At 37.6% G+C, this 121273-nt stretch overlaps 3 protein-coding genes across 5 annotated transcripts; 1 reads left to right on the top strand and 2 right to left on the bottom strand.

The window, feature by feature from the left end:
• Nucleotides 1-20315: 20315 nt before the first annotated feature.
• Nucleotides 20316-106487, bottom strand: LOC149947350 (tRNA wybutosine-synthesizing protein 2 homolog). 3 transcript variants are annotated; one of them, XM_090173264.1, is made up of 7 exons: nt 106373-106487; nt 30141-30208; nt 27549-27819; nt 26007-26157; nt 23241-23350; nt 21812-21969; nt 20316-20795 (listed from the first exon to the last, which is right to left on the bottom strand). In XM_090173264.1, exons 3-7 carry the CDS (start codon nt 27796-27798, stop codon nt 20373-20375), a joined length of 1092 nt encoding a protein of 363 aa, XP_090029390.1. In that variant the 5' UTR covers nt 27799-27819; nt 30141-30208; nt 106373-106487; the 3' UTR covers nt 20316-20372. The 3 variants fall into 3 exon arrangements, with proteins under 3 accessions (XP_090029390.1, XP_090029391.1, XP_090029392.1); XM_090173265.1 differs by having other exon boundaries at nt 30145-30208; XM_090173266.1 differs by lacking the exon at nt 106373-106487 and adding an exon at nt 35257-35333.
• On the top strand, nt 33706-105387 carry LOC149947351 (guanine nucleotide-binding protein G(I)/G(S)/G(O) subunit gamma-12-like). The gene is made up of 3 exons (XM_090173267.1): nt 33706-34179; nt 94628-94766; nt 105078-105387. The coding sequence occupies exons 1-2, from the start codon at nt 34088-34090 to the stop codon at nt 94731-94733; spliced, it is 198 nt and encodes a 65-aa protein (XP_090029393.1). The 5' UTR covers nt 33706-34087; the 3' UTR covers nt 94734-94766; nt 105078-105387.
• A 4310-nt stretch (nt 106488-110797) lies between the features above and the next one.
• Nucleotides 110798-112995, bottom strand: LOC149947349 (coiled-coil domain-containing protein 130 homolog). Its single transcript, XM_090171680.1, has 7 exons — nt 112605-112995; nt 112329-112462; nt 112095-112269; nt 111942-112026; nt 111711-111883; nt 111507-111645; nt 110798-111425 (listed from the first exon to the last, which is right to left on the bottom strand). Exons 1-7 carry the CDS (start codon nt 112605-112607, stop codon nt 111097-111099), a joined length of 1038 nt encoding a protein of 345 aa, XP_090027806.1. The 5' UTR covers nt 112608-112995; the 3' UTR covers nt 110798-111096.
• Between the last annotated feature and the right edge of the window lie 8278 nt (nt 112996-121273).

The raw sequence follows: 121273 nt of genomic DNA, 5'->3' as shown, positions 1-121273 counted from the left end.
TCTGATCGCACGATGAACGAACTCAGTAAATAAATAATTAAATATTGAGTTTTAAATGTCGTTTGACCGTGACTTTAGACGACTGCGTGACTAAAATCGATAAATAAGTGTTTGATATGTTGTGGTGTGACTGTTTCTTTCAGCGAGTGTTGAATGGGGGATTCAACGAAACGGTTAATCATATATATTCTGATTTCTTAAGAATTTATTTTTTGTTATGTTTTCGTTATTATTGCTCATAAAATATTGAATAATAAATTATTCCACGTACGAAAATTCATAGAATAATAATTTGCAAGAAATGAAATAATGAATAATGAAGTAGAGGTGTAAAAATCTTGGCAAAAAAAATTATTTATAATGAGCCCAGACTAGCGACGCGCGAATGTAGAACGCTAACCGATGGGCGCTGACTTCTTTAAACAAATAGACTATACTAAGTTTGGTCCACTTTTGACCGCTGATACTGGACAAACTATAGGAGCTAGGGAAAATTGGCTATGGACAATTTTGCTCCTTTGATCAAGCTTAACAACATGTTTCAATTTGAAAAAAATCTGTCGAAAGCCAAATCCCGTAGAAGAAGTGCGATGTCCTTTAAACCTGACCCGATCCGACCCGCAAAAACTTCGATTTCGAAAACCCGACCCGCCTCCTGAAACCATCCTGAAATCCAAAATAGTTTTTAACCCCCTCAAAACCGGCATTAAATGTAAAATAGTTTTTAAACCACCCAAGACGTCCTGAAACCATCTTGAAATCAAAAATAGTTTTTAACAACACCCAACCGTCCTTAAATTTAAAATACTTTCGACCACCCAAGGTGCGCTTGAATTTAAAATAGTTTTTAACCCCCTTCAAAGCCGTCCTTAAATGTAAAATAGTTTCGACCACTCAAGGTGCTTATAAATTTAAAATAGTTTTTAACCCCCTTCAAAGCCGTCCTTAAATTTAAAATAGTTTCGACCACCCAAGGTGCGCTTAAATTCAAAATAGTTTTTAACCCCTTCAAAGCCGTCCTTAAATTAAAATAGTTTCGACCACCCAAGGTGCGCTTAAATTTAAAATAGTTTTTAACCCCCTTCAAAGCCGTCCTTAAATTTAAAATAGTTTCGACCACCCAATGTGCGCTTAAATTTAAAATAGTTTTTAACCCCCTTCAAAGCTGTCCTTAAATTAAAATAGTTTCGACCACCCAAGGTGCGCTTAAATTTAAAATAGTTTTTAACCCCCTTCAAAACCGTCCTTAAATTTAAAATAGTTTCGACCACCCAAGGTGCGCTTAAATTTAAAATAGTTTTTAACCCCCTTCAAAGCCGCCCTTAAATTTAAAATAGTTTCAACCACCCAAGCCGCCCCGAAATTAAAAATCGTTGCCCTCTCCCAATTGTCCCGAAATCAACTTAATATGGTCTTTTCGAAACGCGTAAGCTAATTGAAATTCAGGTGAAGATACTCTTGGTGCACTCGAGACGCCAACAACGGTGAAATGGATGTAACATTTGTCGTTTGTTTTATTTCGACCGATGGCTGGTCGAAAATAAAATAAGTAGGGGGGGGGGATAAATCTGTTTTCGATGGAGGCATTCCAAGAAAAAAAAAGAGAGAAGGGGAACAGAGATATCTCAATCAATGGGAGGAGAAAGAAAAGTGGTCTGAAGAAAATGGATTGGGGAAAAAAGAAAACTTTTAAAGGAATAGAAAATGAAGGTGCGGTTATTATACCTTTGCCTGATTCGAAATCTCATGAGTGGCGTGAGCGGATGTCGCCGGAGATGCTCCTTCTCGGCGTAGTGAGCCCGATCCCACAGATCGATCATTCTAGGATTATCACTGAATTTGCCATTCTGAAAACGCAACCGTGAGTGAGGGGGTCAAACAGCCACCTTCATCTTTTAGCCGACAGATAGGGAGGTTCGCGAATAACGTCAATACCGCGGGGCTTTATATTGTCAAAGCTTTCCTTTTCAAAAGACAGCCTTAAGCCCTCTGGGAGACCAGCCTCCCGAACGGCTCGTCTCCGCGTATTTACGGCCAATTAAAAACGGATATTACGTCGAGAAGCGCTTTAAGTTCCCGCTGTCGTTTACGCTAAAATTCGTTTCGAGTAGGCGAAAAATAGGTCAACCGCCTGTAGAAGCGTTCCGCACGCCATGCACCGGTGCTCGGGGTCAAACCAGCCACCAGGAGACAAAGTGTGTTTTTTATTCCCAATGACGAGCCGCGAACGAGCAAATCGAGCCACCAACCAACGCGGAACCAACTTATATAAAAATAAAACACAAACTTGGATTAAACGATATATTTCCGAGAAAGAGGCGTTCTTCGTGTGCATTTCGATCATTCGGAGAACTTCGCTTTCGTCGTCAATGTGATTCTTCTCTGTAAAAATGAATCGAGTGTGAATAAGCAATTAATTTGAATGGCGCTCGTCAATTACGAGAGACGAGGCTTAGCGAGTTCGCTATACGGAAATACATAATTTGCTTTCCTTCAAAAGGTTCGCGAAAGGAAGGCGGCAATAATAGAGAGAGAGCCGCCAATCGTTTTCTTTCCGAGCTGAAAATTGGCATTTCTTGGCGCGAGTTTCGAGGAGTAGGACTCCCTGCCACCCCGCGGCAGCTTTTATTTCGGGGGGCCCATTTCGCCTCGGGGGCTTTACCCCATTAATCATTATAGATTGCTAAGGATGAGGAAGGAAATTTTTGTAACGGGTTCTGATGTTCTAAGTAATAGCGGCGGCGTGTATGAAAAGGAGGCCGTGGAAAGGACTCGACATCGACGGATATTCCCGAATTTATCACTTCTCGAAAATGTAGGACAAGCCACTCCCCCCTTTCGGTGCTTGTTTTAAGAACGATAGAAAGAGGATCAAATTAGCGGCCGTCCAATGAGGATCGATGATGTGTCTGTCTTCGCGGCGGTTCCAATTAAACAAGTGTCGATATTCCCACCCTATCGGCTTTAATAAGTACTACGATAAGATTATAATTAGATTTTCACGTCAGTGTCTCAGTCCCTTATCGTTCGTGTGTTCCGCGCATTTTGATGGACTTCAAACGTATTCGTTTTGTTTCGCTAGAGGCGCCAACTCGTTTTGGGTACGACGTCAATTTTTAATTAAAATTTAATTTTAATTTAATTACATACTTATGGAACTTTCTATAGACTTAAGATACAACTTTGTAATTAATTGTGAAATGGATGATGTTGCTTTAAGGCCAAAGAGGATCCAGACCGGGAAAACGGTTGTTCCCGACCCCGGCACCGAAAAGTGACAAATCAAGTCGGAGTTTCGTCCGGAAGTTAACCAAATAAACTACGTTTATTAGCCATGAAACAATTACAACCGTGATATTTTGGTACAAGCTAATGAAAATTATACTTTTCGATCGAAAACATAATTTATATTTGGTTATAAAATTACTCAAATAAAATTCCGAATCGTAAACGAAGTTTCAAACACCAAAACCGATCTCTTAGTTTTTTTTAAGATGACCTTTCGCCGTCCCCGCGAAAAGCGGTCATCGTTGGCGTAGCTATGACGTAATCCAGTAAGGTATCTTCAATTCCACAATCCCTTTCATTTATCCCAAACCGCGCACGCGCCGTACAACATTGAAACTCGCTTATTGCGTAGTTGAAGAGCAGACTTTTGAGTCGTTCGCCTTAATCGCGATAACTTGTTTCAATCAATATATATTTCTCGACTATGCTAAAACATCGGTGTCGCTTTTAAGGGATAAAAAGAGGCACATTTTCACGGTTCGATCCCGTCTAAAATTGAAAAACAACCCCCTCCGCTCTCGCCTTTTATCGGACAAGCGGCTGCTGACGTTGAAAGCTACTGATTTCGCCTAGAAAAGAAAACGGAAAAACTACCAGGCGAATACTTTTATTTCGCTTTCAGGTTCAATTACGGGCTTAAAATCTATATGAGTAGGCTTAGACGTTCATCAAGGTATGAACATTCAACTGCCATTTTCTTCGTAGAAGACATGGTAATTATTACGCCAATGCAGTGTTGGGCATTTTCGTCAAAGAGCCGCTCAGCTCACTCACCGCTCGCACTCGCTAGACTAATATCCGCTCCCGCTCACGCATTTTTGAGAGGTAAAATAAGCGCTCCTATCATTTCGCTCTTTTTAGAGCGGTAAAATCGGCGTTCCTCTATTTTAGCTCTTTTTTGAGCGGTAAAATAAGCGCTCCTCTCTTTTCGCTCTTTTTTGAACGGTAAAATACGCGCTCCTCTCTTTTCGCTCTTTTTCGAGCGGTAAAATCGGCGTTCCTCTATTTTAGCTCTTTTTTGAGTGTCAAAATAAGCGCTCTTCTCTTTTCTCTCTTTTTAGAGCAGTAAAATAAGCGTTCCTCACTTTTCGCTCTTTTTTGAGCGGTAAAATAAGCGCTCCTCTCTTTTCGCTCTTTTTTGAACGGTAAAATACGCGCTCCTCTCTTTTCGCTCTTTTTCGAGCGGTAAAATCGGCGTTCCTCTATTTTAGCTCTTTTTTGAGTGTCAAAATAAGCGCTCTTCTCTTTTCTCTCTTTTTAGAGCAGTAAAATAAGCGTTCCTCACTTTTCGCTCTTTTTTGAGCGGTAAAATAAGCGCTCCTCTCTTTTCGCTCTTTTTTGAACGGTAAAATACGCGCTCCTCTCTTTTCGCTCTTTTTCGAGCGGTAAAATCGGCGTTCCTCTATTTTAGCTCTTTTTTGAGTGTCAAAATAAGCGCTCTTCTCTTTTCTCTCATTTTAGAGCAGTAAAATAAGCGTTCCTCACTTTTCGCTCTTTTTTGAGCGGTAAAATAAGCGCTCCTCTCTTTTCGCTCTTTTTTGAACGGTAAAATACGCGCTCCTCTCTTTTCGCTCTTTTTCGAGCGGTAAAATCGGCGTTCCTCTATTTTAGCTCTTTTTTGAGTGTCAAAATAAGCGCTCTTCTCTTTTCTCTCTTTTTAGAGCAGTAAAATAAGCGTTCCTCACTTTTCGCTCTTTTTTGAGCGGTAAAATAAGCGCTCCTCTCTTTTCGCTCTTTTTTGAACGGTAAAATACGCGCTCCTCTCTTTTCGCTCTTTTTCGAGCGGTAAAATCGGCGTTCCTCTATTTTAGCTCTTTTTTGAGTGTCAAAATAAGCGCTCTTCTCTTTTCTCTCTTTTTAGAGCAGTAAAATAAGCGTTCCTCACTTTTCGCTCTTTTTTGAGCGGTAAAATAAGCGCCGTACAACATTGAAACTCGCTTATTGCGTAGTTGAAGAGCAGACTTTTGAGTCGTTCGCCTTAATCGCGATAACTTGTTTCAATCAATATATATTTCTCGACTATGCTAAAACATCGGTGTCGCTTTTAAGGGATAAAAAGAGGCACATTTTCACGGTTCGATCCCGTCTAAAATTGAAAAACAACCCCCTCCGCTCTCGCCTTTTATCGGACAAGCGGCTGCTGACGTTGAAAGCTACTGATTTCGCCTAGAAAAGAAAACGGAAAAACTACCAGGCGAATACTTTTATTTCGCTTTCAGGTTCAATTACGGGCTTAAAATCTATATGAGTAGGCTTAGACGTTCATCAAGGTATGAACATTCAACTGCCATTTTCTTCGTAGAAGACATGGTAATTATTACGCCAATGCAGTGTTGGGCATTTTCGTCAAAGAGCCGCTCAGCTCACTCACCGCTCGCACTCGCTAGACTAATATCCGCTCCCGCTCACGCATTTTTGAGAGGTAAAATAAGCGCTCCTATCATTTCGCTCTTTTTAGAGCGGTAAAATCGGCGTTCCTCTATTTTAGCTCTTTTTTGAGTGTCAAAATAAGCGCTCTTCTCTTTTCTCTCTTTTTAGAGCAGTAAAATAAGCGTTCCTCACTTTTCGCTCTTTTTTGAGCGGTAAAATAAGCGCTCCTCTCTTTTCGCTCTTTTTTGAACGGTAAAATACGCGCTCCTCTCTTTTCGCTCTTTTTCGAGCGGTAAAATCGGCGTTCCTCTATTTTAGCTCTTTTTTGAGTGTCAAAATAAGCGCTCTTCTCTTTTCTCTCTTTTTAGAGCAGTAAAATAAGCGTTCCTCACTTTTCGCTCTATTTAGAGCGGTAAAATCTGCGCTCCTCTCTTTTCGCTCTTTTTTGAACGGTAAAATAAGCGCTCCTCTATTTTAGCTCTTTTTTGAGCGGTAAAATAAGCGCTCCTCTCTTTTTTTTTGCTCTTTTTTGAGTGCAGATGCAATGTTTGTCTTTCTAAATTAAAGAAAACCTAAATTGAAAATTGAAATTGAAATTCATGTTGCGATGTCACAATTAATGTTTTTGGTAATTCAAATTTTCGAATAAAATCCACAAATAAGAAATTATAGTACCGCGACCTCCTACAAAGAGAGAGTGGGTAGAAATATTTGTAGAAATGAGCAAAACCCCTTTATTTTTAATAATGACCGAACTACATAATCTATATCTTAACAAAAGTAGCGTAAGATATGCTACTTTTGATCTTAAGAGTATTACCACAGGAAAATAAGAAATAAAAATAGTCAATAATCTTACGCACTGTAATTTCTACATTATAAATCGTTAGTCGGAGCACGGCCAACCTTGGTCACGCGCTGTTCGCGCTACAGCGGTAAACACATTCGTCGAAATTCCGCGAGCAAGGATTTTATACTGTACTATAACGTGTAGGAGTTCAGTGCCACGCTCGGTTTTTATATTTGCTTCAATGTAAAAACTATTCAAAAAATAATAATCCGCTAGGGGCGCTCACGTCATACACATCTTTTGCTCATAGGTTAACACAGAAACATCTACGAATGAGATGGCCGCTGTAGCGCGAGAGATCAAAGTTGGCCGTGGTCGGAAAAATACAAATTTGTAAAATGGCGCCCAGTAGAAACTGCCTCGAGTCTGTGTTTCATTTCTAGAGCCTATAGATGTATACTTCTCTCCCAAGTTATATATTATATTTTTCGGATAATAATTCTGCTATTTCACAACACGCATTGCAACATGCCCAGACTCAAGGTTCCCAAAACATTACGCTCACAATTGGCCCAGATTGTGGTATTACGAAATGCGTGTTAGTGTTGCCACTACCGTCCCTATGCTGACCTCCACCAGGATTTTATAGGTAGGGGGCGAGGTGTAGTGAGACGAAACATGAGTGGGTAAAACAGGAACGCTTAGCAACCTTATAATTTTTGTACATCTGTACTATTTTCGAAACCAATGTCATTCGGTTTTCGGTTCAAATCAGATCCTGTAGTGTATCCATTATTAAAGGGAGTATAGAGATCTATATTTATAATGGATCACCTAATTTATCATTACTGCCATCTAGGGTAACTGACGCTACTTACGTTAAAAACCACTCGTAGCTCTTTAAGATTTCAATGTATATGCTCATTTTCAATAAATTTGGTTATAAATGGTTTGACACTCGACCGAAAATGCACGGAATATATATATATTTATATCTATTCCTCCGGCACGATAGGGGGGGGGGTGAAAACGTCACCAACGTGTGCTTCAATCGCGTCAGAAGATCGATGTTTTGGGGAACCAATGAAATACCAGGCTAATTTAATTTTTTTTAGCGGGGAAAAACATATTTTTCGAGCATGAGGTGTGTTGGAGGCGAAGCTAAAAGTCAACTCAACAAAGATATTAGATTAGTCCATTATGAAAAGGGATAAAAAAGCTAAACCCTAAACAAATTTGAAGAAAATTAAAAACTTACTACTAGCTCGTACCGAAAGGTCTTCGAGCAAACAAAAAGAAGCGAAACTCGGACCAAATAGATCTTCGAGTGAAAAACTAAATTAAATTAAATAAATTAGCCAGAATTTATTTAGGGTTTAGCTTTTTTATCCCTTTTCATAATGGACTAATCTACTTATTCGCTAATTTTTTCATCCTTTACAATGCAGTCCATAGGTGGTTCCTTTTAACGTCTCAATCCGATCATGATGAACGCCGATCACCTCAATCCGATCATGATGAACGGCATTCTCCCAAACCGTATAAATACATTAATTTTTGGCGCTATTAACATATCAAAGGTAATAGTTATTACAATTAAAGTGTATTTACGGAATAATCTACACGTACTAAAAAACGACAGTAGGTTCAGTGGCGTAGCTAGCATGGGTGACACTCAGGGCGGATATCATGGTGTGCTACTTACTAGTCTCTAGTTTGTGTAAGTTTTATTTTTTTCAAAGCCGGGTGTAACCCCCAAATAACGCCCAAACGGGTGGCAACCGGGTGCGAGCCACCGGGGGGGGGGGGGGGGTGACTCGCACCCGGTTGCCACACACCCCCTAGCTACGCCACTAAGTAGGTTTTATAGTAGGATGTAGCGCAGCGTGGCGTATATCGAAATTTTCCCCATTCATAACAAAATTCAAAAACAGTGTTCATTGGCCAGCACTACACGGTGCACTCGCCAACCCCTCGCGACTGGTACATCTAGTCCCGGAAGTGTCCCATTGTCCCTTCTGCAGGCGGCATCGGCAGTTTTATACACGCCTATTCCGATTACCCCAATGTCGCTTTTCTGAACCCGGGCCTGTTGGACTGTTTCCATTTCCACACTGGACACATGCCCAGCCCTTTGGAAACCTTTTAACTGGTCAGTACCCCGGGGAATCATTGTTTCTGCAACCTTGTTTTTCATTACTTTAAAATGCATCTTTCGAGATCGTTTCTATAATCTTTCAAAAATAAATTTCAATAGTCAAAATTTCAATTTCTTCACTCGATGGTTGCTGAATCGATGTCAAATCCGGGTACTGTCCAGGTACCGGTCATTCAAAGCGTACGCCGTCCTAAAAACAACTAAAATAACTTTTTGAACGTTTGTGATGTCCCAAAACCGTGCTATTTTTTTAAATTTATACCTGAGTATTTCCTGTAATAATACACATTTATAATTAGTTAAGTATTTTTTTGACTAAAATAAAGGTCATGTTTTGAAACAAAAAAAATCCACTATGGATATGATGACGTCACGTGAGACCTTCCGATACGTGAAGAGTGTGGATAAAGTAAATAAAATGGTCCCTCAAAAATCCCCCATTTGAATATGTCTAGCCAAGAAATTTGATTCAGTGAGCCGAAAGCTTATTATAATTTCAGCATAAAAGCTATATAGGTATAATAAAAAAGAGGCAAAGGGGAATATTTCCGCTTTTTTACGATTATTTTCACTTTGCATCGGCCGATAGAAAAGGCTTGCAGCGTCTACTATTGTTATGGGTCGATATTTTTGCAGATTTTATGAATTATTCAATACCGATTCGAGGGAAAAACTATTTCTTGGGCGCGGGAAAACCTTAGACGTCTGAAACAGAACGCGAGAAAATAGAAATAATAATACGATGAATTGGATAGTGGGAGGGAAAGCGCCCCAAGCGCCATCTGTCTAAACGCAGCCGATTCAGAAGAAGTTTTATCGTATTAATAATATTAACATTTAGAAATGATTTCCAATCAGTTTTCCGGCAGGTTTGAATTTACAGCGCCACTGGTGAATCACAAATTGGCTGGCTGTTGGATTAGCTACGCTCTACGTGTGTCTATTACTTATAGAATACGGTTTAATCCTGATTCAATACACTTAATGTTGACGGGTATTATAACCGAGATTGCAATCTGAGAAAATTGTAACTTTACATTCAATCAATACTGAGATTTCTATTAGAAATACAAGCTCTTACAGGCGTTTAACAGAAAAAAAATATCAGCCGAGAGGTCGCTAATTTTTAGTACGGAATTTTGAATATGTAGTTATTTCAGAAATTATAAACAGATTTTCAGATTTCAGTGTAGGATTTTCGTGTTGATTTCTGGTTTTTAAGGCTGATTTCGAGATTTTTAACCTGATTTTCGCCCACATTTTGGCATTTTTAAGTTGATTTTCAGATTTGCAAAATCTTTTTTTCTATAGAGTGTACGGGAGTTTTAAAAATGTGGAACGTCTTTGCAATCAATAGCGCTAATAACGGCCAAAAAAAGAAATTTGTTGATCCAGATTCAAACGACCTACTTCATACTTCTTTCTACAATAATAAAGATTAAAATTAAAATTTAAATAAATTTAAAATAGTTTGTAGAAAACGTGTTTAGAAATTATCAAATCGACACGGGACTGGATTTTGTTTAGGTTGTTAGAGAAAATGCCCCATCGAAATCGATACGCAGATGTTAAGAGCCGAAATGATCCACTTAAAAAAACTCCACCGCGAATTACATAGATCAAATAAAGAATGGTAACTCATTGAAATTGAAGCAAATTAGTGAAATAGTGAAATCAATTTCCAATTGTGAAATTAATTTAGCTTAAATTAGACAAGATGGCGCCACCCAGTGACTGTATCCAGTCTAGCATTAATAGATAATTTAGAGATAGTTATGAATTATTAATATATTTGGTCAATACTTGAATGAGGGTGGGAAGGTCATATTTGCGAAAAACGTTACCAAATTATAAGGTCCCACAGTCAATCTGTTACGGTGTTACCCTGGCGAATTTAAATAAAGTTCCGCAGATAAGTTGTTAGCTCTGAAGTTAATATTACATTAGATATAAGTGATATATATTGTCTGGAATTAAAAATTTAAAGTAACAGAGTGACGAGTCAATCTAGATCGCCGGCATTCGTAAAAACATCCACTATTACGATTAAAAGAACAAGGCTACTCGTGATTGTTTTCCAATAATACGTAACCAAAGACTAAAGCAATTGGATGGAAAACTCTTAATTTTTCTTCGCGAGCTTAATTGCAAAGTTAGTAAATTGAGTGATACCTGTTTTTACGGGTGTTGTTATTTAGCGAGGTTAAAACAACGGGAGACGACTACGTCATCTACTAACCAATTAAAGAAGTTCCGGAGGGACTACTTACTTTGCCTGGCACAGAAAATTCTCCGCGTGGGCCTGTACTAGAAATGGACCGGGGCCAGGGTATATGGCGCCCGGTTCAAATTTTTTAAATTGGTGCCCTATATGCAAAAAACTTTGATATTTTAAAGATAGGAGTGTTTTTGGCGCCCCCTACATGAAGTTTGAACCCGGGTCTGTACGCCTCTGACCGAGGCTTACCTAGATATTTTTTAAGTGACGCAATCAACTAGCCCAATTTTTACCCTGCCAGGGTCTCAGGTACTCTCTAAACCTAAACGTTCCGACAGTGTCCAACCCCAATTATCTCTTTGGAGACAAACCACGTAGCCTACTGTGATCGTCATCGTCAAAACATTACAGATACACCGTGAACACTATTATTTCGAAGGGCATTGATTTTCACTACGAGTATGTTAAGGGGTAGTCACTTTAGTAATCAGGTGTACAAATCGTAGATAATCACGAGAAATCGCTTAAGAAAATCAGTGGAAATCACTCGGAAATTGCGAGAAATCATTGGAAATCACTGCGAAATTAGTGGAAATCAGGATTCAGGTGTACAAACGTTTTACGAGTGACCCTTCGTCTCTACATCCATCAGTTCCTGATACGGTACGAAAATTCACGACACAATACTGTTATTCAACTAAAAAAATTGCAAGTATAGTCGCGTAAATTTCCACTGTGACAGCTACGGTAAAAGGATTCCACTTTCGGGGGAGTAGCTCCCTTGTCGCATCTAGGAGCAACAAACACAGCACCCCACACAATTCACGCAACCCGTCAAAAGTCGTGCATTATCTTGGGTACATTTTTCATTGGTTAGACACTTTAGCGCCTGCTGCCGTCGGAAGGGGGAAATTCGGAAATTGTCTTCCCCCTTTCCGTAAAACGTTCAGCGTAAGGGCTCGTCCAATGAAATTTGTACGCAACACTGCCATAGCGTGTTTAAAGGCTAGCTGCGTTCTCCTTGTGCTTGTTGCTCCTTGCTGGCATTGAGAAAAAATGTCGGGAGCCCCAATAAAAATTATCATACTGGTCCTTTTCAAAATAAAAAAAATGATGAAAAAGAGTTTAGCATTGATTTACTTTAATCGTTTTTGAGAGTAGGTACGAAATGTTTTTGGATGGACGGCCACCGAGAAAGGATGCAAAAAGGCGTCGTTGTTTCTTTGGAAAATCAATGGAAATGATTTTGTGGAAGCTTATTTGGCCGTGATATTTCGGAGGCATTTCCTTTCTCGAGGGAGATCATATAAAAAACAATGAATTTGGGGAACAAAAGGATCGTCCGACCGGGATATCGACCCAATCGAGAAGAAAGTGAAGCGGGGAGGGCAGAACTCCCATTAAAAAGCCATCCGAACGGAATTAAACATTGATTAATGGCGGACGAAAAAGACTCGAACCCAAAAATTTGCTGCCGAACGCCTCGCCGCCCCTGCCCCGAAACCGCGAAAGCCATCGTCACCCCTTTCCCACTCATTACTGGCCCATTATTGATAGTTACAGGATCCATATCGACTGTAAAGTACCCCAAGAATTAATTCGGGTTAGCAGAGAATGTGAAGTCGCGATTGTAGCCTCTGATATTTCATGATTCCCGGAAGCAGGGCCGGATTAACCAAGAAATCCACCAAGCCCGGGCTTGGGCCACCGAAGCTTCAAAGGGGTGCCAAGCCTTTCCAAACTTTTACAGAGCTGATTGGTAGAAATTTTGAAACACTTGATCCAGCTATTCCTCCCTGGGCCCCAAAATGTTCCCGGTCGTGGGACCCTAAAGTTTTCTATACCAGCCCTGCCCGGAAAATAATCTCCGTTTACCCGGAGGGAAAGTCTGCGATCGTACAGCAGTGTCTTCCTCATAAACGAATGAAGTGTTATTTCGTCTGCGAAACTACGCACCCTTTTACACCAGGGAAGCCGCGAGAGAGAGAGGGGGGGGGCAAATGGAACAAATTTCCCCCTTTTATGAAACACGTACATACACGCTTAAGCATAAAAAGAAGGTGATAAAAGTAACTATAGCGTGACCGCACCTCCCTAGCCACGTTTAATCTCGGAAAATCAGATTCATTAATTACCGGGAATTAACCACTTAATAATTTTTTTGCGATGTACAGAGTTGATCAATGCTCAAATAGAATCGATGCGTACTGTAATGGGAAGCGAATTTAGTTTTATAGCCCGTCTACACGTCCGTGGCTGACCAAGGATACATTTCAAACTTAGTTGTTCTATTTTTTTAAGAGGAAAATAGACTACCCAGGAATCTAGCTCACTGCTTTCACGAATGCATTCCACTTGAGAAATTGAACATTGATTCGATTCTGAATTCACTGATCGATACAGTACGAAATAACACTTCATCGGGATTGGGATTTAGCTATCCAACTTACTTACAAGGATAGTACCCGAGGTGTTTATTGCCGATTTTGTTCAAAGTCGGGCGTAATGTAGACCTATATAAGATATGAAATTTCTTAAAAGGAGACGTTGCACTATACCCATTCGATTTGCCATGGCAACCGAAAATTTCTTTGACCACTTAAAACAAAAATGTTTTTCCTTATTTTACAATTTTACCCCAAAAATGTTCCAATTTACCCAAACTTGATGAAATTTACCTAAATGTGGTCCAAATTACCCATTTCGTGATTTTAAAATTAAAAAAAAAATCGTAAGTGAAACCGAGAAAATCCCATGCTTTTTTAAATGGAGATATTTTTGTTTTAAGTGGTTCAAAACATTTTCGGTTGCCATGGCAAATCGAATGGGTAGTGCAACGTCTCCTTTTGGCAAATTTCATATCTCATATAGGTCTACATTACGGCCGACTTTGAGCGAAATCGGCAATAAACCCCTCTCCTTGTAAGTAAGTTGGAAAGCTAAATCCCAATCCCGATAAAGTGTTTTGAAAAGTAAAGCACTCGAGAGTGTCACCCAGTGCGGTACGCACCAAGCGCAGTCCCCTCTTGAGGACGCCCAAGTATGGCATTAGTATTATTTTATATCCTTACATAAAGAATATTTCTACTTAGTCAGAATGACTACCCTTCCTCATGCTCGAAGAATAAGCTCATTTCCCCCCAAAGCTGACGCGATTGAAGCAGCTGCGAGTGACGTTTTTCCTTCCCCCATTTCGTTCAAGGGGGGAAATTCGACCATGATGGCCGCGGATCGTCTTCAAATAGTCATTCTTCCTAAGTATAAATAAATTCATTCTTGCTTACATTTAGGAGTGGGAAATCGAGTAGATTTAGAGATGGAAATCTGTACATTTCATATAATTACGTGGTAGAAGGCTATCTTACCGGGAAAAGATTATTGGAAAAATGTCTCGTTACGATTTGGAAGGATCAAAATATTTGGGATACATTCGAATATTAACTTTTTCAACAGGGTTACCACAATATTTTTACATTCAAATTCATTGTTTCAATAACCATTTTTAGAAAATTTCCCTGATCTTTCTAAGGTTAAAATTAAATAGTTTAAAATTTATATTAACTTCTATCAGAATTTACCGAATTTTCTTTTATTTTAATAAAGAGTTTGTAAAATCACAGAATTTAAAAAAAATTATCTTAGTAAAATAAATCACAGAATTTTTTAAAAATATAAAAATTCCTCGACCTTGTCGTTTTAGGCCCATTTTTGAAAAGCCCGTATTTCCCCGACCCGTGACTGGGGAAATTGATACAGGATGAAAATGATTGTGGCAGTATGATATCGATGGAGGGATCGGAATTTAGCGAAATTTCCGCCAGACAAAAATATTTACCAATTTCCTCGACGCACTTGGGATTTAACTTCTTGAGCATCCGACTGGGAAATTTTTTGGACTCCATTTCACGAGATTGAAAGAGAAAGAGATGTACTGGTCGCGATTGTCGGAGCGGGATTGGTTGCCGTAATGACTACGAAGGAGAGAGCGAGCTGCCAAACCCACACCGACAATTTTATAATTATAAATTGAGTTGACAACAGCCACAACATTGACGACGATTTCGCTCTCCAAACAGAGCTGAGCCTCGTGCGAGCCCGCGATTCTTGAAATTGAGAAGGAAACGTACGCTAGGAAAAACAATGAAAGGTAGCGAACAATATCAAGAGTCTAAATCTGGGAAGTGCTCGCTCGCTTTTCGGAAATATAACAGCCTGATCTATACCTCTGCCATAGCCATTAATTTCAAAACGTTACGTCAAAGCATTTGAGGAATTAGCCGGGGATGACAAAGCGTAGGCAAAAACGCGTAATTTCCAACGACGTTAAATCCGCCGCACGCGACGCGGAGAGACCAGATGTCGTAACTCGTTTACTCTTATACTCTAGCCTCGCTTCGAAGCCACGGAAACGCAATTACATGCCAATTTTCGCTCCGGATTAGATTCGTCTATTTACCCGCTCAGCGCGGTTTTAAAACTCAACTTAATGGCGTTATTGTTCGCGACAAAGATGTACCGATACTTCGAAACTAATGTTGTTCCGCGGCGTCGCTGCAGTACCGTTATTTCGCCAACTGCGCGCTCGAAATTTCCCCCCCATAAGGCGCGCCCTTACAATACTCGTTTATGGCGTGAAATTACAAAAAACTAGGTTTTATTTATCGAGATAATTTTTTTAATTTTTGATATTATGAGCCACGTATTTTTGGATAATTCTTATTCTCAAGTCTATATTCTTCCGGGCTGTCCGTGCGTCAACTAACTCATACAAGAAAAGCCATTTTACAACACTGTCTTAGGGGCATATAATTCTAGGTTTTCCGGGGTCCACACCCGATCTTAGCGGCCCTGTCTTTAAAATGGGTTCAAAATCAAATCCTTCCACAGAACCCAAATTCGTAAAGCTTGGTTTCCACCAGCGCGCGTCAAAAAGCGATAATCAGCTTTGAAACGTGCAAATGTTCTTACGCGCGACAAAAAATTAACATTATGACGCACTCTTACGCGCCTAAAGCCCCATTTTCATACTCGCTGGAAGCGGATAAAAATAGGCAAAATTCGCTTCCGCCACTCGCAAGCGTGAAAATAAAGCTAAAATATCTGTTTGAAACAGATCGACGCGGAAAGTGAAAAAGTGTATAGCTGAAGCGGATTTTGACGATTTTACCCGCTACCAGCGAACATGAAAATGAGGCTTAATATGCGCATCCGCGGAGGTATATTATATAGCAATTCCGTTTTGTTACCTTTTTTACGCGGGAAAATACTTCCTTGTGTCCTTTACATCTAAGAGACCTAGGTGGCGTAACCCACGTCATTTTAAACACGTGGCAATTTCTCGCGGTATTTTCGTAATGCCCAGTCGCTGATACGCCTCTTTTTCCAGATAGATGGATAGGAATAAACGTTGGTCCGGTTGCTAAGGAAATTCATTGGCACCGAAACGTCCCCGTCTTTAATTAGCCCAAGGTTCATAAATAAAGTAACCAAACATCGTCTTAACGACAGTAGATGGGTTAAGCTAACCTTCGAAAAGATGTTTCCGAATTTATCCTACAAACAGCCTAGAAGACACCACTCTCTTAGCAAGCTAAATACCTTTGACCCCTAACCTCTGTCCCATCAGTAACATTTAATAACACCAGAAGTGTATAATATATATCTTACGAAAGAAGTATTCATATCCCTATCCTGCTAACGTTGAGACGTGTATACTACAACATGCTCCCGCTGATGTTTCAAAATGCTTTTTTAGCTAACGTTGAGACATGTATACTACAACATGCTCCCGCTGATATTTCAAAATGCTTTTTTAAAGAAAACATAGTGCGGGCTGAAATTCACCTTATAGCGATAGTTTTTAAATCTATTACATCGGGAAAATGATTTACTAACTAGCACAATAGTGTAATTTTTGCATTTTACGTGGTTAAGATCTAGAACAAGTAATACGCGCGGTTTGGCTTGAAATTAGCTAGCAATGCATGAATTTGCAAAGGTACAGGTTTAGTTTGGCTTGAAATTCGCAAGCAATGGAATCTGCGAAGGTACAGGTTTAGTTTGGCTTGAAATTCGCTAGCAATGGAATCTGCGAAGGTACAGGTTTAATTTGTCTTGAAATTCGCTAGCAATGGAATCTACGAAGGTACAGGTTTAACCGTTTAGTTTGGCTTGTAATTCGCTAGCAATGGAATCTACGAAGGTACAGGTTTAGTTTGGCTTGAAATTCGCTAGCAATGGAATCTGCGAAGGTACAGGTTTAATTTGGCTTGAAATTCGCTAGCAATGGAATCTGCGAAGGCACAGGTTTCATTTTTATACTTATCTCGTAAGAGATATATTATCCAATTCTTATAAAACCAGATTTTATCGAGGGATTTCTATTTAAAAACATAAACGTATTTAGAAGTGGTGGTTCTAAATGAAATGCACGGAAAATTACGACTGTATCCAATTTTGTGTTAGAGGTGTATAAGCCAAGTTTTTCGTTCGGGAAGTTGTCACAAAATTGTCTTAAAAAATTAACAAAAATAATTGAATTGGACACGAGCCGTTCAGCAAAAAGGTTGAAATTTTAGAAATACCATTTATAAGTAGGTGTCATAATATATTTTGTTTGGTACAAAATAGATGACTTCGTACAAAACCATTTTTGACAATTATTAAAAAACTTTTTAGTTGTTTTGCTAAAATCAAAGTGTAGTATCTCTTCGCAGCAGCTGTTAAACGTATCTCGCTACAACCATCATTAAAATCCCGCGTGTTTATGTTCCTGAACTTATGTAGCTTTGAAAACACCACCAAGTTACCTCGAGGAAACGTTTCCATAGCGGCGTGGATTTTTCACGTTCAGAACGTCTAATTAGTCTATATGAGTCCTATCGAGCATGTACCGCTCCGCTTATCGCTCATCGTACGGACGATAAAATGGCTGTCTCTCCCCCCTGTACGAATCTATTACTTTCCCAATTACTTCCGGCGTGGTGACGCGGGATACGGGTATTATCGCGTTGCTGGCGGGAATGGCTCGTGGCTGCGGCGTGGGTGGAAGGTCCTGAAAGATATCCCGATGACGGCACTCGTTCTTCCTTTCTAATCATAGTCCTTCGGGTTCTTTGCCAACTACACAATAGCAAACCAAATGCCGTCATATTTCAATGTACATTTTTAGGCCTGACAACTTAATTTCTGTCGTTTCACATTCGCGAGGACATTTACAGACATCCAACTTGCGTAAATCAAATATACATTCATTTCACGATAAATCCGAAGCTGGTTATTCATTTCACGATAAATCCGAAGCTGGTTATTCATTTCACGATAAATCCGAAGCTGGTTATTCATTTCACGATAAATCCGAAGCTGGTTATTCATTTCACGATAAATCCGAAGCTGGTTATTCATTTCACGATAAATCCGAAGCTGGTTATTCATTTCACGATAAATCCGAAGCTGGTTATTCATTTCACGATAAATCCGAAGCTGGTTATTCATTTCACGATAAATCCGAAGCTGGTTATTCAACCAAATTTAAATCGCGATCCAAATGAAAATATGCACCTGCATAAATTGTCGACCCTAAAAACATATTCTAGACTCAATTTGATTTCTTTTTCGATTTTAAGTTGATTAAAATGTCATTTGAGGGTGGCTTAGTTTGTTAAAATTATTTCAAGCAAAATCTTTGACGAAAGGTCAAAACAGCTTTAGTGGGAGGTTAGGACGGCTCTCATCCAATAAAAATAGGCGTTATAGGATTAAAATATTGAAATATACGAGTTTTCTAGGATATATTTATAAATAGGGGTATAACACATCAAGTTTAGGGGTGTGCTAAATATTTGGTTACACCCAAATAATTCGATCGAATACCGAATCGAATAGTCTATCGAATACCGAATCAAATAGTCTATCGAATACCGAATCAAATAGTCTATCTAATACCGAATAGAATAGTCTATCTAATACCAAATCGAATAGTCTATCTAATACCGAATCGAATATTCGATCGAATAGACCTTGAAAACGTTCGTGAATATTCGAAAACGCGGGGTAGAAATTACTTGGTATTTTAAATAGTTTGCAAAACTGCTCGAATAACCACTGGGGTTTTCTTGATTTCCACGCCACCAACGGAGAACGCGATGCTGGGCCGTGTTTTGGCCTAGGCAAAATAAGCATTTCCCCGTCTTCGAATGTTAAGTTTATTTTCAGTACTGTATGCCTATACAGGGTGTTACGGATAAGAGTACCGAAACTTTCTATACGCGTTCTTTGGGTCTCTATGAGTAAAAAATGTCTAATAAACATGGGTCCTAAAGTGCTTCGTTTCAGAGCTATGGGCTCCAAAAATAATACCCCAAAAAACTGGACACAGCCTTAAAAGGACATTAATCAACTTTTGCCCCTTGTTATTAAAGTTTCTCGCATCACGGATAAAAAACAATTGATAGTTTAATGAAAACAATTTGGTTCAAGGAAGAATACTGTTTGCCAGATTTAAGGCTGTGTCCGGTTTTTGGGGTAGTTTTTTGGGAGCCCATATCTCTGAAACGAAGCACTTTAGGACCCATGTTTATTAGACATTTTTTACTCATAGAGACCCATAGAATGCATATAGAAAGTTTTGGTACTCTTATCCGTAACACCCTGTATAAACTACACTTCAATAAGCAGAGTATATTTAAAAAGAGTACTGACAATGCTTTAATCTACACAATTGTCGAAGACCCAACATTTTTTTAAATTTGATTTACTCATGGGTCCATTCCATTACGTCCGCGGGTTTTTCGTGATTGAGCTGTTTACGAAAAAGAGGCAAATCCGACTAATAATTTCCCAACATATATTGTTCATTCATCAGCCACAATGCACAACCTTTTAACCGATATTTTCGAATCCGGAGTGCGGTAAGTACCTCGTCCGAATTGAAGACCTTGCCTATAGGGCCCGGAAATCTGCTAAACACGGAAATTTTTATGTTTTCTTCTTAAAATTTCTACTGGGTTGTATATCACGTCGAGTGGCGCTGCAATCACCTTGATTGAAAACATGTATTGCGTTTCCTTTTTCCGAGGAGTGTAACAATGGAGGCCTGTACGTGCACTCAGTCATCCGTAGGTCTCTTATTAGCTAGATTATTGAGCCGTGCTTTGCTTTGGAATTTTCTAGAGCGGAAAAGTAAAAACAATTAAAACTATAAAACCAAGACAAAAACCCCAGCAAAAACAAGGCAAAATAAGTCCAACTATTTGGAATTCGAAATACTATTTGGGTATTAAGTATTCGATTTGGTATTTGACGTGGCTAGAAAAAAATATTTGATTCGACCTCTAAAAAAATGGTATTTGCACACCTTTAGTCGAACTGCATTTGTACGTTTTAGAATATGATCAACAACTTTTTAATTGAAACTTGTTGCCTAGCGACATAGTTTTCTTTGCGAAAGAATGATGTGGATGACAAAGGAAGTTAAATGGCGAGACTCAGTACTTAAGAAACATATTAGGACTTTATTAAACCGAGACAGCTGAAAGCAAAGCGTTGCTTTAATTGAACTCGTCCGTTTGAGCGCTAGTAATAATAGGAGCGCATCGAATATCGGCCACCAGGTGGCTGATTCGTGGAGCGTACGACTTGACGTATTCGAGGTGCTCGAGGCGAATGTCCCAGGGCCGTTGGTGCAGAGCGAGCATTGTTTCGGACACTTTCCGGCGTTGGTCTTCGGCCCAGCGCGTCCATTCGGGCCGCGTTCGGGCCCTTTTCGACCACTTGGTTCGTTCGACCGCGTTCGAAGTCATCGCGTCATTGTTCGACGAGGCACGCTGTTGGACGAACGACGTCACGTTTCCGTGAACGTGCAGGACGCCTCCAGTGGCGCCCTTCAAGGCGCGGCAGGCAGCTTCCAGGCCCTGTTCGCACGACGGAATCAAGCCCAAGTTGACCCGATCCGCCACTCCGACCGGGGTGACCTGCGAAGTGAAGAATTATGAAAAAGAGGTGTGATGGGGAAATTAAATAGATTACAAATTCGATTAGTGTATTTTATTCAAACAGCAAAGGTGTACTAGTGACGTCATGCTATTTTAAAATATTTACGCCAGACGATCCTATTGGCCAAAATAAAATACACATTTTCTGTTTCACTCTTCGTCTGTTAACCACATTTTGTTGGAAGGTCGTGTCGTATTTTTATAAAATAGTGAGGGTGGGTTGATTAGTGCATTTTCAAAATATGACTATCAAATTTCTTTTTACGTGCTTAAGTACTGTCTCTCTATAGTATATGTTACATATAGAGATGTCATTAAAATTGATGTTAAAAGTTAGTATAGCAAATACTGTTAATTAATTACCAAAATAAAGAACGTTTAATTTGATATTTAATAAGGATTGCAAAGAACCAGCTGGTTTTAATCATGAAAAATCCATGGTTAAAATATTTTTTTTTAGTTTCATATACTTGATCATGATTAGGTAATTATAATTTTTAAACTGACAAAAGTTATTAAAAAAACAAACTATAACACCTTCAAAAAGGCTACAAGAATGGCTGAAAAACCATACTAAACTCCCTTATTCAATAGCGATTGCAAACGTTCCAAAACTAGTACCGAAATAATATTAATATCTATTATACCCTGCTTTTCGCTATAGGTTTAAGAAACATAATTGATAGGCGCTCGTCTCTTACTTAATTTGAATTGCTTAAAGTCCTTAAACCCTCTAATATCAAGTACATTTTAACGTAACAAAAACGCTCGTAATTCCCAACAGGTGCACAGCGCGAGTATTTCTAGTGTAAGTAACTTGTTGAGGTTAACGGTAATAGTTAGCGTAGGGAGCTGTTGGCTCGCGTGGCTTGCCACCACCCTCCTACGCATTGTAACCCGACCACCTGAATTAAAGGCTTCAAAAGTCGCTGGATGACTTAGGCCTAAGGTGGTGCCTTGGGTATTAGCCTAGCTGATTATATTAATAAACTTACTTGTCTATTATCACCGAAATAGACTGTGCATCTGTCTCGAACGTTATTCAGCCGCAAATTCTTCTCGAGGGCTTCGATGGCGTTGGGGTTCCACTCGCAAGCGTGGACGTGTTGAGCGGAAGCGTGCACCAAATATGGCAGCGTGAAATAGCCGATACCTGCAAAAACACTTTCACTTTTAAGCACCACTTAAATACATTCTATGCAATAACATATTTAGCATTTGATAACGCCAAAATGTATCGATAAATGTATTTGACTACCGTACTAACCAGGTGTTTCTCACCGATTTGTTGATCGGGGATTATCTAGATACGCTATCATGAAAATTGAAAATTGGGTTTCGTTTTTGCTGTAGTGAGCGAAAATGTTTTTGGCAACTGGTAAGGAAAATATATCTACATGAAATAACATATTAAAACGAATATTAATTAACTGGCTTCGCTAAAGCATCAGCTCTAAGGGTACGTTAGATAGAATTACAAAATGGTCCACATATTTTTTTATGGAGCCACGGTGATACTCCTAAAATAATTCTTAAATTGCAAAAAACCCTGTAATTTAAGAATTATTCTTTTGGTACAATATTTATTTGAAAATTAAAAAAGCTATAAACGACCTTAAGAAGCACCAAATTGTAGGCTATGCGTAAAACCATAAGTGTATACTATTGTAACACAAGTGTGACACTTCAAAATTTTCATATGCAAAAGTTTTAGTGAGAGCTATTCACAAGACAGACTACATTACGGGCTTCGTCGCAGTTTTGCGTCCGTTCACTAACACGTAGTCTTTGACAGCGCCTCGCTAGGGCGAGATTTTCTTCTTGTGATGACGTCACTCCGTTACTAGCTCTCAGTAAAATATTCCCCAAAGTAACAAACTTATGGAAAAATATTATAGACTTATGGTAAAACATATTAGATAAAGTACTGTAAAGAATGTTTCCGGCTACCGTCTTAACGTAAGGAACGCGTTAGCTCGAAGTTATTTAATTGTGTATATACAGGAAAAGGAATATTAATTTTAGAAATTCTGATAATAACGTTGGCACATAATGGATAAGAGCTTTTATTTTCTCCCGGATAAAAAGATTTATAGCGGTTTGCGGCAGGATTACGCTATAGGAAACGCCATTGTTGGTTTTTTTAGCCTGTGAACCATCGTTTAGCGATTTTAAGGGTAGCGCCGTGGAAAGTATTTCAAAAAGCCTACCTAGTGAAACTATCATTAGATATCTACGCGAGTTAACGGATCAAGTAACTAAAAGAATATTTTAAAGTTTATCATCAATCCTTGTCATGAAAAATGCAAGCCCTTAAAAGGGGCTGTTTCAATGGAGAATTCAAAAGGAGCTTTTTCTCCAAGTAGTTCGTTCTCAGAAAGTTTAAGTTCTTGCGGAAGGTTCCAGATCAATTTGATACATTACCAGCGTACATATCAACGACCACTTCTCGACTGCAGTCCCAGGATGCGATCCGAAGCTTCTCGCTAATATTTCCAGCGCTGAACATACATTTGGTTACGTCGTACGAGTAACTGAAATTTTAAAGATATTCAACTCATTAAGAAGACTGCGACTAATAAAATAATAAAATGACCCGCGAGGTAAAACAGGCACAGCGCGGCGGTAAACGGAGAATTGCTAAACGTCTTTATTAATTTTACAATGTAAACAAGGAAATTCGTAAATAGTTACTTTCGAATTTTGTGATAAAATTTGCGCTGCCTTTATTCTTTACTTATTGTATTATTAATTTTCTAGGAAGCAGGTGCAAACGTGTTTCATTCTTGCTCAGGCAAAAGCAAATTGACTTGCTAATTGCTTAAGTTAATAATTTCAAAGCTGATAAATTATAAACCTATACTAACACTGAGTTTTAGCACCGTTTAACGTGTAAAACAAGAAGCCATTAACGAACGATAGAAAACCGCGTGGTATTCCAGCTCCGTCATGGCCAAAGACTATATATACGCTTCGCTTACTAGACAGGCGTGTTCTATGGCTCAACTTGCATACCTAGCTTGAGCTGTGTTACTAGTGGCGCCTCTAGTCGCGGGTCAAAATATTACCCCAGCTTTTACAGTGCTACAGAGGTTTTAACTGGTTTTTTCTATGAACACGCCTGTCTAGAAAGCGAAGCGTATATATAGTCTTTGGTCATGGCACTCTCCTCTCACCGCGAGATCAGTGAGAGCAATTGAGAGGAGGTGAGATGTTCTAAGCTTCCAATGGAGAGGAGCGTGATATGAGTTTCCAAGCTACGCATTTAAATGAGGGGAGAGTGAGCGGAAATAGGATTTTTCAAAGAATGTATTTGGAGTGTGAGTGAGGTTAGTTTAATTAGCGAAATTCGATGAGAGGAGATCAGCTAAAAAGCTAGTTCGCGGTGGTGAGAGGAGGTGAGTTTGATTTTAGTTGTAAGAAAACAAAAACAAAGGGAATATAAAAACATGACGTTCTTGAAAAGAATCATGTAACTTTGGCCAATATCGAAAATAATGAAGTTAAAGACGGTAAATCTAACGTGGCCACAGGCCAGTGATAGTCGTTGTTCTACCCCTGTGCGAATCTGAGAGGAGCTGAGATGCGCAAAACTTCAAAAGGAGAGGAGCGCGAGAGGAGTTTCGCAAAGTATACATTTCAGAGAGAGGAGAGTGAAAGGAGATATTTTATTACTTTCATAAATGGAAAAGAGTAGATCAGATTTTTCAAAGAAAGTATTTGGAGTGTGCGCGAGGTTAGATTAATTAGCGAAATTCGATGAGAGGAGATGAGTTTGAGTTTAAAATTTTAGAAACGGGAATGAGATAGAGTGAGAGTTATCACAAATTTTTCAAAAATGACCATCACTGTTCCAGTCAGTCAGAAAATTTCCGATTATCTGCATTTACACTGGGATAATAGACAGGTTAAGCCACGCCTCGGTGTCGTGAACGGGGAAACTTGTAGCTGAGTGTCGATGTAGCTTTATTCTGTACCATCCACACTCCAACAAGTTGTCTCTAATCGGTTCAGGATATGGCTTAACCCGATATAATGTGAATTCACAGGGTTGCCAGAATATTATCAGATTCAAATTCCCTGACTTTTATACGCCAAAATTAGATTTTTTTTTCTTATACATTTATCAGAAGTTAATAAATTTGATCAACTTATATTTCAGTACAAACGTTATTTCAACGTTAAAAAACCTTTCAAGGATCTAAATTATAATAACAGAATTTTCCATAGATCTAGAGTAAAATTACCTAAAAAAAGTGTCAAGATTAAACTGAATTCCCTGACGTTTTACAAATTCTTAAAATTTTCTGACATTTCCCTGACTTTTTCGGCCCCTTTTTTAATTCCCAGACTTTTCCCGTATTTCCCTGACGTGTGGCAACCCTGATTCCTTATAAGCCCCCAGACAGATATTGTCAACGGATTTTAGGTGCCTCACAGTTACCAATTTTGCATATCCCCCGTTTAAAATCTGTTTGAAATTTTATTACTGTTTATTTTTATTAGCTTTTCACGAGATTATGTATAAACGTATAAAACCGAAAACTGTTCAGCTAACTGAACCGATCAGTTCAGGTCGGTAACTCACGATAATGAATCAGATAGAATTTGAGATTAGATTGCGTTGTGAGGGAATAGATAAACCTAATCTGACTAATTGATTACCTTCAGATATCGGAGAATAACGACCTGAATAGCCTCATCAGTATGATAGGAGTTTTCTCCAAGGCTACGCAATGAGTTTGTTCGGAAGCATCTTCTTAGAACGAATGATCTTCCATTAAGAAGCTATAGCAGATGAGGCCTAAGACGAAATAAATTGAAGCTTCCCGCAGATTTTTCACCCTAAAAGTCACTCAATTAACCCTAAAATACGAAATTCGTTGATCCAACAGTGTACGTCCTTTTAGAACTGTCAATTTGTATGGTCCTGGTTACATTGACCCTTTCATCTCTGATTAGATTTCACCCGATATAATCGGCTTTGCAGCCTCGCCACTTATAAATAATGCCTAATAACTAGCGTACGCGTTTCACTTAGTACGAATCCAGCCAAGGCCTAACAGGAACCGTTCGAATAAGCTCGGGAAATCTAATCAGAAAGCTGGCGCGTCGCCACGCGGTTAAACGCCGGAGGAAATATCGTGGCACTTTGATGGCCACCGATATATATACGCGTATAGTACCTACCTAATGGCGTTATCTTTATGGAGAACCCAACCATCTAATCCAACTATTAGCTGGACTCTGGACGATCTGAAATCGTCCGACGATACCGCTCTCTTCCTGGCCAGTCGCTTGCCTTTCAAGCAGACGGTGACAATGTCCCATAACTCCTCACCTGCAACGAGCCAAACTCCTTCTCTTAGAGAAAACTAATTAAAACTCCGCCAAGTTTCCTAATAAACATAAACACGAGTCGATCGGGGAAACGAATGAGGAACAGAGACGCGCTTGCCAGTTGGAACTGAGCCGAATACCGCGCAAAAGCTACGAACAACACGCCAAAACCCGTCTCTAGTCTTAATCGTAACAAAAGCCACATTGACTAGCGAACCGATTAAGAAATGATGGCTGACAACTTTTCCTAAGAAGGGTACACTCTGACTAAAATGATACAGTAATCGCTCCTTGATGATTCTGTACACCACCCATAATAACCCTGTAATAATTTTGTAATCGCCGCAGTCGATCACTAATTACGTAATTAATGCACAGAAAAATATTAAGTGTTTTGTTCTACCCCTTTTTAGACACATTCACACGGCTAAACTAGTTAAATACTATTTAACAAGTTCAGCGGTATGAATAACCTAACACAACTTGATTATTTAATAAATAGTCAAGTTTTGTTAGGTTATGACGGATTGACGGTTCAACTAGTTCGGGTAAAATGAAATTTAATGAATAGGGTCTTCATAATCTCAACCAATTTATTTATACACCGGCTAATAATTTAAAACACCTCTAGTCGGGTTAACTTGACGTTTTCAGTATACCGTTGGAGGCGTGCATGTGAATGGACCTAAAAGAAAATTGAACCTAGTTGTGTTGAAAACTATAAAAATACAGGAAACATGGTTTTGAAGATCTTGGGTGTAGACTTTTCACTATAGAACTTGGCTGTCCGTTTTAACGGCACTGAGGAAGGCAGACAGGAAAAACAGGACAACGACAAAGGAAAACACCGAGTTAATGGCCGCGCAGTAGAGTAGCCAGGATTTTGGTTCGGGAGGGGCGGGCAGACACAATAGACGCTTCAATAAATCATCCTTCCAGGAAATCGCCAAGAAGTAATATTTCCGAGAGCCAGGACCTGCAAATCACTGTTTATATAGTGCTTGTTAAAATAAAGGAAATTTTTCACCTATACGGAAGCTACAAGCGTTCCCCATGGCGTTCCTTTTTAACCAGGTAGTTTTTTTGACATATAAGGCTTGGCAAAAACACGAAGTTCTATTTAAAGATGAAAAGTTTCTATTATTTTCACAAGCACTATATAAACAATACCTTACGGGTCCTGGCTCTCGGAAATATTACTTCTTGGCGATTTTTTGGGAAGATGTTTTATTTAAGAGCCTATTAAAAAAAACCAATTGTACGTTTCCGCAGAGGGGTATACCCGTGCATGTGGCCCGAAACAAAAGGTAAAAGCCGCAAACTAAAGAAAAGCGAAACCGCCAATTTGGCGGGTTGTCGTGTCGAGTTGGCAGCTAGGCTGCTAGAACATACCCATTAGATCCCAAGAGGGATCGGTGAAGGCGTTGGACGGCAGCAAGATTAGATCTCCGTGTTTCTCCCATTTCTTGGGGACGTCCGCCATAAGTCGCGGCTCCGGCCAAGCGCGTCCTTTCAAAGCGTATTCCAGTTGCCGCTTCATTTCTTCGTAAGGAGATTTGCCGGGAATCCGTCTCGCAGGGGCTCTGGCTCGTTGGCCGCCTTCTCCTCCAGCCGCCGACGGAGCCAACAGCTGTTCCGACATTTCGACCAGCGCCAGAAGGGCCTGTACGCGTAATATAAACATTGTTTACTCTCCTCCGAGAGAGGCCTCTTTTTACGCTAAGCCGGGTCCCGACGGCTAGCTTTAAAACCTCTCTCGCGCCTCGAGATGTTCGACGCAGCCGCTCCGGAATTTCAAGAGCAAGCTGACAGAATTTATTGGGGCTTTAAATTACTCTCCGCCTTTTTTCCCCGTTCCCTCCAGCGAACCTTCATCGTTCAACGAAAGTTTTACTTTTCGCTAAAGTAGTTTCGTGGTTAGGATACATCAGTTGGAGCGGACAGGGTGGAGGATTGGACGATGCATTTTGTTCGATCTCAGCTCCGAAAAAGTTCGCCTCGAAAATCTCGTTCTTAAGGTCATAGTGTATTACCAACCGGAAATAATTGATAACCAAATATTTTTAATATATGCTAGTATCATTTTTAATATTTATTAGATGTTTTCATAAAATAAAATCATAAAATAACCATTAATAATAATAAGTTAGGCTAATACCCAAGTCACCACCTTAGGCCCAAGTCATCTACCGATTTTGAATGCCTTTAAACAGGTGGCCGGGTTACAATGCGTAGGAGGATGGTGGTAAGTCCTTCATTCCCCGCGAGCCCACAGCTCCCTACACTTACTATTACCGTTAACCTCTACAAGTTTTTCATGGGAAGGGGAAACCGAAGAACTCGGGGAAAACCCCTTTAACCAGTGGGGAGAGAACATGCAAACTCAACGCGGAAGGGGTGGTTCCGAGTTTTCACCCAGTGCCACAAGCTGAGATCGAACCCGGCTCCTCTTGCTGCGAGGCGAAAGTGCTAACCACTCCGCCACCTCATTATAGCTATAAGTATGACATTTCTTATACTCCCAACGCTATAGTCTGTTCGCCAATGACCTTATAAATCATTAGATGACTAAGGACTGAAAACAGTCCGATAGTCTTTGGAGCTGCCAAATAACGATGCCAGAGAAACCTCCATTGCCGGGATTTTTTTGACTTTTGGCGAAATAACGATGAATTATTGAACCGAAAGATAAAACTTACTAATTGACTTTTATAAACTATCGCTTCGTTTTTGAAGGTAATTATTTTCGAATTTGAGAGCTTTTTATTTATCCGTAACTTCAGATTGCGCAATTACTCCGTGACATACTTATTTTTATTCCGTTACTTATGGTAAAATGAATAAAAATTAGAAACATAAAATGTGGCTCTAACGTCAGGGGACTGATCTTTATTAGAAGAGTTTGTATAGGCTTCGAGCTTAGGAAATATAGCGCCATCTGCCTTAAATATCAGTGAACTAAATATGTGAAGAAATAGCAGACAACTTTTAAATTTCAATGTTTTTCGGTTGAGACTTTCAGCTGTTGTGCATAGAGAATTTTGTAGGAGCAGACAGCTTTCTTATATTCAATTTAACACTCGATTGGTAGGCGGCGATACTTGTGACTAAAATTGAAACTACGCACGAAGATTATAAGCGCACTACAAAATCCTCGTGACTACAGCACGCGCTCTTACAGTTTTAAAAGTAAAGAGCTACATTAAAACGATAAGGCCGCGTTTCTTATTAGAAAGACCCATTATTTAAAGGGAAATGGACAAGCTTTTCCAAATATGGCCTTATTTCCGTATCAAAAGATTAACAAAACGTTCAATATACTAACACGTACCTTTTTTTGTCTTGAAAAAATAGCTTTTGATCCAAAAAATTGAAACGAAAAATAACGCCAGGTGTTTGGGTTTGAATTTTCGCCGCCATCTTAGGGGCTGCCGCCAGCGCCCCTAACCCCGTATGTGCGATTTGCGAACTATCCTAACTTCTAATATCGCGCAATTTAGGCTTAGGTCTCTTATAACTGGAACGCGCCGCTCGTGCGAAACAAATTTTTCGCGTCTTCAGCAGCGCGCGCTTTTACGTTGTTTTTCTGTCTCACCAACTTCTCACCAGGTGTCGCGGCGGACGCACGCTTTTCGATTTCCCAAAATTTCTTTATTTTATTAAAAATTAACCACTCAATATTTTTTGATGTGGTTTTCGCCATAAATTTTAGTTTTTATTGGGCTATAGGGCTATCTAACTGGTTAAAGCTTGACCGTTCCCCTTTAAAGTTGAAGCAAAACAAGTTCTTTCTGAGAAATCTAGTGCCAATTCAGAGACGCGTTCCTGTAGTATAAATACGATCCGAAATGTTTGAAGATCGTGGGACCTAAACGATATTTCTTTAGAGAAATGGGGGGCCCCAAAATCATTTGAGAGCAGAAGTATATAAAATAGCTCTTACGATAGAAATAACAATGAAGGTCATAAAAGTAAAATACGTACTTACGCCGGTTCAATGCAGGTTTTAAAGGTAGCCGATTTCTTGCCAAAATATTCCTGAGTGCAACCTCCTACGTAAAAGACAAAACGTTTACTGCTTGTGGAGATTTACTTTTTAATAAATCATATTTAATAATATTAGAGAGTCACTGATCAGGGAAAATATTAATTTCTGGCTCCGGAGGTAACTATACATTTTAGGGGAGAAATATACTTCGGTTTGTTCTAAATTTGTAACAGCTTTCCCCTTCCTTGTCGGGCCTGTGCGGTATATATAAAATAAAATTTATTTTTGGATTTTATGATCCAGGACTTTTTCTCAAAACTATATGATTTGGAATTCTGGATTCTGAAAGTTTCTTTTAAGAACTCTTTAATTCAACAAGAAAGTTGTGGAGCAGTGGCGTAGCAAGAAATTCGTCAAGGGGGGTTCGAAGTATGTGAATTTATTACAGTCAAAGGTAGGCCCAAGGGGGGTCTGGACCCGGAAACCCCCCCCCCTTTTCTACGCCACTGTTGTGGAGTAACGTAAAAATAAAGTACGATTGGTCAAATAAGGTCTATTTTTCACCAAGATATTGCGTTATATAAAAAAAAAACATTTTTTTATCAAGCAATAACTTTTCCTTGAGCCTTGTTCACAAAATTGATTAAAATGCATCTGTGTTCCTAATGTTTCGCCGATTCACAATTGATTTGAAACCAAAGGCTAGGGGCCGGCCACAAATTACGTAACGCTGGAAGGGGGGTTCGTAACGGTTACAGGAGGAACTCGGCTATTAAATGTTAGGTCAAATATCAATATTCTTTAACGGAACCTAAATTATTAATTGATTTAACTTAAAGTCGCAGTTAAAACTTGTTTTTTAATTATAATAATATAATTATTAGAAGTAACACTATAAATAAATTGGTTCTTTTTGAAAGAAATTTAAAAAAAATTAAAGTTTATGGTAATTCAGCTTCTTAATAGTTTTATTAACTCAGGATAAAAACTTGGAACTAAAAATGATGAGCATACGTTTAGCCTAAATTGCTTTTGCCGGTGATCAGAAAATCCCTAGTGAGGATAAACAGCATTCACCAAGTAATTGTTTTGGTGATTGAATGACAATAAATAATCATTTGATTTAAATCACGTTATTTAAAAAATCATTGATTTAAATCAATTATTTTAAAAAAATCATTGATTTAAATCAAGCTATTTTAAAAAAAATCAAGTTATAATTAAATTTAATTACTATTGATTTAAAATTTGGTTTACCGTCCCGCTGAACTCACATTATTCATCATTTTGGTCAGTAAAAATTAGGCATATACAACGTTAAAAAATCAAAATTCTATAAAAATCCAATTTAAATAACATAAATGGATTTTTTTAAATAAACCATAAAAATCAACAGTCATACATAAGTATAGTATATACATACATAATATTGGCGTTCCAAAATGGGTGACAAAATATGTATTTTTTAAAAATGTATCGAGTTACCTGGTTTTGGAAATAAGGTAGCGAAACGTGAACACGTTAATTTAAATTAATTTTTAGACAAATCCGAATTTTTCGAGTTACCTGGTTTTGGAAATAAGGTAGCGAAACGTGAACACGTTAATTTAAATTTATTTTTAGACAAATCGAATTTTTCGAGTTACCTGGTTTTGGAAATAAGGTAGCGAAACGTGAACACGTTAATTTAAATTAATTTTTAGACAAATCCGAATTTTTCGAGTTACCTGGTTTTGGAAATAAGGTAGCGAAACGTGAACACGTTAATTGAAATTAATTTTTAGACAAAACGAATTTTCCGAGTTACCCGGTTTTGGTAATAGAGTAGCGAAACGCGAATGAGTTAGATGGCGCCTGTATAGAGCTCGGCGGAGCAGATAAATTAACCGACAAAATTTAAATATTCATAAAAATTTCGGTTAACTCTTTATTTATTAATATTATTCGCGGTTATAAAACGAATATGCCAAAAATTAGTTTTTATTCGGATAATTTTCGGCTTTGGATAAAAACAAATAAAACGGATATTTCTTATCCAAACGACGAGCTCTACGCCTGTATCAATTGGCACGAAATTCAAATATGACAATAGTGCGTACGCGGGTTGTGGGGTCAAAAATCTCACTTAAAATTAAAAATTCTGAATGCAACCGAAATCGTAGTTCAGAAATGATCAGTATCAACAAAAAATATAATATTCAAACAATTCACTCTTAATTTTAAAAAATTACGTACATTTTAAGACGAAAATCGCCAAAAATCACTTAAATGGGCAAATACCCCACTTCCGGGGCCTCGATCCCAAAAATTATGAAAATCCCGTCGAGGCTATAATAGTGCCTACCGATTGAGATATCAATCGCCTTTGTACCACTAACGTACCGCGAGCAATCGTGTGTACGGCGGCGGCGGCTACACAGTAGGTGATCACAATACACACAAATCCCTAAGATTGTGTGTAAAAAAGACTAGAGACACGAGCCAGAACAGTAGATCGGTGTCTTTTTCTTGAAATAGCTGTCGAAGATAGATGCTACCAAACAAACTAAATAAAAATCACATTTTTCGTTATTTGTTTTAGCGAGGAGGCTCATTTTTGCTGGGTCACATCTGTGAAATGGAACCCTTCGTAACCCAATGTTCATTAGACATTTTTAGACTTACTGTGATCCAAAGAGTAGGCCACGATTTGTGTCAAATGTACTATAGCAAAATCCCGCGTTCCTGAACGTACCAAGAAGTGAAGCGCGTAGGAAAGTCTCGAAAATCAAGTTAATTAAATTCGGAATGTCAAAGAAACGGCGGCAAACGAAAATCGAATTTCGCGCGAAGATGAGTCGTGTTTGGCGAAATTAAAAAAAAGAATCAAAGTGGTAATTTAATCGAGTTATTGTCAAAAATCCCATATCCTCCTTTGGTATATTTGAAGGAGTGTCGACACCAGCCCGGCAAAAACCGCTTTAATACGAACCCAACGAATCTCGGAAGACAATTCCGAGAAAATCGTTCAACTGAGCGATAAATTGAGGCGGAGAGGAGACGTTGCGGAGGGGAGGGGGAACGGAGGGGGTCGAAAGGAAAAGAATGCGCGAGCGCCCCCTTTTGATAGGCGTGAAAACGGCGTAGGCACTAGGAATGCTATTCGATTCTTTTAATTTGAAACCCTTTTTAGGAAATCCGTGTCCTCCGTAGTTCAGCGAAGCGACTGAGTCCGCGGCCTTTGTACTTAAAGTAATTCAAGACGCTCTTCGTTACATTAACGGCGAAACTTCCCCGCGGTCTGACCAAACATCGCGTTGGCGAGCTACTACTCTTCATCACCGCAGCCAGCGCTATTTCTACATAGACGGAATGGAAAAAAGTTTGGCCCGTCTGAAGCGAGCAAACGAGAGAGCGAGAGAGAGAGGTAAGTGATGGGAAATAGACTCTTCCCCGTCCGAAAGTGAGGGTTGCTAAGCGACGATCCAAGATCATCCCCGCATCCTCTCTCTCTCTCTCTCGGGCGTATCTGCCGCTTTTCCGAACGTAGCGCCATCTAGGTAAAGAGCGAGTCGCGATAGGAGCGCGTCTCCGGGACTTCTGGCTAGAAATTCAGCGTCTTTCGACTGTCTCGGTCCTCTTTTTTAGCGACTCTCTACTTCTCTTATCGGCAACCATTTGTTGCCGTTCCGAGACGCGCGGAATCCGAAAGAAAAGGGCGTACGCTGGGAAAAGCGGTATACAGGTTTTCGGCCTTCATTCCTATCTGCGTCTATCTCGCCCTCCTCTCGCGAGTCTCTAGCAACCGCGACGGTGAAAAAATTTATAGCTTCATTTAGAAATAACACTTTTTATTTTTCCTTCGCCGGTTTTTTTGAATCTTTGAAGATTTTTTTGACCTTTCGGAGACGGTACCGTTCCAACAGTCAAAATTGAGAGTTCCGTGAAAATATCGCAGCAGACAATGTCGCAATTGACGGCGATGAAAAAACAAGTGCTTCAATTGAGACAGGAAGCGAACATACAACGGATTAGCGTATCGCAAGCTTGCGACGAGTGAGTATCTACGCGTCTGTGGTGTGTGTGTGTGCCGTGTCTTTGTGCATTGTGTCTCTGTCTATTTATATCGACGATTAAAAGATAATTATCGAGGTAGAGACTCGCCCAACACTGTGATTCCAACGCGCGGTTTGGAAATGTATAGAATTTCGTCGGCGCCCGGGATCCGAAATTGGGTTTAATCGCGGCGTAAAAGAGCTTCGAATTAATAGAGTGATATCGGATTGGGGACGAAACGGGAAATGGTTCGGAATGAAAGAAAAGATTAACTCCTACTTTAGAGGAAATCCCGTGGATTTACGCTAGTTTTGGCAGACTCTAAGAAAATAATCCCGGCAAGTTTTGTAGCTTATCCTATAGCAATTTTATTTTGCTCGCGTTGCCCGAAATTCTGCGAGACTACGTCGTATTTCTAATGTCATACCGTTTGTCGAACTAGTTTGTTTTTCACAGTTAATTTTGGTTTAGTATAGTCTACAATATTATTTCGTTAAACGCGACACCTACTCTAGGTTAAAAGTTTAAATATATATTTTTTAATAATTAACTATAATCGTTGATTTTTCGTTTCGTTGTAATGGTCAACAAAAAGCCTTTATGAGAGTAAGAGCCTGTATGAATAGCTTAAAAATTGACTAGAGTTCAAACTAATAAAAATACTTCAATTTCAAAAAATAGGTCAACGAAAATGCTACGAGACTTTAATGAAACGTTATCCACAATTATTTATCTATTATATTCAAGGTATTCCAGTATGACAAATTAGTGCTTTTAACGGCCAACTGTTTATGTTATTCCGGTCTTAAATTTCAGATATCTTATCAGATCAGATTAATCTTCATATTCCCTCCACCCAGCAATCTGATCTCAAATTGTATTTGATTTATTATCTCAAGTTACCGATCTGAACTGATCCGCTAAATTCATCGCGCCAGTTTCGGTTATCTGAACAGTTTTCGGTTTTATACGTTTATACATAATCTCGTGAAAAGCTAATCAAAATAAACAGTAATACAAATTTCAAAAAGATTTTAAACGGGGGATATGTAAAATCGGTAACTGAAATCCGCTTACCTTCTGTTGGTCGGTTTACAGTGAATTCGGATTAGTTTCGTGTTTCAACTATCTGGTTTCCATTTTGAAATATTTCGAATATCTGGCCGTCAATGCGGATAATCTGATATCTGATATACGACGATTACCTTCTCGGTTCAGATAATGCAACTTATCTGATAATCTGTTGGAAGCATTAATGAAAATAACTGTTTGTTATTTTTTCCCTCCGTCTGAGCTAACTATCCATCACTTCATAAAGGCGTTGGGTATAAGAAATAATTGCTGATTTATATATCACGGTATGGTTATCCGAAAAATTACACAGCTTTAAGCCACAGTTTGAAGAACATTACATAATCACTTTCCCATAATAAAATAAAGTTTCTCGAAAATTGCGACTAAATGTAATAAAATATTCATGTATTTTTTCCTTACTAAAGGATAATTTTTAATATACGCTATTTTACCAATAAAGATTATTTTTAGTAACATATTATATTAGAGAGTGGAATTTATCTACACGCGTGATTTTATTATCGAAATTTCATTGTGTTTGAAATATTTCATATCAAAATTAAATACTAAAGTTGCACCAATAAGGTAAATTAAAATATTTTTAAAAACGCCTGATAAATGGAGAGCAGTCTTTTCAAGGTGTTTAACGTAAATATTTCGCGTAGCTTCTACATTTGGGTCGGTGGTAATTAACGGAGCGCGCCTTGTTTCCGGGGAGAGCGGCCGGGCGCCGCGACGAGTTGGTTTCAAATAGTCGGCTAATCTAAAATGCGATTTCCAGGGCGAGACAGCCGTTCAAGGGTGGAGCCAGATAGTAGAGGTTAAGAGAAGCCCCGTAGATGTTTCAAACGGGAACTTTACGATGCTCTGACAGCACCGACAATTTACATTGACGTCACGTATTGAAAGCGCCAAGGAAGCCTAGCCGTTCACTCTTAGCGTAGTGCTTAACCTCTCCGGTGACGATTTACACCTACGACCAACAATGAACAATTGTCGCGCGATACGGAATGAGCGCCGACAATTTTACTACAATTGTTCAAAACGATCGGGATAAAGGGGTATCGGTATTAAATTTCATAGCTTATGTTATATTCTGTATAGAACCAACTAGGTACTAATTTCGACTAACCAGTGACGCGTATAATAGTTTTGACCCTTTGAAATTGATGAGATATCTACGCAGCCTTGAAAGCTATTCGCGACCGAAAACTATCGCTACGACCCCTTTGGTGAACCACTGAAACCTAGATGGGTAACGGCTAAAGCCGACGCTATTACAGGGTTCGTACAAAATTTCCGGAATTAAATTCCCTGACATTTCCAAGTTTTCCCCGACTAAATCGCCGAATTTTCCTTGACCATTTTTGTAGAATAAATGAATGATTTGAGATAAAAATCTTGAAAAATATTTTCTTTCAAAAAATTTATTTGCCTGATGTTTTTGGGGTCATTTTAAAATTCCCTTAATTTTGGGACCATTTTAAAATTCCTTGGACTTTTCCTGACATTTTGGAAACATTTTCAAATTCCCTGACTTTTCTCTGACCTTTTGGAAACATTTTCCAAATTCCTTGACTTTTCTCTGACGTACCTTTTGGAAACATTTTCCAAATTCCTTGACTTTTCTCTGACCTTTTGTAAACATTTTCAAATTTCCTGACTTTTCTCTGACCTTTTGGAAACATTTAAAAAATCCCCTGACTTTTCTCTGAGCTTTTCGAAACATTTTCAAATTTCCTGACTTTTCTCTGACCTTTTGAAAACATTTTCAAATTTCCTGACTTTTCTCTGACCTTTTGAAAACATTTTCAAATTCCCTGACTTTTCCAGGTTTTCCAGGTCGTGTACGAACCATGTATTAGTTTTTCCTCATCGTTATTCATAAATTTGACTTTATAAATAATGATACTTACATTTTAATATAATTTTTGCATTTTTTCCTTATATTTTGATAAGTTTATTTAAGAAAAAACGTTCTTGTGACTTTTTAATTGGTCTGTAGCAGACGCTAGAACCTAGAAGCAACAAACACAGCACCCCACACGCAACCCGTCAAAAGTCGTGCATTTTCTTGTGTACATTTTTCATTGGTTACTGGTTAGACGCTTTAGCACCTGCTGCCGTCGGAAGGGGAAATTTCGGAAATTGTCTTCCCCCTTTTTGTAAAACGTTCAGCGTAAAGGTTCGTCCAATGAAATTTGTACACAACACAGCGTTAGCGTGTTTAAAGTCTAGCTATGTCATCCTTGTGTTTGTTGGTCCTAGCTAGAACATAGGCGCTACCGCGTAGAAGCTAGCGCCGTTACGCCACCTAGACTCGTTTCGGTCGCGAATAAACTTAAACTTATAGGCCTATACATGGAATTTGAGGAATTAGAAAAACCCACAGGGTGTTGTTGATGAGTGTATCACGCTCTTTTAGTCAAAATGAGTCAAATATTTCAATTGAACGTTGGCAGGAATCCATACCTTTACTTGGAATGCTTATCGCCGCAGATTTTCGTCTGGATGTGGCTGGTGGTTTTTGTTAACTTAACAAACAACAACGTGAGAGGGGAGCGCGCGCAAAAGGGATTTTTTCTCTCGTAGGCGATGCCAAAGCCGTCAGTGTTATCTTAGCATACGCGATACGGCAGGGTAAGCCTTCCTAGTAGAGGTATGGATTCCTGACGTTGGCCCTAAAATATACCGTGCCATTTTCATTTTAAACTAGCGCGCGCGCATCAAATTTTTACTCTTCCTATAATGGATAAAGCGACTCTGTTTTTAGGAGTCATTTTGTTTCGTATATCAGTGGCTTGTGAAGAGTACTTGAAAATGGGTACGTATTTTTAATACAAAATGTACTTCGCGTAAGGAACTAAACCGATAGCTTATCAAAATTAAAATCGTCCTTATCGATTTAAAAAGAACCGTCTACCGTATACGATGACGAAACACGGACTTGAGAACAATAAAATAAAAACAAGTCCATTAATTTCTTCTCCAGCAGAGACGCGAAAAATATTATTTGAAAGGATTATCCACGAAGGGGCCCATTGTCTTTCCCAAAGAATCCAAACAAAACCAATTTCTTATAAATCCAAAACCACAATAAAGAAAAATCAGCGGGGGTAGAAAGCGTATACGGCTAATGAATGGAGAACGCAGCCCAGAAGCACTCGCAACGGATACGCGTATACACGTGATAGGAAACAATGAACTATATAGCAGCGGGAGGTCGTCGGAACGCCGTTACGAACCGGGAACGTTTAGGCTTCCACGCCGCTTTACCGACGTTCCGGGGGAAAACGTGGTCGCTGAGGCTCTCTAACGTCCAAAATATCGTCTGGAAACGGGGAAAGCGCGACCGGAGAAGAATGATTACATTTTCCGTCAGCCCTCTCCTTAAAATAGGTCGATTCGCCGCGGAAGTGAGAGAGGAGAAAATAGTGGCGCGTTCTAAAAGGTATTCTTCATCGCGAGGCGGCCGAGCGAGGCGCGGGGAAGCGTGTTTTACAGGAGCTCGGACGCTGAAGCGAATTTGCCCATTAAAAGAGTGTCCCAGACGCGTCTTCGGGGGCCGTTTATCCGAAGCCAACGCGGACGGAAGGCGACAGTGAAGTCAAAACCGGAGAGCGGCAAGCGGGAGACTGGGAGTCTAGGACTCCAAAAGTGAAAAATAAATAGCCGTACGCGTATAAAAAGCAAACGATCCAGATTCTCATCTTTAATTTCCAATTTATCTTTCCCTTCCAGAATCATTCTAAAGTGGGAAAGAAGAAAATTTGGGGGAATGGAAATAAATTTGGAATTCCGCGGAGATTCGCCAGATCCGAGAGGCTATTAAAAACTGGGGTCTCTACTTTACTTTGATTAAACGGGACCCGGGTGGGTCCGGGGCCGGAATAATTTTGAAATTCGCGATAATGGATCTGGCATCCAGAATTGCGAGGTTTCTTTCCATTTACGCGTGACGTATATTGATGGTGGTTTAGTCGGTGGGGAGGGTGAGATGTCATTCGAAACTAGAAAAAACGCTAAATCTAGTGTAAAAATTCCCGTCGAAAAATCACTGATAAGTCACTATAAATCTATTGTAGCGAAAGTTTTCCGAGTGGGTAGTCCCCTTTGATGTCATTTTAGCTGGATTCTCCACTTTGGTGTAATTGAATTAAGACCGTTACGCTTTATTTCTTGATCTTCGTCGACTAGGAATAATTATTCATTTTGTCCGAGATAAAATGCTGGCCAGTGTGTGCGCGCTTTACGGACTCCATTCTCCGCGATTTAATATCATTTATGACGTTACAAAAAATAACCAGAATTAACAGAATTAACTTCGTTTTAGCCACTCTTTCACATTCATAAAAAATAATTACGAGATAAAAATAGGGGATTTTTTTAAATAAAGACCAATAATAAAAATGTTATCTATATTTAATTTGGGAATAAAAATAGGGTAAAATATAGGATTTCTTCAATAATAAAAATGTATCTATTATACCACAAAACGTATTAATTTCTTAATTGTCCCAAAAAATCCTTCTCTACCAAGTTATAATTATTGACTCTTTCGTAAACTGTCCTTTGAAAATATTTAGTCAATGGTGCTTTTCCTCAAATTTATTGAAAATGTGTACTTTGAGGTATTCTATGGGATCAGGTGGGAGTCCCGCTTTCAATACAAATGCAGAATAAACACAGGAAGAAACGGCGAATGCTGGAAAGCCTTAAAATGTTATACAAAAAAAAAGGAAATTTACAGTCGAATTTAAAGGAATTTATTTCAGTTTACAGAAGTGATTTTTGTAAAAATAAAGCTTCGAGCGTAGTAAAAATTACCATCTGTTCTAAGTAAGTAGAGAAAATAGCAGATGGTTTTTGTATTTTCACGCTTTAGGCTGAAACTTACAGCTAGTCTTAAATATAAGACACCGGCTTTAGGCAATTTCCATTTTATTTTGGACAATGTCCAGTGAATTAAATGTCAACTGGTCATATTGAACTAATTTTAATCGAAAGTAGTGTTTCAATTTAGATATTTAACTAATGAAACAATTAGCTTATTACGTGATAAAAGAATTACGCTAATTAAAATTATTTTATTTCCGTTCCTATACGTCGTTGATTCTAAAAGTAAAATAGAGACTTGGCACCCCGTAGCTTTGGCCATGGCCGCCATTGTGGTTATATTTTTCTCGCCACGATAAAAACTATTGAAAAAAAACCTGTGACGTAGCACTGCCTATAAGAAGGGAAAATTGGGGAAAAGACCAGTTTATTATTTTTAGGTCACACTGAATAATATTTCGATAAAACGTAATTACTAAGACGGTTTGGAACAGACGATTTTCCCAAATTCAAACTTAAGACTCTGCCAATAGGTGGCAACACCTCTGATCAAAATTATCGTTGGCTACGGGATTGTTGCTGTTTGAAATTAAAGAAAATAATATATTTCAAATATTTATTAAGTTAAAGGCCAATAAAAATAATATAATTACTTTTTACCACAGACACCGCAGACCACTTCCAATTTAGTAGTTTACGCCCGAGTGTTAGAGCAGCTTTATATTAAAAACACGTACTGGCGGCGGGGGAGAATTACCAAAAAAAAACCTAAAAAAAAATTGGTATTGAATGAAGAGTGCGGGTCACCCAGAAGATTGCATTTCAGTGTGGCTGGTAGCTACTACAGAATTTATTTTTCCAAGTTTGAAATGAATATTATTTACTAGAAATCTTCTAAAGAATCATCACCCACTAAGTTATACTATAAGTGTATAATATTGTTACATAAGTGTGACACTTCCTATTCTTCACACGAAATAGTTTTACTGGGAGCTATTCGCGAGACAGACTGCATTACGGGCTTCGTCGCGGTTTTTCGTCCGCTCTCTAACGCGTCACACGTAGCCTTTGACAGCGCCTCGCTAGGGGTAGATTTTCTTCTTGTGATGACGTCATTCCGTTACTAGCTCTCAGTAAAATATTCCCCAAAGTGACAAACTTATGGAACGGGTTATACCAGAGGTATAACTAATAATCAATAGAATTCACCAGAAAATCACTGATCATCAGTAATAATCAGATGATATTCCAACGTAATCAAATTATAACCAACGGTATTCACTTGCGAAAATTGAATACAGTTATCAGTAATCAACCACATTCACCGGTATTCAACAGCATTGACGGGAAAGAGTAATTAGATAATCAAAGGTCATCAGCAGTATCCGAGCAAAAAATAGCGTAATAGAGTAGAAATAATGGTAATCACCATTATCACGGGGAATCTATGGAATTATTTAGTAATCAGTAATCAGTAATCAGGCGTAAAATTGTTTTCCTAATGAAAACCGTTTCAAGCCTTGGAAAATACATTTATCAATTTTACATATAATATACCTCTGGTTCCACTAAACTCCAATTCTGAAATCGTACAATAACTTTCTCAAGCGAAAAGTAGATCCCACCACTGATAACCTACAAAAATATGAAAACTGACGCTCCACGCTCGAGTATATAGCTAATTTCAGCCACCTTAAAACTCCAACTGTTAATTAAAAGTTGGACAACTTTAGCAACAAAATTCGTAGATCGAGAAACTTAAAATTTAATTAAACGAAACGTTTCCGCAGTTTGAGTTACGTTCCCATTTCTAACTGTAAAGGAATATCTGGTTCGATTTTTCGTACTCTCGTTTTATACATAAATAACATAGCAGAAAAAACACGTACGTTCGCCACTTTATAGCCACGGTCACACTAGAGCTTAAAACCCAGTTTAGGTCGGTTTGAATGCCAGTTTTTACCGCCGACGATAACTCCTGGTTCACACGTGCGCAATCGCTTCACCCCGGTTCGCTTGTAGCCAAAGCTTAACGTCCTATCAAATTATAACCAGAATTTTTAAAATACTCAAATATATCCCAAAATAATTAGTTAATCTTGTTTACTACACATACAGTAATATTATTTGACATAATTTAGAATTTTATCCCCATTATTTTTTAAAGTACTAGCAATTTTACTTCCTCGCCTTGTCGTTTTGAAAGCGATTCTAAGCGAACCGACTTGGACGAGTAGCTTCCCAAACCAACACGAAGCGACTTCTCACGCTGGTTTTGAAAACTACTTATCTAAAACGAAGCGATTTTAGGGGTAAGTGTGAACGTCGCTTATGTTATCTGATAAAATCTGTTAGCTTTACCTTAATTTGCTTTTAATTTAGAACAATATGTTCTAAAATAAAAACATTTAGAGAAACGTTTTTAATTTCAGGTTAAACCCACTTTTTTAAAAATCATCACATTCTTATCTGTTATGGCGGATAAAAACGGATTATGAATTTGTTTAAAGAAAACAGATTCAATTTTATTTTTATCCTTTTATTCAGATTAATCTGATTAGATTCAGATTACTCTGCTATCCGCGGATAAATTGGTTAATCTGATTTTGATACAGTTAAAAAAATCTAATAAAGGAAAGAAGTTTAAAAATAAATAATTAATTTTATTGAAATAATTGCCATGGCATCTCGCCTTTAACACTTGAAACCTAAGAAACGTTTTACATTTAAGGAAATCCACTCCTACATTATTGGAACGATATTAAATGAAGTCGCTACCCACTAAATATTTTTAATTGCGGAGAGCTTTCGATTATAGGAAATTTGTAAAGCAAATGAGTCCAGACTGGGCTGAAACAGAAAAGAAGCTTAGTCCGTGTTTACCCAATAAGATCCAAATTCATACGTGGGAATCTCGACTGGCGTAATAAGAGCAAAACGGCTTCGTCTCTAAAAGCAGCGAGAAATGAGAAGAAAGATGCTCAATCCTAATTAGATAAAGACGACAAATTTGGCCACTGGTTCCTAAATCCGCTCGTAGTACCCCCGGGGAGTCCCCGTCGCCAGAAATTTGCGAAGGAACAGAAGCCGAGATTTCTTCTGAGAGCCGGAACTAATTGGAAATAACAAAACTTCCGCCAATTGAAGCGGCCTATCGTGACGGCGGTGGCGCGGAACCAAGAACAAACCGAGTTCAACTCCATCCTACTACAACTACAACTACAGGGAGACAACCCAGTTCCTAATTGCTAATTTAAGCGAAGAGAGAGGTCGGAGTATTACGAAGGCGCTTATCCGTCTCCCGCGAAAACCCGAACTCGCGCATAGTCGCGACTGTCTTATACGCTAATTAAATTACGGAGTCTTCCTAGCTATAGCCCAATTAGGAACTCGTAAAGGTGTAGAAATGGATGTTCAATCGAGATCGGTAATGAAGAATTACCGCCTGGATGTGCCCCAAAGCGACGATATCAAATTCACTCTAGAGACGCGCGCCTCCTAAACAGCTCCGTCTCATCACGCGGATTATGAAATCATTCCCTCGATCTAGATCGCCGACTGAAATGCGGATTAACTTACCCGATTCCAGGGCCCAACTCAAATCTTAAAATTTTTTATAGGAAAAATAGGACTTTATAGGACCATTTTTTCCAAATTATAGGATATTATAGTTAGAAGAAACCACCTATGGACTGTTTTGAAATTTTTAATGTTTACGCTTAGTTTCTCTTTTAGATTTGACAGTCGCCCGCCAGATTTCCCGCACGGTACTGATGAGTTCCAAATAGAACGAAACCGGTCTATACCGTTGGAATTTCTGGCTATTTTATTTATATTTAATTTAGTTTATTACTCGAAGATCTATTTGATCCGAGTTTCACGTTTTTTGTTTGCTCGAAGACCTATTGGTACGAGTTATTAGTAAGTTTTTTAATTTCTTCAAATTTGTTTAGGATTTAGCTATATTATCCCTTTTAATTATGGACTAATCTATTTTTTCGCATATTTTATATAGGACTATATATGCTATTTCATTTACTAACTTTATGCATTTAAAAACTAAATCTATAGTGAATGAAATAAAACATGGATTTTCACTTAAAAAATTGAAACTATTTAACCATTTTATCACAAAAATATACAAGTAGCTAAGCGTGTTAACAATAACAAAATTATACACTAGAATGACTTTGTATAGGAATTTATCATATAGCTAAATCTAGAAATTTAACGGAAAATGGGAGTGGCGGGATTTGAAATGGGCAAAATATCAAAATTATAGGATTTTATGGGACTTTTTTGGGAATTTGGCTAAAAATATAGAATGTTATAGGACATTTTTAAAATATAGGATTTTATAGAAATTATAGGACCTCTGGGGGCCCGGCGATTCCATTGATGATAATCTGGACGGAAATTCGCGACTGGAAATATTCGTATTAATTTCTTAAAGAGATATATCAAGAATGTATTTATTTATATTTTACTAAATTGTTTATCATTTGATTTATCGCAGACGTCCAACCAAGAATTAATTTATTTCAACTGTTGAGATGATTCGTGGTCATGATGCTTGAATTTTATCCCGCCACGAGATTTAGGCGGAAAAAGGTCATTGGAGTGTACTTCAATCACGTCGGACGCCGTTAGTTGCAGAGAACCAAAGAGATTCGAGCTGATTTAATTTCCATTAGGGGAAAGAAGCTGACTTGGAGCTGAAAATCCTCTCATCAACATAAGCACTCTTGCTTATATCGTGGTATTTTTAACAACAGCGGATGACATTAAAAAAACTAGATTTGATTATACGGATGTGAAATTTAGAGTCACTTGGCGAAATCTAAAATAAAAAGGTTATCAACATTTTCATTTCGGCAATTGGGCTTCGTTGCGCGAGCTGACCAGAAATTGTGTAGGGGTTATATTGAAGCCCCCCCCCCGGGGGCCGCGGTTCCGTACGCTGGTTACGGCCAATTGGAAACGGTCATCCAAAATTTACTACCTTCGAAAATTACGAAACGGGCGGCAATTTTGAGCGTGGGCCTCCGAAATTGGACATTGGCGGTAATACCGGCCAACTGGATCTACACACTCCATAAATGACTTAAGAAAGCGAATCGAATCGAGCGAGGGGGCGGACACGCTCCAAATTGAACGAGGTCTCCGAGGAACTCTTCGGGAATCAAAGCAGTTTGGAATAAGCCGTGGGAGCCGAGTCAACGGAAGAGAGATTCGATTGTTTGACGCGCGCCGACAGACTTTACCCCGTTTCCAAAGTGTCCCGGCGGTGTCCGTTCGAAAGGATAGTTCTCCCGCGGGCTTCAATACTAAACGCGAAGTGTAAACCCGGCGAAAATTGCCTCTGGGTTATTTTAAGGGGGCTTTCTTACCGAACACGTCGACACTGGCCCCGAGAAGAAGAAGAAAGGCGATACCCGCACGTCGCTCTCCGCGCATAATGGATCAAAGCAACCGGAGCCGCCTTCCTTCTCCATCTATGGTAAGCATTTCGAGAGAACTATCAAATCGGAGAAAAACTTCTTTCAACTTTTTTTTTGGTGACTGTGAAAAGAACGGGCGACGATCAAGTGGTGACAAACTTGTCGTTGGAGAAAATATTCTATCAAGGTTCTCCGTCCGTCAATTTCGTATTCTCAAATCGACTTCCGCGGGGTTGACTGATTTATATCAACTTGATTTAAATCAATTTTTTTATAGTATTTTTGAAAAATAAAAACCTCGCCAATTGCTATAATGTAGGTTTAACTATAATATTTCTTGTACTTCTCCCTAATGTTGCAATGGATTCAACCTGTGGGTGGAGATTCCGCTGAATTTATTTTGTAAAGTACCAAAATAGGTTTAAAAAATAAAAATATCTATATGATTATTAGCTTAAATTGAATAAATTCATTATACATATATATATATACAGATTAAGTCTTTAAAAATTAAAACATATTTGTTTTAGGTAAAATTATAATACTAAATTACATAAAACTTTGAAATTTTAATTAAAATCCAAAAACCAATAAAAATCCTATTTAAATAAAAAAATCGATTTGATTTTTTTTAAATCAAAAATTTGTCAGCCCTGAACTTCCGACGACTGTTCGGAAATGACGCTCCGCGGAAACATCGTTCGAGAATCCCTCGTGAAATGGAAAAGAGTCTACCATTAGCCCGGAAGCTTATAGTTTCCCTAATTACCACGCGTTAAAAATAATATACAGCCAACGACCTTTCGCTTCGGTTCATTGAATGTTATTTTTACCCCGGTATTCCCAAAATTATTATTATTAAAGGGTGGGGTTTGTTTTGGTTTCCTACTGAGTTCTATATCTTATCTATTACCCAGCAGGGGTTTGCGGGCGTCTCTACCGTTATTTTGTACGAAGGTGCTACGACTGGTCTACTCGCCTAATACTGCTAAGCCAAACACTGATCTAAAATTGGCCGTGAACCTGGCAAATTTCCGTAGCCTGGAATATGCTTTAGAACAATACGGAGACGACCACTCTATACGCGATACCATAAGTCTATAATATTGTTGCATAAATTTGTCACTTTGGGGAATATTTTACTGAGAGCTAGTAACGGAGTGACGTCATCACAAGAAGGAAATCTCCCCCTAGCGAGGCGCTGTCAAAGGCTACGTGTGACGCGTTAGAGAGCGGAAGCAAAACGGCGACGAAGCCCGTAATCAAAAGTGGATATAAAACAGAAAGTCTGGGAGGACCCGGTAGCCCTGTTCCATCAAAAATGAGGATCCCCCAAGCATGCCCCTAGTTTGTGCCTACCCCCTTTGGCGGAGCATTACAAATGGCGCTTTACTCGCATGTACCTGCGTAAATCGGCTGATATATTATAGTTCTTCTTCAGTTCCTTATCCACCTGATTATATAGTCTTTGGGCTGGATTTGGTGAGTCTGCTCTTTGTGAAAATTCACATGTTTGGCAAGGCTTAGGTAGATAATTGATAAAAACATTTTTGTTTTGTTTGAATGGGGTGTGCGGCTTAAAGTGTTTAACGAATTTAAAAACAATGGAACTTTAAAAGAACGACTAGAAGATATGTGTTCTCAACACGAGTTGTTACATTCGCATTACTCTGAAGAAAGAGGAGGATAGTGGCTTTCTGTACGCATGGAATAATTGGGTATACAATTTAGTACTTAATGAAGAAGGAATTGACCCAGTTATAATTTATGACCCAATATATGCAAATGAACTCTCCAATGTAGTATATTGGATAGCTTGGCAAAAAACCTCAATAAAATCCCTATAGTTTTGAGGGGAATTAACAACGGAGGTTTATTTATTGCACATGATTCCCTAATGCCATATGTGTCAACAGTTACAAAAATGGTTATCGGATCAGTTTCGCCTCTCATCTGGTAGAAATAATCCAGGGAAAACAATTAAAGAAACTACTTCAGTTGTGAAATATGATTAAAATTTAAAGAAACATTTTTAACTATAATTCGAAAAGTCCCAGCGGTGATTGAGAAAAGTTTCAATATAAAATATTATACACGACAGGCTACATGGGACATTATCAACTGAAGTTAGTAATTTAATCGGGTTGCAGTTATCCACTTTTTATTTCTTCAACAGTGTAAAATCTTCATCACAATTTGTCTCCTTAGCAGCTTCATTTGGCTCACATTTACGTTTAGCACATTTAAGTTTATTAGTTGTAAAACAATTAATTTCACCCCCCTTTTCTTGAGATACAATTGAACCCAAAATCTCAGTTTGCGATTCTGCATTATTACCTTGGTTATTACTATCATTGATCAAATAACCTTATAAGGTTATTTAATCCATGTTACTTTACTAAAATTTGTCTGTACATCCCTATCTACTGGAATTTTAGTTAAGCCTTGGTTTAAATCTTCATTGGTTTGTATAGTACCAATTGAATACAAATCTTTTATAAATAAATTACACTGACTAAATTTACTTTTCGGCTTTAAAGCTAACTCTTCTGGTGTATATTTCTTACGAGCTTGAGCCACGCTGAACTTAACAGAGGCAAAATTTTTGAAAAAGGATTAAATTAACCAACGTGACAACGTCTTCGGGAATTTTACCCAGGAATGCTTCTTGGTTTTACCGCTAGGTTAGCTAGCATCGCCCATCTGAACTATTTCCTCTGACCGTGACGTCATGAGACATAGGCCAAACGTAACAGAGTCGTTCCTGATTGGCTCAATCATTGTATAGGGGAAACAGCTCCTCATTTTTGAAGGAAACCACTGAGAAAGCTAACGAACCCTTTTCCTCCCAGACTTTCTGTTTTATATCCACTTTTGCCGTAATGCAGTCTGTCTTGTGAATAGCTCTCAGTAAAACTTTTTGTGAAGGAATATTATACACTTATGGCGATACATAAACCATTTTCACACGAGGCACCCTACCCTTCAGTTTTTCCAACGCGTTCCAACGCGCCGACAACTATAGTGAGAACATAAGTACCATAATTACTCATAAGTGCTCCTCTATGTAACATTTCCATATAAAACAATACAATGAGACCTTGTTACAATAAGCGGACCCAAAAAGGAAACATTCGTATAATCCTTGCGCTATTGAAAAGGTTACCATAGAAACGGAAACACGCGAGCAGCACGAGCTAAACTATAGGGGTACGTCAAGTTGATAAGATTTCTTGCAAGTTTGAATTGAATTTCTTGCAAGAAATAATGTAAGATTTCTTGTGATATCGCGAATTTGACGGTTTTTAAAACCGGAAGTAGGAGCGATTGACGTCAGAGATCTTGCAAGATTAGTAAGATCACTTTCGAAGTAGTTTTAAATAAGAAATAAAGATGGCGTCGAATTATTTACCAGACCTTAAAGACGATGATACGGGAATAATTTGTAAATTTGAAGTTCCAGCCGAAGAATTTGAGCGAATTTTGAATTTTAAATATATCTTTATTGTTCTTCGAGGCTTTTACAATTTTAGAGCAACATTTTGGCGTACTATTTATGAAATAGCATTTAATGGCAAGGCTAATGATATTTATATTAGTACTCTCTAGTGTGATTAGAATTCTTAAGCCTTGGCCTTATTTTGAGCTGCAACATGCATTATCAGTAGTACATTAAAAACACTCTTGTTTGACTTAAATTCTTTACGAATAAATTCGTTAAAAATTTAAATACTATTGAAATTAAAAGTATTTCAACGAAAGAATCAAACAACTCTTTACGTTTTCGTTGCTTTGCATTCTCTGACCCAGCCGCCATTTTGTTTGGGACTTCGCTATCTTTTCAACTTGACGCAAAAATCGCGAAATCTTAAAATATGAATTTTTCTTTCTAGACCGTTTCTTATAATAAGGAAAATATCTTCTCCACTTGACGTAGCCCAGGTTGTTAAAGTTACAAACGCGCGGAGTTGGAAGTGAATAAGGTTTCATGAAAGAAAATGCTTTCTTGGCACACTTATGAGTGATTATGTTACGAAACATTGTGAAAATATTAAACATATTTTATAAAGATTTACTCATAACGTCCCTGTAATTTTTACAATGCTTCTTATATTTGTCCAGTGGGGCGTGGCACATAATTATTTTTATAAAGTAACTTGTCCTTTTTGTTTAAATGTGGCTCTTACGTCACAGTCTCTTACTTTTACAAGTCAACGAGCGCGCGCTACAGTCGCCAGAGGAATATAGGTTTTTCTAGCGCGCGTACAAATCGCGCGTGCGAATATACTAATTAAGCTGGGTCTCGTGACGTAAGAGCAACATTTTAACAAGTTGGACAAGACGACTTACTATTTTATAAAATCAACTATTGTCTATAACTTTATAAAATATGTAAAAAGCTACAATTTCTTTTATTTACAGTTTATAAATATTTTTTTTTTAAAAAAAAAGGTATTTTTTGGGAATTAGCGACTTACTGGTTTTAGACAAAAAAAATTGAAAAATACAGAAAATCAATTGTGGGTGTGGGAATAGAAATTGAAATGAGACTAGAACCACGATCGGATTGGGGGGAGATGTACCAGGTAGAAGGCCGCCATTACAGTGGAGACGCGCATATCCCCGCCATCTAATAACAAAAAATAAATAAACTAAATAAGATCACGTGGCATAACGTCGTCTGGTTTGTTTACGTTCTTCGATCGGTTTTTGACATTGTAGAGTTTGTAAAAAAAGACCGATTTATAATTTCAACTACATTATACATGTATAAGGTATTTAAACAACTATGAAAATCACCACGGTCATTAGAATCTACATTACCTTAAATTAAAGTTTTATAAACGTTTTAAATTTACTGGCCTTGAAATAAAATAAGCTTAGAAAGCTAAGGTCTAATTGCTTTCCCTTTCATTTCCAGGTTTTTGTCTCTCGAAATTTAGTTCAGGCGAACTTTGGCACATACCGTAATTAGTTTTCTAATTAAACTATCGCGATGATGGCCCATCCCCAACTCACAGTCAAACATCTGGTCTTGAAGTTCGCTGAAAATAAAAATACTTATATTCCGTGATTAGAATGAAATAATTCCTATAATATAACATAATTATGAAATGAGAATTTAATTTCTTTCCGAAATCGGTTAGTTCAGAGCAAAAAAAAACGCAATTTTTTAGCATTTTTAATTTTCCGCGGTTATACTAACACTCGGTTTTCACTGGGCGATTTTCTTTGCGTATATAATTTCGCAAAAAGAGCGGAAAACGTAAAATCCATTTTCCTAAATTTTTTTTGCTTGTGAGTTTTCACTGGGCGAAACGAATTTTTTTTTTAATTTCGAATACGGAACCGGAACAGAACGGACTCGTGTTAAAAAAAAATCAATAAAAAGGATCTCGTGATTCTCGTCTGTAAACAAACATGGAGGACGACGTAGTTGTCGAAGTTATTAAAACCCTTAAAGTTTGCTAATTGTATCGAAGTTGGAAAAAAAACAATACACAAGACATTGTTGCGATAGATTTCATCCTATTGTCTTTCATGATTACATCTTTGTAGCTCGAGTTTTTGTTATCCCAAAGATATGGGTATTTTCTAATCTCTTCTACAATAGCTTCAGAATTAATTTTTGTCATTTTAACTTAATACACTGCAGAGTGCAGACCGCTGATGATATACTATATCAGATCGAAGAGCTAAGCCTATAGGTCTTATCTCTAAATTTCAAAATGGCGACTTGAAAAAGGTAAACACACGCGCTCCCTCGGTTTCCTAAATCACGTGACTAAAAGACTGGCTATGATTGGTCTATGTCTACGGGAAAAAAAACCGCCCCAAAATATATATCGGAAAAATAGAAATAGGACCCGCGACGCAAATACACGAATTTCGCAAAAATAACAGGAAATGTTTTTTCCCTTTTTCACAAAAAAATACGAAAATCGCACAAAAATCGCCCAGTGAAAACCGGGTGTTACAGACGCGAAAAACGCAAATACAAATATATAAAGTACCGTCACTGCGCACGACGAGATGCGCAGTGGCTCGCTACCTTCAAAATTTCCGCCGTAACCATGGTGACAATGTCTAATGTGAAATTTCAAAATGTTTTAACACTTCAAAATTACGCTAGGGCCATAATCGGTCTATTACCTTCAAGATTATTCATAGAACATATTTCTATAATATAACCAAAGGTGTAGAATTTTAGTTGGCTAAAACTGCCCAATATTGGTTTGGACCATAACTTCCCAAATTGTTTTTATTAGCCCAGGGTTCATACAACTATTGGGAAACTGATTTCCTGATATTTCCGGGTTTTACTATGGATATTTTTTTGATGTTCCCAGGTGCAATGGCGTCTAATGTTTTAAGATAATCTATGATCTTATCATATCGTAAACACTTACTCTCCATGTAATTGACGGCTTTTAAAATTCATTTTGCGCGTGAAAATACCTCTACATGTTATGGTCAAAAAAGCACGCAAAGAAGGCTGTGTGCCCAAGACATGTACTCCTGTAGTGTCGGGCGCTAAAACGTCATTTCAAAATCCGTCAATTGCTAACTTAATCAATCTTTTCCCGAAGAGATATAGGGTTACTCATTTCATGATTGATATTTATACTAAATTGGTTCCATATTATTACATACGAGAAGGAATAAAGTCAAATCTTTAATAAAAAAGACTTATTCGTGTAAATTTTTACTCTTTCTGAACTTTTATAAATATCCCTGAATTTTATTAAAAAATGGGAATATAAATGATATTTCCTTAATCCTGTTTAACCCATTCTACGGGGTTTAGCTACAAATATACCTTTAAAACGTCATTAAGTAAATAAACAGTTGAGAAGTTTCATTTAGTCGCGCGAAGCTACGACGGATGAAAACGTGTCTAGCTACGGCATAATACAGTTAATTATAACGGCGGCGAAAAAGGCGTGTTTTTGAACATTGCCCCGAACACGGAAAGAGCGCTTGTTCATTCGAGCGAGTAGCGTGTTGAATAACGTTAGCCGCTGATCTCAACGAGAGCGGTGGAGGAACCAAAGCGAAAGAGAGCGCAACGCCACGTTCGTCCAATCGGAATAACGTGCTAGCTAGACAAACGACTATTTCATCGCGCTACGCACGCCAACATACGCGGCGAGTCGAAAAGTATAGCGGCAGCGCCTCTTCCGCCATTAACAGTCGCGGCTACGAGGAAAAAATCACGGCTCGGACAGAAAACGTAAAAAAAAACAAAAGCGACGGGAAATTATGGAGAGCGAAAGAAGTTTGGTAGAGCTCGTAATCTTTTACGTTCGCTCGCGTCATCTTGCGCCAATGGACGAGCGAAGAAGGCCGCCTTCGACAACGCTGCCAGCTGACCTCCCTCGGCGAGACAAGAGCTCGCTTTATTTACCGCTGTCTGAAAATCGACTGTTTACATCAGACGAGGTACAAAGAGAAGAACGAAGCGAGGCTGGCACGCGGGAACGATGGCTCCGCAGACTCGGATTAAAGAGGCGAGCGAGGAGGCTGCAGAAGGGAATAGCATGCATAATGCACGATCTAAGAGAAGAGCTTTCGCTGTCAAGAATAGATACTTCTCCTACGACCAAAAAAAAATTATATATTACTGGCGAACCTTATTAAAATATGTAACCGGATAAATCTATCCCCCGCAAAAATAAGAGAAATCGTTTAATTATTAATGAGATCAAGTATATATGTATTTTGGAAGTGTTTTGGCGGTTGTATTCCCGAGACTTTGAGGTGGCGTAGAGCCGCTTGATTTCTCACTGCACGAATGATATTTTTAAGATATTTATTACCCATCCTGACTTAATTAAGTTTATTCGAAAGAAATTTCACGTTAACAACACAAATTCTAATAAATGAGGCACTATCTACGCTACACTTTTCCCACTGGAATTAATAAAAAGAAATGTAACTTTTCTTTTTAAATAATTAATTACGCGTAAATAATCAAATTCTACCCAAAAGTCTAAAAAAAACCCGCTCATTCTCGATGTAAGGATTTAAAAAAGAGTTTAGGTCGACGTCGTACAAAATTTATTTTTGACTTTCGTAACAGGCCACGCATTTGCTATAACCGTCAATGTCAACCAGGTTGACACTGCGGAAACTGCATTGCTAGTTTTGTATCTACTGTCAACTGGCCCTCGTTAATGAATTCAATACTGGTATGATTCTTTTTGGTATCGGCTGTAGGAACAAAGCCGTGTCAATCAATGCTGGTATTGTAATATTAGGATAAAACGTTTCGACAAAATTGCTGGCAGTGAAAATAAAGTCGCTCTTCATAGAACCTCCTTTTAAAAATGACTAAAAATTGACAGAATTAAAGTTTTTTTTGTCTTTATTGTCTTTTATGGAGAAGGGCAATATTACATTTTACCATTAAAGAATTGCAAAGTCACTCAACACATATAAATATGTATTTTGGAGATTTGATAAAACTAATGCAGTAACGCGAGATAATAGCGTAAAACTTTAATCCGCAGATTTATTCAGCCTAAAGAAGTAGAGCATATAAGAAATGTATTTTTTTCGAGCAAATCGATTTTATGTGTACATATATACAAACACATACAGACATATTAACACACAAATATACATATATAAAATCAGAAAAACACACCGCTAAAAGAAATTAATTTTGTTCTTTAAAATCAGCTGGTTTACGTGTATACGTGTGTTATATATTTAACACCCACACTTATATATATATATATATATATATATATATATATATATATATATATATATATATAACAGATATATATATATACAGAACCTATTTCGAAGTTCCGATTTCAAACTTCTACAAGTTTACTTAAACTCTCTTATCTACAACAGTATAGTTTCCGCTTTGGCGTTTCCAGGAAATGTTTCCACAGTTTTCTGACAGTGAAATATGAGACTCGGATCTGAAGAACGAAAAGCCCTAACTATTAATTATATCCTATTATTCTCAATACTTTATCAGGGACGGGAAAAGTGGTCTATATAGAAACTGAGCTAAAGTAAGAGTATAAAAATTCTTTTCCCAAACCTTCAGAAATCTTTACGGTCGCTTTTCGACGTAAATAATCGCCTTAAATATCAGGCAATATAAACATTTCGACTGTCAGAAATGTATTTTGGGTATAAGTTTACTCTCGTCGGCCTCTCATTAAGAGAGGAAACGTCTTAAAAGGAAAACACTGTCTGCGTCGAAGATAAACTTTGAAATTCTAAAAATAAATCCAGTCAATCAACGAGCTACTTTGCGGGGAGACTTTAAAAAGATAATTATAAAGAATATAAAAGAAGGAACACTTTCGTTGCGGATCTTAAAGGACAAAATTATATTTTCGGGTGCTCATTTTCTAAAGCTTTAATGTTTGACAATTAAAACGGAAGAGCCAACATTTGAAACCAACATCGTCGGCCGACAATATCGTAGAACCGAGTACTTAAAACACGTTGCGCTTTTCATCCACTCGATTTCGCACATTGACTCATTCTTACAAAAATAACTGTAATGGTACTAATATTTCGATTGACATTGAAACATTGCAAGATTGGAAGTATGCAGAGTGTTTCAAAAGGATATGCAAAAATTTTAAGGAGTTGTAGGGGTAATCAGCTAGGCTAATACCCAAAGCGACTTTTAAAGCCATTAATTGAGGTGGCCGGGTTACGAGAAGTATGCCTGTTTCTTTCCCATTTTCCTACGATGAGTTAAAAGAGCGCCAGAGCTTCAAAGTGTGGCCTACTATCCCCTGGAAGTAGGATGCAACAAGCGCAAAACCAACTGAACATTGCGGGCAACCCGTGGTCGACCTACTTCGTTCCTGTTCTGTAAAACGAACAATACGTTTGTAACGAACCAGCCGCGGAGAAGTTCAAATAATAAATTAAGTAACGTACCCAGAATGGGCCTGTCTCACGTAATCGACGATAGACATTGGTAAAAGTCCGTGAGACGGGGATGCGCCGGTTCAGGTACCTTTCACGGTAGAGATGTGGAGTAGCCAAAGCAATGCCATCCGCTGTCCATACACGAAATGAATATCCGCCAGTCCTTCCGAAGTGAATTCCATTATTACAGTTTGAAAGTGATGAGAAATCGCGGTCCATCACGACTTTAAATACCGTTTAAGTTTACTTTTTTACGCTGGTTACCTCGATTTGTTTACAAAGTCCTTTTGTACCTATCACACGAACCCAAACCTTAATGTTCGCGTTTCCCCGCTGCTTGGTTTTGCGCTTGTTGCAGCCTACTCCCAGGGGTTAGTAGGCCACACTTTGAAGCTCTCTGGTGCTCTTAAAACTCATCGTAGGAAAATGGCAAATAAACAGGCATACTTCTCAACTTACCCCCTACAACCTCTTAACATTTTTTCATAACCTTTTGAAACATCCTGTATATTGTAATTCTTTTGGCTCTAAGATATACTTCTGTTTGGAATGAGATTTTCATTTATAAAATACGAGTACGAAGTTATTGATTTAAATATTTTGTGTTAAACCAAGAATGTATTTATTTATACTCAGGGAGAATGAATATGTCGAGATTATTTTTAGCGTCTCTCCAATTCCACCCGTTGGGGCCCCCGGTATGCTCCTCCACTTTAATAAAATCAAATAATACTGCAATCTCATTGGTTCTTAAAAATTACGTTTTTCTACGCGATTAACGCTGCTGCGAGGACGCAAAAAAATAAGACCGCCTCCTTTTATCCTCCCCCCCCCCCCTTAGCGTGACGGGGTTAGGGCCTCAACGTGTCCGTCGATAGTCTCGACATATTCATTCTCCCTGAGTATAAATAAATACATTCTTGGTTAAACCATGGTAATTAATCATCTCTCAATTGCCACGTACAAACTAGAACAGTCGATAGACGATGGACCAATGCGTTGGCCAACAAAGTTGGTTAAATGTTGGTTCTGTTGAATTAGGACGATGATACCACCAAAAACAACTAAATTTAATCAAAACAAATTTGAACGAAAGAGAAATGCCATAATGAGTAAAAGGTTTCAATCCGTTTAGCGTTGCCTGGCCACCAGCGAAGCATTTACTAACGAAGGAAATCTTCTTAAGGGAAAAGTAATTAAAACTATAAGAGACGTAAGAATTTTAGGTCGCTACAGCTTAATTACTCTAATTTGGCCCCAAAAAATTTAAAAAAAAGAAGGAAATTTTAGTCGGAGCAAAAAAAAAATTAATTAGCAGAAAACTTTGGTAATTATTTAAGAAATACATTAACAAGGAAGTTTAAAGTAAAAAAAAAACAAAGTTTAATAAAGGAGCCGATTTTAAATCTGCGAAAAAGATTCGACTAGAATGTACCATAATTATAATAATAATCAGCTAGACTAATACCCAAATCCTCAAGCGACTTTTAAAGCCATTAATTCAGGTGTTCGGATTACGATGCGTAGGAGGGTGGTGACAAGGCCTACATGCCACGCGAGCCAACAGCTCCCTAAACTAACTATTACCGTTAACCTCAACAAGTTATTATGGAAGGGGAAACCGAAGAGCTCGGGGGGAAACCCCTTAAACCAGCGGGGGGAGAACTTGCAAACTCAACGCGGAAGGAGTGGTTCCATGTTTTCACCCAGTGCCACAAACTGGGATGAAAACCGTCTCCTCTCGCTGCGAGGCGAAAGTGCTAACCACTCCGCCACCCCACCTTATATCCACAAGCAAGTCAAAGAGATTAAATCATCATACATAAGATTTTCAAAAGTGGCGCACCACACGGCGACGACTTGGCGAAGTTTAATAAAAGGTACTGTCACTTGTAGAGGTTAACGGTAATAGTGTAGGGAGCTGTTGGCTGGCATGGCATGAAGGGCTTGCCACCACCCTCCTACGCATAGTAACCTGGCCACCTGTTTCAAGGCATTAAAAGTCCCTAGATGACTTGGTTCTAAGGCTGATTATTATTATTATATTCAAAGGGCGATAGGGAGGGGCACCGCTCAGCTCAGATTGCGTCCATTTGTGCGAAATCGAGCAAGTTATTATCGTTTTCAAAAGGAGCGAAACGAAAAAGAGGAGCGCTTCAATTCCATTTCACAAATGAGCTTCAAATGAGAGCAGGGTCCATATAGACTCAAATAAGCGTGAGCTAGAGCCGAATTCAAGCTAGCGTGAGCGAGCTGAGCGGCTAACGACGCAAAATGCCCATCACTGGCTGCAGCTAGAGCATAGCGCCGCTGTTAAACACCGCCGATATTTTCTTTAGCGCCGAGCCGCCGCCGCTGATTTATTTACATTTTGGCGCGCCGCCGTCGAAATATTTTCGTTCCCGCCGCCGAAAGGTTTTTTAATTTATTTTTCAAAATTGTTTTCAAAAATATTTTGGGGGAAAACATTTGAGTAATTTTTTCCCCTTCGCTGAAAGAAATGGACGCCGCCGAGGTTTTTTGAAAAATCGGCGCGCTGCTCCGCCGCCGAGTAGTTTTTGCCAAACGCCGCCGCCGACGTAAATCAAATCGGCGCTATGCTCTTGCTGGAGCTTGGAAAATAATAATAGCACCATAGATTCGGCGAAAAGTCTCGCCTTGAAAATTAATTTCATAAACCCAGATTCATGTTCTTACTTGTTGTCGGATAATTTAAAATTATGCCCAGTGAAGCGTTAATTCCCGTTTTTAGGTCACGCAAAAAGAGCTTGCGAGGTATATGGTCGCTTCACTCGAGACAAGGCTTAAAAACTGTCCTTATTATTTATTAGCCTCTCAAAAAGTAACGTCGGCGAGAGCCGCGAGGGACAACTGTCTGCTCACGTAAGCTGACCGTAAATTAATGGCATTGTAAGCTCTACCCTTTTTCCGTATAGGCTTCGAGAAAATAAAGTGTCGAGGGTGACCATGGAAAAGTTCATAAAATGTTGTAGAAAAAATTGGAAATTTGACGTCGATTTATAGAATCTTATAGGAAAATAAAAATATTTTATCTAATTTCAACAGAAATTATCATAAGTTTCAATTACTTATATAGTGTGGTTAGAGGAATTTACAGGAAACCAAAAATATAGGAAAAATTATAAAATATAGGTGATTAAGAACGTGTGAGTCTACCTAAGTTCCTTTCTCGAGCAACATCCCTCCATTGTTTTCTATTTGTCTTTCGAGAAAACTTATATAATTCGATATAGCTCTTAAATTAGTTCGTACAGTTTAATAAAAACTTAACGATTAAATTAATTCAATGCATCGTAAATAGTTTTTAGCATTGCGTCGAGAAAAGAAACGATAAATGCCGATACTGTTCAATTTGAATTTCAATTAGAGTTTGCAAAAATTCACCTTTTTAAAAAGCCTGTTTATCCCCACTATTTTGCTCATTTTGGCATCAAATATATTTAAGGTCAGTATATACCCAATAAATATAATTTATCTTCAAAGTTTCAGATAATCTATAATTTAAGATGATATAAAATAAAGATTTATAATTTAAAAATAATAATAATGAGCCAGACCAAGTTAATTTGATACCCATAATAAGGTCTAATACGACCTTAAATAACTTTAGAAACAAAGCGATTGTTTATAAGTAAGTCAATTGCACGTTACGAATCTTAAAATCTAGATTAAGGTTGACTTATTTTCCCGATTAAATGCGAGTCTATATCAATAATATAACAGCAACGTATTACGTTGTCCCTCACGATCTGGTCTATTTTTGATCTACCAACGCCTGTAGAAGTGTTCGACACGCCTTATTCCGAAACCCCACCGGCGAGCCGACATTTAGGCGGCTCTCTCCGAATTCTCGTCTATTTCGTTGGAACGCGTACATACGACGACTTCGGAGGCCGTTACTCATAATCAAGTCTTTCCCAATGGGCCGCGTGATTAATTTTTACGCCTTCTCGTAAAGTGCGCCAACGACGAAATTAGCATTGCCGTACCGCGCCATAGAAGCGGAGCTCTACCTCTCCCAGTATTTAGAACGGGCTTAAAGGCAAATCCTGGCATCACGGTACTTAGATAAACATATACGTACGAACCCATATTTTAGTACCTAACCTAAGCTATCCGTCCTTCGCGATTCCGAAACGTACCCGTTCAGACCTCGAAGAGGATCTTCTTTTTCATTCGAAGTTAAGTTAGTTTGTAGACTCGGCGAAGTTGCGATAATCGCGGACTAGCTTTTCCGAGTCGTTAACTGGGCCGATTTTTCCGTCCCGTCCGCCGAAGAAGGGCTAGAGATGGCGTATTTCGTCGCCTTTGAAAGTCATAAAGCCGTGGTATTACGTTTTGTCGCCGACCGGAAGGCGGTACAGCCAGTCTCGCTGGACTATAAGGGTCTCCCGTATAATATTTTTTTATATGGTCCATTGTAACGTTTAAAAGGGGCACTTTGGCCGGAGAGAGACAACCGCATCGGCTCGAGCGCGTGCTCTACGACCCCCCCTCCCCCTCCGAGAACGTGTACCCGGGGGAAGTCGTTATTTCGGGCGACGCATCGTAGAACTAGTTCATAATCATAAAAAAGGACGTTTCCAGCCTTAGCTGGCCGCGCCGTTGTTTTGAGGATAGGTCAGACCACCAGGGTAGGAATTATTGAACGCTACAATAGGCGAGATACGCACTTTGGCGGGCAACAGAGGGGAAAAGAGTCTCTGTTTGTAAAATGTGTCTGGTCGAGTTTGGCTAGTAAAACGTCTGAGAACCTGTAAGATTTTAAGTTAGTACTTGGTAAGACGCGCTCACGCGATAACATAATTTTGTACAATTTTTCGGCGATCCCGCGTAGATTTTTCCAAGTGTGCGCGATAGAACGCAATTTCATTCAAATTAGGTCACTATAAAGTTCGTGGGAAAGTTTCCACTGAAATTTCAATGACTTTCCCGGGTGCAAGAGCACCAAATGTTTTAAGATAACTTCAATAACAAGATGTCACGGACTATAAGTCGCAAGAAGACTTGGCCCGTTAATATATTTTTTTTGTAAAACCTTAAAAATAATTAAATTCTGATTCTGATTATAGTTCACACAACCCCCCCCCCCGATATATTAACTATATTTTAAATATAAAATTTAAATTTGAAAAAATGTCCAATCATCTTGTACATTAACTTAACAACCCCAAGAAGAATTTTATCGGAATTTTTTTTCGAGTTACCTGGTTTTGGAAATAAAGTAGCGAAACGCGAACGAGTTAGATGGCGCCCGTATCAAGTGGCACGAAATTCAAATATCACAATAGTGCGTACGCGGGTTGTGGGGTCCCGCGAATTGGCCAGAAATCTCACTTAATCTTAAAATTTCGTAATGAAACCGAAAACGTAGTTCAGAAATGTTCTAAACTAAAAGTATAATATTCAACCGAGTTCGTCTTAATTTAAAAATTATGTATTATTAAATTCGAAAATCGCCCAAAATCACTAAAATGGGAAAAGCCCCACATCCGGTGCCCTGATCTCACAAATGTTAACAATGCCGGTGAGGGAATAATATTTGCAATCGATTGACGTATCATGTGTCTTTGTATCTCTAACGATAAATCGCGCGATCACCGGTGGCGGCGGACACAGTACGTGAAATAATACACACAAATCCCTTAGGATAGTGTGAAAGAACTAAGGCTTTATTTAATTATGTTCCAAACACTTACCTAATGTAACTTTGTCATTGCTAACTTTTTGACCGTCCTAAATTTCCCTGATTTTTCAGGGTTTTCCAGGTCTGAATTAATCTTATTAAAACACTCCCTGCCTAGCTACGATAGATAGAGATTGTGAGAGCAAAAACGCAATATTTGGATAGTCCAGATTCAAAATCCCACCACAGAATTAAAATACGACAAGCTGTGAAATTTAAAAATATTTCAAAGAAAAGGCGAAAATTCTCTGCAAGTATGTTGCATACGCGCAGCAGAGTTCGAAGGGAGATAAATAGTTGAGTAATTACAACACTCTATAAGTGCAAGTAGTTGGTACTGAAAAATTAATTGACGATTAATCAGGAAACGATTGACCGCGTCGTTGGCTTTTAAAAGAATCGATCAAAAATTTCCCGTCTGAAACGCGATCGCTGTCTGTATGTGAGAATCGACCGAAATTTAAGAATTAGTTTTCCGTAGCACATTTTCTTGGCGCGTAACTAAAAGCAGACTTGTCCGTTTCAGCGTTGTTACTCAAATCTAGGTAAATTTTTGTTTCAAATAGTCTATCGGATGGACGTTGTAAGCGATTGGTGGGATCCTTTTTGGCATTTGAAACAATTTGGTGGACTGGTTCATTTGGAAATTGCGTCTCGGATTTGTCGCGTTGTTACGGATGTAATATTGAATAATAACGTACAACAAAACGTCGTATATGCCATAAGGTCAATACACCCTAATGGGAAATGTCGCATTCATTATGGTTTAATATTGTCGCGGAGGTTCCTCGTGTAGAAAGCGACGTCTTATAGAGAAAGGCGGGCGTGACTAATAACGGCGGTACGTAGTACAGGCGCCCCGTAGACCGAGCGAGTATACTCGTAGATGAGCAATAGTGACACGACATAAGCCCTCGAGAAGACAAAAACTGTTCCCTATGAGAAAAACGAGGGCGGGATGTCGTCTAAAACCGAGTCTGAGTCTAGTGAAGCCCACTCCATAAGTGTCAAGCGAAGAGCTGGCAAGGCCTAGAAAGAGAGATCTCGCGCTTTTAATCCTACGAAGCGATATTGGGAAATAACCCGATCTGATATAATTGAGAGGCATGCCCAGCAGCACGAGCGCCAGAGAGAGAACGCTACTTCGCGGCCCATCGTCAGTCAAGACCAGAATCAATAAAGCGACGCCGCGACGTACATACATCAGGGTTTTCGGAGGAGGGTTCGGCGCCGGCATCCAGCTCGCGACTGAAAAGTGCTCGAAGCGGATCGCGGCGGCTAACTTTATTTACCTTAGCCGCCTATATAAATATATCTCCCAGCTGACTCTAGCCGGGGTAAGGGGACAACTCTCTAAGATTTCCGCGAATGTTCCGGGTTTGGCTCTCGAGTGGGCGTTGGCCCACGATGTTTACGCGAGAAAACTCTAGATAGAGAGATTGAAGACAAAGAGTGGATCGAAACAGAGAGATAAAAAATAAGACTCTTCGTGAGCCGACGAAGCAAACGCGGGGGTTTAAATGTAATAATATTTGCCTTTGGAAATGGTCAAAACTCCCATCATTACATTGAAATAATACCCACTAACAAAAAAGATTAATCTAAGTATTTATCTATGTATAGTTATACAAAGTTAGCGACTTGCGCAAAATTAATCTAAAGAAGAGAATTTTACCTACAATTTTGTCTTGCGCGCAAAATTTTATTTAAAATTTAATTACAATGCCCGACTAGTAGAACAGCCTACCATCATCGGGGATGGTTAGACCCCTGATGATGTCGGGCATTGTAATTACATTTTAAATAAAATTTTGCGCGCAAGACAAAATTGTAGTCAAAATAATATAATTTTTGAGCGGCATCGTATTATTTAAAGAATTCTAAGATTCTGAGCTGGTTGGTGACCAACTTCAAATCAATTCGTAACACAATTTCACACCAACCTGCAGAGTATACCATTTTTCAAATGATAAATTTGCGTAAGAAGGGGGCCATGGCCCAAAGGCAGGTTGTGATTTGGAAAGGAGAGAACAGTATGGGATCAAGTATGAAACAAGCCTAAATCTTCCACTGTAAGGCAGTAGTTAGTAAATAAATTAATAAGTGGTAAGTTAGTGAACTTTAGTACGGAAACTGTCAAGCTTTCCCGCAAAGCGTCGCGGAATGGCAGATAGTATACCTATACTACGGCGCGATGGTCCACTTCAGATAAAATGGCCGCGAGCTTCCTTCGGGAATATTTTCTTTTCGAAATGAACGAATAAATTGAGCGCGAGTTGAAAAAAAAAACTTCGATCGACCTCAAGTTCTCAACGTCAGCCACTTAAACTAACTTCAACGACGACATTAAGAATGAATAACAAAAAGTAAGTAAGAAATGGGCATTCGATAAAGAGAAGCAAAAAGAAATTGCGGCTTTTATTTTGGTCCACATAAATATTTACACTCTTCCCAGCTCCGCTTTGTGGCGCCAATTTTTCCAAAACCCGACTTAACCGAAAAAAAATAAAAAATAAAATAAAGATGTAAGATATAAAAAAATAAAACTAAAACAGTGGGAGATCGTGATTTTTGGGTCACTTCCGGTTCTGTCAATATACTTCCGCGAACTTCTTCACTCAAATGACAACGATAACAAACACGCATCCAGCATTCCGCTCACAAGCTCCCTCGAAATAAAAAATATCCACCCCTGAAGTGGCGCCACCCCCGATGTTCTCGGCGGAAGATGAAACTGATCGTAAATCCCAACGTGACCGTACAACTATAGCGGTGAAGTCGCCGAAAAGGAGTCGATCGCGCGAGGAAGGACAGAAATATATCTATATAGTCCTAAGCGTGATAAAGAAAGGAACTTTTCCATTTAGTTGAAAAGTTGGGGGAGCCAGCGCCACCTTATCCCGCGCGACTGTCGCCCCGACATAGGGTGAACGTACTTAACTACTTATCGAAGCCGGGATCAATCCCGCGTTGGGTGGGCGCCTCTCCGCCATTACCCAGAAACCCAATAAAGTCAAAGGCTTAGCTCTAATCAATGGCGGCGCCCGTTCCGAGCTCCGACGCGATAGGTCTCTTCTTCCTCCTTCGCTTTGCAACGAAAAGTAGAGTGGCTCTTTTTGCGCTAGAAATGATGTTATTTGTTTTATCTGACAAATAGCGGAGGCATAACTCCGGATTCTCTCTCTTTTTCCGTTCTCTTTCGGAGGGAACGAAATGAGTGATGTTTGAAATAAAACAGAAGGGCTCCGGGGTCGGAGCGCCTCCGGCCGTAGAGGTGTACCATTATTTCGAGGATTTCGAGATAATAAAAATGTCCCATCCCAAATTCATATCAAACTCCGTTAAGCGAATTTTCCGCCAGGATGCTTTCGAAGCGAGCTAGGGGCTAATTTCGGCGCGGCCAATTAAAGTTAATCACTGAGCTTAGTACCAATCCATCAGTTCGATTGGTTAAAACCCGGTTTTGACTGGCCGAAAAGGGGAGCGAAATTCGCTTCGTGTTTATGCTGCGGAATTATTGCGTTCTTTGAAAAAGGATCCTGCAAAATCTGCGCGAAGAGAATACCACTTGTCCAACCCACGCAAAGGTTTAATTTAAATTATAAGTATCTAATTCGAAGGATCGAACACTCTTAAATTTTGTCTACGGGATTTTAAATGTGAATTGAGAAATATGAAACTGTTAAAAGATTTTAAAGTATGATTTTCGCGTTGATTCCCTTTTTTACGCTGATTTCGAGATTATAAGTATTCGTTTTTGGGACAGATTTCGAGATTTTCAAGTTGATTTAAAGATTCCTAAAATATCCTTTTCGGGCAGATTTCGAGATTCCTAAAATATCCTTTTCGGGCAGATTTCGAGATTTCTAAAATATCCTTTTCGGGCAGATTTCGAGATTTCTAAAATATCCTTTTCGGGCAGATTTCGAGATTTCTAAAATATCCTTTTCGGGCAGATTTCGAGATTTCTAAAATAACCTTTTCGGGCAGATTTCGAGATTTCTAAAATATCCTTTTCGGGCAGATTTCGAGATTTCTAAAATATCCTTTTCGGGCAGATTTCGAGATTTCTAAAATAACCTTTTCGGGCAGATTTCGAGATTTCTAAAATATCCTTTTCGGGCAGATTTCGAGATTTCTAAAATATCCTTTTCGGGCAGATTTCGAGATTTCTAAAATATCCCTTTCGGACAGATTTCGAGATTTCTAAAATATCCTTTTCGGACAGATTTCGAGATTTCTAAAATATCCTTTTCGGGCAGATTTCGAGATTTCTAAAATATCCTTTTCGGACAGATTTCGAGATTTCTAAAATATCCTTTTCGGGCAGATTTCGAGATTTCTAAAATATCCTTTTCGGGCAGATTTCGAGATTTCTAAAATAACCTTTTCGGGCAGATTTCGAGATTACTAAAATATCCTTTTCGGGCAGATTTCGAGATTTCTAAAATATCCTTTTCGGGCAGATTTCGAGATTTCTAAAATAACCTTTTCGGACAGATTTAGAGATTACTAAAATATCCTTTTCCGTAAAGCTGTTCAACGGGTCACTAGTGCTAATTTTATTTCACCCGCGTTAATTTTAACTTTAGTATTCATAGTGACCACACGAAAGTAAAAACAAATGTAATAATACAAATTGGAAATTTGAAGGGTGGAAAAAATCAAGTTTTGCATCTGCATGACGTGATAAATAACTTATTTCGTTCAAAATCCTATCTAACTTGGTATTTATTGATTCAATTTTATATCAAAAATAAAATATAGTAAACTAGTGTATTTATAGGAAGACATAAAATATAGGTCACCCAAGATACGGTAAAGAATTTTATATTTAGGGTTGGCAAAAACCCGGCAAAATAAGGTTTTTGCGGGGATATGTGGGAAAAACTGGTAAAACCGAAAAAAAAATGGAAAAAACTCTTTTCATGCTAAATTAATCATTGATATATCTATTAAGTGACTAATTTGGTCATTGCAAATAGGAGATATGAAAAAAAAAAGGCCAGAAGAAGAGTGAATAGAATAGAGTAATATACTGCTTTTATTATTTATTTTTTATTGAAGTACGATTTTCCACACGGTTTTTAACAGGATAACAATAGGTGGAAAGAACCGCGGAGAAATCTAGTTTTTTCCACCTGGTTTTCCCACCCTTGGCAAAATTGTGCCAACCCTGGTTTTTGCGTCACTCCCAATCCACCTAACGGTCTTAATGAAATCGTAATGATCTACAATTACTTATCGTCTCAAATCTTTTGAAATTCACCATAAAGCAAGCAGAATCATTTTCGCCTGTTATAATTGTTCACAGAAAGCGTTTCGTGGTGCGTTAGATTGTTCCGATTCGGAATTCAGCCCGCGCAGTCGGGATTTTGACGAATTGAATTTTTTTGGATGTACAAGATATTTGTCGAAAATGAGTGATTGGTATGGCTTTTTTATTTACGTTTAATCCGTCTTTTCGGGTTGGTCAAATATCCTCGTTAAAACGGAAATGTTTTGGACTCAAAATATAACGATTGGGACAAATGGGATTCGGAGAAATAACTACCGTCTAGTCTCGCTGATTTCGACCAACTACAAACTCGGGCAATAATAAATCAGCAACTAGTCTGTAAGAAAAATGTCTAATAGGGCTTTTATAATTGGTCGCAATACGGTTGGCTGCTGATTTATTAGCCAATAAAATTATCGGAAGCGCAACGGTACGTCGACTGAAATAATCGAGCTCATCAATTTTCTAACCAAAGAGGAACGTTTATCATCCACGAAATATCCAATGAAGATTTAAGAACCCGCCGAGATAGAGCCATTTCTAACCAAAACGAGGCGCGTGCAGTCCCGGCGCGTCACTCGCAACAACAACGAATGCCAAATGAAACAGAAAATCGATTTCCAGAAAAGGACGGTACTTAAGATTTGTGTTTTTCAAATCGGAAACATTTTAACATCGAAAACCTATCTGGCGACAGAATGGACGATCTATCAGATAATACTTCAACAAATGTGACCTTTTCAAATAGCCATATTTAAGGGCCCTTCCAGACAATAAGAAAAAACGAAAACTCTAAAAAAAATCACATCGAGTTTCCACGTTAGCAAAAGAATGAGGATGGAATCACCGACTGGCAAAATATTGCCACCGACTGCATTTTTACTTCATACTTTTCCGTCCTCCGCGACCCCCCCCCCCCCCCCCCCCCAAAGCATTAAGAAACGCGCTCTATTTTTGAATTCTCAACGCATGTTTCTTAAGCGAAACCATATTTTAGATTCTTTTGGGAGTTAAGGAGAAACGTAGGGTAAAAATTCTAAAACTACATATAGCTATATAGGAATATTGGAAAGACGTTTTTCGTAGAACCGCGCTGTTTGCCTATGAGAATTTTCCAGGTACGCGTAGGAGTTTCGCTATCTACGGGTATAAGCTGGTTTCCTCTTTCGACACTCTCCCAGACCGTTGCGCGGGGAAGCAAATAGGTTTTACAAGGCGAAAAAAGTGCTTAGTCACGCGGTGCTAACACATCGCGCGCAGTTGGTGAAACCTTTATAAGGGTTTATTTTTCTCACCACTTATTTTGAGGAAAACAGACTCAAACTCGTGGCGGGCTCCAAAGAAAAAGAAAGCGAATATGCGAAACAACATTTTGAGTATTTTGAGGTTGTGGAAAAAACCTATACCCGTACAAAGTTTGCTTTCTATACACGATGTATAAAGGAGGTATTTGTTGTATAACCCTCGACCCTAGATTTTTTATCAGCTAATATACTTCCAAAATACAACGAAAACCAATCCGGTGTCGCGTGTAACCCCCAGATTCCAACGTCCGCTTGTTTACTATAGGCAAAGGCTAACGGGAAATTAAACCGCTTCTAGAATATCTCAAAATGTTGCCTGAAATTATGATGAATTATTGATTCGGAAAATAAGATTGGCTAAGAGCAAATTGTATAATTTTCGTATTTAAGACCCGCTTTTGCGTGAAATTTATTAGCGTCATCCTAAGCTACCAGTAATTCTGCCGACAAAGATAAGAGTAACAATGAAGGCTTGGAAAATGAAATATAACCTTTAATTTCTGCAAAGGTCTAGAAGGGAAAATCACAATACTTAACGAAATGGACTTACAAGAATGTTTTCTAATTCTGGATATACATTTGTTTTGGAATACATTGCGAGTCAACATGCTTCAAACTGCTCCATTTGGATCTAAAACTACATGTAAACAGTGTTTAAAGTAACTTATGCTTGATAATTTGTTTTCCACGTACCAACGTTACTAAGGACTATCGAATGTCACCAAATAAAATCATGCATCGCTCAGGGGTCCCAGCGTGATCATCTTTGGGCGACGCCACTTCTACTCCTTTTCTTGACCGATGGGGTGGCGGAGTGGTTTGCACTTTCGCCTCGCAGCCAGAGGAACCGGCTCCTATCACTCCTTACGCGTTGAGTTTGCCAGTTCTCTCCCGACTGGTTAAAGGGATTTCCCTCAAGCTCTTCAGTTTCCCCTTCCATAAAATTTTAAGTATAACGGTTCGGAGAGCTTGTCAGTTCGCGTGACATGAAGGGCTTGCCTCCCCCCCTAAGCATTGTAACTTAGCCACCTGAATTAATGACTTTAAAAGTTGCTCGATGACTTGGGCCTTAGGTGACACCTTGGTTATTAGCCTAGCTGATTATTATTATTTATAATTATTATACGTAAAAATTGTTTTAATATAAAAACCCGATATTTGGGTATTATTTCTTTATTTAGCTGAGGTCAATTTCTCCTTAAAAGAAATAGGTTCCAACGAATGGAATATTAATTCAAATACGAGTTGTAATAAGGACTCAAGAGCCCCGCACGCATTACGGTATAAGATCCACTTTAAACACGATGAATTTTCTCTCTAAGCTTTTATTTATCCCAAAAGCTATTAAATTAATAACTTTCCCTATAGCCTATTATTTCAAATTAAATATTATTAAGTATTCATATAAATCGCGCGACTAGCTTTAAGCTCAGATTAATCTTCTTAGCGCTTCGAATACTGTAAATAAACGGTTTTGAATATTATTCAAAATATAGCATTAAGTTTTTTTATATTTCGCGCCAAGCGGTAAAGATTGTCGAGATATTCCCCCGCGCTATATTTTAAGAAGCATCGTTAACTCACGTGGAAGAAAAGTCCGCTTTGACATTCATCCCACCCACGACCGACCGTGCGAGACAAACGAAACTGGAGAAACGCGTATACCCAACAACGACATCTCAACACTCAAAAAAGAAAACTCGCCCAATTTATTATTCCGGGTTTGAGAAGCGAGCTGTTAAGGGCGCCACCCTTAAGAAAATTAAAGTGTCAGTGACAAATTAGCACCAAATGGCATTCTAAGAGGGGAGCATTTACGCGGCGTGTCCTTTCGCCCGCCGCTTTAACTCCCATTGCCAGAATAAGGTGTCGCGTACAACAGATGGTGGCCCCCCATTCCCCCCCGGGGACACGCGAGCCCGAACAGGCAACTATACGGAAGAAACGGAAAATAGTGGAGTCGTCTCCGGCGGAACAATACGGGCCCAGAAGACAATACCAAAAGGCAGACGCCTATATTGACGAGTACCGAATCCGATCTCAACGACATGTAGCGAGACGATACCGGTTAGAACGAGCGCGCTACGTATATATCAGGCTTATTTCGTAACCGCCTATTTCCTGTACCGAATAGGGCCACGCCTACCGTACCGGAAAGAGCTCGGCGTACCACGCAACCGCGTAAACGTGGAAGTGGCTCGTAGTGAAAGGGTAGAAGGATACTTTACTAAGAAATTAAGATGCGGGGTACGCGGGGCCCGACTACAGACGGAGAATGGAGAGGCAGAGTCTGAAGAGGAAATAGTACTCCCAGGGGCAAAACCGAAGGAGTTATAATTGATTGCTAAGGAAATCCTCCACTCCTCCCTTCTCTTTCTCTTGGATGTGCCGGACAAGAATCAAATGGAACTTGGCCCCTCCGTTGTTATTGGATTATAAGTTCCGCTTTCCAACCACGCGCAATCGCGCATTGTTTCGGATGTATGGAGTTGTTAACAAGAGGACACTATATAAGACGTCGCTGGGCGCTCAACGACAAAAATGTTTGCTAAATTCATGAATTTTCCAGACGGGGTTTTCAATTGACCCTATAAAACGGGAGTAATAAATAATGGAATATTACGGAAAAAGACATCTTTAGACTCGCTACAAGGTACGGTAAGCGTTGTTTAAAAAAGTAAAAGATAGTTTTTAAATTCCGTTTTGACCGAAAAAAGCGGGAATCTTATTTTTGTTTTCTGAGAGGGTAAAGGTGGCGAGTGCCATCACATATTTCTTGGGCCATGGTGCGCTGTAGCATTGTTTCCAAGACCGCGTGTTTTTTTTAGTTAAATTTAATGGGCAAGAAAATGCTATAACAAGAATGTGTCTTTTCGTTTATGATTCACGTATGTTTTTCTACGGAGAGCGAGAATGCGATCATACTGGAGTGTCTTCTCCCGTCACAGGGAGAAACGGGAGAAGATTACAAGAGGAAAGGCAGAAGGGCGTGGTTTTTCTTCTGGGGATCACAAGGCGAACGTATTCTCCGTTAACCCGAATACATTCTGGCCTATACTAACATTTCCGCTTAAATAAAAAACACGGTTTTATACGGAATAGCTTAATTGCGTGAATAGGTTGTTAGTCGTACATAGAGATACGAATCGGTAATTTACCCTGGTAATTTACGCGGTAAATTACCCTGGTAACAGTAATTTACAACTTTCTCAGGTAAATTACGAAAATGGTAATTTACCCTGGTAACAGTAATTTACAACTTTCTCATGTAAATTACGAAAATGGTAATTACCCTGGTAATTTACCCTGGTAACAGTAATTTACAACATTCTCAGGTAAATTACGAAAAAGGTAATTACCCTGGTAATTTACTGTGGTAAATTACCATGATAATTTACCATCGTATTCGTGTTTCACTGTTTCTCAATTTTCATTGATCTTTCGGGCTAATATGTACCTAAAATACGTCGCGCAAAATTACAAAACTCAAAACCTAACGTTATTCGCGTTTTAGTGTATTTTTGCATCGTTTAATAATGTAATTTCACTCCAGCAAACACTAGATCATAGGCGTAAACCGCGTAACGCACTAACTTGAAGAGCTAAGCACCGCTGCGCCACCTAGATTCGTTTTGGTTGCGAATTTCCAAGGAGTCGAAGGCCGTGTTAGAATAGTTTGACCGAATGACGTATTTTAAATTGACTAGAGGGTCTCTTGAAAGTCCCTTTAAAGGTCCGTTCTGTCGCTTTTTAAGTAGTTAGAAATCGGCCGCTGCCTTTTTAAACGAAACAGACAGTGTCAATCAACGTAAAAAACCATTAATCAGCCTGAAGATAATGTCATATTGGGGGCGGCGAGCGGATAACGTCATTCACTCTATACGAGCGGCGTAGAGATCCGATATCGTTCGGTATAATTGCGAAAGCCCTTAACGAAGAAAAAAATGACGCTTCAAATTGAGTGTTCCAAGTTCTCGCATTAAGCCAGGACAGCGGCTTTATCCATCGATATAGCGCCGTTCGATAGCACCCCTCCAATCAATTTCCGAGCGCACGTTGCAATCCGATCAACAACGCGGTAATGGAAAACTAACCAACTGCGTGCGGGAAGGACTCTGACTGCGTAAGATACGGGAAGCTAGTGGCCGATAGATGGACAACGGCCCAAAACAAGAAAGTCTCATTTGGAGTTACTAATAGATAAGTCTTGGAAATTCTATTTGGTTACTGATACAATTACTTTTGGCCCATCCGCGCAGCTGCCCACACACCCAAAGTGGATTCCCCTCTTAGGTCACTCCTTCGCGGCGTGTATGGACATTTTTACCAAATTTACGCTCGCCTCGCGAGTCGCTCACCCTTATATGAACAACACGAGGGTCACGGTTTTGCAGGTCGGCTCTGATAATGGTTGCCTCGTACACTCTCGGATGTTATGGTAATTTAATACTGATTTTCACCCGCGGAAAAACTCCCTAACAGTGAGCGTGAACGAAGAATTGACGCTCACGTCTGAACGTTTTTTGGGCAATAAAAAACAAGCTATTTCAACTCAGTTTTCTTAAGAAAGTTTGCCTCTTATTCGTTCGGCTCGTGAGATACTTTTATTTCCAAGATCAGCTGAAGTGACGCTTTTTAGCAAAAAAAATTATGGTTTCATATTTTAAATCGTTTCGCTCATTTACAACTCTCAATTCCTGAAAACGTGACGGGCATTTTGATCCCAAACGCTTCAGACGGCTCGCAAAAGAGGCGAGCGCGCCCAGCCCTTTTTGTCTCTGTCGCTAAAGGGTTTATAGCAACAAGACCTAATTTGAAAGGAAGCTAAATCACCTTGACCAGACGCGCGCTCGGACATACGGGCGAAACAGCGTAGACCGTACCCGACTCTTGGCGCTCCGTAACAATGGCCAGACGGCGGCCCTTCCCTCCGGTACGACGAGACCGAGATCAGGTAGAAGGGAAAAGCTCCCGAGGGCCAGAAGCGGATGAGTCGGAAGATATTTAATCGTGAAAAAGAGAATGGCCGCCCACATATTGTAGAGAATCAGCGGGGCGAGGTTGGCCCGTTTCCGTTCGCTCGAAGAGGATCCGAAACAAAAGGGATCCGCAGCCGGGTTCAACGACAAATAATTCGGGGACAATTTTTACGGGCCGACTGAGCTTCATTGTCAGCTGGTGCTGGTCAGGGCGCGTGCGTAAGCCGATTTTGAGGTTTCCTAATCAGCCAATAAATTACGAAGACGACGTTGTCCTCTCATCCCTGTTGTTACGGCGGAAGCGACCAAGATCTCGCGGGATTGACTCTTATTTTATTATTAGACTTTCCCGTAAGCCTTCCTCGGCCGCGGTAGCGAATGAATTTATGGCTGGCAGGATATTTGACTTATTTTTAATGAGATGCAAATGGTTTCGAGCCAAAGTTAGTTTACCTTTTTCCTCGATTGGGAATTCTTTAATTTGGCGTGATATTTGCGGGAAATATAGGAATTAAATATGTATTAATTCCGCCACCGAGCTTGATAATTTAATGAAATGAAATAAGCGCCGTATGGTAATCGACCGAGATGGATAAATTTTTAATTATTTCATACAATTATTATATTTCAAGTTACTAGATGGTGTTTGCCGAGATTGGACTATTTCGGCGGCCAGAATTTTTAGTTTTAACGATGTCATAGGGAACATGACCGCTTAATCTTAACAATTAGAAATAATTTTATCATTTATGTGATTCTAATAAAGCAGTTGGCTAAAGTAGGTCTGTTTCGCGAATCTAGTTTCGCGCGAATCGAGTTTTTTTAGCTTCCGGGGATTGGTCCTTTAATAAGTTATAGCGTAAGTTGATATCATATCTCATCGATGCGATTTCGCCGCCAGACAGTCACTGTGGATGCGTACATCGCATCACCGTCGACCGCGTTACTTATTGCTGACAATGACGAAAAAATTTAAAAATTCTATGGTAGCGATCATATTGACTGATTTCTTAACCATATTTTCCCCAAAGCCGATTCAACGTTGACGTCGATTTTTTATCAAGTTTTCCCTGTTCGTTTCCAGATTATCCCTGACTTTTTCGGGAAAATATTTTAAATTTTAACTTTATATTTTTTGAAAACATTTTAATTTGCAACCAACATTAATTCCCGGATTTTAGAGCCATTTTGAAATCCCGCCGGGAGTAGTGGCGTACTCCTGTAATCCTGGGCGTCTGGGAGGCAGAGTTTGTGGATGGCCGTTTGAGGAAGACCACCAATCCCCCAACGGGTGGTCGGAATACTTCCGCCACGGGTGTCCTCACCCCTGTCCCCACGTATCCCCCCGTTGGCGTGGCCGTTACACACATCTCGCCCTGATTAATCAGATGGACGAGAGGACTGAATTGTCCCACACGTCACAATCGAATAAAAAAAAAATTGAAATCCCTGACCTTTCCAAGTATTCAACGTTTTCCAGATACTGTGGAAACCCTGATATATTTGATTTATTTCACTTAGCATTCTTTTTTATCTTCCGAAAAACGGCGCTAGCTTTTCCGAGGTTGCGTTAGCGCCTGCTACAGAAAATTAAAAAGTCATTACGTTTTTCTTAAATAAACTTATCAAAATATAAGCCAACGATGCAAAAATTATGCTAAAATGCAAATATGAATATTTATAAAGTCAAATTTACGAATAACGATGAGGAAAAACTAATAGAATCTTCTTTCGCCGCTACTTATCAGGCTTTCAACGGCAAACCAAAGGGGGCGTAGCGGTAGTTTCGATCGCGAATTAACAATTATATTTAAAATTGTCAAAGGCACAAGAAGGGAGTGTAAAAACAAAATAAATGTGTTCTAACCGGGGGCGGGGGGCTTGTGGAAGGTTTCAATAAAAAAATAAGTGAAAAATTTTGGCCTATGCTTCTATCAGAACTAAAGAAAGAAAAGGCCATAGTAGCTTTTCCCCTTAATTAGTTATTATATAATTAAGGGAACTGCCGAAGTTGAAGAAGAAGCGCTCTAGTTTGACAAGCCTGAAACTATAGCCTCGAGTCTTGATGATCATAATTAGTGGGAACTCGTGCCCAACAGTGTTTCGGAAAGTGTAACAAACATTTTTTTCGTGAAATACACGCCACTTTCACGAAATTTCGGTGCCAAGCTTTGATTTTTATTTCGTTCTATTTTCTGTTCGAAATACCGTAAATAAAGATATTTTGTGTACATTTACTCCCTTTATTAAGCGTGACTAAACGAAGCGACGGTTAGTCTATAATCTTCCGCGTAATCCAAAGTAATATTTCAAGCAAAAGACTTAAGTATTCACCTAAATTAATGTTAAAAATGTAAAATACTTAACCTAGTCATCTACTCCGAATTTCATAGACAGCGGTAATTAAACAAGATGACGTAATGAAATAATCAGTCAATGAAATCGGAAATTATTGCTGCGTTTAGTCCTTTATTCGAGCCACGGGCCCACGGCGCCAAAAGTATAGCACTAGTGTTACACTAATAAGTCAAAAATAGACAAAATGTGTTTCTGCGACACACCTTGAATCAATCATTTGTTTTCTTGCATCAGTATAGTTGAAAGTGTGCAACTAAATGGGCATTCCGACAACTTTTAAAGACCAATTAGTTTGGCCACGGAATTTGTACAACTAATTTTCAGTGAAATGTGTGAACAGCGCAGGGTGGCCAATTAATTGGTTACCCTACGCTGTTCACTCTTTTCCACCAAACATTGCGTTATATAGGTGGTTTCTTTTCGCTTGTTCCGGGATTTCGGAGTAGAGTAAAAAGAGTAAGTATATGACGTCATTTCACTACGATTCTGTGGTGACGAATAGTTTAAGTCGGAGTAAAAACGTTTTTCCAAAATGGCTGCCTGTGGCATTTTTAGCAGATAAATTCTGGCTATATAGCAGACGACCAAATCTGATTTACTCTCTTGACAGGTCCTTTTCAGAAGGAGTAAAAAGAGCAGCCCTAATACTCCGGAACATGGGCCGGAGCAATTCTCATCCCCGGAACAGGCGAATAAAACGTTTTAGGGTTAAAAAGAGTACACATTTAGTCCGAGAAAAGGCGAAAAAAAAAACCTTATGTTGAAATTTTGTGTGTCGCAATAGCACGACTATTGTTCGCACGAGGGCTTAAGATTTGGCTTCCTCCTATGGGATTATTCGTAATTTTTATTGCCGTCTGCTATAATGTTCCCGGTTTTAAATTTAGAAATTAGGTTTAGTCTATCAAAATTATTTATGTCTGCTATTTCGATAATAATAATATTATATATAGTAAGCAGACGACGGGTGAAATTTTTCAATGTTACCTAATAGCTTAATTTCATTGGTTGAATTTCAAATACTTGTATACTTCAAACAAATTATACACCCAAAAACCTGTACCAACGTTTGTTGTTCACACTGCCAATTAGTTGGTCGTGTTTGATGGCCAAACTAATTGGTTGTATAGTCTGAAAGGTCCTGTAGTTCCTACTAACTACTCAAATTAAAATTAGCAAAAGCAAAGCTATAACGCAAATAAGTAAAAAAGACTAACGGTTTGGACTTTATTTGGAAAATAATGCAGTATTTCGGCTGGTAGGCCTTATACGAACGAATTCATATTTATAAGTCACTCAAAATGCCATTAAAAACTAGAATGCATATATGAGACGGCTTTTCTTTCGAGAATGACAGCTGAAATCGTCCAAGAATAAATCCAGAAGGCGGAACGTTTTCCTTAATCGCTGCTCGAAAGATGAAGAACGTTATTTTCTTTATTTATTAAATCGGGCTTATTTATATCGCTGTCCCGTTACTTATTCAAAACGTCTTTACTGATACCACACCAAAGAAACAGAAATCTAAGATACTGGATACTCGAAATATTTATGGTGGATCAACGAATATCACATTTATGCCACTATAGGAGCAACAAACACAGCACCCCACATCAGGAGAATGCAACCCGTCAAAAGTCGTGCATTTTCTCGCGTAGTTTTCATTGGTTAGACGCTTTAGCGCCTTCTGTCGTCGGAAGGGGAAAATTTCGAAATTGGCTACACAACACTGCTGCGTTCTCCTTGCGTGAGGCTGGTATCGCGTGTTAGCCAATGATTTTCGTTTCAGTTCCTACTCCCTCTAAAGTTGTAATTTTTTCTTTTCATTTAACTAAAATAAAAATAGCAATTTAGTTTCATTATACCCAAAACATAGTTTTCCTTCGCACTTTTAAAACAGTATATTTATGGGCCACTCACGTTAAACTTACTTATATTTAAAATTAATTGTTATTAAAATTACAAAACTATAAAAAAATTGAAATTTAATAGTTCTAATATTTTGCAAAGATTTTATGATTACAAAAATCTGAGCTGCCAAAATATAAACGGGCTCTAAATCTTTTGATCGCATCATTTACATTTTCAAAAGCATATAGCTTGCTCTATTTTAAGGAAAATATAAGCGATGAGACGGAAGCTTTTTAGAAAAAGTAACAGTTACCCACCAACCAAGGAACAATAAAGGACTGTCTAGACAATGGCTGATCACGAAATGGCCATTAGTATATAAGCTGAGAAATATTCAAATATTATGTTTTCGTAGTCTGCGGAAATATTTACTAAAAGCCGCCATTTTGGGTTATAGAAACCTTACGCGTGACTAAACTTAAATCTTTAAATTAAAAGTATATAACGGTAAATAACTTTCAGATGGTCGAATTTCTACTTTTTTTAGGAAAATTTGTAATCGTAACAAAATCTTCGAAGCGGACAGTTGTAATTTCCAAAACTATTAATATTGAATTTGTGTGCAAATGCACTTTTTTTAGAAGTGCAAAGCAAAACTACGTTTTTGTACAAAATATATTTCCTACCTCGAGGACGAAAGTACCGCGTTATTTACTTATAGCAAAGCTTAATTTCCCCCCAATCATTATTCTTTTTTCCTTCGTCGCGTTTTAAAATTAACAGCAATGGAGGAAGGTTTGGTATATATTTCGAAAAATCGTTTTTGGCTGTGGTTGATAACTCTGGTGCGATTGAAAGTAGAAGGCTCATTTTTGGTATGCCAGGTTAACCTCGTGTTATAACCAGAAACTATACGGAAACTCTTCCTACATTAATCAAAACACGTTTTTCTTTTGGAATTTGTCGGGGGGAGGGGTAAGACCGAAAGCGGAAATCCAACAGACTCTCGCACATATACCTGGGAACGAAGCGAGATCAAATCGGGTCCGAAATTTTAATATCAGATGGGGAGAATTCGAAACTCCATTCCATCACGACCCCCCTCACCCCAGCTACTACTACTACTACTACTACTACTATTCGCAAAGTAAAAACACGTCCTAGGGGAGGGGAAAGAAGAGGGAACGAAGTCGTTTCGTCGAATCAATATTCACGTAAGCCATTAAGGCGATGGCCAAGGGCCGCGCTAGGATGCGCGGGTCAGAGACGAGCTTACAAAACCCAACTGAAAAGCGCGACTGCAGCCCCCCCCCCCCCTAAGTAAACCTTCCTTTTATTTGGCTTTCGTAAAATGCCCCCCACCCCCGTGCCTTCATTACTAGAGAGTTAACAGGTTGCCCTCACCTGACAGGTCGAGTCGAAGGCATGGTCAAGGGTAAAGTTAAATCCGAGGCGCCTAGATGCTTTAAGCCGCGTTATATTATAGGGAAGGTGGAAAATTCAAAATCGGAAATATATTGCGAAATTCCGGTGCTCGTTTGACTTTTCCGCTCAGAAATTTAATATATTCTTTAAAAATATACCGCATCAGTCGCCAACACTTTTGAGAGGACGGTCGCGGATTGAAAAAGTCAGCCCCCTCCCCGCTCGGAGATGAAGTCTCCAATTTCAGATTTAAAAGAAGCATAGAACAAAGTAGAAGTCAGAAATGAGGATATTGCTGCGCCGTGAATCATAGCATATAAATTTATATATAGAATACATAATATATAATAAATTTATATATAGAATACATAATATATAATAAATTTATATATAGAATACATAATATATAATAGATTTATATATAGAATACATAATATATAATAAATTTATATATAGAATACATAATGTATAATAGATTTATATATAGAATACATAATATATAATAAATTTATATATAGAATACATAATATATAATAAATTTATATATAGAATAAAGAATACTAATTATATAATAAATTTAGATATAGAATAAAGAATACTAATTATATAATAAATTTAGATATAGAATAAAGAATACTAATTATATAATAAATTTAGATATAGAATAAAGAATACTAATTATATAATAAATTTAGATATATTATAAATAATACATATTATATAATAAATTGAGATATATAATAAATAATACATATATAATAAATTTATGTATAGAATACATGATATTATAAAATAAATTTATGTATAGAATGCATGTTAATATAAAATAAATTTATAAATAGAATACAATATATAATAAAATGAGTTTATTTACCGTGCATAACAACAGTACAGATAGCACCAACATGGTTAAACACCGGAAAAAGTAGAAAATAATGATTTACATGAGTAATGGCTATGGCAATGACATAGTGAGTAAACTATACAATTTTAAAGATATACGAATATTTACAAGAGAAATATCGATTTGATTATTATATATGTTGCAAGTTTGTTGCATGCGTGAAATAGGGGTAACCGCTTTGGTTTTAGAAAAAGTTAGTTTTTGACTCGTACAGTGGTTTGGCGTGTGGAAATTTAGAAAAGTCGTTAAATCGGATATGTGAGATTTGTTAATTTGCTTCCAGATAAAAACGATTTCACGTTTGTTTATGAATAGCTTAATGGTTTCCGAGCCCAGGTAGTCCACGAGGTAATTATAGTCATACGGTTCATGTTTTAAAAAGTTAGTATGTGCAAGTTCGACGAACTTTCTTTGCACATTCTCAATTCGGTTAAAGAGGTAGCTAGCACAACCACCCCATGGAAGAGCGTCATAGGACAGTTTACCGCGCGCTGAGCTAAGATACAATGTACGAAAACAGACCACGGATTTTAACATCTTCGCTAGGCGGAGTACACCAAAAAGCAGGCTTCTAGTACGCGCCTACCACGCAAGAGATTTGCTCTCGAAAATAGAGGCCACTGTCGAAAAGCGAACCGAGATCTTTTAAAGTGAACGTTCGTGGGACAGGATCGCCATTCACATTGTAGGTGAAGAATATAGCATTCGATTTTCTCGTGAATGATATTGCCAGGCTTTTAGCGCCGTTAATTAGTAGGTTGTTTTGCAGACACCAGTTGCGAATATTATGAAGGTCGAACTGTATTGCTTGGCAGTCCTTAATAAATGTTATTATCTTGTAAAGTTTATTGTCATCTGCGAACTGGATAGCTTTCGAGTGTTTTAACACAGTGGACAGGTCATTGGCGTAAATGTTGTACAGGAGAGGCCCTAAGGAACTGCCCTGAGGTACACCGCAGCTACATTTAAAAGAAACATTGGTTACGCGGCCATTGCACTTGATAATGTTAGATCTATCGTAGAGGTAGTTCTCCAACCACAATAAATGTATACATAAATAGAATACAATATATAATAAATGTATACATAAATACATAATATATAATAAATTTATACATAATATATAATAAATGTAAACATAATATATAATAAATTTATACATACATACATACATACATACATACATACATAATATATAATAAATTTAAACATAATATATAATAAACTTATACATACATACATAATATATAATAAATTTAAACATAATATATAATAAATTTATACATACATACATAATATATAATAAATTTATATATAAATACATAATATATAATATTTTATACATAAATACATAATATATAATAAATTTATACATAAATACATAATATATAATAAATTTATACATAAATACATAATAGAGGGTGTCCACTAAAATATGGACCAGGGCGAATATCTCCAAAACAGTTTTAGGTACGAATTTGAAACTTTTAGGGCGCATAGAGTGCGTAGGGGGTAACCTTTTTTGAAAATGACGATGACCTTGAACCATGTCTTCAAATTCATCCAAAAACTATATCGAGAAATATTAGGTTTAGAGCAGAGATTCAAATAAGAAAGTTGTTCTTCGTCACATTACCATTAACTTTCTAATTGTCATTTCTGCTCTAAGCCTAATGGTTCTCGAGATAATTTTAGTATGACCTTGAAGACATGGTTCAAGGTCATACAAATTTTCCGAATATTAAAATCTCCCACCATGATGAGATTGTCTAGCAAATTTCGACAATGTAACACGACCTGTTTTTGAGTTATTAGCTTTCTTGCAATATTCCCTTTTACGACTTTTGTGATTTGGGTAAAATTTTCTCGACTTCCTATTGGTCGATTCCATTAAGGTCTACGCTACTTAGACCTAAAACGTGACGGTGAACACTTTTCTAATTGGAACCACCTTTCTAACACTTACGGTTCTCGAGTTTTTGGATGACCTTGAAGACATGGTTCAAGGTCATCGACATTTTCAAAAAAGGTTTCCTCTTGCACACTCTATGCGACCTAAAAATTTCAAATTCGTACCTAAAACTGTTTTGGAGATATTCGCCCTGGTCCATATTTTAGTGGACACCCTGTATATAATAAATTTATGTATAGAATAAATAATATGTAATAAATTTATACATAGAATAAATAATAATATATAATAAATTTATACATAGAATAAATAATAATATATAATAAATTTATAAAGAATACATAATTTATAATAAATTTATATAGAATACATAATTTATAATAAATTTATATAGAATACATAATTTATAATAAATTTATATAGAATACATAATTTATAATAAATTTATATAGAATACATAATTTATAATAAATTTATATAGAATACATAATTTATAATAAATTATATATATAATACATAACAATATATAAATTATATATATAAATTTATAAATAGAATACATATTATATAGTTAATTTATATAGAATACATAATTTATAATAAATTTATATAGAATACATAATTTATAATAAATTATATATATAATACATAACAATATATAAATTATATATATAAATTTATAAATAGAATACATATTATATAGTAAATTTATAATACATAATAATTAATAAATTTATAATACATAATAATTAATAAATTTATAATACATAATAATTAATAAATTTATAATACATAATAATTAATAAATTTATAATACATAATAATTAATAAATTTATAATACATAATAATTAATAAATTTATAATACATAATAATTAATAAATTTATAATACATAATAATTAATAAATTTATAATACATAATAATTAATAAATTTATACATAGAATACATAATAATATATAATAAATTTATAAATATATTACATAATAATATATAATAAATTTATAAATATAATACATAATAATATATAATAAATTTATAAATATAATACATAATAATATATAATAAATTTATAAATAGAATACATAATAATATTTAAAAAATTTATATATGAAATGAAAAATTGTTTATTGTGCACCAAAACAATACCTGTTACAGTTGATGCACAGGAAATATATTATATTTACATTTTGAAATAGTATAAACAAATTAAGGAGTACAGGAAGTGTGTGCTTCAAACTTATGTGTCATGTGCATGTAATTTTTTTATATCTATTGTTTTACAGCAATGTAAATCTATATCTTTGCAGTATTTGTTTGGCTTTTTTAATACTCCATTGATCGCTTTTAAAGAACTTTTAAAAGTTTTGAATATCTTAACATTATGTAATAGTTTGGGACATAATATAGTTAATCTTAGTTTTTCCAAATTGGTGGGCATTACCAAAAGCTAAGAAGTCGTACTATTCAATAATAGGTCGTAACAAAATCCACATAAGTATATCAACGAATGATATCGGTAAGTGATAGTCTGTTGCAGACAGTATATAATTGTGGCATTATATACAAGATTAAAAAAGGTCTTGTCTCAAATTAGAAAATAGGTACCGATTCAATTAGCCCAGAGTTAAACACATCTGTATATGGTCATTTGCGATACAAATTATCAATAAAAAGTAACGTTTTGAGAATAAGTGTCATACTAATTTAATAATTTTACTTATGGTCGTTGTATATTGGCAATCTCTTACCAAGGAAATCAGAAATGTTAACCATGTTAAGAAATGCATTTATTTATAAACCTTGGAGTAATTAGCGACGTTTTTATGTACAAATGTTATATCTGACAATGTCGAGCCGTTGAGCTCGGTTCGTCTAGGGTGCAAAGTGTATCCAGTACACGAGCACGTTCTCTCATCAGTCGCTTCAGAAGCTGGAATGGCTAAAACCCACGAAGCCACTTTTTCCTTAGTTTTGGGAACTGGATCGATTTCTGCCAGAATTCTAGAAGATCAAACTACTTCCCAGCGAGCACTAAACCGATAATTTAAAAATGTTGTCTCTGACATTGCAAAGTCTTTTCCCATGGATGAAATACATACCTGGGAAGAAGGCACTCCAGATCCTGTCTCATATTATAGCGATATAAAAATAACAATTGATAGAATGCGAAAAAGCCGATATAAAAAGTATAATTTATTGTAAAAATATTAAAAATTTAAAAGATAGCGCTCTAAAACTATTTAATTTAACTGAGGATGAGATTAAAATTAACTACAGAAGCATTTGGCTATACCATTTCACTGGTAAGGAATCAAACATATTGTACAGAACTTTAAAGGGAAATCTAATAACACCAAATGCGGCACATAAAATTTTTAATTGGTCCCCAATGTGTCCATTCTGCTTCAAAGAAATAGGTAACCTCAAACATATGTATTTAGAGTGTGAAACGACCAAAGGGCTCCTAGAACAAATTACAAAAATAGTTCAAAGTTTTAATAAGGATTTTAACTTTATAAATATTGAATATTGGTATAACGTTGTGGAACGAAATACTGAATATCTACAGATAAAACAATTATTGTATGATATTGGAAAAATAATTATATATTTTGCATACAACGAAGCTATTAATTTAGGCAACGCCAACAAGAAACAAAAGAAATTTTTTTTATAAAATTATTAAGAATATGCCCTTACCATCAAGAAATGGAGAAGACAAATGAGTGTAATTTTATAAAACTTTTAAAAGAAAGTAAAATATGCCAGATAGATGGCACCGATAAAATCTCACTTAATCCCAACCTAGTCAGTTTGTTGGTATTTTAAAGAAAAATGAATAGAAATATGTAAATATGCCGGTTTGTAATTTGTCTGTTTTTTAAATGAAACGCTTTGAAAGTTTAAAATAATAATAATAATAATATATAGAATACATAATATAATAAAATTATAATATATAGAATACATAATATAATAAAATTATAATATATAATAGAACACATAATATAAAAAAATTATAATATATAGAACACATAATATAATAAAATTATAATATATAGAACACATAATAAAATTATTATATATAGAACACATAATATAATAAAATTAAAAAATCTTTTCATGGGTTCAGATATATCGAGGAATAAATACGTCCAAGAACGGTTATCAAACGAGGACGCTGCTACGGAAAAATAGAAGTATATAAGGGGTAACATTTTTAGTACAGGATTTTTTGTTAGCCCATCTTTACCAATGTTAGGTGCTTCTCCTGCCAGGTTAGTTTTAGACAAAACCACCGGAAAGTATGGGTTATTAGAAATAAAAGCATTGTCAAAATGTAAGTTAGAAAATATTTCTATCCAGGATGCTGTAGAAAAAAAGGAAGCAATCTCAAGTTCCTTAAACTAAAAGAAAATGGTTCTTTAATATGTGTTAACTAGGTGTTAGTGGGCTACCATGGTGCGATTTCATCGTTGATAATGCACCATTTTTAGAAATAATTAAGTTTGATGAGAATCGGTTATAAATGAAATGTTACCTATTATTTTTAATTTTTAGGCTAGTTATATTGCACCTTATTTTTTTAAAAGTCCAAAAAGTGATATTTTAAGCGAAATAGTGATATACCAATATTTTCTATTTTTCATGTTTTTAAGTAAGGAAGGCTTTACGGATAAAACTTCACTATTTTAATGAATTAAAGTTCACTATTTTCAACTAGTAGTTCATGACAAAAATTATGCAAATAAGCCCAAATAGTCCAAACATTTCCAAGTTGAGTGTGCATACTATTAGGGAAAACAGTGTTAAGGATATGGTACTTTTTAACACACTTCTATATGAATACGAATACTATAAAAAAATAGCCATGTCTCTAGTGTTCCGTTCTTTCTCTAAAGATAGCCGACTTTTTCCCTCGCAATGGTCGGATATTTTCTAGTAGTAAATCACCTAGAGTGAAAGCACGGTCAGCCATTACTGAGTCACCTGGTTCTTATAAATCAACAATACCACTTTGGTTTGTAATCTCGAGGTCAGACATTCTGCCTGGTGAGAGTTTTGAAACAAAAGATACAAATCCATTAGGGCAGATATCCATACCTCTACTCTACTTGGTAGTTGAGGTATGTATTCCTGATTAGGGCCAATCCAAATGAGTCCTTTTGCAGTATTGTGGTTTACGTACAAGGACTAAATGTTACTTTGAGTCGTATAATTATTTGGAGTTTGGATAAATAGTTCTGTACAATCAATAATAACACGAATTGAAGGGTATTGTTGATTTAAAAGCATCCGGCATATCATCGTTAACTAGTTTTCTGGAAGGCCATATTTTATGTGGCGAAAGTCTTTTGTCAGAGAAATCAAATCAGGTAATGCATGTATTATGATACTGTCCCAATAGAAATTTCAAAACGATTAACCACATCCTGTTCAAAAAGTCTAACTTTAAGGCGGCATAGCTCCAAAAATAGTTGATTTTTGAAATCCAAGATCATTGAACCCCCTTGGTTGCTTTTATTTTTCCTCTCTGTTTTACGTTCAAAACCTGCTTTGTAATAAAAATTAAGATTTAGCAGATCTGGTTCTAAATACTTAACTTAAAAATCATTAAAATCTTCCATTGGTTCAAATCCGTTGTAAAACTGAAGCAAAGCGGAACTCTTAATAGCACTCAACTTTTATCTTTCACTTTCATTTGTTCCATTTCAAGTTTTAGACTTCAATTTTCATTTGCCAGGTTTTAGCTTTTCCTCTCACTTTGAAATTTTCATCTTATCTAATTTTGAACTTCGCTTTGTTCGCAAATTTGTTTTTCAAAATAGGCTATTTACTGTTTCAGGGCCAAATTGTCCTGAGCAAAACTCCCCATCTTATCAACCATTGAAGTGATAACTGTTTTACTTAGCTCCTCATAATCTTCATTAAGGCTATAATTGTGATCTTTGGTTGACTCCGGTATTGTAAAGGACAGACATCACTGAAAATTTCTCTTGGAAAAGTTAACGGGCAAGCTGGGTTTAAAATTGTAGGTGATGGAACTTCAAAATATTTTGAAACTGCATGGGATAAGTATTTCTGTATGGTTTCAAACTGCCATAGTTGTGGTAAAAATATTTTGGTTTCTTATCACTAAACAATTTACGTCCATTAAAGTTAAAATGATGGCCACAAACAGATTGATGTTTGGACCCTAAAACCTTTCTTACTGGTGTGCTACATGGTCTCTTCTCACAGACACTACTTTCATCTGTATTTGTATTTATAATATCGATCCATTCTTTTCGAAGGTCCTCGTTGCGTGGAAAAGGGGAAATACACACTTGGGTTTCTATACGTAGAAGATAAGCACCCTTTAACACAGCCACCAGATCTATTCGCCATTCTGAAATTAAAATAATTAAATTATAAATATGAATATGCAAATTTTGGTTATAAAAATTAAAAACCTTATACCTTGCTATGAGAAATCAGAAATGTAGATGTTGAATGGATAAAACTCTCAAACGTTTGTCCGCCTTCACTTTTTGATGGCTATACGTTGAGAAAACAGCAACATTAAATTCATTGCGCTTTATAAAGTTTATTAAAAAAATAATTTAAAACTCACCAAAAAATCGTTAAGCCTTGGTTGATCACCGTATTGAATATTTAAGGTTGCTACAAGTTTGAGTTTTTTTACGCGTATAATAAACAAGTTTTAAATGGACTGACTACCCAAAGATATCGTCTGGATAAGGTTGCCCGTTTTAGAATATGTTCAGCTCTATTCTTTCCAAAATCTGGTAGCATTAAAACACTTTCAAGTGAATCCGTTTTTTTTCATAACCCCCTATTTACGTCATTAACAAAAACAAGTTGGTAATACCTAAAATAGCTTTTTCAGATATTTCTAAATTAAGTTATAAGCGTTACACTATTCAGTGTATCAAAGAATAAGTTTTTTAATGTAATCAAACAATTAGACATTTAAGACCAACTAGATACATCAGGACATTGTTTGGCGAATTTTATTGCTTTCAACCACCAGAATCAACACATGTGGAGTTATGTGAATCCTCACTGATGATTTCGTCATCACCATCAAGAGGAAATTAGGCAAAAAACTTTGCAGGTCTGGTCGGAAATCGTCTTATTGGATCACTTTTCTTCCATCTCGTCTTAATGGGAAGAGCTACTTGGCATTCTTACAAAACGAAGTTGCGAACGGGTTTGAAGAACTTCAATTAGCCGATGTTCGACGACTATGGTTCCGGCACGACGGTGCTCCAGCGCATCAACAGCGTGATGTTGTAAAATATCTCAACGCGGAGTTCCCCCAGCGACGGGTTGTCAGAAACGATCCCGTTCCTTGGCCTGCAAGATCGCCAGACTTAAGCCCGGTCGACTCGTTTCTGTGGGGTTTATCTCGGATCACGTATATCGAACGCCTGTCACCACTGTTGAAGACTTGCGCCCGAGAATCATCAAGGCTTGTCGTCTCGTGACTCCTGATGTGATTCAGAGGTCTTTTCGGAATATGGATACTCGGGCCGAGATCTACATCGCAGCAGGACGAATTATTGAACCATAGCTGTAAATAATTTTTTTTAGCCTTTTAACACAATATCACTAACGAAGTAACGAATAAATATTTACTAAGTCAAGTCGACTGTAGACCTCTGACCTCACAACAATAATGATAGGTTCCTATATATATATATCCCCATACGAACACTGTATAGCCTGTTCTGATGTACCTAGTAGGCCTTAAATGTCTAATTGTTTGGTTGAATAAAAAACTTACTATTTGGTACACTGAATAGTGTTATTCTTAAAACTTAATTTAGAAATGGCTCCGCAAAAGCTTTTTTAGGTAGTATTAACCTGTTTTAGTTCATGACGTAATAATATTACGGTAATATCTAAGAGAAAATATACCTTTTTCTATGGAAAAAGTTTTATTTGTAGGTTTACGAGTTCACTCTACAAATTTATCATTGAAACATTTTGTCTGACTCCTATAGATAAAAAAAAACTACGAAATCTTTTTCGATTTTTCTGAAATTTACAAATTCAAAAGTGCCCTTGCTAATAAATATACCCTGAAAATTTCTGAATAAAATGTCATATCAAGAAGGTTTTAAGGTAGCCTCTATAACCGGACGATATTCTCCGCCTACTAAAATCTTATAATAAAAAATAATTTGGCGATCCCGACCTTAAGAATGGTGATCTCCAACTCGACCTTCAAAAAGGCGAAGGAAACTGTCTTGGTCACCCCTACCCTACACGGAGCGAGAGCTTCGATTATGCTTCCATTAGCCCTCCCACTAAAGCGCCTATGAATTCATCCATCGGTTTTAACTGAACTATTTCGTAGTCCCGTTTTAACAAGATGGGCCAGCGACCAGCGTAGCCGAAAATAAGACTATTGCACCCAAAGGAAAGGCGAAGGGGCGTGGTTTGTCTTTCGGGAATCACGAGGCAAACAGGGTTTTTACTCATATTCTCGGTTAACCTCAATATATTCTTGATAACATCCATAATATATAGTATAATCATAAGCCTATCATAAGTTCCCCATAAGTAATGGTCTAGGCTAAAAATTTTTACGATCACATACCCGTTATTAAGAGGTAGGTATCTGCACCTCCTAGTGGCTACGTCTTTAACTACGCATTTCTGAAATAAATTTCAGGAAATGCATGATGAATACGCACAAGCCGTGCGCCAACGTTTTTAAACTTAGAACCACGCGGGATAAATCTACGCCGCGAGCCCTTAGCACAGTAGCCGAGGCTTATTATCAATTTTATCGCTTTAAAATTTTGAAAAAGAAGATGACGCTACCTATCTCCAGGACAACGCCGTTACCATGGGCCCCTATGGTAGACCTTTTCTTGTTGGGAACTTATGATAGGCTTATGGTATAATATATATATTAGCAGAGTTGATAGTAGAATTTGGTAAACCGTGTACCCATAGGGTTTATCTGTATTGAATGAACTACTCGGTAAAGCTTTTAAACTGGTTTTATGGGAGTTTCTTTAAAACAATGATTCGCCAGAGAGCCATCTGTCTCGCTTAACAGAGCCATTTCGTATTATCGTCAATTTCTAAGTGAACTGGCATTTTGGGGGAGCCGCAGGGTTCGTACAAAATTTCCGGAATTAAATTCCCTGACATTTCCAGGTTTTCAGAGACCAAATTGCGAATTTTCCCTGACCATTTTTGTAGAATAAATGAATGAAAAATATTTATTATGTACATCTTTCAAAAATTTATTTGCCCAAAGTTTATTTTGGGGTCATTTTAAAATTCCCTTACTTTTTTGGGGTCATTTTAAAATTCCCTTACTTTTTTGGGGTCATTTTAAAATTCCCTTACTTTTTTGGGGTCATTTTATAATTCCCTTACTTTTTGGGGTCATTTTATAATTCCCTTACTTTTTGGGGTCATTTTAAAATTCCCTTACTTTTTTGGACCAATTTCAAATTCCCTGATCTTTTGGAAACATTTTAAAATTCCCGGGCTTTCCAGGTCGTGTACGAACACTGTATCGGTAATTGAGAAGTTGGACTAATTCAAGATCAGATTGGTGTACAAAAAAAAATTAGCGCCACCTGGATCAGGTGAAAAGCTCATTGTGAAATAATAAATTAATAACGAAATTTTTAAATTTCTTATAGCCGAAGTATTTATCTCTTACGAGATAAGTATTCATCTCATACGAGATAAGTATTCATCTCTTACGAGATAAGTATTCATCTCTTACGAGAGAAGTATTCATCTCTTACGAGATAAGTATTCATCTCTTACGAGATAAGTATTCATCTCTTACGAGATAAGTATTCATCTCTTACGAGATAAGTATTCATCTCTTACGAGATAAGTATTCATCTCTTACGAGATAAGTATTCATCTCTTACGAGATAAGTATTCATCTCTTACGAGAGAAGTATTCATCTCTTACGAGAGAAGTATTCATCTCTTACGAGATAAGTATTCATCTCTTACGAGATAAGTATTCATCTCTTACGAGAGAAGTATTCATCTCTTACGAGAGAAGTATTCATCTCTTACGAGAGAAGTATTCATCTCTTACGAGAGAAGTATTCATCTCTTACGAGAGAAGTATTCATCTCTTACGAGAGAAGTATTCATCTCTTACGAGAGAAGTATTCATCTCTTACGAGAGAAGTATTCATCTCTTACGAGAGAAGTATTCATCTCTTACGAGAGAAGTATTCATCTCTTACGAGAGAAGTATTCATCTCTTACGAGAGAAGTATTCATCTCTTACGAGAGAAGTATTCATCTCTTACGAGAGAAGTATTCATCTAGCTATCTTGCTAATGTTTTTCCCTTGAAACATGTCCGTACACAGGCTCCCGTTGATCTTTCAAAGTTTTCGACGAAAAAATAGTGTGAGGCGAAGACCGTAATACATTGATTTTTTAATACTATTTTATCGGTAAAATATTGTTGATCAATAGGTAAATATCCCTAAGCATTGTATTTTTTCTATTTTACATCTATAAGCTAAGTCAGGAATTCATACCTCGAACTTGGAATGGTTATCTCGGCCGATTTCCGTCTATATCTAGGGGACCGTTTTTTTTTTCATCATTTTGACGTCAGAGCATACGTGTTTTCTCTTACGATTTTCATTGGCTTAAAAATATCCTACCAAAATTATCCTGGACCCCTAGGGTACGTTCAGTAACAGTCAACGGAAAAAAACGATGGATTTATATTTTCCACCGATGAGCTTTTTCGTCATAATGACGTTGGAAGTTGCTGAACGCTTTTATTCAGTTATCGGTGTTTTTTAAAATGGCGTAGCGTTTATAGTAGTTTTACGTCAGTAATGACGTCAGTGATCGGAAAAACCGACTCTTCCAGCCAATGACTTCGGTGAGTAACCGATGACTATCGTGACGTCAAAACCGGAAACGTGAAAAAGCGTACAGTAGGAAACAGATGTAAACTAATCGGTGAGTCCGATGAGCGCTGCTGAACGTACCCCTAGTTACCTAGTATAGTCGTCTGCTAGATAATCTGGACAAACCTAACCCTAAATTTCGAAATGGCCGGGGAGTCGAACAACAAAAAACTAAAGTTGTAAAAACGGGAAGTTGCGCGGGGTAAAAACTCCTAAAGAGGGGAGACGCGGGCGAAGGGGCGATTTATTTCTCATACACGCCACCGAAAACGGTCCCCGAGATCTTACCATAGGGAATACGGCCGGATAACCATTCCAAGTTCGAGGTATGAATTCCTGTCTAGACCTAATTGTTTGAAGAGTTATGTGGAATACGGCAGAGATCTTACAGCTACGCCAATTACCGCTGACCACTGCGGTTAGGGACAAATTAGACTTATAGGCATCACTCAAGTTTTCCACAGCCAACAATTGTTTCCGTATTTCGAAAATTCAAACTTACAGGGCTTTATAAGATATTTCGAGACAATGACGGGATAATATGGTTTAAGAAATATAATTTGAGAGGACATAGTTGCCACAGTTTTTTCATATTCAAATTCCCTGACTTTTCCCTGACCATCTCCTGAGATTTTCCCTGACTTATTTTGTGGCAAAATTTTTTATTTTTTAACCCTAAATTTTAGTGAAGGTTTCTTATTTGCAGCGGAAATGAAATTCCCTGACATTTCTCTGGTCTTTAGATTAATTTTTAAAATTCCCTGATTTTTAGACTCATATTCAAATTCCCTGATTTTTAGACCCATATTCAAATTCCCTGACTTTTCCAGGAATTGCAGGTACCGTAGCAACCCTGTAGGAATGATAGAACCCGAGGGGCGGTGAGCGTTAATTAGAAACCGATTTGTTCGTTTCATTCTTATTCGATCAACGTCTCTAATGGCGATATCGAAGTACATCATAATCCACGGAATTAATCGAAGCTTGAAGGTTCTAAGAATACGGAGAACAATATTTAATTGGGAAAAGAGAGGTTGAGGGGAGGGTCACATAGACGTCAAGTCGAAAGAGGAACAGAGTGTCATGGCCAAGAAAGGCAAATGGAAATAGCCGCGCTGTCAAAGAGGGCGAATGCATTCCCCTTTTCCACTTCAAAATTCCAATTTGCAGTTTTGTTTTCGCGCGCATAGAGGGAGGGAGTAATATTACTATTTGACGATCGAGGTTCCTCTCCGCCTTTTGTAAAATGAATTCCCGCCATCCCTGGCTTCAATTAATTCCGTCTGACATTTATGAGAGGGTCGTGCCTCCGCTGGATTTAAAGCTAAACGGCCGACCAAGACGACAAATTTTCCCGACCGTTTCGTTTACGATTAAACGATAATTAGTCCCCGAGTTCGCGGCGAGGACAACAACGCGGGATTAGTAGAGGACGAGCCCGAGACTTTCAATTTAATTTATTTGCCGCCTGGCCGGGGGACTTAACGAGCATCCGCCGACCAAAAACGGACCTCTATTAACCCATTTTAAAAGCCAGCCGCTAATTCCGTAACACTCGTTTAAGCTCATTCCGTAAGCGCCGCAAATTTCGTTTAACTAATTTCCCGGTTAATTTTACCCGGGATCGACTAATTTCAATCAATATGATTTAAATAAGGAATTAAATCAAGTGTTTTTGTAATAAATAATCGATTTTTAACTGTATAATGTAGTTCAGAATAATTTCGGTAACCTTGGCTAAGAAACTATACCCAAATCTAGATTTTAGCCGCTTGTAGCGCCAGATATTTCCAACCAAATATTAAACATCCGCCCAAAATAAGCGAACACATTAGCTCGATATCTAACTTTTTTATTTGGGTGTAAACGTTAGGCGATTCTCCCGGTACGAGCGATGACGGGCGATGCAATTTGAAGATAGCGGTTTTTGCTTATGATTTTCGATAATTAGTTTATTTGCGCAAGCTGTAAAAACTCTAATTCAAAGAGAGTCAATTAAAAAGTTGCAACCAAGTAGGAATTAGTTAAAATTAAATTAGATTTTAGTTTAGTTTACATTACCTATACAAGCAAAATGTCCGAAAATTTAACTTTTAAACAAATAAAGAGGTATTAATTGAATTAAATTAATTGAAAAAGGAGTCGAATTAAAAATCTACGGATTTGATTAACAAAGTTCTAACATACGGGGGTGACGATTTGCTTTCCCCTCTCGTGATAAAAACTAGTAAAATTTAAGAAGGTATGAATTTCCTTATTTAAAGGCCTAGGATTTCTTCTGCCAGTTTTCCTTTAAGTTTTCTTCCCGCCACGCAAATATCCTGGTGGTAGGCCAACGTGTTCTGCGGTTGGCCTACCACCAGGATATTTGCGCGGTGGGAAGAAAACTTAAAGGAAAACTGGCAGAAGAAATCCTAGGCCTTTAAGGTGGACCAAGAAATTTAACATTTCCGCACATAATCACAACTTAAGAAAATTTACGAGCATTATACAAGTATGTCGAGGTTTTTGCCTTTCGAAATTGCGGATATAGATGATGGTTTCGTTACAGGTGGTTCTCGCGAGACCGCATCATATCCACAGAAGAAGACTAGTGACATCTCCCCTAAACAAATCAAACCCTGCCTTTACGAGATGGCCGCCATCTTGTCCACATTTTTACACACATTTCGCAATAATGTTGTTAATTCAAATTGAAATTCTTTGAAGTCATGACTTAATTGCGTATTATTTAAATATTCCTGAACAGTGGCGGCACATATTAGTTGCGTTTCGTTTACCTCCACGAAGTTTTCTTAGACAACCTACGTAGAGTTTGACGGGCCATTTCTATTACCACAGCGCTCCCAGAGATATAAAATGCTTTTATCCTTTTTTCTTTTGTAAATTTTGACAATTGGTACGCATTGGTAGTGTAAACTTAAATTGAAATTAATTTTAATGAAATTTAATTAGTACTTGTATTTTATTTTGCTCCGAATTGACAATTTTACAGCAACCATTTTTGTACATTTTCATAAAAAAAATTGAAATATCAAAGGCGAATTTTTTTTTAAATATATAAATTAAATTGGAGGGAAACAGCAGATTTTCTAACTTAAATGATCTCCAGGGGGTAGGCCAGGTTGACCATATCATAACTTCAAATTTTAAAGGGGACCCCCAAATCCTACTCACATTGTTAGATGGTTCAAAAAGCATAAAAACATTTAGGGGCTAACTTTTAAATTCCTTAAAAACCTTAAATTTATCACCGAAAGCGTATAAATTGAAATATTCGGATGAATCTCTTAGTTTCGCGTGCTACGTAAAAAAAGGGTAGCAAAATCCTTCTAAGGGGTCCAAAAATTTAAAATAAGGGGCCCAATTTATATGTCCTAGCGGACCAAAATCGTCTGACTTCGTAACTGGGTAAAGATCGAGATCGTTGAACGGAAATAGAGGTTTGTAAGATGTTATTTGTTTCGCCGCTACGCAAACAAACTCGAGATGAGGGGAAGCGAAATAAAAGAGTCCTTTTGTATTTTTCAGTTTGATTCGATACTGCGTCGAGCATCAAAAAACGGATGTCCTCGTCACGGGAATAACGCAATCCGAGAACCCCTTCAAAGAGAATAAGGCGTGTATCATCATTTAGCAGCAGCTGCGAGTACCACGTCATCGTCATCGGGTAAGAAACATCCCCGCCCTCTATGTTCTCTTTGGATATTTATTTTGACGGGAAATTTGAAACAAAGCTAGCCAGCCGTAAATACGGAAAGCGGCGCGTGTTTGCGGATCGACGGGGCTATACGTTATAAATCCAATTTCATTACTAAGTGCTCTTACGGATGGCAACTCCGCTATTACTAGACCGACGTAGGTTCAAAGGTTTGCTTCCATTTGCATAGGCCGAACCAGCGGTTGTTGTTTCGAATCCCGGCTGAAAGCAAACATAGTCATTACCTAGCGGCCGAAAGCTTCCGCTAAAATAGCCACTCAAATTCAAATTTTGCCTTATATCGCGAGAGGATGAGCCAATACGTAGCTTTCATCTGACGTCATTCTATCTATAGTGGAAGGCTAGTGGCATAGCAACCCCCCCCCCCCGTCACGAAGGCCCTGATAACCATATGTCTGCTGAAACCGGTTTACAAGACGTCTCAACTCGCGACGAGAAACAACCGCCAGTCACTACCGCGGGGCCACATTGAGACATTTAGATGCCCTAAGCGCTGATATGTATTTCAATATATATAACCCTTAATGGCTTACGCACGTGCCTATTAGCTACTTTCAACGTCAAAGAAATTTACAGTCACGCTTTAGCTTAAAACCCAGTATAAGTCAATATCAACAAGCCATCAAGCGATAGCACCCTTCTACGAATTGTAACCCGCCCACCTGTTTAAAGGCATTATAAAAGTCGCCGGATGACTTGGGCCTAGGGTGGTACCTTGGGTATTAGCTTGCTTTAGTCCCATTCGACCGAAGGCGGTTTTTGAGGTGTCCCATTCGACCGAATTCCGCCGAAACGTGCGGTTTTTATGTGTGCCATTCGACCGAACGCTGCTATATAAATTTAGCTATGCCATTTTAATATCTTTGTACTATGCATTTATTTGAAAATAAAATGGAATGAGCATGAATTATATTTTTATCTTACCTAGTCAAGAAAAGTAACTGAACCAAAACTGAAATAGTAAACTTAACCAACTCTAACCTAACCTAACCTAAACATGGATCTTCGATAGTACATACCTTATAAATAAAATACCAAATCACCCCGCCAATTGGGCTACATTTTAAAATTCTTTCGGTCGAATGGGATTTCGGTCGAATGGGAATAAACGATTAGCTTAGCTGATTATTTTTATTATTATTATGTACTTTTTTAGACGTTGCTAGTTGCTACAATTTACAGTGCCTTTACTCGCTTGTATAAAAGTAGATAATTTTGAAAAAATATGAAATACCTACCGACAAAACAATTTTTAGAAAAATAGAAAGCCCGACATCAATAAAGAAACAATTTCTCGTTTTTAATTTGATTGATCAAAATTCGCTATGACGTCATTGATTTCATCCCGACCGAGAGAGCAATTATGGAACACGAAGATTCGAGGGCATTGTTCCCGAGCTTAAATAAATTGTTTTGTCGTTTAGTTTTCAGAATATTTCTCTCCTATTGGCCGAAGTAGCTCATTATTTCCCTAAAAAAGCGAAGTTTTTCCCCCATTATTAAAAATCGAAAGTTTTTTTTCCCCACGGCAATTTTTATTTATTGGAATAAATGGTTACAATTTTTAGGAGGTGAGGGGCTAAGTCAGCATGTGACTTGTGCCCCCGCAACAATAGAAAATATTTATATATAATTTCAATCGTCCGAACGGTGGAACAAATGTTCGATTTTCATTCGTCCGAACCGTCAAAATAACAAATGTTTCAATTGCTCGAATTGGACAACTTGTTTGTTTCATTCGTCCGAATCGGTAGCATCACTTGTCCGAATTCTGTCGCTAAATTAGTATTTCTTATTGCTGTTTTTTGGTCCGGATTTTTTTTAGTGCAAGAATTAAAAATAAAAAACTGCATTGTAAATATCGTTGTTTGTTAGTAAGTGGGAATTGCGTTGAATGTTGTGGATATTTTAGGTTAAGTTAGGTTAGGTTCACGTTAATGTTACTATTTTCTTATATTAACAATATTTAAAAAAACAACCAATTCCTAATGTTCGAAAAAACGGACAAACGATTATTCGAACAAATGAAATTCGCCAGTAAAGTTAACATAAATTGAACGACTAAATCACCAACAAAAGTTGTGAAAAATTTTTCGGGCAAATGAAATACTTTTTCGGACATACGATCCTGTTTTCCGGCATTCGGACCAATGATCATTCGGACATTTGTACCACCGTTCGGACGAATGAAATTCGAACAAATGTACCTAAATCGCTGAAATTAGTATAGTGAAGTTAGGAGGAGAAGTGGACTTCTTGAGTGGAAATCGGGGTGCAGCATGAATTCCAACCTCAAACTATTGGACATAAGTTAAAAACTGACATCTACCATAGAAAATTTGCAACTTTTTCAAATTTTCTGCTTCAGTTCTTTTAATTGCGCTGGGAATGTTTATTTATTTTTAACGGATTATTAATTTGAACGTGGTGGTCGGTTTATTTCTAAAATATTATTTTAACAGTTACTAAAAGAACACAACTATAGTTACTGCTTTGAATAGTTATTACTGCCCATCTTATGAACGTTTAATGGAAATAATGGGGTCCCGCACTACTTCATTGGGCAGTCGCGGAGGAAAAGTACTTTTCGTAGTTGATCCTTTACCACCTACGAAATGCAAATTGCAAACGTAATGATGCAATTTCCACAGTAATAGTCTCACGGTTAATAATTTCAAGCAATTTTTAGGTTACACTTAAATGTTTCTTATTTCTACCAGGTTTAGGAACTGGGTAAAATGTTATATTCTTATAATTACTACGACAATTGTCAAAGCCGCAGTATTTCACCATTATTTAACTCCCATAAAAACGCATTCTACTTAAACTATTTAAACACTCATATTGAATTTGTTTCCACTATTAAAATCCGTTCGGAGTTTTTTCGCGACTAAAATCCGTTACTGCCTGTGAAATTCAAAATTCCAAAGTTTAGAACAACTATCAGACGAAATAAAAAAAGTAGTTGCTCTGTCTGTCACGGGATGGCGCCAAAAAAAAAGGGGTAACGATTGGGCGAGGAAAGTCGGAGTGGCGTGGTTTTTCGTTCGGGAATCACTTGGCGAAGAAGCTTCTCCTCTCTGTTACATAAATTCATTTTTGGTATAGTCTCAGCAAGAATGTATTTATTACTACTTAGGGAGAATGCCTAATGAGCTATTTTATAACTAGCATTGCCAAGGGCTATGTTTAAAGCATATGTAACATAATTACTCATAAGTAAGCCACTGTACCTTTACTTTATTCCATTCAAAAACCTTCACTAACGGTTTGTTTCACCACGAACCAGTAAAAAGGTGGACTACGTTGGATTTTAACCTTTTTATTCATTCTAGTAATTTTGGGAGTCACACTATTGGCTACTAAAATATGTATTTAAGCCAATGGAAAACCTCTACATTAAGAAGGAATTTTTGGTGTCGGGATTTTAGTCAGCTAAATGTAGCTTTATTGAAATTTAAAAACTCGCTCGGTTTTTGCGGATGACGTTAAATAATGAGTAGTTTAGAAAAAGAAAAGGTTGGGGAAAATGACTAATAAGTGATCGCTTTCCGAAAATGGAACAAGTCGTCGAAGTGGGATATTCCATACCAAGCCTAGAGCCTAGAAGAGTTAGGCCTAGGCTCAAAAGAATCTGCAAAGACTCCAACCTTGTAGATGCCCCAGAAAAGCTTAACCCGAATTTCAACAATTTTTTTCCAATAAACCTGCTTCTTTTATTTTACAATGCAAATTTATTTTAGAACGTGAGTCGCCGAAAACTTCATTAATTTGCAAATTAATCGCATTAACAGCACTTGACACTATATTGTAGTTCATTTTAACTCCTAAGACTTGGTTGTTCAAACCGGTTTGTTTACTAAAATCATTACCGTAGGTGTATCAGACGTAGAGCTAATTGTGCGACGACATAATCGGCATTAGAGATTCGATGACGTCAAATATTACGTAGGGTACAGATGATGCAATATCTGTGAAACAAACCGTTAGTGAAAAAACAGAGCTAATGGCATACTAGTAATTATGTTATATATGCTTAAAGCAAGTGTCGGCTCGACGTGAAGCAGCTCTTTTTCAACAGATGTCGTTAGCGTCGAAATCGAAACAAGATGCTTAAGCTACATTTTTACCCAAAAGGCGGGACATAAATGTATCCTTCGTGTTGATTGGCTCGTTATTAAATTTGACAATAACTTAAATTATAGTAACAATACATATAGTCGAGTTATCTAATTATAATACAATGGTTCTCTGTTTCGCTAGTTTGAATTTTAGCTTCCTTTGTCATTAATAGACGGCACCACGCTCTCCAGTAAATCAGTTTTTCGAAGAATCGGATAGATTCATTGCCATCTCTAATAAGAAGGGCCTTATCATAATGCAATGATAGAGCCGACAGTTGTTTTAAGCCCTTTTCAGAGCGATACAGAGGAATTTAAACCCCCTTAGTTGTGTTGAGTTGAGGCAATTTATAAAGTTTATCCCAAATCCACCTCACAGTCTACTGCCCAGTTTCCATGGCAAGTTTATCTAAACCTTATTGTTCAAAACGGGCATCAAAACTGACTTAAGCTGGGTTATAAGGTATAGTGTGACTTTGGCATTAGGATCTTATGATGCGATTACCAAAGTTTAAGCATGAGAATGACGGTTCCCTTCCCCCCGCTCGTGACGGAAAAAATAGTTAAAGGAAAAGTTCAGGTTGGGTAAGATTTGGATTTATTTGAAAGATCATGTTTAAATAAATATCAGTCGTAAAATTGTATCTTTTTTTAATGACGAGAAATTAATTTTTAAACGAGTGAAATTTACCCGCCAAGCAATCTGCCATTTTGTTTCGCGGTGACGTTTTAGGACTTTAATCACGCGCTGTTCGCGCTATAGCAGCGCTCTGTTCCCCGCGCGCGCTTGCTCCGCGTGCGGTCTGCAGAGGGAAAGCGAAAGAAAATGGCAGCTCGCTTGGCGGGTAAATTTCGCTCGTTTAAAAATTAATTTCTCGTCATTAAAAAAAGATACAATTTTACGATTGATATTTTTGAGTTTATTTAAACTTGATCTTTCAAATAGACCCAAGTTTTACCCAACCTGGACTTTTCCTTTAAATTTAATGGGAGACGAACTTCCATATTTGCGGTCGATCAAAATATTTCGCATTTCCGCCACCTGGTTTAGCAGAATAGGGGTCATGGTGTAAACCGGTGAATGTTTAATCACGTTTTCTGTCACCAGATGAAGTAAGGATTCCCTCAGCATCGCTCTTTATTGTTAAACGATGAAGATATTTAATACGACCATGCTGAAGATGGAGCCACATAACACTAGAGGGCTTTTCCGCTTTTATTTAATAACGGCTCGCGACACGCGCTCTGTGGCACTTTCCAGTTTACACGTTCCATGGAGCACGCGTCGTGCGCCGTTATTAGAAAGAAGAGAAAAAGCCCCCTAGCGTTGTATGGCGCCATCTTCAGCACGGTCGGAGTAACAATATTTTATCATTGTCTTTAACCAGTGGAGAGTAAGAGCCTGCTTGCTTCGAAACATTTGGTGTTTTAATTAATTCATGTCTAGGCCGCAAAATAAGAAAATTAAAAAATTCAAGTTGTTTCTTGTTTAAAAGTGTAAAAACTGTAATAAATAATACAAAAACAGAATCTATAAGACGGTATAATTATCGAGAACGATGGTTAAAGTGTGACTTACAACGCCAATTTAATAATTAGGGGTCAAAAATTGGAATTGTGCGCCGAACATATTTTAAATTATAACTTATTTAACAAAATAAAACAAATCCCATCTATTTATCTTGTGCCATTCTCATAAAAATGGATTTAACTATAAGGAGGTGAATCAATAAATTTATTCGAACAAATTCGAAAATAAATTTCATAGTTTTATCTCCAAAAAAACGGCGTAAAAAGTGTACGAGATAGTTATTCTAGGTACTGTTATGAATTCTTGCTTTTATACGTACCTAATTTCCGCAACAGATGGCGATAGTGCTTCGCGAAACCGCTCGAGTCGAAATGCAAACCAGTCACTTTGAGAGAAAATTATGCTGGCAGGAGAAATTATGATAAAAGCAAAAGGGCATTTGTAATTTGCCAAGGCACGATTTTTCAGTCAAGCTGGTGGTCCATTTATTCCACTACTCAACTATGAGCTTGATTCGATCGCGAAATCTCGTTACTCAATCTGAAGTTCCGAACAATACCAAATCCTACCATTTTTTTCCGTTTCGCTTTTCACGAAGATTTTCCTAAATTTAAATAATTGGGCAGTGGAGGCCTTGAAGTTTCCTCGCAGAGACCTCGAAGTAACAAAAAAATTAGTGTAATTCAATTTATATCTGATAAAATTTACTACGGAGAATAGGGTAATGTAATTACTCTTATTCTATTTCGTGTATTACCAATGATTTCGGAGCTACGTTCGCATTCACATGTAGGTCTGTACTTTAATTCAATTTTACCGATGATTAAAAGCTAGGAAGTGCGTCTTTTAGGTTTTGACGGTACTATCGGATAAGATTAATTTCGCTATCTGAGAGCGAAAGTCAAGCAAGTCACGTATCTCGACTTGCTTGACTTTTGCTCTGCGGTAGCGAAATTCAAGCAAGTCGAGATACGTGACTTTCGAAAGATATTTTAAATAAGAAATTGTACACGTTTTTACGTTCTCAAAGAGAGGTTTTTAGATTGGCCTGACTTTTGCTCTCAGATAGAGATTCTAGTATAGATCGACCGCGTATCATCCGCTATTTTGCGAGAAATTGGTACGTTTAGAAGTCCTTGGTCTTCTCAAAGCTACGAAATCGATTCGAAATTGGCCGAGTTGAAAAATTCTTGGAATTACGGTTGTCGCGTCGATCAAAGACATCCCGAAGTGTAACCCACCGATTTTGTGTATCATGAAAAATCCTAAAGGGAATTTATTCAATGGGCAACCGTTTTGCCATGGCAACGAGAAATGTTTTTGACAACACAAAATATTAAATTTTCCCATTGAAAATAACATGGGATTTTGACCTCAAATTGATCAAAAGTTGATCAATTTTGATGTTTTTTTTATTAATTTTTATCAATTTTTAAAATTTTTGGCATTTTCGAAATTTTTAAATTTGTTAAAATTTTTCGCAAAACGGTTGCCCATTGAATAAATTCCCTTTAGGATTTTTCAAGTTACACGAAGGTCTACCAATCCCCCGAGTTTTAACAAAATCGGTGGGTTACACTTCGGGATGTCTCCTTGTTAGTGCGATGACTAGTTTACTACTGGTCATATATAACAATTCCTTTTAAATTATAATTTGAGGTTCAATACACCTAATCACATAAACGGAACTGGTCATAGTTAACGAAAAATCAGTCGATCTCAGATTAACTGATTTCCTGTCTAAAAATTTAAAGACTTCCCTTCATTTGGCACGGGGTGGTCATGACCAGTTTATGATTTTTAAGTAGGTGTCCCGTGGTCACATTGAGTCATTGACAAGTTTTTTTTAAAGCTTTATTTGAAGGACTTCCGTAGACCAGACAAAAATAACGGAGCCTTGACAAAGATGAAATCACCCTAATTATGATATTTTTTTGAGGAAAATGATCCAATGTCGCAATTTGGTACTTTAAAGAAAGACCGCTAAAAATAGCAAAACCTCAAAAACCGGAAATTAATATTTTTTTTAGAACCAAATGTCAACGTTGGTGAAAATTTGTTCATTTGTCTCAAACGCAAGTATCTGATTTTGACAGCGTGAATGAAATTGAAAAATAAGAAAAGCTTATACAATATGTATTCCCTGGAAATCTAGTTCTTTTTGCCAATGGGAAAATTTCATTTATACAAATCTTGACTGGTAAGTCATTAACATCTGAGGATCATACAGACAAAAAAAGCGCTGTCACTTTAAGCGGGAGTTTTATTTTAGTTGCTAAACTAACAAAAAAGTTTCAAAGTTGATTTTGGTTAAATTGTGGTCGATTCCGTTCAGAACCTTTTACGATAAGACAACCTAAAAAAGTGCTCCTGAACTTATTTTTAATACTAGAAAAGCTCAAGCAACCCACGAAAATATAGTAAGGCGAACGTGTGCATATAGAAGTTTCATTCTAAATATCGTTTAGCAAGTTGCGATTACCTGTTTGAGCGTTCCACGTAGCAGGGAAATATTTAGGAGGGTCATCCGCTATCAAGGGCGTATTTTTTAGGTTCATAACCTCCCCCCAAATGGATCAAGAAGGGAGTTGCAAAATTTAAATGGTTTTCAGTTGAAAAAGGGAAGTGCAATGCTTAAACCCCACGCGAAATGAAATCCGGAATACGCACTGATCCCTATTTCGACTCATACATCTAGATTTCGATGTTGAAATTCCAGCTAAATTCGGCCGTTTCTTATCGTCTTCTCGCCCAGGGCCGGATTACGACTTTATGGGGCCCTAGGCCCAAGTTAATTTTGGTGCCCCCTTTCAATAACGAGCTAGGCTAATTGAGAAATGGAGGGAAAATTCATTTTGCTGCCAGATTTAGTATGTCGTCAGGGGCTAGATGGCAGTCCGTCAGAGTATGTGACAATCAAACGATTTTGGTTCATAGGGGTGGACGCATTTACTAAAATTACCCCGGAAAATATTTTGTGAAAAACAAATGATTAAAGTTTTGTACTTTCCTTTTTTTTCAAACCCTCTTGGTGCCCCTTGTAGGCTTGGTGCCCTAGGCCCAGGCCTATTCGTTAATCCGGCCCTGTTCTCGCCTCATTGAGTAAAAGTAGGTTTACGAGGTTTGAACATATTGCGCCATCTTTTTTAACATTTTTAAACTAATTAGGGGAAAAAAGAGGATGGCTTTTAGATTTTCACATTTCAGACTACTAAAACGGATTAATATCTTTAGTTTCGGCCAAAGGAGTTGTTAGAACGTTTCAATATTCACGGTGATAAGACAGGTTAAATCAGTTAAAAACTAAGTTTCAAAGTCAGTTTATTGAAAGTAGTTCACACGACTTTTAAACAACAATTGTTCAACAGGATGGAATGCTACCATTTTTTGCTAAATCACAGTACGCATCGACGAAGTAGTAAACATGATCTGCAGTCCTACGGGCTTTTACCATTGTTGTAGTATCGAAACAACAGGATTGGCACTTTTTTATTTTTTTAATAAAATTCAAATCAATAAATTTTTTTAATTAAATCTGTTTTTTTTATTGTATTTATTGATTTTTATACAATTAGCTAATCTGAATTAAACAAAATCGTAATTAAATTTAATTGTTATTCAATATTTTAATTTGCTCAGATTTTCTATGTATTTTCATTTTTTAAGAACCTATTTTGGCCTTATTTATTATTCCATTGAAATACATCGTGATTTAGCTCAAATGATTTTTTTTCAAAAAATCACTTGATTTAAATCAGCCAGCCGTGTGAAATAATCACTTTTCTTCTTCGTGTATCCTGGTTTATCACAAAAGCTTTCGATTCGTCGTCACAAAAGCAACTAAACGTAGAAACGATTCATAATTATCCAGTTTCAATAACATTACCGCCATCTATTGGTTTCAAAAATTTAGCACTGAAAGAAGCTGCTCATTCTTCAAATTAGTATGGGGCAAAAGGATCATCTTGGCCAATTGCGATAAAATAAAAGCGCGTGACAAAATTATTGAAGTTGGCTGTACTTGTAATATTTTAAAATAAATTAACATTATTGAAACTGGCGAATTTAACTGGCATCGGGCTACTTTTCCGTAGCTTATGAAATTCGCGAATCAATTGCTTGGCTTAGTTTGACAGTGTTTTAGTTAGCTTTAGATGATATTTTGTTAAATGAGTTTACAATAACATCAAGAATATATTAATTTATACTGTCGGGAGAATGACTATACTGACACCATTTTTAGTTTTGCTCCCAATCACGTTCCCCTCACGCTCGAAGAGTAAGTTCCTTCCCCCTAAAAGAATCAAATCAGCCAGGTATTTCATTGGTTCCCTAATAAACAAGTATAAGTCTTCCGCTTGAAAAACTACTTCGGATTGTGATTCGTGAAAGGATTTTTGACCAATGAAAAGTGGGAACCGATGCTGTCATAACAACCCTCGAACCAGGTTTAACAACAAGTAATTCCGCAAACACGATTAGGACGGTCGACGTGTGACCGTGGTTTAATAGAGACTTCCCCATATTTTGTTTAAAACTCGACCTCTACTGGACAAAATTTTAACTACGCACTGACCTAACATGTTTTCTTTTTTTATTATTTTTCAGCTTCGAATTTACCGCGCGGAAGAAGAGATTTGTGACTTCATACATCTCCATCATGGGCCCAAAATGAACCGCATCGTTGGAACAAAAGTAGAAAAGAATATAACTATCACACGCATCTTATATATTACAAATTGTGTACCAAAAATATGACGCATTTGTCAGTATGTACAATACGTATATAGTTAACAATAATCCCCACTGAATGTAGTACAATTTACGACTATTTTCAAATTAGAACAAATAAAAATATAACCCTTCGTCCTTTGGCAATGGTAAAGCTAGATTGATATTCTATGTATAATTACAATTTAGATAAACCAGTTTAATATCTACCAGATGTTTCTTTTTGTACTATTGACTATATTTAACATGATTGTAAAAATACGCGTTTAAAGTTCAGTTCATTAAAATGCTTAGCAGTGGTTTTTAAAAGACGGTTTAGTAAAGGTCGCTGGTATATTATAGCGTTGGTTCAAGCGAAAATAAATTTACGCAATATATTTGTAAAATATATATAATATATATTTATATTGTGGTCAAATATGCGCTATAATCATTCCGTGCCTTTTTTTGGTGGAACTAGATAAACCCGCTTTGATTTCAAGTGGCACGAGACAGCGCGTTCCTCGTTTTTCCCTAGACAGAAATTAAAATATTTCACCTCGACAGCGACCGGGCGCTTGAAAATTGCTGAGCTTAGCTTTCCAAAATTTCTTTTTACATTTTTGTATAAAATTGGAGATTCGTCCAGTTTTAGTTGACAATTTAGTAATACCGTAATTGAGATAAATATTCCCAGGGCGCAGGGGGCGATGGGAGCCAAAAGGTTTTATCAAATATCCTTCTTTAAAATGAGTAAACGGTTTTCTTAACCGTAGAGACTATTCCACATTTTACGTTTCTTGTTGTGTTTAGTATTAGATACGATTTTGGAAGAATAGAATAGAGCCTATTGGGGTGGTGAACGGATGGTAAGTTCGGTTTCATCATTCGCTGCTAGGCGGCTACAGATTTGCCCACAAAGTTCAACCGCCCTTGGCGCCATTTCTACGAAGTTTATTTGGCTTACTCGTCCCCATTCATAGATTCATGGCATTGAGACGTTACCCGCATAATTTTATCAAAGGGGGCAACCTTCGAAATACGATCGCACTGTTAAAAGGTAACCGCAAATTCCCGCCATAAAGTAAATAAAAATGACTGAGGTCAAGCCTTTGTAAGCCGAACTAAAGAGAACGCTTCTGCGCGGTGTAGTGCCAAAATTTTGTAAACAAATAATTGAAATTTGTACTCACATTTGGTTGCTAGATAATGCACTTTTGATGTTGAATAAATAGTTTTAATGTCATTGTTATCACCGTGAATACTTTCTGTCGTTTTGAAAATATAACTTTCACTACCAACGCCGAACAATTACTATACGCGTCTAAAAAGCAGACGACAGCAGCGTTGCCAGTTTTACCAGTTCGTGAAAATCCAGGCTGCGTTCAACAACTCTAAAATAGCTCAGCGCTGAGCTCAACGGTCAGCGATTTTTTGACTTCCGGTTTTGACGTCACGTTGATCATCGGAGACTCAGCGGAAACATCGGCTAGGCGAGATGGTTTTTCCGTTGCTCATCGGTGTCGTGACGTCATTCGACAAAGTTAAAGGAGGGGTAGCAGACGATATTTTGTTCGTTAAGTCAGCGAACTATATAAATCGTACAACAACTTTAGATTTTTGTGACGTAGCGTTGATTAAAAGAACTCAACGATAACTCAACGGTTTTTCTCCGTTGATAGTTGTTGAGCGCAGCCCATATCACAGCTTAAATAAGCCACGGCCAACTTTGATCACGCGCTGTTCGCGCTACAGCGGCACGCCCAAGGTTAGTAAATTTTAGGCTATAAAAGGTTGCTGTGGTTGCTAAGGGCTAAGGTTGGTAACTTCGTTGCTAATGAACATCGTGACGTCACTGAAATGAGATCCTATCAGTGTGAGAAATAAGGCACTATCACAGGCCAATCGCCAGTTTAAAAATTAGCTGGGCCAGTTTAAAAATTAAATGCTTGGGGTGTTAGTGGCCCTGGTGACCACTTAATTAATTCGAAGTTTTTTCTTTTCAATATTTTAGTTCATTAAAAAAATACTATATTAATCCCTAAAATTGTTTATTTAACACTCCAAAATTTTGAAATACCCATAATAACTCAACGGGGGCGCATTCGGGGGAAAATGTTGCTCCTCTCTTGAAAACGTTTCTTTTTCTCTTTCTCCTTCTGCGCAGTCGTGAGTGACGCATAGAAATCTCATAGGTAACTAGAATGCTGCCGTGTAACTGGCAAATGGGCCAAACGCCGTGGCAGACGATAGCCAGATCTCAGCCAATCCGAGCTCAAAGAGTGGTTCTGCCAAGAATTTAATGTCACCAGAGAGAATGACGTCACCTATCTCCCGCTTTAGTAGCGGATCCAAGGAGGATTATTATCCTCCTTGGCGGAACCACTCTACGGCCTCTTATTGGCTGAAGGTTCAAGGCGAACTGGCGTCAAGCTCGGCCGTAGGCGGCAGCATTCTAGTTACCTATGAGATTTCTATGGAGTGACGTCTCTGGAGTTCGTGTTTTCGGGAGATCGAATTAGAGGGGGCTTATAGTTTACTTCCATTTGTCTGTCGTTTCTTCTTTCTGCCTCATTCTGATTTGTTTACAATATCGCAAATTTAAAAAAGTTAACTGTTCAAAAAGGTAATGTCACTAGAAATGTTTCAAAAAAATTATAATTTATTAGATAAATTATTTATATAATTTGAAAAACATATATTGAGTCATATTTTAAATTATACCATGGAATGACAACCATTAATGAAATTTTAATTCAAAACTATCCGATTTATTGGATTATTTAAATTTAAAAAATGGAAAAGTATCCAGTAGCGTATCTAAGGATCGGCAGACCCCGCGAGGGGGGGGGGCGTAAAATGTTAACTACATAGGGGGCCCTTTCGTTTTAAGGATTAATTTTAAATAAATTTAAAAATTATTCTTTAATTATTGTAGAAATCTGGCACATACTCCCATATTTACGAAGAACTTGTGCTCAACCTCACTCAATATCCTACTGCGGATTGCGGGGGGCCCAAATTTGGTTGTTACGCCACCGAAAGTATCTTGTATTCATTAAAATTTTCATAAATATTTCGACGTATTAAGTGACAAGCTAAAATAGAGAAGGGGCAGACGATATATTCGAGGGGACAGCTGGGCCAAATCGAAATTTCTTTTGAGGGAGTAAGTTTTTTTAAGGAGGCAGGCTACGGGCCTGATCACGATTAAAATGAATTCAAATAGATCTACCATGGATCAACTAATAGAGAAAGTCATTAATACCTCAAAAATGTAATTAGGAAAATTAATACTCACAAAAGCATCAATTTTTTCTTGAACAATGTTTCGTTTGTTTGTTGTTTTTTTTTATTTCTTAACGGCCACAATTTACATTGGCCGTTGTTTTTTATCAACTTTCCTCGGTCTTCACAATAAAAAGCGATTTTTTCTCTAAATTTCAATACACGGTTAGCGTATGCGGTAGTAAATCTTACTGTCAGGTGACTTAAGCTAGAGGTTTCCTAAAACCCAACATAACAGTATCCCACCTGATAATAGATATTAAGCGCGGTGTGCCGTTATTCCTTACAGAATAAACAAGTGAAACCAAATAAAACTCCAGCGACGTCACTCGCGTTTGCGCAGTGAGATAAATTTTTATACTCGATTCTCACGACAAAAGGGAGAGCGACGACTTGTTGCCTGACATCCAGTGACGTGTTTTAGGGGGGAAACGGGATATCTTGCCCCATTTTTTTTAACGGGAGTGTTTGGTTTTTTTTGTATGAAAAGATTCTGTATGCGCCAACCTATATAAGAGATTTTTCTAGGAACCTTGATAATAACTAACCTACTAACTTCTAAGCCTATGCCCTAGCACATATTGTCAAGAATAGATAATTTGAAAATAAATTATGAAAGCCTGATTTTGAAGGTTAAAATGGTAAATGGACAGTGGCCAGTTTTTTAATTAAACTACCTAGGCTCTACTGGCCACAGGTCCAGTTTAAAAAAAAATCCTTATTTCTGAGCCTGGATCCTATTGAAAATCAATGGGATCTCATTTGGGTGACGTCAGCAACAGACGAATTTTGGAGGCAATCCAAAAATTCTTTCAAACCGTTTCTCGATCGAGACCCGTTGACAGCGGCCAACACATTCGTCAAAATTCCGCGAGCAAGGATTTTCCCCCTATAAACTGTACTATAACGTGTAGCAGTTCAGCGCCACGCTCGGTTTTTATATTGGCTTCAATGTAAAAGCTAGTCTAAAAATAATAATCCGCTAGGGGCGCTCACGTCATACACATCTTTTGCTCATAGGTTAACACAGAAACGTCAACGAATGAGATGGCCGCTGTAGCGCGAGATATCAAAGTTGGCCGTGAATAAGCTAAGCCCTGATCAAATTATAGTACCAACAAAGATAATTTAAACTCGTACCCTAGATTCGAATACTGAGAGCTTTCCCATTGACGTTTTTGTTACGAAGCGTTTACCCTTTTCCGGCACGTGACCTCAGAAAAATCGGGCTCCATCGGTTGCGGCACGGCCAACTTCGATCAGGCGCTGCCCCATTATATAGCGTGATCGAAGTTGGCCGTGGTTGCGGTAAGGCTCAAACCATGGAGCGAATATTTTCTGAGTTCCGGCGGGAAGTGGGTAAACGCTATCGGCAACGCGCGAGAGAGTGATTTCGAATCTAGGGTACGAGTTTAAATTATCTTTGGTACCAAGGACCGAAAATGATCGATTCGAGGAAAAAAAAATATCCTACCATAAACAATTTTTGCGGTAAATCTGAATTTGTTCGGAAAATTGCAGTTAAACTTGAAAGAAGTCATAAATATAAAAATAAATAAAGGTTATATCACGTTGGGCCTATAATCAAGATACTTTATCCCTGTAAAATGAAATAGGAGAGTCCTTGTAGTGATCAAAATTTAAATATATTCTTGAGACATTTAAAAGATAGCATCTTGAACTTTCAGGATGATATTTATAAAATTTTCAATATTCCACCTCTTATGAGTAAAAGATTACAGTTTTAACTAAAATTTAAAATTATTCTACCAGTGGCGTAGACAAGGGGGGTTTCCGGGTCCAGCCCCCCCCCCTAGGGCCTACCTTTGACTGTACTAAATTTCCACCCCCTTCTCAACATTCACGTACTTTGACCCCCCCCCCCTAGACGAATTTCTGGCTATGACACTGTATTCTACATTAAATCACCAGGGCCGGACTTAGAGATAGTGGGCCCATAGGCAGATAAGGAGTCGGGGCCCCCTTTTCTTATCCCTGGAACTAGGCTGTGCCTGAATTTCCCTGATTCAGCGTAGAAGTCTGAGCTTTAAGGCTATATTACTAAATAAAAGCTCTTAACAATCGTCGACTAAATATGCGATAATTATGCAACATTGCGATTTAAGGCTACATCCGTAAACTGCCAGGCAGAAAGTTTGGTAATTTTAAAACCAAATCTAGCTAGGAATTTCTATAAATTTAAATTACGATTGATATTATAGATTTATGCCTTCGAATACAGTAATTACGGTCACTGGAGGGCCCCTTCCAAGGATGGGCCCCTAGGCCGAAATACAGCACTGTAAATCACCCTCTACCCAAATTACGAAAATATAGCGTACATTTTACTATCCCATCTTATTATTAATTATCGTACAATCCAAAGTTATTGATTGATATGGAAAAGCTGGCGGACAACTAGTTGTTAAGTATGATCCATTTCATTTGATAATTTTGAGGCAAGGTGGTTCATTTAAAATATTTTATGTGGCTGAAAGTGCTTCTGATTAAAACCATAATGATAGGCCTACCGGTTTAAAAGTTATAACACATCACATGTATGAATAAAAATTAAAATATATTATAGAAAGAACCTTTACACTATTTAAACTTTAAATACAATATTATTTTACAAAGTATTGTCAGAGTCGCTGTTATAATCAACAGAAACCAAAGATGAAAATGAATTATTTGAGGACTCTTTAGAACTTGCTTCTTCCAAAGAATTAGATTTCTTTCGGTATTTAATACCCAACTGAATTGGATCTAAAGATTTCAAATTAGCAGTAGCTTGAATTTTCTGGAAATTAACTATCTGTGCCAATTTAGTCATAGCTTGATGAGCAGGTTTATTTGAGACTTCACTTTCTTTCCTTTCCAAATATAAATCAGCCGCAGATGGTAATATAGGTCTACTATCAATCTCTATTCGTTTTTGAAGCTGCTTTTTTTCAAATGCTATGCAAATTTATAAAAACCCAATTTAATAGCACCAATAAACTGAAAAATTTGGAAGATAGAAATAATTAAAATATTTACTATCTATCGGGGTTAACTTCATCAATTCAGCCAATCGGGCATCATCTGGTAGTTCTGGAAGAAGTGGAATACTCAAGGAATTTCTAACAATGAGCTTTTTGTCAACCTCTTCAGCTTCTTTTATCTCTTTTTTCTTGGTCTGAAAACAGTTATGATTAATTTTGTGGTTAAAATTATTAAGTATAAACAGCAATGCGTACGGACTCTAAACGTCTTTCGTAGCCGCTGATTTAAAGCATAATCATCTTTCCATCTTCCCTGAAGATTTTCTAATTTCATAATTTCAGGAGCTACAGCTTTTTTCTTATCTTTGTCTTGAACACCATGTTCTAGCTTGAACATTGCATCGCTGGCTAGTTTTTTGCTAATATCTTTATCTATACTCATAAAAAAAAACTTGTAATATAAAAAGAACCAAATTTTTTGTAATAGAACCTTCTGGAGCAACTTGTTCATTTTCAGACGGATCCCAACGCCTTTCTTGCCTTCGAGCACCGTTTAAAACTGTGTAATCAAGATTCTAAAATATATAATTAAAAAATACATTTAACATGTCTAAAATAAATTAAATTCTACAGTATATTTTACTTGAGGATCTGTTTGTATCTCAAAATGGTTAGTACAAAGATGACACTTCATACGAAACTTATAAATGGGTGTAGTGTAATACATCCCAACTTTAGATTTTTCTGAGTTATATCGTACTCCCATTCCTATGTGATTTCCACAGCCCTCGCACCAAATATTGAAAGGCATTTCGAATCTACATTAAGTTATATTTTGGTTATCTTTTAAAATTTAGTTAAGTGCTTTCTTGGTTACCTTATAATAAGAATCCCTTGGTCTAATTTTCGAGCTCTCTCCCGGAGAGGATGAGAGCCTCGAAACTTGTTTATAGACCCTTTTTTCGGAGTCCATTCTGGTGGATAGTATTTGTTTACAGCCTTTCTTTCAGCCTGTAACAAATTTTACCAAATTAACAATGTGAAGTAGTAAATATATAATACTTAAGCAGTAAATCTTTGGAAGAATAAGTTAAACCAATCTTTCAATATTTATAGAATAATTGATTGAAGAAAAGAGCAGAAATTTACATACCATTGTAACGTTTAAGAGAGAAATACGGTCCCCGGAGAAACCTTAATTGAAATCGTTTTCGTTTACAAAGAAACGAACTAGTTTTGAAGTTATGACGGCTTCAGTCATTTTTCTTTAATCAGACGGCACATTAACCATGGATTAAACATCTGATTAAACAGGGCGAGATATGTGTAAAGGCCACGCCAACAGGGGGATACGTGGGGACAGAGGATGGCATGAACTTTCTAAGTTCATGGGTGGGGACCAGGCTTGGAAATAAGTGGTGGTCACTGGGTCAAAGACCAATTTATTAATTGCTCGGAGCAGTTTTTTTTATTCAAAAGCTAGGGGTTCACTGGTCCAGTGTCCAGTTTATTAATTCAAAATTATCTACCGTATTATCAAAGATAATATAACTACGTACCCTAGATTCGAAATCACGGCGTTTCTAGATCATTGAGTTGGGAATAAATAGAGGTACAACTAAATCTGGCTGGCGCGGGACCAATTTCGTTCGTTCAACCGTGGCGGCATCTGTCTCTAGTGGTGGCAACTATTATATTGCAACTGAATTTTTGCGCGAATCATATAACTTTACAAAATATAGATGGCGCTACCGCCTAATTATAAAGATGATGTTCGTACAGTCTTCTCAGAACAGGTCCCACGTAACCATGGCAACCGAAATCGTAATTGTAATTCTAGCAGTATTATTCCCAATTCAATGTTCTAGATAGCGCGTTTTCTCGTGAGGCTTTTACTGAGTTCGCGCCGGAAGTCGGAAAAATCGGGCTCCATAGCAGGGCGAGAAATAAGGAATTTCAATAGATATCCCAAAATTATATTACTCACCTTTAGTTTTCTTTCGTTTAGAAACATTTTTAGAGCTACAGGCATGATCCATTATTGTTTTAAAACAATAAATTACAAAAATATCTGGTATCTTGAAAATCGCAAGTCAAAAACCACGGCGCAATTTTCACTAAAACTGTACGTTTTAACCAGATGTCGGTAGCCCTGCCAGCTCCATGGAGGCCATAGAAATAGAAATTAGACTAGAAGCACTGCCCTTTCCGCCAATCCCAAGGGAAACAGGCGAGCTAGAAGGCTGACATTAGGGTGGAATCGCGATGTACGCGCCATCTGACAAACGCATTAAACATTGTCGCCATGGCTACGACGCGAATTTCAAAGAGGGGAAAAAAGGCGATCCACTGCGCATCACGTCGTGCGCAGCGGCGGTCTTTTCGTGTTTAAATTTTTGCGTCTAAAAGCATATCCGCAAAAATGGTTAAAAACTGCGCTTTTTCAAATTGTAAAGAGAGATCTGGGAAAGAAAAAAATTCTCATTTCATAAGTATGTAATATTATAGTAAATATTTTATAATAATCTCGGAATAAGAGATTTTTTTACACTAAGATTTCCTCTGAGAAATGCTGAATTGACGGCTTTTAAAATTCATTTTGCGCGTGAAAATACCTTTACATGTTATGGTCAAAAAAGCACGCAAAGAAGGCTGTGTGCCCAAGACATGTACCTGTAGTGTCGCGCGCTAAAACGTCATTTCAAAATCCGTCAATTGGGTTTTAGCGGTAAATCGCGAAAATTGGACTCCATCTTCAATTACTTGATATGACTTTTTGTGTAGTAAACATTTTCTGCCGGATGAAATTTACTTTCAAAATGGAAGGCACCATTTGAAAACAAATGCAGTACCTACACAAGTAAAAATTACCCTATACATTCTGAAGTAAAAAACTAACTGAAATATGAATAATTTCTTTATTAAAAAAAGAATTTGAAAGAGCTCCAAAAAATCTATTCCAGAACAAAGCATCTTCTAGAGTATGCCAATTTATTGATTTTAGTAATTGTTATTTAGTTTCCCTATTTATCAGAGGTTATTTCAGAAAACTTACGGAAAAAGTGAACTACCAGAAACCACTCAATTTGACTTGACTAATACTGATGATAGTTTAAATTTTAAAAGACACTGAAACCAAGATTTTGGAATCTCATGTAGGCATATTTTAAACCACACTGAAATAATTAAAATTTAGTTAAACTGTGATGATTTGTGGTATTTCAGACTTACAATGATTGCGCAAAGTTAACGTGTGACTTTAAGGGTGACACGGTAGATATAGTAGATTCTTGAGATTTTTATGATTTTCCTAAAGCTGTTCAAATAACTTAATATAATGTCAAATAAATAAAAAAAGTTTTTAATACGTTGCCTACGATCTGTTTTATGTTATTCCACGTGGCCATATTGACTTATTTAGTTTAAATTGTTTCTATTAGATGGCGCGACTATCGCGATTCCACTCTGATGGCAGCCTTCTAGCTGGTACGTCCCCGCCCAATCCAATCGTGCTTCTAGTCTAATTTCTATTTCTATGATGGAGGCAGTTTTTTCCGACTTCCGCCGGGAACTCAGTAAGAGCCTGCGTTACGTGCAAGGAGCTTGATTTCGAATCTAGGTTACGTAGTTATATTATCTTTGGTATTATTAACCAACTGGTCTACGTGTCCACTTAAATAATTCAAGAGTTGGGAGTATAGATATAAGAGATGTATTTAAAGGTCTAGATAAATTTCGGGGCGTCGAAACCTAACATAAAATACAGAATTGACACCTAGCAGACACCGAGGAAGGCACGTGACCTAGAACGCGAGCTCTCTTAGCATTTTAGTACTAAGTGCTTGACCTTTCCGCAGGCCGTAGTCTTTAGAGTAGACACCATCTGTTGGCGACTTTTAGTATAATTTTTAAGCAGGAGACAATGGCTCTCGCGACGCTGGCACGAGCTTTCTTACCGATAGATAGCGCCTTATAAGGATAGCCTGCAGAAATTACGCGTTTCTGCTAGCTGTCACCTCCGTATTCACTCCCTTTGAAATATTTTATCTAGACCTTTATATACGTTTCCTATACACTCTTTTACGCGCGTTTTCCCCCATCAAGGATCCCTCCCACGATTTTCTCCACAGGCGTCAAGGGGAGCGCATTCCCGTTTTTGCCCGGCGTTCCTTTTGAGAAAACTCGCTAGCTCTCTTTCTACCGCGCGAGTGACGTAGCTGGTTGACGGTTTTCCCGTAGACACGGAGAGTAGGGTGTCTTATAAGTATCATGTAGTTTGTCTGTCATGGTTAAAAAAAATCTGTGCAAAAATGTGGTGAAATTGCATAATCTTGGGAGAATGTGAAAGAATATAAATAACGTTGGAATTATTTTTGGGTTTTTCAATTATTGTGGTCGGACGTGGTCAGAAAAAAGAACTATATTTTTTAATAAATATTTATTGAAATAAATAGGAATATTTTAATATTGAAAAGGCACATTTTTAAATTCATTAACAAAGGATTATATTGTTCCGTTTAAATCTGTCAACTGAACAGCTTATTTTTTAAACTTAACTACTTAATTTTTTAGTTTTCATATCTTTTTTCCTGTTTTGGGCCTCAGTAATACTTTTTGAATTTAAATATTTAATTCTAGTTCTCATTTTTAAATAACAAAAAACAATCTTTCTTGGATATTTTGAAAATAATGGCATACGTTCATTTGTTAGGTTATTGATAAAAATTTAAATCTTAATTTCCTTTCCAACTTTACCTTAAAAGTTAAAACTATCACTTTTACAATTTCACTATTAATTTATAATAATATTAGGCCTAGGCCCTATGCTATAAGCTTATAAAAGTTCGGGGTTTAATGTCAGCTAATACTGGAAGTTTTAATAATTTAGAGAATATAATACTTACAGAAATTTATATTAAGTGCCAAAAACAAGTGTAAAATTGAAGGGAAAACGACCGCACGTATTTATTTTCTATACCGCATTTTTTCTGGTTTCTTTTATTAGGAATTCGACTGATTTCTCTAGTCTCTCCTCTCTTCGCGCTCTACTACCCTCCCCGCGGCTTGTTTCTGGTTTCCTGTCAACCAGCGACGTCACTGAAGGTGGGCCGGTAGTTGCCAAGCCCCCCAACGTACCCGCTGAAGCGCTTCTCTACAGACCCCGACGAAAGAGCTAACCTTATTATACGCAGTATTTTACCAACCTTGACAGGCAGTCACCATAGACGTACTGCACGTAGCTCTACAGTAGAAATCTCTTTCCTCCAAAACCCGTTCTCTGGCTTGCAGTACGGTAATGACAACTCACATGAAATACGCGTATAAAAGAATCTATGATCATAACCCTCGAACACGCCTAATAGAGACTTTAATAAAACATATTCAAAGAAAATGCCAAGAATTAATATTTCCGAGAACCAGGACCTGAAAGTTGGTTTATATAGTGCTTGTTGAAATAATGGAAACTTTTCAGCTGTACGGTATGCTACTAACAAAGAGTATAAAAACTACGTAACCTAGAGATATAATGACGGTCGAAAGCAGTAAAGGAAGTTGTAGCAACCGGGGGGGGGGGGGGAGTCACTCAGTGAATTTGCACTTCAAATTTCGGTACCGCAGCGCCACTACGGCAGGTTTAAGTGGCAATCATTTTGATTTAGTTCAACATTCTTGAAAATTCCTTAAGGAATTGGTTACCTTTAGGACTTGGCAACGTTAGAGAACAAACGCCTTATTCTTCACTTTTTGAAAATAAACACCGAAACAACGAATCCGCAAATTCTAACTAAAGAAATCACGAAACAGTAAGCAATTACTGTCACTTTTTTGAATTGACAGATATTAGACAATTAAATATCCAAAATGCCAAATTTAGCACCTCCGCAACACCGTAACTGCCATTTTTCTCCGGTTTTATTATTTATTGTACTAAATACTGCCGTAGTGGCGCTGCGGTACCGAAATTTGAAGTGCAAATTCACTGATTGCCTTCCCCCCCCCCCCCCCGGTTGCTACAACTTCCTTTACTGCTTTCGACCGTCATTATATCTCTAGGTTACGTAGTTTTTATACTCTTTGCTACTAACAAGTGTTTCTTTTTAATCAGGTAGCTTTTTTTGGACATAGTAAGTTTTACCTAAAACACGACGTTCTATATACAGGTGAAAAGTTTCAATTATGTCAACAAGCAGTAAGTCAAAATCTTCTGGTCCTGTCTCTCGGATATATTACTTCTTGGAGATTTCCTTGAAGATGTTTTATGGAATTGTTACGCCCCCTAGACTCGTTTTCGTCGAGAATAAAAGGTTAATATTTGCATTTAATTATAATTTTACACTGTCATGTATTTATACCTGTCCGAGGGGACTATGTCCCCTTGGAGGGGTTATACAATCATCGTGTCTGCGAACGCGTTACCGGGGCAAAGTCCAAAACGCGTTACCGGAGCAAAGTCGAAAAACCGTTTTTGCAGAACTTTAAAGGTTGGCAAAACCACCGTCTGACGGTAAGCGTTAACGGTTGGTGCGATGTGGTGCGGTTTTTTTTTTCGTTAACGCTCACCGTCGTGACGGTTTCAAGTTAGTTTCATTGGAAATATTATTATTGTAATGTTTGTGTGTAGTGTGGGAATGTTGAGTTTGCGATATGGCGGTTGTGGGTGATGATTTTGTTATGTATGAGTTTTGGATGTACGGGTGTTTGATCTCCGACTTCTTCATACTGACTTTTGGGACGGACCGAGTGCTGAGGGTAAGGTCTCAACGTCCAAATGGCAGGGTTTCCACCAATTGTTTACGATATTCGTCTTAGTATCAATTTTGCGATCTCATCGGGCGGGATTCGAACCCGAGCCCTCCTGCATGACAGGCGAGTATTCTACCACAGAACCATCGATACATGTTACGGTTTTAAGCGGAATCGTTTATTACAAATTAACAGAGCATTAAATTTCAGTTTTTAAAATAGAACGAAACTTCGTGTTCCATTTAAATTATTGCATCGAATGTAACGTCTTCTCTGTTGATTAAAAAGAATGCGCCGCCCAGGATTCGAACCCGAGCCCTTCTATATGACAGGCGAATGTTCTACCACAGAACGACCGATGCATATAACGTTTCTTAGAAAATTATAAACTCAGCTTAGCAGAAGAGTATATTAATGGTTTTTTTATTACAATCACCGTGTCTGTCTGTCTGTCTGTCTGCCCTGCGAACGCGTTCGCATTTTCCGTGCAAAGTACGCAGTTTCTCGGAAGTCCCCTCGGAAGGGTTATACAACCAGCGTGTATGTATGTGTGTGTGTGTGTGTGTGTGTGTATGTATGTGTGTGTGGCGTTCGCATTTTCGGGGCAAAGGGTAATCACTGCGTACGCAGTTTCTCGAAGGGTTGGTAAAACCACCGTGTGACGGTGAGCGTTAACGGATTGATTTGCGGTTGAGTTTGGTTTTTTTTTTTCGTCAACGTTCACCGGATATTTCGTTATTGTTATGTTGTACGTCGTGAATGTTGAGTTCGTGTTGTGACTGCTGTGAGTGTTGAGTTTGTGTTATGATTGTTGTGGATGTTGTGTTCGTGTTATGACGGTTGTGAGTGTTGAGCTTGTGTTATGATGGTTGTGAATGTTGAGTCTGTTGTGTTTGTATGGGCGTTTTCTCTCCAACTTCTTCTTAATGACTTTGGGACGAACCGAGTGCTGAGTGTAATGCTACCTCTCAACGTCCAATGGCAGGTTTTCCACCAGTTGTACACGGTATTCGTCTTAGTATCAATTTGCGATTTTTTATCGCCAGCCGGGAATCGAACCCGTGTCTGCCTTGTGCAAGAGATTTACTCTAACCACTCAGCCACCAACGCTTGTTTTACGAATGAAATTATGTTGATTTAATCTTGTTATTAAATAAAACGAAATTTCGTGTTCCATTTAAATTATTGCATCGAAGTAACTCTAATGTAGCGTATTCTCTGTTGATTAAAAACGAAAGCGCCACCCAGGTTTCGAACCCGCGCCCTTCTGCATGACAGGCGAATGTTCTACCACAGAACCACCGATAGATGTTACGACTCTTTAAAAATTATAAACTCAGCTTAGCGGAAGAGTATATTAATGGTTTTTAAAGTCTAAATTTTTTACATAAGCAATTTTAAAGGTCAAATCTTGTTTTAGCGCAGTCAGCCGAGATTAGAGGGTTAAAGGGTAGACCCTGTGGGTGGTCCACTTTGTTAGTTTTTTGTTATTTATTTACGGGTTTTATTATCGAACTATATAAAGTTGTGTTAATGCAAAGTCGATAATTTAACGTTTATTGCTTTAAGAGCTGTCGGTTAGTAAATTGGCTCTCTGTGCTTTGTTGATGGTAAGGTTTTTGCTTCTTGTAAATATATTTGGTGTGGATATTTGGATATCTACGATTTCTAACGCAGTCATTATATGATATTGGAAATTGGATGGTATTGGTCTTTTTCATGTGGTATGTGTCACAACGTCAACTGAAAGTCTACGAGTGTTGAAATAAAATTAGCGTTAAAGATGCGGCAAGTATTTCGTAAGCGAGAAAAAACCAATAACATCTGTAGATATTTCTTTCATTAAAATTTGCTTCGTATTATATTCAACTGATAAACATGTACTGTAAAAAGGGTTAAATTCAATTGTGCATTGTTTTAGTAAGTCTAACTCGTTGTTGTAACTACTTAATTTATAATATTCTGAATAAATCAAACTCGTCTCAATTATTTAAATTAAAATTTTATACCGGGCGGGATTGAACCGAGAATACGTTTTTAGTAAATAACTCTGAATTGCGGAGATATCTTTAAGGGTCGTCTCGATAAATTAATACCACTAGGGACCATTCTTCCGAGGAGAGGTATATTTTGGCTTGCCAACTTGTTTGTTATTTATTTACGGGTTTTCTTATCGCCTTAAATATAGTTGTAATAACGCAAATGCGTTTATTTAACGATTATTGATATAAGAGCTGCCGTTTAGTCATGTGGCTCTCTGTGCCTTGTTGATGGTAAGGTTTTTGCTTCTTGGTAATACTTTTGGTGTGGATATTTGGATATCTACGATTCCTAACGCAGTCATTAATTTCCTGGGTGTGCGAGTCATTATATGATATTGGAAATTGGCAGTGGCGTCGCTAGGCTGTTTTAGGTAGCGCTCGAGCCACCTGAAAATTTTCTGAAGCGCCTCCTAAAATTCCCGAACTTGATTTCATTGTTTTGATGAAACTCATAAAAGGGTTTCTATTACAATTTTGGAAATAATAGGGTTTCTATTACAATTTCGGAAATAAAATGGTTTATTTTCTTAAAAAGTTTCGTTATATACCTTTAATTTAGGTGGTTGGTTTCGGGAGAGTGAAGGGAGGAGAGGACAGAGAAGCTTTAACTTTTCCAACGTTATCTGAATTTGACCGAAGTTTTCTTGATAAAAATTATTTTTAAAAAAGTCATCGGTTTGCTGAGCCCTTGAGCAGGCGCTTAAGCACCCCCAAAACGGAAATTCTGGTGACGCCACTGGAAATTGGACGGCATTGGTCTTTTGCATGCGGTATGTGTTACAACGTCAACTGGAAGTCTACGAGTCGTCCACTACCAGATGTCGAATATAGCTTTTCTAAGGAATCTTCATCAAAGGCGAGTGTTGAAATAATATGAGCGTTAAAGATGCGGCAAGTATTTCGTAAGCGAGAAAAATACAATTGTGCATTGTTTTAGTACGTCTAACTCACTGTTGTAACTACTTAATTTATAATATTCTGAATAAATTAAAATCGGTTGTTTCGTCTCAATTATTTTAATCATAATTATAATTTT

Source organism: Leiobunum rupestre, chromosome 4 (assembly GCF_980474605.1).
Source record: "Leiobunum rupestre chromosome 4, qqLeiRupe1.1.hap1, whole genome shotgun sequence".
NCBI lineage: Eukaryota > Metazoa > Arthropoda > Arachnida > Opiliones > Sclerosomatidae > Leiobunum > Leiobunum rupestre.
This window is presented reverse-complemented; position numbering and strand designations above follow the sequence as displayed.

What these genes read in the sequence shown, in the direction of transcription:
- LOC149947350 (XM_090173264.1), bottom strand. Translation starts at nt 27,798, where the DNA reads ATGTCGGAACAGCTGTTGGCTCCGTCGGCGGCTGGAGGAGAAGGCGGC. An exon ending in GGTCGTTGATATGTACGCTG is followed by an intron (nt 21,970 to 23,240) that starts GTAATGTATCAA and finishes GTGTTTTTGCAG; the next exon opens with GTATCGGCTATTTCACGCTG. An exon ending in ATTTCGGTGATAATAGACAA is followed by an intron (nt 20,796 to 21,811) that starts GTAAGTTTATTA and finishes TTCACTTCGCAG; the next exon opens with GTCACCCCGGTCGGAGTGGC.
- LOC149947351 (XM_090173267.1), top strand. Translation starts at nt 34,088, where the DNA reads ATGTCGCAATTGACGGCGATGAAAAAACAAGTGCTTCAATTGAGACAG. An exon ending in GTATCGCAAGCTTGCGACGA is followed by an intron (nt 34,180 to 94,627) that starts GTGAGTATCTAC and finishes TGTATTTTTCAG; the next exon opens with TTTGATTCGATACTGCGTCG.
- LOC149947349 (XM_090171680.1), bottom strand. An exon ending in CAAGGGATTCTTATTATAAG is followed by an intron (nt 112,270 to 112,328) that starts GTAACCAAGAAA and finishes AACTTAATGTAG; the next exon opens with ATTCGAAATGCCTTTCAATA. An exon ending in AGATACAAACAGATCCTCAA is followed by an intron (nt 112,027 to 112,094) that starts GTAAAATATACT and finishes TATATATTTTAG; the next exon opens with AATCTTGATTACACAGTTTT.